The sequence below is a fragment of the Mus caroli genome, unplaced genomic scaffold, assembly GCF_978045245.1.
Source record: "Mus caroli unplaced genomic scaffold, Mus_caroli_1 scaffold_12, whole genome shotgun sequence".
NCBI classification, from domain to species: domain Eukaryota; kingdom Metazoa; phylum Chordata; class Mammalia; order Rodentia; family Muridae; genus Mus; species Mus caroli.
In genome coordinates, this window is record NW_028227267.1 from 37814947 (window position 1) to 37959125 (window position 144179).

The 144179-nt window shown below is 41.6% G+C and overlaps 2 protein-coding genes, 1 long non-coding RNA gene and 1 pseudogene across 3 annotated transcripts; 2 read left to right on the top strand and 2 right to left on the bottom strand.

The window, feature by feature from the left end:
- Positions 1-22043: 22043 nt before the first annotated feature.
- Positions 22044-30964, bottom strand: LOC147001780 (uncharacterized; annotated as a pseudogene).
- A 1798-nt stretch (positions 30965-32762) lies between these two features.
- Positions 32763-37968, top strand: LOC147001781 (disks large homolog 5-like). Its single transcript, XM_085828956.1, has 5 exons — positions 32763-32813; positions 33778-33940; positions 35051-35182; positions 35860-36044; positions 37650-37968. The coding sequence occupies exons 1-5, from the start codon at positions 32798-32800 to the stop codon at positions 37712-37714; spliced, it is 561 nt and encodes a 186-aa protein (XP_085685082.1). The 5' UTR covers positions 32763-32797; the 3' UTR covers positions 37715-37968.
- An 11855-nt stretch (positions 37969-49823) lies between these two features.
- On the bottom strand, positions 49824-105086 carry LOC147001782 (uncharacterized). Its single transcript, XR_015044627.1, has 4 exons — positions 105026-105086; positions 90914-91385; positions 62053-62544; positions 49824-50728 (listed from the first exon to the last, which is right to left on the bottom strand). It is a non-coding gene; the product is annotated as an uncharacterized LOC147001782 (long non-coding RNA).
- On the top strand, positions 77030-77499 carry LOC110288165 (eosinophil cationic protein 2). Its single transcript, XM_085828957.1, is given in 2 exon segments — positions 77030-77210; positions 77213-77499. Coding segments are annotated over 2 exon segments (468 nt in total).
- Positions 105087-144179: the final 39093 nt, after the last annotated feature.

A 144179-nucleotide genomic window follows, 5' to 3' on the forward strand; every position in this document is an offset into this window, starting at 1 on the left:
ATAGAGGACAACTTAAAAGAGAAAAGTACTCTGTCAGTTCATTTTGCATTGGGGAAACAGCTCTTCATCATGCCTCTCCACCTAGATCACTAGAACAAATGGAGACAAACATGGTGTAAAGTCAGATTTTGAAGGGTTTGTAGAGGGAAAAGTGCTTATCTGCATTGAAATCATTTGTAAGAAAAGAAAGGAAGGTGGAACCTGGAATTAGTGATGAGTCTGCTGTGTTAAACCCATTTGGCTGAGAGTCAAAAAGGCTGGCTAAGCCTTTGTGTTCCTTCTCTGTACTTGGTGAATAGTAACTGCACACTGGAAAACCAGGGGGATTCTTGCATATTCTTGGCATCCTAGTTTGTTTTCCTGTTTGCCTGCTACCATTTTCTTTCCAACTTTGCCTATGCTTCACTAAGTCTCCCTTCCTTGGAGTTTGTTCAAGGTGTTATGATTTGAAAGACTGAGTTGCTTGGGGTTGAGACTGTCCCAAGCCAAAGGGCCATAAGTATGGTGAAACGTAAGAACAGGGCTGCCTCAGAGAGCCCCTTAGGCTCATGGGCTCATGATATTCAGAAGCACAAACACTATGTTGTGTCTGTAGCCCTCTGTAATTCCTGTTATTAAAAACAGCTTTAAAGGTTCACCAGCTCAGGACAGGTATTCTTGCTTCCTGGAGTTCCAGATACAGAACTCCCACACCATGTCTGCCCATAGGATGCCATGCTTTTGCCAAGACAAAAATGTACTAAAATTTTGAAAATATAAGCCCAGTTTCAACCTCCCACATCCAAGGCTACATTTTCCTACTGTCTAAGTAGTGTATCTGCATTTTCATCCAGGTCAATACCAGACAGAGGGATTATGGTAAATATAGTCTAACATCTCTGCATTTGGTCTGCCCAGTGGTTTTTCCACACCTTTACTGCAGGGAAAAAGCAAAACTGCACTAAGACAAGGAGGTAGTATGGAGGTGAGATAACTGACTGAAGACTTTTGAAAGGCTACATGGAAACCAACCATTGTAGAACCTTTATAATATACAAATAAATATAAACAATGTTTAAATAAAATTACTCTATTATGCTCTGACAGTGCCTCCGCTAAATCCCATAAACTATCAAATGAAAAACCCAGGGGCAGCTTTTGGTTATTTTGTTTTGGGTTGTTCATCATGGAAGTCTAGTACCCACTCAGGAAACATTAAAGGCTATTGTGATTGCTCTTGGATACTTTCTAGAAGTCAGTGGTAAGACCACAATGCTGAAGAAGATGGTAATTGGCACATCCATCAGGTCAGACATCTATCACATTAGTTTGTGTGTGTGTGTGTGTGTATGGATGTTTGTGTGTGTGATGTGTGTTGTGAACATACCAATTTCTCTTTAGCAGTTACTTGGAGATATTTGGCCAATTGCTGCCCACCACAGTACTTCTACAGAAGAGCTAATCCATTGGTAGCTGAGTTTGCAACTCACTGCCTACCATGACCCTCTCAACATCTGTCCCAAGATCTGTCACCTGCTGTTCTGATTTCAGCTTTTCTAAGTGGGCATTACTAGAGAGAGAGCCCAGGGTCTTGGGCACACTAAACATTAAGCATTACATTAAACTACACTTCACTACACTACACTACACTACACTAGCCAACCCCAGTCTTCCTGTTTCTCTAAGATCAACTTTTGACTTTCCACTGAGGGAACATGTCTTCTTTATATTTCTATACTGGATTCAGAAAACTATTTTTTAAGCAAAATCACTTTTGGCTTTGTCTAGCAGGCTGGTTGGCAATATTAAGGTTTTTAAACTGGCATGCAAATTTATGTTTTTTTGAAGCTTCATTACAAGAACGCAATGTAAAACTATCAAATCATTTAACATTTCTTTTCCTTGGGAGCTTTGAACTCCCATTTCTGACTGACCTAATGTTTTCTTCTTGGTTTGTTTTTTGGTAGAAACAGCTTCTGACTCTTTAATTTTATTCTGACAGGTATAATGTCCATTACCATATGAACCTTAAGATACTGAACTTACGAGATAGCTTTAAAGTTGCTAAATACTCTTTTGCACAAAAAATTGTGGATTGTGGAGAACACAGGAACTGGTGTTAAGATACTTTTCAAAAATAGTTAAATATAAAAGTTCTTAATTAGAACCTTCTCTATTTTTAAGGACCAGCTTACCTGAGCAGAGATGTATAGGCCTCTCAACCTGGTACTTGGGATGCTGGGGAAAGAGTTCATGGCCAGCATGGACAACATTACAGGACTCAGCCTCATTAAACTGAAAAAGAGAAAGCGCCTGACTACCTGATACAAAAATGACCTTTATAGCCTTAAATACATAGTGAATAGCATATAAATGTTTTTCTTAAACAAGTACTTTTTCTAACCATAAACTTGCTGTCTGTGAGGGTTAACTTTAATTGTCAATTACATCTAACCAGGGGTCATCTCGGAGGAGAGTCTCATCAAGGGATTATCTATGGGTGGCCTATGGGCATATCCTTGGGGTTAGTTCTCTTAGTCAAATTAATTGATGTAAAAAACCACAGCCTACTGTCAGAGGCACAATACCCTAGACAGGGAGGGGGTCCTGAACTGCATAAAGGTGGAGAATTGAGCTGAACACAAGAGAGCGCTCAAGTGAGCTAGTGAGCATATATGTGTTCATTTCTCTCTGCTTTGGACTGTCAGTGTGATGAGACCAGTAATGTCACCACCAGCTGTTATTCCTGCAATGATGAACAGTCACATAAAACTGTAAGCTAGAAGAACTGCTTCTTCCCTGAGACATTTTTGGCTTGGATATTTCATCACAGCAAGAGAAATGAAACTACCACCTCTAATGAGCCTTTTCATTTGTCCACCCTTTCACATTTTTCCATTTAGAGACTTTGAACTATTTACTTAAGTTCTCCATAAAATATATAGTATATTTCTGGGGAGTGAACATTCCCTTCTACAGTGTTATGTACTAGAGTATATTTCTAGAGTATATTGTTGTTTGAAATCTCTTATCTATCAGTATCCATCTCCTTACTTCTAAACAAATCTCTGCAACAACCATCTCATCAACTCTGAAATCACACCACACATCATACATCCTTGCTCTGCTTCCCGCACAACCTATGCACTATCCATACCATAAGCATAGCTTATGTCTTTTGTCCAAATTAGATCCTAAGAGGATACACAGTGGGGTGATACATGGAGGAGAGAAAAATATATTTAAAGAAAGGAAGACCTGGAAAGATAACCCAGACTGTAAATATTCTCTGCAAGTAATAGGACAGAAAGTAATAGAACAGGACCCTTGATGTTCTTATCTGACCTAGATATGCCACAAATGTGTGTTTCCCTCCATGTTAAAATGTTCATGTGTGCTACATATATCAGGCACACACACACACACACACACACATTTTTATAAAAATTCTTTATCAAACAACCACTGAAGAATATCTTGCCCTGTACCTGACTTTCCATTCTTCAGAGAACGATGATGTGTAAGCAGAACCAGAAGTTAGAAATGCATAAGGCATTCAGTACTTAATGAAAGGCTCTGGTTCTGGGTAACCACCTAGGCTGCTCCTACCATTTCTCCTTGCATGCCATCTGTTCCTCACTGTCATGGTGACTTTCTTCTACTCTGTACAGCTATAGTCCTTTCATCTCCTCATACTTGGAAGACCTACTGAGATTTTTTGAAAGTTTTATCTTTTTTGTGTCATAATCAAAGGAATGTAGACTAGAATAAAGCCAGTGTTGCAGTAAATCTCTCCAACCCAAATATATCCTGGCAAGGATCAATACAATATGATTACATGCAGTGCACCTAGATTGGGCAGACCTACCACTACACTAACATCTTTCAGAACTTAAGATACCCCTTAGAACTTGCAGTTTCTCCAGACCATGTGCTTCTGCTCCAATTTTCTCTTTCTTCCTCCTCCTCTGTGTCCTCTCCCTCTTCCATTTTCTCCTTCTTCTCCCCCTCTACCTTCCCTTTTACCTGCCCAATCATCAGCTCTCCTCTATTTTACAAATTAAAATGGGAATAAGGTTTACAGGAAATCACCTGAGTGCTGACTCATTCCTTGTTCACAACCACTCACAGGAGAACAGAATTAATATCTTATATAATTAGCCCCAGGGCTGTCCACAAAAATCCTGTGATGGGATCATCTCCAGTTACCTCTCTATTATTCCTGCTAGGAATAACAAGGGGCAATGCCCTTGCGCTTCAGTGAATGTCAACCCTGGTTATGCATGCTGACCACTGGAGGTGTCTTTCTACTAAAGGCTCAACCCTATACTCTACAGTCTTTGACTCTAAACAGCAGGAATGGGATCAGTCATAGGTGTCTTCCAGGAAGCTCTAATGGTTATTCTAATACTCAGGCACTGCTCTAAGCCACAATGTTACCTTCTCCCTCATTAGAGCAGTTTTCACTAATCCCAAGAAATAGAGATTTGGTGCAAACTAATAAGAGGTCATCAGGACTTTGAGACAGTTGGTCTGGGGAGGAAAGGGAAAGATCAGAAATTTTGCATCTGAGGCCCCTTCAGGAGGTGTTCATGTTTTTAAAAAGCCCTTGCACAAACAGGAAAGATGCAAGTCTGGTACATTCTACAGGAAACAAACAGATTTCATGTGAGTGAAGGCTGACATCATTATCCGTGAAATAAATATCAGCAAATGTTTTAAGAATAGCCATTTGAAAAGTCCCATGTTAATTTTCTGGAGCTATCATTACAAAGTACCACAAAGTGGATGCCTTAATCAATAGAGGATTTTTATCCTCGATTCTAAAATTCAGGAGTTCAAAACTATGGTGACTTAATTTCTTTTCCTGTTGCTGTGATATAATATCCGTAGACAAGGGCTAGCTTTCTGTGCTGCCCAGGCAATTTGCAGGACTGCTCTCCTGAATGCTTCAGCTGGTGAGGAGCAGGGCCAACTGTGACACTTGTATGGCCCCACATCCTGCTCCACTACCTGGCACAGGGTTGGGAATTTGGGGACAACCTCTCTCCCATGCCCATGCCACAGCTCAGCTGCCAAGTGACAGAATCATGTCTGCTGTACTCACATTCTTGAGGCTGGGTCACTGTTGCTCCTGCAACCTGGCTCAGCTCTAGTGTGCAGCCCAGGTGATATGCTGGGTGTGCTGCTCTAACAGCTATAGTCTGTGAGGGGTGGGTAAACTGCCACTCTCTCTTGTCCCTCAGGCTTCATTCCTGTCTACCTAAGGTGGCCAAGGGTAAGGGCAGGAAAGGCATCTCCCCTGCATTCTGGCTTCCTCACTGCAGAAGAGTGGCAGGACCAGCTCTCCTGTGGTGAAACAGGGGAAGATCAAGAGATGTGGCATTAGTGTGTGTGTGTGTGTGTGTGTGTGTGTGTGTGTGTGTGTGTGTGTGTGAAGTTGTAATCTCTCAGCACAGTGACTTACTGCCTGACTGCCTGATGCCATATTCTCTAGCCATGATGGCCACAGACACATTTTCTGAAATTTTAAGTTCCAAATATGCATTTAATGGTTAAATTCTTTTGCAAATTTACTGGATTAAGAACTACCTAGTGGGCAGGGTGTGGTGGCACATGCCTTTAATCCCAGCACTCAGGGACAGGGGGGTGGGGGGCAGAGGCAGTCGGATTTCTGAGTTCAAAGCCAGCCTGCTCTACAAAGTGAGTTCCAGGACAGCCAGGGCTATACAGAGAATCCCTGTCTCAAAAAACAAACAAACAAACAAGAACTACCTAGTATCGGAATGAGGTTAAAAACTACAGATATATGTACAAGGACATTTCCAAAGAGGATTAACTGGGTACAAAAGACCCACCCTGCAGTTTGGTGGCACAGTTTTATGTCCTTAAATCCCAGACATGTAATTGAAGAAATATTATTAAAATGGAAGAACTTAGAGATATTAATTTTCCTTGTAGAACAGTTTTGACATGTGCTAGAGATACTGTTGTGTTGTTCTTTCCTGGAAATTTTCTACTTTTTTTCTTTTTTGATTTCTTCTTTGATGTATCATTATCTAGCACTGAGTTGTTTAATTACAATGAGTTTTGCACTTATTAGAGATTTGTTTGCTGTTGGTTTTAAATGTTACTGTACTGTGTTGCAATAGGATATGTAGACTTATTTCAATTTTGCTCATATTTCTTTTGTGGACCACAAACTTGTCTATTTTAGAGAAGAGTCCCTGGATTGTTGAGTACAATGTTTATTCTTTGGTACTTGGGTAGAATATTCTGCACCTATCTGTCCATTTGATGTGTAATATTTAATTCTCATGTTTCTTTATCTTTTGTCTTGATGACCTGTGTTCTGGAGAGTAGCATACTGCAAAATAGCTCACTACTATTCAATTGGTATTAATTTGCAGTAACCATAGAAAACAAAAATGTAAATGGAGACTATGGGAGTAGAATAGGCTATTAGGATACAGGTGATAAGGTGATATGAAATGGAAAGTGGACAAAACAGGGAGAGGCTTAATTTGAGAAGGATGAAGGGGATAATACAGAAGGAGAGGGAATTTGTGGGAAAAACTAACACTAAATTAATATGACTTAAGTGGTCATATTAATTTACATATACGAAAAATTGTATAACACACATACACACACAGTAACACGGGGAGAGAGAGAGAGAGAGAGAGAGAGAGAGAGAGAGAGAGAGAGAGAGAGAGAGAGAGAGAGAGAGAGAGAGAGAGAGAGAGAGAGAATTATGCTACTGGGATAAAAAATCTTCCCCAGAGCCATAGGCTATCGAACAAAAAATCCCAATATAAGGCATGGAATACATCCTTTGGCTGTGTTAGTCAGAAGGCTCCAAGAGTCTCTTAATGAATCATAGACTATTGATTTTTGTGAGGCCAGAGAGCTAGGGGCTGAGGGAAGCAGGCCTGGAGCAAGAGGCAGTTGAGGCATGTCCAAACCCTGGAAATTTCATCCTCAGAGTGGCAGCAATAGAATACATTTTAGACTTTCAGACGGATAATCTGAAAAGGTGTAACTGCAAATCATGTGGCAAAAGAGCTTTTCAGAGGATTCTACTGGTTGTAGTGTATAACTGTTGTCATTCATTTCTCCAAGTTGTAGGGCTGGACAAGATCACTATAAGAAATAAGTGTTTATGGACAATAAGAATTTCTATCATGCTCCAAGCTGAGAACCTAAGAAACTTCATTATTTGCAGCTAATGTGTAGACTTGGGGATGAACAAAGCTTTGAGTTCATTAGGCTCAATAGCCATTTCAGAGAGAAAGGAGCAATACCATACTCAGGTCTGTGCTGCTGTGTGTAGTACATGTCAGGAAAAGGGGGAGGGGAGCTATGTGCTCCAGGACAAAGCATTGAGAACACTTAGGTTGCAAGAATTTGTATTCTATACTATATTGATTATGCTATATTATATTATATTTATGCTACAAAATTATTAATGTACATCAAGAAGATATTCATCTTCTTAGGAGTTGAAAGACCTGAGCAGAGATTAGATGATGTTGCTGGTAAGCAGGGGTAGTTTATTTCCACATAGAGGTGTATGGGCTTCCCCTCTTGCTGAGGTTGCACCTGGCAGTGCTTCAGAGAAGGCAGAAGCTCATCCAGAGCTGCTCAGAATTCAGGAGAAAATGTCTAAGACTGTAAATTAATACTTGTCCTCACCAACCACCAAGAATATTTAATCGATGTGAGTTAAGTAAATTTAAAAGACTTTGAGCAAAATCCTGTAACATGTGTCATCCTTGGTCTTACAAAGTCTTAAACTACAAAGCCCCCAAAGAAACATGGCAATGCTTGCCTTGATAGCTATTACATCTGAAACTTTCTACCTTGTCTTCATGGCTGACCACTTGTTGTAATTCAGTACCACTAAACTGCCCCTGTTTATTTGGTTTTTGTTTGCTTACAGGCTTAGCGTTTTTGGTTGCATTAGTTTGAGGATTTGATATTTATTTTCTCTTTCTTTTTTCTGGTCACTATTTTGATATTTTGCTAAAGCTATATACACTGCATATACTGATCCAGCTGAGTAGAGAGAGGTTCTTTTTATGCCAGTACCGAGTGAAATGTCTGCATTTTTATGAATTGAAAAACAAACCAACAATAAGGAAACAAGTTCAAAGCCTACACTCTCAAGCCCAGCATTTTTAGCCAGCTATGGTGTCACACTTCTGGAGCTCCAGAATTCACAGGCAGAGATGTTTTTCTGTACTCTCCAGGCATCATGGTCTAAATCATGAATTCCCAGTGCTTCACAAGGGTATATTTTGGGGTGTGTGGATGTCATGGCCTACTCTGTGAATAAGCACTTCATGATAGAAAATGGATTTATACTGTATCCTTTAGGTCATATAATTAGATACCCCTAAAATATGGTATATGGTATTCACATGTTCCTGTAATAGTCATGCTGACCACATTTGCCATGGCACTCTGGTCGAGTCAGCTTTTCAGGTAGGGATGCCTAAATAAAAGCTGCTCATGAAGCAAAAAGAGTTTCACAGAAACTTGCTCCTGGAGTCTGGCTTTCTCTTTAACCCATACATTAATTTTCCATTCCCACGTTAGTCTAGTGGATGGATCCACGTGCTCTCTTTATTATAAATGCCTTTTAAGATTGAATTCTGACATAGCTAAAGCCTTAGTGTTCCAACAGTCCTAGAACGTCCTTGAGCAAGAACATGGGCTTGAAATTCAGTAAGAATGTTGCTTATTCACTGACATTCAGAATAGCCTCTGGTACTACACTATCACTTAGAATAAAAGTCAAGTCGCTCCCATATACAGGAATTTACAATGGTTTAGGAAGTAGTTTAGGGCTGTGGTTTTAGAGTATTGCATTATTCATGAGATGGTTAGCTAGAATGGAACTCCCTAGTTAGAACCATGACTTGGGTGTGAAAGCCCTTGCCCTAGGAGTGAAAAGATCTCACACCAGGTTTCTAAGACTATAGCTGATCTTAGATAGGGCTGACTTTGTCTCAGTTATTTTATTGCCCAGTTCCTGCCAGTCTTTGTGTTTTCATTCCTCTGTTCTGTGTAAGAGTCATTAAGCATCCGGTTACCTCATTTGTACCTTGCGAGTATGTCACCCAACTTCGTTATTGTCTTCTGCATAAAAAGTCTGATGCTCGAATTGGCATTACATTCAGATTCCACAAGACCTCTCCTGTGTGCATCTGTTTGTCATTCATCTGACGCTTTGCCCACAGGTGACTAAAGACCCGTTCTGTGCAGACAAAGGGGCCCAGAGGGTCTGTGGCACACATTAATAAGAGTCACAACTGTATTGCTCTAAAGCTTCTTAGGAAATGAATATTAATTTGGGGTTCATAAGAAATCAGGACCCAGATATAGCTGTCTCTTGTGAGACTATGCCAGGGTCTAGCAAACACAGAAGTGGATGCTCACAGTCAGCTATTGGATGGATCACAGGGCCCCCCAATGGAGGAGCTAGAGAAATTACCCAAGGAGCTAAAGAGAACTGCAACCCTATAAGTGAAACAACATTATGAACTAACCAGTACCCCCCAGAGATCGTGTCTATAGCTGCATATGTATCAGAAGATGGCCTAGTCGGCCATTAGAAGAAAGAGAGGTCCATTGGTCGTGCAAACTTTATATGCCTCAGTACAGGGGAAAGTCAGGGCCAAGAAGTGGGAGTGGATGGGTGGGGTAGTGGATGGGGGAGCGAGTGGGGGACTTATGGGATAGCATTGGAAACGTAAATGAAATAAATACCTAATTAAAAAATAGAAATCAGGTAACCCAGAGCTATCTGCTTTTCATTTCCTCAAAATATAGCATTGGTGATAACTGTAAAGCAGAAATACTGACCTTTAAGAAAAAGACCTCCCTACTATCCATGTGGAGATTTCCCATACATGTTGAGATAGGGCTTTCTTTTTAGGTAATATTAGTGTGACTACACATTTGATGCCTTTATGGTTTTTGTTTATTTGTTTGAATTTGGAGCATTGCTATTTTTTTTAATATATGTATGTTTTACCTACTGCAAGCCGCACCTGGTACCAGCAAAACCTGCAAAAGCAAGCCAGCCAGGCAGGAGGGCAGACCCCCACAGGATCCCAGAGGGGGCTCTAGAAAATGCCTCAGGACCACATCTGTGCACCAAATGCATGCAATTCCTCCAGAGGCCAGAAGAGGGCATCGTGTTCAACCCAGAGACTCATTAATAGGATTGTTAGCTGCCCTCTGGGTCCTCTGTTGGATAGACAAATGCTCTTAATGGAGGAGACTTCTTTCCTGTATCTACACTATATTTCTTCTTTGTCCTTCAAGATTGTGTGGTTTTCAATTGAACAAGATCATCCAAAATCAAAGATAGAAGTTTATGGAGACCTATAGGTTCAGGTGCTTGAAGAAGGAATTCTAATTTTCCTAGGTTACCTGGCACCCATGCAGATCTGTTGTGGGTTCAAGATAATGCCATAGAATTGTCAAGGCTTGAGCAGATCTGTCACCTCTCATGTAGGATAACCAGGCAGACTAGGCATGAAATGCCTACTTGATGAAATGCAGAATTGAGAAGTTCCTCAGTGGGTAGAAATGGAGGAAGGAATAACCATTTAAGGCCAGCTCACCAGTGTTGTGATAAAACTTCAAACTCTCCTGCATGGATGGAGCCTGAAATAGAGGTCACATGCCTATGGTGGAGAGCATGTCTGTGCAAGGCTAGGAAGGGAGAGAGATGGTTGATATTGATCTTAACCACACTAGATCTCAGAGTTTATTGAGGAAGTACTTCTTCCAGTGGATGCTTCATGCTTGTGAAGGTCTCCTAGAACAGATCTCATTTCTGAGACTAAATGTGAGTCAGAGACTTAATGTGTAAAGGAATTCATCCCCCGAATCCCCAAACTGGTGCTGTCAAACCAGGGCTTTAAAGCAGAAGCCTGAGAATGACTGGGGGATGTGTTAAGTTGCTCACTGTCTTTGGACACCTTCTCTTTCTAAGCTAACTCTGACACAGAAAGGGTCACCTGTAAATACACAGGAAACCAATCATTATCAAGTGATACGGGTCTTCTTGTCCATCTCTTAATTCTCTGGTGAGTCCTGAGCCTTATTTACTTGTAGGTCTTCAGTGTAGTGCTTGGCTGTTTTGGTAAATGCTACCTGTCAGGCAGCTTAACCTGATATCTAGTAATGCTATTTGAGCAGGTAGATAACAGCTTGACATCACTCTTTAAATGACTAAACTGTCCTGAGTATGCAGTGTGGACTGAGACACTTCCTTTTCTCTTTCAGATAGATATTCCTAGTCTTGAAAGTATTCTGAAAACCATTCTCAAGGACCAATCTTGTAGCATCCAAACTGACTATGGAGTATCAAATTGCCACTTTCCTTGTAGCTGTTGTAGCAGATGAATGAAGTTACAGGCCTGGAATGTAACTCAGGGAGCATGGACTTTTATTAGGTTCAATCATAGCACTGGGAGGTCAAAGAGAAGGAAAAATTGCCCCATCTCATTCAGACTTCTTGGAGACAAAAAAAAACTGTGAGGCTCCATGGAGGCTTTTAAAGTCTGCCACCCTCCTCATAGATCCCGCCCAGACTCCATTTATTGCCCCTAGTTGAGTAGATATATTCACTGGGGAAAGTTTTCATAGTTGTGTTATAACCCCGAATGTAAATAGGAATACACAGATTATTAAATTCTGTGTCTGTGGTGATTGGCTGATGAGATGGCTCAGTGGATAAAGGTAAGGCAACCAAGCATAGAGACCTGAGTTCCTTCCCTGTGATCCACATCATAGGAGAGAAAAAAGTCTATCAGTTGTCCTCTGACTTTCATGTAGGTGGGGGAACCAGGTCTTAGCCCACAGCATCTCAACTTTCCCACGGCTCACTTACACTGAAAAATTTCCACCTGATACACACATGTAAGTATATGACTCTGTGCTTCATTTGAGAGATTCAGTACTTTTTTATTTTTACTTTTGTTGTCCAGAAGCGAGAGAAACCAAGGAGGCCAGCATGGGACCATCACTTGAAACCCAGGTTAGGGATTATGGATACAGGGAACTTGTAACTGAGGTTCGAACATCATGAGTTCCAAACTGCTCAAAATGGTTTTCTATACATTCATGGCCAACTGTAGCTGATGCCATTGTTTCACTGCTGTTTCTTTGTTGCTATTGTTTTGTTTTATTGTCTACCTCTGATTACCTCAAAGAGACAAAAACTGTGATGAAATTCCCAATAATTCCTCTGTCCTGTTGAATCCTCATTAGATGTTAGAGTCAGCTTTAGTGAGGATGCTGGCATGGATGATGCACAGCTGCTCCGGGTCGCCTGTAATGCCATATGATAATATCTTCCTCTGACAAAATAGCAGTTATCAGTGACACAGAGTGAAACGATTTACAGTGCTAGCACTCTTAGGTTTAAGCAGACACCAGTTGGAAAGTACAAAGTACCCTAAGATGGAGGCATATGCCCCGGCTGACAGCAGTAGGCTTTGAAACGATTATATTGACCTGGGAGTAGTCAGTGGAATGTGAGGTGCAGGCAGAGGCTTAGAACAGAGTGACTGACAGTTTTCCAGGTAGAAGGTATTCCCACTATTAGAAGGTCTTTGGATCTGTGGTCTAGGCAGCATATGGAGGGTAATGAAAGTCACTGTCTTGTGAATTTGCTGCTGAGACAATTGCTTTCTATTCTGAATATACACAGTGGAGTTGGCTCAAGGTCAAGAAGAAACAGCCATTGCTGTAGTTCATTCCTCTGAAGAACATTCTCCTTCTCTTTTCAGCCCACATAGATTAATCATGTACCACCTTGTTCCCTGGACCCTCACATGACAGGGATATGGTCCTACTTTCCTGTTATGTGTACCAGAAGATCACTTTATAGTGGCCCAGATGATCTAGTTCAATCTTGCAAGACACAATAATCTAGCCTAGTATGGTGACACTTGCCTTTAATACCAGGAGAGGCACAGGCAGATAGAATGCTATGAAATCAATGCAGTCTAAACAGTTGGTGGAGATTATGTTTTTTTTATTCAGGATCAAGTCAAATAAATTCCTGAGGTTGGGAGGTTTTAGGTTTACCTGTTAAGGGAACTTTGTACTTGTAGGAGGGGATAATGAAAATATTCACAGATAAATTGTAGAACCCGGGCCATCCATCATTCAGCTACAAGGAAAGTGCATCCAGGGGAATAATTAATAATCTGCTTTGGGGATTCTGACTAGGCTAACAGAAGAGTACTAAACGTAGTTATTATAAGGAAATTGTCCCACCAGTTCATATATAGTAAGATGCATAGCCCACATTTGGACAGGTTTTTTGGCACCATGTATTTCCATGCATGATGTGGGTACATGGTGTCAGGAGACTCAGAAGAAGGCCTCATATCCCTTGAAACTGGAGTTACTGACATCTCACACCATTGCTTGAAATCCCAGCACTTGGGAGAGGGGGTCAGAATCAGGAGTTCAGGAGCATCCTTGACTACATAAGGAATTTTAAATCACCTTCATTACTCTAAGAACTTCATTGAGTTTCCATCTGTTGCTATGTATTGTAATGCTAAATTCTGTTCCTAGGAAGGTCTGGAACTAGGAGAGAATTCTCCTATCAAAAGATTTTGTTGTGCAAGTCCTCCATTTTATTTATCTTTGCTATGTACACACTATGTGTCAATGACAAAGGCACCCTACTTTACAACATCTAATCACTCTAGATGTTGAAGTGTTTGCCAGTGAATATATACATACTAGAGTTAGTTAAACAACACACATTGCCCCATTTTGTTAAATACTTTAATTTTCTTTTTGTATTAATATAATTTTTAGTTATTCACATTACATGTTGCTCACTGCAATCCCACACCCACAATGTTTCCCTGATATTCATGAACTCTTATTCTCTGATCAGATCAGGGACAACTATCTCAGGACATCTCTTCTTCTACCAAAGCCAACTTACCCTGTCCTGTGGAAAGGTTTTGAAGGTGCTAGAAATGGATGCCTTCTGCTTGGCTTTCCTCTTGTTCCATTTCCCTGGCTTTGAGAACTTCATACAGAACTGTCCTGGAACTTGGTACTTCCTTGAGACGGTCCACAAGAAGCCCTGGTTTTGTTAATGTTCTTGAGAGTATATTTACACCAAACCAACTCCCACTAGTACCCTAAGCCTGACAAAGGCAAAGAGACAAAAGACATCTATTCCAGGAGTTTCCAGTTGTTCTCAGAGTAGCAGTACAGCAGCCCACATACATGGCAAAGTTAAGTGAGGTCACAAAGGGGACATAATATACCGCTGCTTTCATAAAGTATGTCCTAGAGGTTTACCATATCTAAACACTCAGATTTGTACGCATTAGACACTAAAGTGCTTTTGAAACTCAGTTTCCCCAAGTATTAGAAGTCCCCAAATTTTGAGAAAATTAGGTAAATATAAGTCCCTCCAACTGGAGTACCTCAAAAATGTATGAGGACAGAGAACTGTTTGAGAATAAAAGAGACCAAATGTTTACCAAGATCAATGTTGTAGACCAATAGGACAATCTAAATAATTAAGCCATTGAGTGAAACATGAAAGTAGGAGGGCATAGGCCACAAAGGTAAGTCTTTGGCCTTCAGGCAGATCTATTTTCTGAAGAACCTCCAGATTGATTTCCATAGTTGTCATAGCACTTTGCACTCCCAAAGGACATGAAGGGTTGTTCCTTTTTCCCCACATTCTCACCAACATGTGCTTTCGCCAGTTTTTGATCTTAGCCATTCTTCACTGGAAAATATACTGCCTTATACCAATCTCTGAGTCACTTTGGTTTTCATTTTCCTCAACACTAAGGACTTTGCACATTTCTTTAAGTTCTTCTCAGCCATTCAAGGTTCCTTGTTGTGAATTTTTTGTATTGTTCTGTACCCCATTTTCAGAGTGGGTTCTTTACTCTTTTGGTGTTTAGCTACTTGAGTTCTTTAGATATTCTTGATATTAGTCCTCTATAGGATGTAAGGTTCGTGAAGAATTTTTCCCAATATGTAGTTTGCCTATTTGTCCTATTAGCTATGCCCTTTGGCTTACATAAGTTTTTCAGTTTCATGAGGTCCCATTTATCAAGTTTTGATGTTAGACCTGAGCCATTAGAGCTGTGTTTAGAAAAATTGCCCCTATTTCGTGAGTTTGAAGATTTTTCTCAATTTCTCTTAAATTAGATTCAGTGAATCTGGTTTTATGTTGAGGTCTTTGATCCACTTGGACTTGAGTTTTATTCATGGTGATTAATATGGATCTACTTTAATTTTTCTACATACTTACTGCCAGTAGCACCAGTACATTTATTGAAGATGCTTTCTTTTTTACATTGTATATTTTTGTCTTCTTTGTCAAAAATCAAGTGTCCATACATGTGTTTTCATTTCTGGGCCTTCAATTCTTTCTTTTTTTTTCTATTTTAAAATATTTTAATCTTACTTTTCAAATTTTACCTCTTTCTTGGTTTTTGGTTCAGAACTTATTATCTCATGCCCTCTCTACCTGCATTTATGAGAGAGTTCCCCACTCACACACCCACTGCTGTCTCCCTGCCCTGGCATTCCCTACATTTGGCCATCGATCCTTCAAAGGAACAAGGGCATCTCTTTCCATTCATGTCTGACAAGGCCATTCTCTGCTACATATGTAGGTAGAGCCATGGGTTGCTCCATTTGTACTCTTTTATTGGTGGTTTAGTCCCTGTGAGCTCTGGGGTATCTGGTTGGCTGATGTTGTTCTTCCTATGTTTGCAAGCCCATTAACACCTTCAGTCCTTTCTCTATCTCCTCCATTGGGGACTCTAGGCTAGGACCAAAGGGTAGCTGCAAGCATCTACCTCTGTATTTATCAGTCTCAGGCAGAGCCTATGAGAAGACAGCTGTAGCAGGCTCCTGTCAGCAAGCACTTTTTGGCATCTTTCATAGTGTCTGAGTTTGGTGTCTGTATATAGGATGGATCCCCAGGTGGGAAGTCTCAGGATGGCCTTTGCTTCAGTCTCTGTTCCACATCTTGTCTCCAAATTTTCTCCTGTGATGGTTTTGTTTACGCTTCTAAGACTTTTTTTTTTTTTGTTATTCTAAATGAATTGGCAAATTGCCTTTCTAAGTATAAGAACAATTGATTTGGAATTTTGATGGGGATTGCATTGAATCTGTAGATGCACGATGGCCATTTTTACTATATCAATCCTGCTAATCCATGAGAACGGGAGATCTTCCCATCTATTGAGATGTTCTTAGATTTATTTCTTCAGAGACTTGAAGTTCTTGTCATACAGATCTTTCACTTGCTTGGTTAGAGTCACCTTCAAGGTATTTTCTTTTGTTTGTGACTATTGAGAAGGATGTGTTTTCCCTAATTTCTTTCTCACCCTGTTTATTTTTTGAGTAAAAGAAGGATACTGATTTGTGTGATGTAATTTATATCCAGCCACTTTGCTGAAGTTGTATATCAGGTTTAGCAGTTCTCTGGTGGACAGTGCTTCTAACCATTGGTTGTGTGCTGACCCCTGTGGTTGAATTATGGAAAGCTGCTAACCCCTGTTAGAAAGATGGAAGAAGCTGAGGGGGGGGGGCAACCCTGTTGGAGGACCAGAACACTCAGTAAACCTGGACCCTGGAGATCTCTCAGACACTGCAATACCAACCAGGCTGCATACAACAGCTGTTATGAGGCCCCCAAAATATATACAGCAGAGAACTTCCAGGTCTGCATTCAGTCAGAGAAAATGCACATAAGCCTCAAGAGAATGGAGGCCCTAGAGAGTTCAAAGTTCTGGTTTGGGTGGGCGTGGGGGTGGGGATATCCTGTGGCACAGGGGTATGTGGTGGAGGTATGGGATATGGTATGGGGGTGGACCAGGAGAGGAATAAAATCTGGAGTTTAAAATTATAAAGGAAAAAAAATTAAAAAATAGAAGAAAGAAAAAAGAAGGAATTCTCTGGTGGAACTTTTGTGTTCAGTTAAGTATATGATCCTATCACCTGCAAATAGTGGTAATTTACCTTCTTTCTTTCTAATTTGTATCCCTTTGTCCTCCTTCTGTTGTCTAATTACTCTGGATATGACTCTGAGTACAATATTGAATAGGTAGGGACTGAGAGGGCAGCCTTGTTTACTCCTCGATTTTAGTGGGATTGCTTCCAGTTTCTCTCCCTTTAGTTTGATGTTGGCTACTGATTTGTTGTATATTGATATTACTATGTTTAGGTATGGGCCATGAATTCCTGATCTTCCCTAGACTTTTATCATAAATAGATGGTGAATTTTGTCAAATGCTTTCTCAGCATGAAATGATCATGTAGTGTTTTTCTTTGAGATTGTTTAGATAGTGGATTATGCTAATGGATTTCTGTATATTGAAGCATCCCTGAATCCATGGGATGAAGTCCACTTGATAATGACGAATGATCTTAATGATTTGTTCTTGGATTTGGTTTTTGAGAAGTGAATTGCATAATTTTGCACTGGTATCCATAAATGAAATTCAGAAGTTCTTTCTTTGTTGGGTCTTTATGTGGCTTTGGTATCAGTGTATCTGTGGCTCCATAGAGCACATTGGGTATTATTCTTTTTGTTTGTATTTTGTGGAATAGTTTGAAGGGAATTGGTATTAGGTCTTCTTTGTAGGTTTGAAAGAATTCTGCACTAAACACATCTGGTCCCCAGCTTTTGTTGGTTGGGAGATTTTACCCATTGCTTCTATTTCTTTAGGGGTTATGGGACAGTTCATAGGTTTTTTCTGATCCTGATTTAATTTTGCCTGTATCTGTCAAGAAAATTGTCCATATCATACATATTTTCCAGTTTTGTTGAATACATCTTTGTAGTAGAATTTGTTGATTTTTTTTTTGATTACCTTGGTTTCTGTCATCATGTCTCCTCTTTCATTTCTGATTTTATTAATTTGGATACTGTCTCTGAGCCATCAGGTTAGTCTAGATAAGGGATTTTCTATGTTGTTAATTTTCTCAAAAAATCAGCTTCTGGTTTTGTTGATTCATGTATAGTGCTTTTTGTTCATTTGCTTGATTTCAGCCCCGAGTTTGATTATCTCAGAGCATCTACTCCTCTTGGGTATATTTGCTTCTGTTTGCTCTAGAATTTTCAGATGTTCTGTCAAGCTGCTAGTATATACTCTCTCCAGTTTCTTTTAGGAAGTACTGAGAGCTATGAGTTTTCCACTTAACATGGTTTTCATTGTGTCCCATAAGTTTGAGTGTGTTGTAACTTCGTTTTCACTAAATTCTAAAAAGTCTTTCATTTCTTTCTTTATTTCTTCCTTGGCCAAGTTATAATTGAGGAGAGCATTGTTCAGCTTTCATGTGTATGTGGGCTTTCTGTTGTTTTTGTTGTTATTGAAGATCAGCCTTAGACCGTGGTCATCTGATCGGTTGCATCAGATAATTTCAATTTTTTTTTAATCAGTTGTGGCCTGCTTTGTGAACGATTATACGGTCAAATTTGCAGAAGGTGCCCTGAGGTACTGAGAAGAAAGTATATTCTTATGATTTAGGATGAAATGTTGTATAGATATCTGTTAAATTGATTTATTTCATAACTTCTGTTACGTTCACTGTGTCTCTGTTTAGAATCTCTATCCATTATCTGACCATTGATGAGAGTGGGGTACTAAAGTCTCCCTTGAGTATTGTGTGAGTTACAATGTGTGCTGTGAACTTCAGTAAAATTTCTTTTATGGCTTTGGTTGCCTGTGCAGTTGGAGCATAGATGTTCAGAATTGAGAGTTTATCTTGGTAGATTTTTCCTTTGATGAATATGAAGTGCTCTCCTTACATTTTTTGAAAACTTTAAGCTGAAAGTCCATTTTATTCGATATTAGAATGCCTACTTCAGCTTATTTCTTGGGAACATTTGTTTGGGAAATTGTTTTTCAGCTTTTAATTCCGAGATAGTATCTGTCTTTGTCAGTGAGGTGCATATCCTGTATGCAGCAAAATCCCGGGTGCTGTTTACTTTTCCAGTCTTTTAGTCTATGTCATTTTATTTGGGAAATGAGTCCACTGATGATTGAAAACCACTCTGGAAATCAGTTTCCTGGTTCCTTAGAAAACTGGACATAGTACTACCTGAGGACCCAGCAATACCACTCCTGGGCATATACCGAGAAGATGCTCCAACATGTAATAATGACACATACTCCACTGTGTTCATAGGAGCCTTATTATAATAGCTAGTAGCTGGAAAGAAACAAGATGTCCCTCGAAAGAGGAATGGATGGAGAAAATGAGATGTATTTACACAACGGAGTACTATTCAGCTATTAAAAACAGTGAATTAATGAATTTCTTAGGCAAATGAATAGAACTAGAAAATATCATCCTGAGTGAGGCAACTCAATCACAAAAGAACACACATGTTATGCACTCACTTATACGTGGATACTAACTCCGAAGCTAGGAATACTGAAGATACAATTAACAGACCACAGGAAGCTCAAAAAGAAGGAAGACCAAAGTGTGGATATGTTGGTCCTTCTTAGAATGGGGAACAAAATACCCATGGGTGGAGACAGAGAGACAAAGTGTGGAGCAGAGACTGAATGAAAGGTCACTGAGAGACTGCTCCATCTGTCTAACCATTCCCTATACTGTCACTATACCCAGGTGCTATTGTGGATGCCAACAAGAGCTTGCTGACCAGAGCCTGGTATAGCTACCTCCTGAGAGACTCTGTCAGTGCATGTCAAATACTGAGGAGGATGCTCTCAGCCAACCATTGGACTGATCACAGGGACCACAATGGAGGAGATAGAGAAAGGACTCAAGGTACTGAAGGGGTTTGCAGCCCCATAGGAGGAACAATAAGATCCAACTAGTACCTCCAGTGATCATAGGGACTAAAGCACTAGGACAAGAGTACAGATGGAGGGAACCATTTCTCTAGCTGCCTATTTAGCAGAGGATGGCTTTGTTGATCATCAATGGAAGGAGAGGTCCTTAGTCCTGTGAAGGCTCAATGCCCTAGTGTAAGGGAATGCCAAGACCAGGGAGCTGTAATAGGCGGGATAGTGAGCAGGGGAAGGGGGGATGGGACTGGGGGTTTTAGGGGGAAAAAGCAGGAAATGGAATAACATTTGAAATGTAAATAATGAAGATACTTAATTTAAAAATATTTTAAAAATAATAAATAAACTGAACTTCTAAATTATCCAGAGATTATGAGACTTGAGAAGGTTTTGGCTAATGTTCCTAACCTGGTTGTCCTGGTATAAATCAAGACAGGTTTCTTTGTGTGCTGGGGAGGGTAGTTGAAGGAAACAATTTTAATTTTCATCTGGAGGTGGCTTATTCCCTAAGGATGAGGAGGAATTCTGACCATGTCTGTCAGGAATGGCACGGTACCATACATTGTTGTCCCATTTCCAGACTGTAGAGCCCCACTGGTTTCTGAGCCTTATTGGCTGTTTGCTCTTGTCTACAAACACTGCTCTCTCTTTTGGAGTAAATTGTCCGCTATTATATGAACTTAATTTCGTGTTTTGTCTTCCTACAGGATGTTGAGTAGCTGCTTAAGTAGTTTCAGGACAACTAACCTTAGTGCTTTTATATAAGATTGAGTGGGATTATCATTCAAAGTCTGCAGATGACCTCCAGAAATCAAAGAAAAGGAGTCAATTTGATAATCCTGAAATAAAATAACATGGGAAAAGCTTAAAAACCAGTGACTGGACAAGCTAGTCATTTGGAAGAGGTGTTCATCAGCCTCTGGTTCTATCTGTACCTTCAAAGTCTACTCAAGGCTGGACTAACCTGAAGGAGTAAACACGAATCTCAAGGAGTACACAGTGGCCATGGAATACTTTCTCCAAAGATAGATTCAAACAGTCTACAAGGATGACAAACAGAACTCACCTGTGGAATGGGAACACTCTGGCCGCACAGTCTTATTCTGACAAAGGCTCCAGAATTCAAGATTACGAACCATAAAAGTAGAGCAAATCTGTGTGTAGGACACTATTGGCTCATCAAGCCTGGGACGCACCAGGGCATACAGTAGGCACATATTTGTTGTAAGGAATCCCTACAGGAATGAGAAGACAGGATGAAGATGCCAAGATCATCTCTCTAAAAAGAAGACCTGAGAATGTTAACTCATTACCTAATTTGTAGAAAAGTCTGTGCATTCCCTTTTAACTTCCAGCTATGCATATGTTTAAAAGAGAGAATGAGAAAATGCACAATGGGGAAATCCCAGCATCTTCAAGAAAACACCATTCTCTTCAATCACAGGAGAGTGGGTTAGGAGTGCCTCCCCCACCCACCTGCACAACTCTTCCAGGGAAAACAGAGGCTTTAGAATCTAAGTGCAGACTCACATCTTACCTGTGAGAAAGGCATTCTAAGTTAGATCATACCAGTCCACAGATACTAAATGAAACAATGAGAAAACCTTTTCAGAAGCAATTGCCCTCCACCCTACCACTCACTCTCCCTCCCTTTCTTTTCTCAGACAGGGTTTTTTGTAACTCGGGAGGGTCTTGAACTTTGGATCTCCCTGGTTCAGTGTTCCCAGTACCCAGCTTTGAAAGACATTTTTCAAACAATATTTAACACCAGGTGTCAGAGTCTAAACTTCTGAACTTCTAAGAGTATCAGAAGCCATTTTACAATTATATATATAAAAAAAAAAAGTCACCACTGTGGGTGTGATTGGTAAACACATTCTTGCACATTTCTGCATTTTCTTAAACTTTATTTACATTATGCTCCACCCTTAAAGTTTCGGTCTAATTATCTGCAAGTTGGATAACTATCTCACTCTGTCTCTCAAAAATCCCCCCAAGGACAGGAAAGTTAAGTAAGGGCTGGAGGGTCATTTCTGGGGTTGTCTGGTTTTGTCCCTAAAAGACACCCAATCCCCGGACCCCTTGGGGCAGGCAGAGGAAAGCTCTTCAGAATAGCTTGGCTGCCTGGAAGCCACAGCTGGTCTCTTTTTCTGCGCTGTCTAGCAGGGTCACCGGTTTTATCTGGGGAAACTCAACTCTTAACTTTAGTTAGGCCACCAGCAGCCCCTTGCCCAGCACCTTCCTGGACCCCATAGCCAGGGCTCCTGGCTCACCTGACCAAGTTGGGGTGCTCAAATTCACCAGGTGCCTTAGCACTGCCACCTAGCGGATGGTGGAGAGCCGGATGTCCTCCTAGCTGGTCTGCACTCATATGAGCTTCAGAGTCCTGAAGCAGCCACCTTTCTTCAGGTAGCGGGCCTTGAACACCTACCCTTAGGTGCCTTAGCAGATCTCCTCCAAGCACTCATACTGCTGATAGGTGAAACTCAGGCTGTCATTCTCCATGCTGGCTGCAGGCTATCGGTGCAGCACAGTGGAACCAGGATGTGCACTCCTGCCTTACAGGCCTTAGGGATGCCTGGAGTCGGAATCATGGCCACAGGGCAGGACTGACCAACCTCCTTGCCCTTGGGCACAAGCCTCGTGCAGCCTCCAGGAAACTCCACCTAGCCAAGTCTCTGTGCTGGGCCGCTGCCACTGCGGAGAGCACCAATCCCACCTCTTCACCCTCCTCAGTGATTACAGAGTCTGCCCACAATCTCTGCACCTAGGAGGAGGAGGCAGGAGGAGAAATCGTGATCAGTCTGCCCTGGAGACTTCCACCGGGTTCCACCAGCTCCCTTCTCCTCCCCTCTACTCGCCCTGGCTCCCTAATCAGGCTGGGTTTCTAGGAGAAAAACCAAGTTACTTTTCTTCCCCAACAGGGCTCATGCAATCTTCGGAGGATAAGGTTGCTGGGGCCCCTGGGGGATGAGGGTCAGGCAGGAGGCAGCAGGACAAGAGGGGGCATGCTGAGCAGCCCAGAGTGTACCCAGAGCACAGGGGAGGGGAGGCGCCCGGAGCATCAATGTTATGGCTCAATATTTATACCTACATAGTTGTTCTCCGTTGCCCTCCCTCACTCCGGGGGCCTAGTCGTGTGGGGTATGGGGCGACCTGGGGGAGATCTGAAGCTGGCATGAAAGCACCTGGGGTTCACCAGTGTGGGGCCACAGAACAGGGATGGGGCTCCTGGGACCCTGTAACCCAATGCTGCAAGTATGCTAATAGGGGTGTGAGACATCTGCTCAGAGATTGCTTCCTTTCTTTCTACTTTCGGTTTTCTACAGGGAGACATTTGAAAGGGACTCATTCTCACAAATGGTCTTTGGGGTATGGCAAGCTTAGTGGGAGACCAAATTCTGCCTCTGACTTGGAGGACCTCCCTGGAGGATACTCTGGGAGGATAGACCATCTGGTAGGGGAGTGCTGGGGCTACTAGAGGTAGGAGAGCAAGGAGCCCTGGAAGGGGAGAAGTGTTGTGCCCCCGCACAGATAAAGCCCACATGCACAGGATGAGTGTGCCCCCAGGCCCTGGGCTGCTCCTGCCCAGGGTGTGCATTTGAACTGCAAAGCTTTAAATAAGAAAAGTAAACTTGGGGCATGAAGCAAGAGTGCACACTTGCAGGGATTAAACCATGGTGGGCTGTGTGCACTACTCCATGCAAAATGAACCTGAGGGGTCACCAGCAGGAAGCCTGGGCCAAGGTTTTTACTCCTTAGTTGGGAAGATGGGGCCCATACCCACACCCCTCGGGAGGCTACAGAGGGAACTTGCACAGGGGAAATAAACGTGGGGGCACGGAAACACATTCTGCAGCACAGAATCGCACCCAGATGGTGCACGTTCAATTTTAAATGTGACTGTCCAAGTAGAGTCAGTTTGGGGAAGCTCGATGAAAAGTGAACATATGAGTATTTTATGCACGAAATCTGTTCAAGCTGGCATAGGACCCTGGTATCAGGGTGTCCCCGCTGTGGGAGGTTCCTCTGGAGACCTCTAGCTCCCCCCAGGTGGCCCCCATAACCTACCCAGTCCCAATGTTAACCCAAGTAGATTCCGAGGGGCCACACAGCCCCCTACACCCCTTTACTCTCACACACTGGGATCCTAGCCGGGACCCCTGCCCCTCAACCCACTTTGGCCCCTTTGGCCCCTTTCCTGTGGGCCAGGGGCGCTGGCCTCCTGAGAAGCTGGAGTGTCTGTCTGCCCCCACAGGCATTTGCCCCTAGAAGCAGGTAAGTGACTACTGTGGCCCAGGTGAGTGGCACTCTGCGGGCAGGGGGTTGGCACAGCCAGAGAGGGCGGAGGGACAGCAGAGTGCACTGCCCATGGGCAACCCAGAAGGCTCAGGGGCCTCTGGCTCTAGCCCTGGCTGGGGGCCCGAGTGGAGGACAGAGGGGCTTGGACCTTCTAGCCTCTGAGAACCACCTGGGGGTGAGCATGCAAATTAAAGCCTTCAGGAGCAAGCAAGCAAGGCTGTGTTCCCCAGTGAGCAGCTCAGAACTGGGGACCTGGAGGGCCAGGAAAAGGTAAATGAAAATTTCCAGTTCTCACTGCAACCACTCTAGTGGGGGAATCTAGCTACTGAAAATAAGTGGCATGAAAGGCATCCAGTGGGATTCTGCATCGGGGGTCTGCAGGGTTTCCACCAACACTTAAGTTCCCCCAGAGTTGGGGTGTTGACAGGATGGGTGAAGGTTATCAGTCTGATGAGGACAGAAGAAAACAAAATAAAGCAAAGTACTTATGGGGGTTCCGTGGTGTGGCAGATAACAACATTTTCTTACATGCAAAAACCGGACCTTATTGAGGAGTGGGGTGTGGGGGCGAAGAAGATTGGCAGGATGCCATGCAGAAAAGAAAATACCAATCTGTTCTGTCCAAGCACTTTTCACTTTCAGCTTGAGCTACATTTGTTTTGTTTTCTCTCACTTCCTTTCTGCCTCACAAAACTCTATCTTTTCTTTTTGGACAGAGGCTATGGTTTGGGAATGGCCAAGCACACTTGTGGTTAAGGATCTATTTGAAGGGGCTGGCGGGGTCACAATTATTAAGTGGTTAGAAACTGTTGAGGGCTCACCAAGGTATTTCTGGAGAGCTAAAAAGATTCAATTTCAGTATTAAAAATTACTGCAAAATAACAGACACGTGCACACATAAGGAAGAGTGCTCAATTTAAGTACTTTATTGGGGACTTTGAGATTTGAACCTTTGTAAGAATGTCTCTTTTACCTGAGAAAAAAATGGATGCAGCTACTTTAGGTGAGAATGAGAATTTTGGTGAAGGGGAGGAAAGGTCTTCAAGTCTTTCTACAAGGAGTAAAAGAAAATAGCTGTCTTTGAAAATAATTCAATATTTCCCCAAATCTAGATCTGTAGATCTCAAAACTTTTAAACATCTTAAAGCAAGAGAGAGAAAAAAGTACAGGAGGGGCAATTTCTGTACTTTGTAGAAAAATCAACAAAATTCTGTTTAAATTGGAAATATTGCTTTTAAGATTTTTTTTTATATTAGACCATGTTACTAATTTCACCCTAGGTTTTTTTTTCCTTTTTAAAATTAATTCTGTTGCAATATGAAGCAAGGTTAAAGGAATAAAAGTTGCTATAGAAAACTGCAAACGGTTTTTTACTACAGGTGAATTGTAGTAATTTTTTAAAATAATAAAACAGAGCAATGATGTGCCTTTAAACTTAACTTATAAAACACATTTTGTTTTTGAGCGCATATTCTAAAATAAAACCAGTTTCTGAGCAAATTTTACTTATGGTTTAAGATGTATCACATACACAAAGCAAATTATTAGATTTTATACTTATAAAAGCATTACTACCAATCACTAGGCTCTTAGCCAAAGATACAAGTGAGAGCCTCCCCCATTTTGATGACTGTTCACACTTAGCAATGCTTTTTAAAACAATTTATTTGCTGGTAATTAATATGCTTATCTCATCTAAAAATAATAGTCAATAAATAGCTGCAGGAACAAGCACTTGGTGTCATGCATTCATTTAAGTAAATAATTAATTCAAAAAAATAGTAAGTGGCAAATAGCTTATAACAAAAGAGTGTTTATTCTATACTATGCAGTATTTTTAATTATAGTGTTAGAAAACAACTGTTGCCAAGCAGATGACAATTGTCATGGTTTAGATTACAAAATCACCTGGGCAATGTCAAAAACAACCCCCCAAACCAATGAAGCTGACTGTATCAGATTTTACCTCTCTTGGTGTCCTCTTTTCTTTTCTGCTGCAACTTATGTTTTATGTTAATTTAGCATTGTGTACTTTCCCTGGTTATGGTTCACATTAAGTACCAGCTGGTTAAAAATTCAGACCCAAAGAGTTACAATGGCTTGCATTAAAATATTAAACTAGGGGTTGGGGATTTAGCTCAGCGGTAGAGTGCTTGCCTAGCAAGCACAAGGCTCTGGGTTTGGTTCACAGCTCTGGAGGGAAAAAAAAAACAAAGAAAGAAAAACAAAACAAAACAATAATAATTAATAAACTATAAGGTTGTTTTTGTGTATGGGTATCTTCCTCTGTTGTCAGCAGGCGATCATAACAAAATTTGTGCAAAGTTTACAAACTGAACCAAAGTCTGACTCCTTTGTTGAATATCCTTCACATGAAAACACAGCATTTAAGACTCATGGCTGGACCCAGTGTTTTTATACTGATACTGCCAGTCATATTCCACAGTTGCAAATCAAAATCATCTTTGTGAATTTCTTAGAATTCATGAATTTAAACTCTAAACTGGGAGTTTAGTGTTACATAAAGGATATGTGTCATATGGGAAGAATTTTATGTCAAATTATGTAACTTTTTGTTTTCCCTTGAATAAAAATTAAAACTTATGAAGTTCTAATGTAAAAAAAAAAAGCAGTGAATGAATTCTTTGCATACTTCTATGACAGTGAAAGGCTGGGAAAATCTCTAGGAATTGGAGTGTGAACTGAGACTCAGTACAAGGTCTATGGGCACAGAAATCAAATGTTGAAACAGCTTAGAAGACAGATCAGGACGAAATATATTGAGTCCAGACTGATGCTGGGGAGTCAATGAACAATCCAGAGAACATTGGCTCAGCAAGAAAGGAGCAGGGAGGAGAGGTACTCGGGCATTTCTTGAAGTCAACCTTTGCTAAAAATGAGTAAAAAACTCAATTTTTCATAGTTGGTGCATTCATACAGGAAAGGAGTAGATGGCTCAGTCACTAAAGGTCCTGAGAGGCCACACTGAGCTGACATTCATGAGTTCTCCATTATTTATTAAGAACAACGCACTTGATTCAGAAGTTTACATGACCTATACACCCAGCACTTCTCTCTCTGCTACTATCTATCATGGTGGAGGATTTTCTCAGGGTTGTCTCTTCCCAGCTGTCAGGACACTGGCAGGCTTTTCCTCTCACCTGTTTTGGTCTCAACAAAGTCTTCCCTCACCCACCAGAAAAATCTCTTCTTGAAATTTGAGCCTCATTGTGAGGTAGCAAAAGAGTGGAAACAATTTATGGTATTAAAGATGAGGCCTTTGGAAGGCAATGTGGGTTAGATAATGTCATCAGAGTAAATTCTTGCCTTTTGCAAAAGCCTTCAAAACAAATGGTTCCCTAGAATAGTTTCCCAACCAGAGAGCAGGATAGCATGTGGCTTATGTATTTGCAATATGGTTGTGGGAGACAGGCTACTGATTTTAGATAGTCTTAAGTAGCCAGGGCTGGTCTTGTACACAACCCACTAACATGGTCAAGGTTGACTTTGGATCCCAAAAGCCATCCTAAATATTTGAATATCAATAATTAAGAACCACTTCTTCATTTCTAAAATTAGTAAGTATTTCAAGTCTAAAATAGTTTATCTTTACCTTCTCTTAAGTTAGTATGTAAATAATGATATCATTGTGTAACGATGATTTAATTTTTCCCACCAAGAAAAAGAATGTTGCTTTCTTTTTCTTGGACCTAAATGGTTAAATGGAACCAATGATGGAAATCCTCTGTCAAAGTTCCCTCTGTAAAGAAAATGCTCCTGATTCCTGACTAAGGAACAGAGTGTGGTGTGTGTTTCTGGTTGAGGCCTCTTATCAAGTTAAGGAACTAAACTAGATTTCCTTTTTAGAAACCCATAAGTGGGTGCCATCTTGTATCAAAAGTTTCTTCTGAGTGTGATGAGAACAACGTTTTTTTTTTCACAGAGATATTGTCAAGACTGAAACTTCTGTGTGCAAAGCAGAGATCTGCTGTACCTTTCCCAACTCAGTCCATGACTCAGTTTATGTTCAAATAATGTATGATCTTATTAGTAATGCAAGGTAGATGAATACCTCTTGTGTTCTCCTCATGGGAATAGTCTAGACCAGAGTGAGATTATGTCTCTCTTTCTGTCTCTGTGTCCCTAAATTATGTTTCTGTGTGCCTCTGTCTCTCTGTCTCTGTCTCTCTGTCTCGCTCTGTCTCATTATATGTCTCATTCTGTCTCTGTCTCTGTGTCTGTCTCTGTGTCTGTTTCTGTCTGTCTGTCTCTCTCTGTCTCTCTGTCTCTCTGTCTCTCTCTCTCTCTCTCTGTCCCTCTTTCTCTGTCTCTTCTCTCTCTCTTTCTCTCTCTCTCTCTCTCTCTGTGTGTGTGTCCCTCTCTCTCTGTCTCCTGTCTCTCTCTCCCTCTCCCTCTCCCTCTCCCTCTCTCTCTCTCTCTCTCATGGTGGTTTTGAGACAGTGTTTTTGTGTGTTATTCCTAGCTGTTCTGTACCTCACTCCATACACCATGCTGTCCTTGGGAGATTCAGGTAAAATCATGCACCACAAATGCCTACTGCCTCAAAATAGATGCCTTATTTTCATCTCTCCAATTCTACATAATTCCCCATTCATCTGCATTTTCTTTTCCACATTTAAAAAGCTAACACACTATTATATGTCACTGATGTATGCTTAGAGTATAACACTACTTCCCTTACAGCTATTGGTCATTGCTAATATGTATTAGTGTTGCTAAAATTTTTCTGTAGAATAAGATTCAGGACATGAACCAAATCCTTGCTCCAGTTTTTGTTTTCCTGCAATAACCAGCTGGGCTGCAATTCTCACATAACATCTTCCAGAACACCTGGACAACATAACCATATATTGGTCATTAGTTGTGACATTTTCCATTCTGTCCAGGTCAGTCCTCATAGCATAGAAACTGGCTGGACGGGTATTAACCTCTTCTGGATAGGTTCAGTACTGCAAGGGGATCTATCACACTTTATCTAGATATGTTGTATATTGCCTAGTATCTTATTCTGGAGTCTGGGTATTTCATGTGGATTTGCATGGGGATCCAAAGGATCTCTTCTGGATACGTTTGGCATTGGAAGGTGATTGATAGCCACTTTTTAATATTTTGAGTACCAAAAGGCAATCTATCCCACTCTCTGGAAAAGCCACTTTGACTTCAGGTCAATTTGGGTGAGGTACTCAGCAGGAAGGCAAGAGCTGTCCTGTGTGACATCAGAAGTCCCTTCCCTAGATGTTGTATTGTAACCTGGAGAGCCCTGGCATTGTCTGTGATGTTTCTAATGTTGTGGTGACTCCAACTGCTCTTGGAGCATTCATTAACTACCTTTAAGGTTCATCCTTAGACATGCTGACAAAACTGAGCAGCCTTCTTGGAGGTGAGAACAATGAACATACAAAGACCAGAAAGAGGCAGCCACAAGATGGCCTTTGGTCTTAGTGTTAAAGAGAAAGAATTAATGGTCCTGGGGAAGTCACTATGAATCCTGGGCATGAAAGAGGGAGCTTCCTAGAGAAGGTGGGCTTGAGCTTGGAATTCCAGTAATAGAATCAGGAGCTTGGAGCTTCTTGGAGCAGTTTGTTTGACAGGGAGCAGGAATTGTCAAGGCTGCAGCTGCTGTACAAGAACTCCTTAATTTCATTCTGACTGTCAGAAGAGGGCATCAGGCGGCAGACTCCTCCTCCTTGCTCCTAGGGCTATACCACAAGCTGACTTTGATCTTAAGATGCTCTCTGGATGTCTTTGGTACTGGATGGCAATCTGTCTTATCCCATCTTCTGGATACTTTGGATAATGAGGATCTAGCACCCTCTTCTGAGTAGTTTTCATAATGCATAGAGGACTTTCATCCTTTGCTGTCTGCTTTGAGTATAGGAAATAAATCTAACCCATTCTTCTACTCACTGAAGTTACTCCATGACACAGGCTTCAAGGATCATGTGAATTCAGGCTATGTCCTGGACTACCCTCATGCAGTGGATGTCACATTCTGCCTCCTATATACTGAGACCTTCTGTTGCTTATTAAACTCAGTATCCTGATGCCAGGACAACACAGGTTGGGGTTCCTTAGTAAGGGATTAAGGGCTTCAAGACCTCCCTCATGGACCTGGAAGGAAAGACTACCCTTCTAAAAAGTTCCCAGGAAGTCAGTGCCACAGGTCCTGGCCCACCTCAACCCTGTTACCACTTTTTTCAAAAATATATCTTCAGAACACAAATTCTCAGTTGTAGGTTCTTATTGCTACACAGCTACCGAGAGCAAAAAATCAGTATTTGCAGGGAGGAGACTCAGTATCAGGATTGCTATATATAATCCTCATGTAATTTGAATGTGCCACCAAGGTGAACATATAGACAAAGAGCAGTGCTGACTAAGGTGGGGCTCCCTGCACATGGAGACAGCATCACCTTGCAACAGGCCCCACTGTAGACTCCAGATTCCAAGGATGCATAGACCCATGGGGGATACAAGCACATACACACACACACAGACACACAATTGGTCCTCTATGAGGAGTCCATGTCTGTAGGCTTTTACTACACTGCATGCTTGGTGTATTGCTTTAAGTTCCATGTATGCCTGATAGCAAAAATCAAGGAAAGGATATTCCAAGTTCTCATTCATTCACTACTTTCATCTTGAACATAGGCAATCACAGCTTGGTGGTGCTAAGCACTAGGGAATCCAGGACCTACTTGCATCACATCAGATACTAGCTGACAATGCCCTCCAAGCACAGCATGGCTGACTAGCTTATGCCATCCAGAGCCAGTAGGACTGCAGTATGTGCTGAGGTACATGACTAGCCACAATGGTTGGGAATGATATCCTATCTTGAGAATAGCTGCCCTGATTTTAGGCCAAGAAGTGAGAGTGAGTAGGTAGGGGAGCAGGGCAGGGGGATGGTATAGGGCACTTTAGGGATAGCATTTTAAATGTAAATGAAGAAAATATCTAATAAAATAAAATAAAATAAAAAGAAGAGGATACTTCTCAAAGAGTAGCTGAAAAGCTCTTCCAGATACTGGACCAAAAGTTTTACCAGTCCCATTGAATTGTGTCAAACCATACCAAAGAATTCATAGACAAGACTTGTCAATAAACTGAATGATTTATGGATAGATGGGAAACTTCATGGTGCATGCAGACTTCAGAGTTCGGGTCTCATGCAGTAAAGAAGATTTTATTAATGGAAACACTACAAAACACTTAGTAGAGTGCAGGAAAAGGTGGATGGGCCTCCTTCTTACTTTGGGCCTATTGTACGCAAAAACAGGGAGGGATTCATCCCAATACTATTTGACTGGAATGCATGCTGCATTGCTTTCCATGCTCAGAGATAATCAGCTATCCAATCTATAACTATTGCTTTTTCATTACCCATTTTCTCCAGTTCTCCATAAAGGCTATTCATCTGACGACCTGAGAGACAGATTGGGCTTCTGACTACCCCACCATCCCCCCAGACACTTTGGAGCCTTGTCATAGTGATATTACATAGCTCAAGAAGGTAGACAAGACAACATAATCAATTTGGAAAGGCTTTACATGATTTTTCCACTATTTTACTGGAGAGTTTAAGTATCATTTTAGCATGCACTCAGCACACCCAGCTCAAGAAGGCAGACGGAACAGATGTCAATGCCAAACAGATCCCCTCCTGCAATGATGGATCCATTAAAATTGAGGTTTCACTGGGCCAGAGGCCTTTCCATCCCCTATCCATCGCCTATCCATTATATTGAGTCTTAAGCATCTCATGAATACAGGATCATTATCCAATCTGGAAGAGTCTCAGGCCTGGAACTGAGAACTCAAAAAGGTAGAAACTGGAGAAGGGATAGGTAATGGGACTATGGAGCAGCAATTCAATGTCCCTGTAGGCCTTTATTCACAGATGCCTATTTTGTGTGGTTGTTTTGGAGATAGGAAGAATGTGGGATTTTATCTTTTGAAGAATGGATGTAAACTTTACAAGTTGATGCTCTCCCTGAATCTGCCTTCCTCTATTGCCAAGTACAAGGGAGTTTTCTTTGCAACGAAATGGGGTTGTAAAACAGAGATTTAATGAAAACACATGGCTCAGTATAGTGAAACAATGTGTCCTTCCAAGGCATGTGCAGACTAAAAAATATAATCCAACTTGCATAAAAGTAAAGGTGCAGGAGGATCTTTTTGGCCTCTGGGAAACAGGGCCTCCTGAGGAATAGGATTGTATGTTACATGAATACACCCAGAACTAGATTTATATTGAAGAAGAATCGCCCACATCCAATGATGCTAGAGCTTTAGATCCTATCACAGATGCGCTACCCATGCCATGGCCCTAAGAAAATCTCCCCATTCAAATCATTTGACTTGTAGTGAAGCAGAGAGAAATGTCTCATTTTGGAAGGAGAAGTTGCCAAGAGTTAACCCCTGGGTCAAAAGAGAGACTCCAGGAAAGGGCACTTCAAAAACTGGTCAAGATGGGGCAAGCTGGCAAGCAGGTAAGCCATGGACATTCCCAGTGACATCATCAGTAGTCACTTCCCTTGACAATCTCTTGTATCCAGGAGAACCTTAGAATCTTCAGTGATGTCACCAGTGTTGTGGTAACAAGAGTTGCCTGTGATATATTCCATTAGATCCTAATGGGTTCCCAAGCAGGTATGTTGTCCATGCTCCTCGGGGTATTTTGGAGGGAGAATATAATACAAACTGAGACCAGATCAAGGCAGAAGGACACTGTCCCTCTATCATGTTGGGAGAGGGCAAGAAAGAACTGGTCATGGAGAAGGCACAGTGAGACCTGGGCAAGGTTGCGGAGATACATGGGGGATGTGGGCTTGAGCTGGTCCTTGCAGGAATATGGCGTTTGATCTGGATCCTTCAGATTCCTTAATGGTTAAGCCAGAGACAAAAATATCTGATAATTAGTTTTTTAGACAGTGTGGAATTGACAAGCCTGCAGTTGATTTGCTGAGAGATCTTTATTTTCCTGTGAATGGCAAATTATTCAAAGACCCAGCTCTATGAGATTAACAAAGTGTTGCTCTCAGGAAAGAGTGTTGAAGCACTCCATGCTGATACAGTTTCCTCTAGGTTACATAAGCATGTGATGCCAAGAACAGAGAGGGCTATTCCCCTGCTCATGTATCAAGGTTTCAGACACTTTGGTATTGAACACGTATGATGTGGACTGATTCACAGTCTGGGGTCAGTGTAGTAGTGTATGAGCTCTCATCACACATTGTAAGAAGCCTAGAAAGGTGTTGGCTCATGGAAAGTTAGGGGCTGGTGTTTATTGTCTATTTTCTTGTGCTAAGAGGGATGGAATAAGTTGTAAGATATGAACTGAAAATGCCCTCCAAGTCTTCTTTCTGGAGCAGCTTATTATGAATTTCAGGCCTGGGAGATTGCAATAGGTTGTCAGGCATATGTTTAGTGATGGTGGATGGGAACAGGGACACAGCTGAGGAGACCAGCTTGAAGATAGCTTTCCTGCTCTTTCAGGGATTCACAGTGTCTGTAGATTTTCTTCTTCCTCAGGCTTCTGTGTGTGACAATGCATGGTTTCTGCTTTCCCTGCCCTACTTTCTATACACGTTTACTAGTGTTTATCTACTTACAGGGTCTGTTGTGAAGGCACCACCCCAAACTCCCAACATCAATGAGCAGGAGAAAAGAAACAAGAGGTTGGAGAAGCTCAAAAGAGATCTCCAGAACATAAAAAATGAGAGAGACAAACTCCAGGGAATCCTGGCCAAGTACTCTAACAAGGATTTGAATGACAGGTAGTCACTGTGCCTACTTCTTTACTATCTTGGGACCTTCCTGTTAAGCACAGATTCCCTTGTAAAACAGGACACTACAACCCCAGGCTGTCCACATATCCAAACTCATTTGGTTGATTGGAGTTTCAACACAGAACTTGAAGTTCAGATAGGAGTGAGATGGGGGTCACAGGAATTTTGATGCCTCCAAAACTAAATCAGAGCCTTTAGCATGAATCACCATCTGGGGATGAAGGTAGTAATGTGTGAGCTCTCATCCTGCCTTTTAAGAAGCTTGCACAGGTGTTAGTTTGGGGGGATTTGCTAGGTATTGTGTGTTTATGGCCTATCCTTTTAAAATTGATCTGGAGGTAATTTGGGTGCAATTGACCCTGCCAACAGCTGGAGTGGCCTCGTCCCACATATTACCTCTCAGTATGACGGGATTGGCTGCAGTTCATCACTGCTTTTCTCAGATTTTATTCATTATACTCTCAGATAATGCCACATCATTATATTTATTAAGCATTCTGATTGAGTGTAAGTGTGTGTGTGTGTGTGTGTGTGTGTTTGCTTATCATCTGGAGAATCTATGTAATGTGACAGGTCATTATGTTTTGCCTGACACAGTTTCTAGGAAATAACAGTGAGGAAGGAAGGAAGGATCATTCTAAACAGCACAGGACTTGACTTCTGTGCTTACATTCGAATCTCCTGGTATATGTTATAAAGGCTTTTCCCTGTAGATATGATTATGTCCTTTGGGAATTTTTGTAGTAATAGAGCCAAGGATTGCCAAATCCTTGTCTAAAAACAGGAGGAGAGTCATAGAGATTTAATGTGGTCCCAGGCCTGTTGCACAGGTTCCAGGAAAGTTCGTTGAGAGCTAATCTATTATTTCAAGCCTCTTCAGTGAACTGAAGCAGGTGAGCTCCCTGCCATTACTTCCCTGTCTCTACTGGCCCCAGGCCAAAAGTAATAAATTTAATAAGCACCAAGTGGAACTGGTGACAAGGAGCTAGGTTGTGGCATACATGGGTTGGGGTAGTGCATGATTCTCCTTGAATAGAAATGATTCTTGTACCCTTGGTTCACGGGATTATTTATTCCTTGGGCCATGTCCTCCCACAGGATCAACTCTGAGACATTCATGCTTGAGATGCAACATGATCAGGTGATGACTGACCTGAAGAGAATGCCCAAGGACATCAGTGAGGCCTTGTACAAGTGCCAGGACTTGACTAAAGAAAATGAATATTACTGGTGAGTGACTAACATGGTCATGAAGCAAGAACTAGACACGGGATATGTCTGTCCATATGTGTCTTTGAAACAAAGTGAGGGCTCAGGTTCTATACTGTTTTCTCTAACAGGAAGCCTATCTCGTTTAAAGCAAGCCTGTAAGATTTTAACATCTTGTACTCTTTTTGGCAAAGTGTGTAGAGTCTGTGAGCCCCTCAAGTCATAGTCCTTTACAACTAAGTATCCTCAAGATAGAAAATGTTTACACCATGATGGAAATATTTATCAACCTTGAGCCTCTTGGGCTCTGAAATTAGATTCATAGATGAGGTTTCCCTGAGGAACATAGAACGACTGTGTGCTGCTTGGGTGTCTTCTCTCCTAGAGAAATTTTGCCCTATACCTAAAAACAGGTGGTTTTTTAATACTGTAGACATATAAGCACATATGGACCCCATGTTCCCTTCTGAGGGATACATGAGTCCCTGTTGGTGTCAGTGGTTTCAGAAGTACCTTGGGTTTTCTGGAAAGTGGCTGGCCTATGGATTTGACCTCTCTCTATGTGATGCTCCACGGACAATCTGGATACTTGTCTGGGGCTGTCTGGGTATCAAGGCTCATGATAGGGGAATGGTCCTTGGAGGAGTGGGAGGAAGATGGATATTGCCTGGAGTCATCATATTTTGTTTGTGGATCAGGTTCAGGAACTGCCACCTCCTGATTGAATCTAAGCTCATCCAGCTCAAAGTCAGGATGTTGCAGAAGGAGAACAGACAGCTGCTAAGGGAGCAGATTGCCTTTGAAGAATGCAACATAGAAACAAAAATACTATGTAAAGAAGGCAGCCAGAAGATCAAAGACAAATATAGCAGGCAAGCAGCAGGTAGGCTGAATGAAGCATCAGGGGCAAGTTGCCCTAATGTGTAAGCATAAACACAGTCAAGCCTATGCAACTGTCCTGAAACTTATGCAGGCTCTCTATGTCCCATCCAGTTGTACAATTCTGTGATCATTACCAAGACTTTCTGTGTATTTGACCTTTTTTCAAGAAATTTAATTACTGCCATGCCTTCTCCTCGTCCTCCTCTTCCTCCTCCTCTTCCTCCTAGCAGTTGGACACCTCTAGTTGGCCACTATAAGGCAGAGGAGATCCTGGACCCCTTATACCATCACGTTCTTGCTCTATGGTATGGAGAGGTGCCTCAGGATGCCACTTCCTGAATTATCTAGGAACCAGGTCCTCTGTTCTGATCTATGGCAACTCACTCAGAGGGGCTTGTGCCCAGTCCCCTCCTAGGACAGTAGGGCAGCCTCTAATTTTAATGTTTTATAATTAAAGTCTTTAGTAAAAAAGAGTAAGTTCCACAATATACATATTTTAAAAATAAAAATTAGACTTCTTTGACTTTCTTGCATAAGTTAACCACCTAGACATTCAAGGTATGTCTGATTGGCTTCACCAAGAGGATTCAAAAAATCCTACTCTGCATCCCTCTCCTGACATAGGTTTCCTTAGTATGTCATGGCCCTGGCTTTGCTTCAGTACAGATTCCCCCTCAGAGTTTTTCAGAGTGCTGCATTTCAGAACAATCATTGCATGTCAATTCACTAGCCTCATTTTGACTGACATTGGAGATGATTTTTATGTCACATGAACTGCAACGTGTTGAAATGTTCCTGTATAATAACCATTGTTAACTCTTTTTATTGGTGCTACCAGGGTCTTCTGAGATGTGGCCAAGGTAGGTTTAGGAGCAGAATATATTTCAGATGTTCTTTGACCCCTCTTTCCTAGGACCTTGAATCTTGTGTGCCAGGTTGTCTGTGCAAGGCTTACACCATACTTGTAGAATCAGCAAGTATATGCATGGAAAATGTTCCTGACAAGGAAATCAGTACAGGCCAGGGCACAGAGGCTGGGTTAGTCTAAGAGCCTTTTACACATCTTAGTTCCCAATAATTCCTCAAGTGACAGGAAATGTTCTGAAACATAGCCATCTTTTCATAGCGGAGGTTGTGTCTCTATGTGTGTGTGTGAGTGTGTGTGTTTGTGTACATTTGTGTGTATGTGTCCTCTTGTCCATGGGTGTTTAGCATGTGTGTTTTGTATTTCAGTAATGGTAGGTGCTTGTTATAGTTGCTTCATTATACAAGTGTGTATTCATGTACTCTTTTTGTATGTGTGTGTGCATGTGTCTTTGAAGGGATGTAATTGTGGGTCTCTGTACATATACGTATGTAATTGTGTCTATATATATTCATACATTTGCTTGGTCATTAAACATCTTAAATGGTAATGGAGGAAATCTTTAATGAGAATTGTACTCTGTCAATTCATATTGCATTTTAAGAACCTCAAACATAGTAGCCCATCTTCATGCCTACCACCTAGGTCACTAGAACTAAAGAAGACACAAAATGGTATAAAATCTGATATTCCAAAATTTGTAGATTGAAAAATACTTATCTGTTTTGATTTTATTTGTAGGAAAACAAATAATTGTGGTACCTGGAAGTAAGGAAAAGGCTCCTATGTCAAATCCATGTGCCTGAGAGTCAAAAAAAGCTGGCTAAGGCTTTGTGTTCCTTCTCTGCACTTGGTGAATAGTGATTGCCCACTGGAAGATCAACAACAGCACCAAAAACAACAACTTAAATAATGGACTTTGTGTGAATCTAAGGGGCATGTCTCTCTTAAAAAGAAAAAAAAATGGCATCTTCTAACGGAACTGAATATGTTTGCTATGTATTAGTCAGTTTGTTTCACTAGCATTAGAAAGGTATGAGGAAGAATTTATTAACATCTCATCACCAATAAAAATTAAGGTTTTCAAAATTATTATTAATGTTAATTATTTATTTATATCCAGATCTCAGCTTCACCCTCCTCCCTTCACAATCCCTCTTTCCAGTGGCTCCCTGCTATCCACCCTTCCTACCCTTCTCCTCAGAATTGAGAAGGCCTCCTATGAATAACAACCAGCCTTGCATTATCAAGGTGCAGTATACCTAGGTGCATCTTTGTCTTTTCAGGCTAGATAAATCATGACAGTCAAGACAAGGGGATCCAAAGTTAGGCAATATTGTCAGAGACAATCTCTTCTCTAGTTTTACGATTCCCACGGGAAGACCAAGCTATGCAACTGTTACTTCTTTGGAGAAGGCCTAGGTTCATCCCCCATATATTCTCTGGTTCAAAGTTCAGTCTCTATGAGTTATTCAGAGCTCAGATTTGTTGAAACTGTAGGTTATCAAGTGGTGTCCTTGATCACTGTGGCTCCTTCAACCCTGCCTCTCCCTCTTCCACAGAATTCCCCAAGCCTCTGCATCTGTTTCCAGAAGCTGCTGAGTGAAGGCTTTCTCTCTAACAATAGTTATGCTAGATCCATGGCTGCACATATACAGGAATATCATTAACTATGTCGGGGGTGGGGAGGCTCCATTTCTTGGCATGGGTCTCAAGTTGGGCAAACCATTATTTTGTGCTTTCATAAAATTCAACTTCATCTTTTACCATGCACATCTTAAAAGCAAGAAAAATTGTGGGTCTAAGTTTTGGTGGCTGAGTTGTTGTTTCAGTCCCTCCACTGGAAGTCTTGTCCGGTTACAGGAGATGGCCAGTTCAGAATCCAGACTTTCCAATTTGAGTCTAGAGCCACCCTAAAAGATTCCTGGGGTTTTCCACTGTCCTGGGATTCTAGCTCTTCCCAGAGAGCCTCCCACCCCCAATCCAGGTGCTGCTATGAAGAGAGGTATGCAAGTGTTCTTGTGGTATGGTAGAGCATCATTTACATATATGCCCAGGCAAAGTTCAACTGGGTCTTGAGGTAGAAATATTTCCTGTTTTCAGAGAAAGCATCAAGTTGATTTCCAATATGGTAGGACAAATTTGTACTCCCTCTAGCAGCAGTGTTATCCTTGGCACACATTTTCATCAGCATGAGCTGTCCCTTGAGATTTTTACTTTATCCATTCTGAGGCCTGTAAGATCTCAGAGTACTTTTGATTTGCATTTCCCTGATGATGATGACTAAGAATATTGAACATATCCATAAGTGCTTCTAGGCCTAGTGAGATTCTTCTGTTGGAATACTCTCTTTAGATCTGTACCCAACTTTAAAATTGGGATAAAATTTTATTTAGTTTGTAGATACATAGTTTGGTGAGTTATATAAGAGTTAGTGAAGATCTTTTCGCATTCTGTAGGTTGCACTTTTGCCCTTTTGATATTACCTGTGCCATTGTGAAGCTTTTCAGTTTTATGAAGTCCCATTTATTAAATTTTTGCTATAAGTGTTAGACCTGTTGGCATTCTGTACAGGAAGCTGTCTCCTGTGTGATTGTGTTCAAGGTTATTCCTCCCTTTCTCTTCTATCAGATTTAGTATATCATGTTTTAGATGAGGTCTTTGATCCAGTTGGACTTGTGTTTTGTGCAGGGTGAATAATATGGGTGTATTTTCATTCTTTAACATGCAGTCATTCAATTAGACCTGAGCCATTTGTTGAAGATGCTTTTTTTTCCACCCCACTATACAGTTTTAGTTTCTTGGTGAAAAATTAAGTTCTCATCAAGGTAAGGGTATTTGCTTCTGGGTCTTCAGTTCAATTCCATTGGTCAAACTTTCTATATCCGTGCCTGTAGCACTTTGTTTGGTTGCTATTGCTCTCTAGTAAAGCTTAAATCAAAGATGGTGATGCCTCCAGAAATACCTTTACTGTAGGTGATTGTTTTGGTTTTACAGGGTTTTGGTATTGTTTTGTTTTTTGCTTTTGGTGGTGTTGGTTGTGGTGGTATGGTTTTTTGTTTGTTTTTTGTTTTTGATTTTCTTTCTTTCTTTTTTTTTTTTTTTGGCTTTCCATATTGAGTTTTGTAATGTCCTATCAAAGTCTGAAAAGAATTGTGTTGGAAATTTAATGGATGTTTTGCAGTGAGTCTGTAGATTGCCTTTGGTAAGATGTCCACTCTTACTATGTAAATCCTACTAATCCATGAAAATGGGAGATCATTTCATCTGGTGATAGTTTCTTCAATTTCTGTCTTACAGGTGTGAAAATTCCTGACATAAAGGTCTTTCATTTGCTTGGATAGAGTTACACCAAGATATTTAATATTATTTGTGGCTATTGTGAAGTGTGTTGTTTCCCTAATTTCTTTCTCAGTCCAATAGATGGTAGGCAACTTTATGATGTACCACTTGCTCAATGCTATATACATGTGCTGAAGAAAACTAGTTGTTAATTGGAAACATCTAATACATATCCTTGAAAGACACAACAGACTTTGTTTGATAATGAGTGTCTTTAACTCTAGGTTTAGACATTGGTATTCTTGTGTTCCACGTCTATAGCTAGGACTATAGATACTATCTTCAAAACAGTAAAAGAAAATGAATATAATGAACTCGTGGGATGTCACAATAGTGACGGTGATTGCAACCAAGCTGGAGACCAGAATTTGATTTCCAACAATTGAAAGACAAGAGTAAATTGATTCACAACTTGTCTTTTAGGCTTCACCCAAGTGTGGGGGCAACAAGCACAGAGATGGATACAATAATTCATAAGTGTATAAACAATGCACAACATGATAAAAATAGAGGGCACATGCCACAATTTATGGATTGTTATACCATAAAAACCATTACATTGACCACTATGTATGTGTCTTGTGAAGAGATTCTAGCCTACATCAGACTCTCCTGTCCTTATCCAAGTTTCTCCTTCCCTTCCACTCTGACATACCCAAATGGGACTCACCTAAATTCATTGTCTATTGCTAGCAAATAGGGTTTAACGTGAAGGCACAGGACACAGTACTAACCTGATGCTGAGCCTTTGCAGTCAATGCATCCTGAAAGGCTTAGGATTTACCCATCACAGAAAGAGTCTTCAAAAGTAGCTTTGAATTACACTCTTTCAAAGACGTGATTTCTTCCCCATGCTAATATCAATCTTCTGAGTTTAAAGAAGCCCCACACCCTACAGAAGGGACACTTTAACTTCTTCAATAACTGAATTTGAAGTACTAAGCCAGAATCCTAAAGGTTCTGTGTAATTCCAAAGCTTGAAAACTACCTGAAATATGGCATGAATAGCTGGACAGACATTCATCTGGAGGCATCTTCTCTGTCAACTTTTCAGGATGAAGAGCAGGGCCTTGTCCTCTACCATACTCTGTCCATCACAATAGGTTGACACTTTTCCTAATGAAACTGTTCATGCTAAGATGTAATCTAATAGCTTACATAATTTGGCACAAATCATCCCACTACACATTAAGGCAGGACACCATTTTCTGACCCAGACTGGTAACACTTAAAGAAAGAGACTCTAGTTAATTCTGTTTCCAATGATATACAGGCTACTCACAAGCAGAGTGGCATAGTTTCCAGTATTCCTTGAGATGAATCTTAGGAGTGCTTCCTAAAAAGGCTAGCATGTTCTGGTTTCAAAATCCACATTGAAATATGCAGCTACCTATGAGTTAAAAAACTCTTTAATTCCAATATCTTTGCAGATAATGCATAAATGCAGGGCTATTCAGGCACTGTCTAGGAAGCTAAGCAGATCACAGAAAGAGTAACAAGAGATCTAGGATTTGTTACAGGCTTGACAACACAATGAGTTCAATTTATCTTATAACTGTCAGCCTGCCTACAAAGTGACTGTGGTTTCTGAAAAACAAATAAAAATTACCTCTTGGATTTTCCAGTGTACACATAGCTGCCCCTGAAATTTAGTCTGCCTTATGTGGAAATGAGCCATGAACGCAGACAGGTATACTTAAGAAAATCCTGTTTCCTGGTTGACTCATAAACTTCCAAGATCTGCCACCTGAAGCAGACCTGCTAATGTTTCAAGGACCCTGTTTGGTCAACTCATTGTTAATCTCCACCTTCTGGGGACCTGAAAAAGAGTAGTGGCTTCAAGAATGGTGGAAACCTTAGACCTTTCTCAGTCTCCTTGCATGGATTATCAGCCCAAATAGGGTGAATGTAATAAAACAAATTGAGCACTTTCTACCTTCATGATCCACACTGAAATTTGGTGTGAACTCTCAGCAGAGTTCATGACCAACAGGAGCACCTGGCCTCCCTTCTTCCCAATGGCCATTACTGGTGTCCCCCTCCATTTTTTCTATTCTCTTTTCTAATCTGAACAATCAGCCTTGGGAACACAGATTTGGAGTATTTTGCCTTTTCGTTCAGAATCTGTGTATTGCCTATGTCTCCCTTTAGGACTCTGTGAATCAGCCTGAGTTCTTATTAGAGCTTTTTCCAGCTCTGCATCAGCAGATACCCATGGGAGCTTCTGGCCCCCCAGGCAGGTGATTTTCCAAAGCTCAGATAAGAGACATGACTGTGAACAACACCCTGACTCCTGCAAATGGATATCTGATGAACAAACTCCATGACTAGTTGTACAAGGAGGTCTTTGGGACTCCTCCAAATCTCCTTGCACTGCAGCTTCCCCTACAGTTTAATGGGGATGCCTTACATATTCAGAGGATCAATCCAGTATCAACAAGTTGGCAACATACTAGCATCCAGAAAGGCATGGTCCAGGAGAATCTGAGAATCCTACATCTTCATCTGAAGGCTGCTAATATAACACTAATTTCAAAGCAGCTAGGTTGAGGGTCTTGACACAATGTCACATCTACTCCAACAGTGCCACACCTTCTTATTGTGCCAATAGGACAAAATGGCAATGCACATACTAAGAAAACATCTTTACCAACCCTATATCTGATAGAGGGCTAATATCCAAAATATACAAAGAACTCAAGAAGTTACACTCCAGAGAACCAAATAACCCTATTAATGAATAGGGTACAGAGATAAACAGAAAATTCTCAACGGAGGAATCTTGAATGGCTGAGATGTACTTAAAGAAATGTTCAACATCTTTAGTCATCAGGGAAATTCAAATAAAACTGATCCTGAGATTCTACTTCACAGCAGTCAGATTGGCTAAAATCAAAACTCAACTGACAGCTGATGCTGGCAAAGATGTGATGAAAAAGAAAATTCCTCCATTTCTGCTGAGACAACAAGTTGGCAAAAATCACTTTGGAGATCAATCTGGCAATTTCTCAGAAAGTTGGAAATAGTTCTACCTTAAATGCAGCTATGCCACTATGGTGCATATAAGCAAAAGATTCTCCAATACATTAAAAGGAATATGCACCAGTATATTAATAGCAGCCTTATTATATAATAATCAGAAGATGAAAACAACCCAGATGTCCCTCAACAGAGGAATGGATACAGAAAATATGGTACATTTTACAGTGGAGTACTATACAGCTATTAAAAAAAGACTTCATGAAATTTGAAGACCAATGGTTGGAAGCTGAAATATCATCTTGAGTTTGGTATCCCAGTCACAAAAGGACACACATGGTATGTACTTTTAATAAGTAGATGTTAGTCAAAAAACTGCATGGAATGCTCATGAAACAATTCACACACAATATGTAACCCAGAAAGAAGGAAGACCACACAAAATGTGGATGTTTCTGTCCTACTCAGAAGGGGGAAGGCAAGAATGTTTGGAGATAGGAGGAGAGAAAGATCTGGGATGGAGAGAAGAGTAAGAGGTAAGAGTGGGCTGGTTCAGATATGGGAGGAGATAGGGAAGAAGTACAGAGGGTAACTCATTTGAAAGGAGGTCTGTAGCCATGGGGAAGGGGGAAGTGTTTGTAGCCACTATAAAGTCCCAGATGCCAGGGACCCAAGAGATTCCCAGGACCCAACATGGAGGGCATTAGCCTAAATACCAAACAAAGGGCAGGTATGAACTATACAAACCATATTCAGTGAATATGCATGGCCACAGTTGAAGAGTGGGGCCAGTTAACTGCCTCAAAAATACTAATTCAGAATTACTTCTCTCAAAAGAAAATGCAGAGATAAAGAAAGGAGCAGAGATTGAAGGAAAGGCCACCCAGAGACTGACACACCTACTGTTCCATCCCATTTGCAAACACCAAACTCAGTCAATATAGCCAATGTGAAAAAATTTGGCGCTGACAGGAACCTGGTCTCTCTCTCTCTCTCTCTCTCTCTCTCTCTCTCTCTCTCTCTCTCTCTCTCTCTCTCTCTCTCTCTCTCTCTCTCTCTCTCCCCCACAGGGGGATAATCTTTTTGTCTTGTTTCCCTAAAGAGTGTAACAATGATAGATAACATATGTATCAAGTTAGGATTATGGGCAATCAGGAGATGTTTCAGTGTATCAGTACAGAGCAGTGCTTCTCAACCTTCCTTTTTTTTTTTTAATATTCTTTTATTACGTATTTTCCTCAATTACATTTCCAATGCTATCCCAAAAGTTCCCCATACCCCCCCCCACTTACCTACCCACCCATTCCCATTCTTTTGGCCCTGGCATTCTCCTGCATTGGGGCATACAAAGTTTGCAAATCCAATGGCCTCTCTTTCCAGTGATGGCCGACTAGGCCATCTTTTGATACATACAAGAGCTCCGGGGTACTGGTCAGTTCATCATGCTGTTCCAACTATAGGGTTGCAGATCCCCACAGCTCCTTGGGTACTTTCTCCAGCCTGTGAGCATCCACTTCTGTGTTTGTTACCCCGGCATAGTTTCACAAGGGAGAGCTATATCTGGGTCCTTTCAGCAAAAGCTTGCTAGTGTATGCAATGGTGTCAGCATTTGGAAGCTGATTATGGGATGGATCCCTGGATATGGCAGTCTCTAGATGGTCCATCCTTTCATCACAGCTCCAAACTTTGTCTCTGTCACTGCTTCCATGAGTGTTTTGTTTCCAATTCTAAGAAGGGGCACAGTGTCCACACTTTGGTCTTCATTCTTCTTCAGTTTCATGCGTTTAGCAAATTGTATCTTTTATCTTGAGTATCCTAAGTTTTGGGCTAATATCCACTTATCAGTGAATACATATTGTGTGAGTTCCTTTGTGAATGTGTTACCTCACTCAAGATGATGCCCTCCAGGTCCATCCATTTGGCCAGGAATTTCATAAATTCATTCTTTTTAATAGCTGAGTAGTACTCCATTGTGTAAATGTACCATATTTTCTGTATCCATTCCTCTGTTGAGGGGCATCTGGGTTCTTTCCAGCTTCTGGCTATTATAAATAGGGCTGCTATGAACATAGTGGAGCATGTGTCCTTCTTACCTGTTGGGACATCTTCTGGATATATGCCCAGGAGAGGTATTGCTGGATCCTCCGGTAGTACCATGTCCAATTTTCTAAGGAACCGCCAGACTGATTTCCAGAGTGGTTGTACAAGCTTGCAATCCCACCAACAATGGAGGAGTGTTCCTCTTTCTCCACATCCTCGCCAGCATCTGCTGTCACCTGAATTTTTCATCTTAGCCATTCTGACTGGTGTGAGGTGGAATCTCAGGGTTGTTTTGATTTGCATTTCCCTGATGATTAAAGATGTTGAACATTTTTTCAGGTGCTTCTCTACCATTCGGTATTCCTCAGGTGAGAATTCTTTGTTCAGTTCTGAGCCCCATTTTTTAATGGGGTTATTTGATTTTCTGGAGTCCACCTTCTTTAGTTCTTTATATATAATGGATATTAGTCCCCTATCTGATTTAGGATATGTAAAGATCCTTTCCCAATCTGTTGGTGGTCTTTTTGTCTTATTGATGGTGTCTTTAGCCTTGCAGAAGCTTTGCAGTTTCATGAGGTCCCACTTGTCAATTCTCGATCTTACAGCACAAGCCATTGCTGTTCTATTCAAGAATTTTTCCCCTGTGCCCATATCTTCAAGGCTTTTTCCCACTTTCTCCTCTATAAGTTTCAGTGTCTCTGGTTTTATGTGAAGTTCCTTGATCCACTTAGACTTGACCTTAGTACAAGGAGATAGGAATGGATCAATTCGCATTCTTCTACATGATAACAACCAGTTGTGCCAGCACCATTTGTTGAAAATGCTGTCTTTCTTCCACTGGATGGTTTTAGCTCCCTTGTCAAAGATCAAGTGACCATAGGTGTGTGGCTTCATTTCTGCATCTTCAATTCTATTCCATTGGTCTACTTGTCTGTCAGTATACCAGTACCATGCCGTTTTTATCACAATTGCTCTGTAGGAAAGCTTTAGGTCAGGCATCGTGATTCCACCAGAGGTTCTTTTATCCTTGAGAAGAGTTTTTGCTATCCTAGGTTTCTTGTTACTCCAGATGAATTTGCAGATTGCACTTTCTAATTCGTTGAAGAATTGAGTTGGAATTTTGATGGGGATTGCATTGAATCTGTAGATTGCTTTTGGCAAGATAGCCATTTTTACAATGTTGATCCTGCCAATCCATGAGCATGGGAGATCTTTCCATCTTCTGAGATCTTCTATAATTTCTTTCTTCAGAGACTTGAAGTTTTTATTATACAGATCTTTCACTTCTTTAGTTAGAGTCACACCAAGATATTTTATATTATTTGTGACTATTGAGAAGGGTGTTGTTTCCCTAATTTATTTCTCAGCCTGTTTATTCTTTGTGTAGAGAAAGGCCATTGACTTGTTTGAGTTAATTTTATATCCAGCTACTTCACCGAAGCTGTTTATCAGGTTTAGGAGTTCTCTGGTGGAATTTTTAGGGTCACTTATATATACTATCATATCATCTGCAAAAAGTGATATTTTGACTTCATCTTTTCCAATTTGTATCCCCTTGATCTCCTTTTGTTGTCGAATTGCTCTGGCTAGGACTTCAAGTACAATGTTGAATAGGTATGGCGAGAGTGGACAGCCTTGTCTAGTCCCTGATTTTAGTGGGATTGCTTCCAGCTTCTCACCATTTACTTTGATGTTGGCTATCCCACTAAAATCAGGGACTAGACAAGGCTGTCCACTCTCTCCATACCTATTCAACATTGTGCTTCTCAACCTTCCTATCCTGTGACACTTTTATGAAGTTCTTTAGTTTTTGGTGATGCTCCCCACCCCCTTACCATATAAGTATTGCAATGCTACTTCATAACTGTAACTTTTGTTATTGCTGTCTCTTGAAATGCTATGCAGACCGCCAAACGTTGAGTGAGGGAATCCAGATTGTGAAGTTAGGGCAAGGACTGAAGGAGCAGAAGGGGTTTGCAACCCAATAGGGAGAAAAACAAAGTCAACAAACCAGAGGCTCCATGGAAGCTTTTAAAGTCTGCCACCCTCCTCATAGATCCCTCCCAGACTCCATTTATTTCCCTTAATTGAGTAGATCTATTCTCTGGGGAAAGTTTCCATAGTTGAGGTATAACCCCGAATGTACATACGAATACATAGATTACGACATTCTGTGTCTGTGGTGACTGGCTGATGAGATGGCTCAGTGGATAATGGTAATGCGACCAAGCATAGAGACCTGAGTTCCTTCCCTGTGACCCACATGATAGGAGAGAAAAAAACTCCATATTTTGTCCTCTGGCTTTCATGTAGGTAGGGGTGCCAAGTCTTAGCCCACAGCAGCTCAAGTTTCCCATTGCTCACTTATTGAGAACTCTCCATCAGATACACACATGTAATTATATGATTCTATGCTCCATTTGAGAGATTCAGTACTTCTTTATTTTTACTTTTGTTGCCCAGAATTAGAAAAACCAAGGAGGCCAGCTGTGGCTGTAGGTCTCTGCATATTTACATTTAAATGGTGATGGAGAGTGACAATTAGAGGAACTGCCCACAACAGGACACAATGGAAAACTATCAGGGGCCTGCAGCAGCTACTTGTAAAAAGGGATGGTGTCTGTGTTCTTGAGAAGCAGGAGATACCTTCCTCCTGGGTACCTGCCATTTGAAATAAGGGACTGCCTGATGTAGGCTGTGATAGAAACATCTCAATAGCCTGTGGAAGCTTTTCAAACTAAAACATAATTCCCCTTTATCTTAACCTTAGCCCTGTACAATCACTGTAGAGAATTCATTGTGCATGACTGCTTTTCAGCTGGCCTTGATGTGTATAATTATTCTATTATATCTGAATTTTCTATTTCTTTCTATTTCTGCTTTGGTGTAGTCTGTGAAACTCGATGTTTCTTGATGTAATGATTCTTAAAGTATGAAAAATTGAGATATAAGGAGCTCAGTACAGCACACTTCAAAATGTCCAAGATGTATGCTGTGTGTTCTCATCTTGGAAACTATGTAAAAACTGTGTAATGATAGTTCCAGATTAATTCATGACTTTTAAAGAAAGTTTGAATAATGTATTAGAAAATGAAATAGGGACAACATTTGGACCCGAGAAATGTAAAAGTTATTGATGTTCGGAAATTAGTTTCACACAACATTTGAGAGTAGTCCTGAATAATAAAGTATAGAATATGTCATACTGTATGCCAGTCAAACTAAGTCAAAACACTGGGACTCTTTTATGAGAGTTATTGTGTGCAATGTACAGAATCAGAAAGCTAGCAGAAGTAGTGAGTTAAGGGTTAAGCACCTCTGACCCATTCAGTGCTTTGGTAGAGGCTTTCCCATCAGAGCCCTACCCTGCAAAGCAGAGGATGAATCTCCAGTACACACCAGCTACTCAATTGGATACCTTGTTTCCTTTTGTAAAGAAATGGAGGAGGCCATTCAGCCACCATCTGGGAAGGCTCTATCTCATTTTCAGAGCCACTACAATTGCAAGATTTTAACTTGGCACCAGCTCCATTGTCTTATGCCAGTATTCTCTGCATTGTCCACTTTCCCGTGGTAGTGTCAGTGATGGGCTCTGCACTATTATTTGTCCCTGTTACCTGGTGTTACTGTTCCCAAAATCTGCTTCTCTGATCTAAAGAGAAACTTCAAATCACATTCTAAACTGCTTTTGCTCTGAAAGGAGATGGGTGCTTCTACTTTTTTACAACAAAGTAAACATATCTCAAGAAACTCTTTCTATAGGTATGATCCATTCCACTAATATAGCACACAAGGAAGGACAAAAGTGCATATCAGGGGATGGAGAAATAGCTCTTCATCTGAGAATATGTTTCTCAAAAAACCCACATGGCATCTAACAGTCCTCTGTCATTTTAGTTCCAGGTGAAACCCCATAACTTCTTCTGGCCTTTGGGGAATGGCATGCAAGTGTTGCACAGACCTACAGAAGGTAAAACATGCATAAATATAAAATAAATCAAAATAACAAACAAAATCACCACTGGGGCGAAAGAAAACAGAGGGAGAAAACTCATAGATCATATGGGCCTGGATTTTGTCTCAGCTTTTAAAAACATCTGGATACTGAATACTGAACTACACACTGTGCTTGTGTTAAAACCCCCAAAAGGAACCAAATGTATTGTCAAGCACAAAATTCACTCTCATAATCAAGAAAAACAACAAAATCACTAAAAAAATTCCCTATCTCAAAAGGTCCTAAAATTGAGTATCTCTAGTAGTAGTTACCACTGAATGAACATTTGAAGGAAAGCAGAAGCATACATGTCTGTGTTTTCTGACAGCTTTTATATTCCATTAGAATATGTTTTTATTTCCTGAAAGACATTTCAGAAATACTGATATATTTCCCATTAATTTGTTCAACACTATCATCCACAGTATTTTAGCAGCAGCTAAATATTTGACATGCAAGGATACAGCATGGTGAATTTTTCCATCATGACATCGGTATCCACAGAGTTGGACACACTATCCACACTGAATGTAAAATCAATCACTTTTGTAGCTCAGTCTGGCTGAGAAGTCATTATGGAACCCAAGCCCCTTACAGAGATCCATCTGTGTCTGATAGGTGTGAGATTTCAGTAGGATGATACCACAGCTGAATAAAGAAGTTTCTTATGAGTGAAGAGGTGGAGATCATTGTTTTAATCTTAAGAAAACATCCAATTTATTCAATAGTAACTAAAAGTGGGCAGTCAATATGTACAGTGTATAGCCTTATCAAAATATTAAATCAATTACAAAACAAAACAACAGCAAAGAAACAAACAAAAAAACTTCTAATGAAATGAAAGAAAACCAAAGAACAAAAGTAATCAAAACTCAAACCAAAATCCAAAAACAAGAATTGTGCTAAACAGCCTTCTTTTGCTGTTATTTTATAGCAAAGACTTACAGCCAATGACTGTCCTTGGCAACACAGTAGAAAATGAGTTACTTCTGGTAACAATCTTTACAAGAGAAATTTTAGTAGGTCTCCTTTTTTGGAGTGTGGGTTTGAAGAATAAGAACACCCAAGACTAAGCAGAATACATGTTACCAACCTTGGCTCAAATCTTTACAATTTTGTAGAATGATTTTTTAATTTTCCTGGATGACCTATTAGGACAAGAAAAATTTACACTCTCAGAATCTTCCTGCTTTCCTAGCAGCTCTTGATGTGTCTCAACACATGTCTGAATCCCTCTACATGTTCACACTTGCTGAGCCAGAGCCCAGATGAAATTAAGAGCTATTCATTCCAATGAAACAAAAATAAAGGAAGAAAATGCAGCAGATGATAGCTATGATTACTGGGGATGAGATGAAATATTTGCTTTGCACATGCAGAGCTTCCCCTATAGAAGTTCTCTTCAAAGGAGAACTTGTCCTGGTCTGTTCCATGTTCCAGTTTCTGCTGGAGTATTTTACACCTAGGGAAGGAAGGAACAACAGCCCCGTTAGTGTTGTTTTTCAATTCAGCTTTACGTCCCACACTAGATCTATTCAGCTGGACAACCAATTATTATGACCTATCGTCTGCTGAGGTCATTACCTGCATTCCCAACTGTCATAGAGCACTTGGGCTTGTAATTATTTCTCAGCTTTTAAAAACAGCTGGAAACTGAGCTTTGAACTACACACTGTAGTGGAGTTTAAAAAAAAAACAACACTACATTACTCCAATAGCCCATGTATAATATATTGAATAATAACATTGTAATAATGTCTGAATCTTTGTTGAAGAGAGATGTGAACAACCTAGAAAATCATGTGGATGCCTTATGGGGAACCTGCCTAGAATTGAAGTGAAGGTTATGATTATTTCTCTAGTGCAGGATCCTGACAGGGTACCACTCATCAACCCCTATATCTGGAAATAACCAGAGAAAACATATCACATGAAATCCACAGGCACTGATCTGGGATCCATGACAAAAATCGAAAGAGTTTATACCTTTTGGGTCTCCTCTCCTCCCTCAGAGGGGATTTACACTCTTCCTACTGATGGTTTTCTGGTACCACAGACATATAAGCAACCATGAGGTACATTTCCTCCTCTGTGATGTACATGGGACACACTTAGTGTCAGGGTTTTCAGAAGTCCTTTGATTCTTGTGGCATTTGGCTGGTCCCTGGATTTGACCTGCCTCTCTTTTGGACTGATGGGTATACTGTGGTCTCTAGTCTGGGGCTTTCTGGGGATCAGGGCCCTTGCAGGGATCATAGTACTTGGAGGAGTGGCAGGCAAATGGAAGATTGCTGAGAACCTCCAGATTGATTTCCCATAGCTCTCAAAGCACTTTGCACTCCCACTAGAAATGAAGTTTTGTTTCTCTTTTCTCACATTCTCACCAACATGTGCTTTTACCAGTTTTTCATCTTGGCCATTCTTATTTGGAAATTATACTGCCTTATACGAATCTCAGTCACCTTGGTTTTCATTTCCCTGAAGACTAAGGACTTTCCACATTTCTTTAAGTGCTTCTCGGCCATTCAAGGATCCTTGTTGTGAATTTTTTCTATAGTTCTTTACGACATTTTTAGACTGGGTTCTATTCTTCTTGGTGTTTAGCTACTTGAGTTCTTTAGATATTTTGGAATGTAAGGTTAGTGAAAATTTTTCCCAATATGTAGGCTATCAATTTGTCCTACTGGCTATGCCCTTTGCCTTACATAAGTTTTTCAGTCTCATGAGGTCCAATTTATCAATTTTTGATGTTAGAACCTGAGCCATCGGAGCGTATTTAGAAAATTTGCTCCAATTCCTGTGAGTTTGAAGCTCTTTCTCAATTTCTCTTCAATTAGATTCAGTGAATCTGGTTTTATGTTGAAGTCTTTGATCCACCTGGCCTTGAGTTTTATTCCTGGTGACAAATATGGATCTAGTTTCATTTTTATACATACTTACTTACTGACAGTAGGACCAGCACCATTGATTGAAGATGCTTTCTTTTTTCCATTGTATATTTTTGGCTTCTCTGTCAAAGATCATGTGTCAATATGTATGGTTAAATTTCTGGGTCTTCATTTTGTTTTTCTATTTTAAAATATTTTAATCTTACACTTCAAAATTTATCCTGTTTCCTGGTTTCTAGTTCAAAACCTTTTATCTCATGCCCCCTCCATCTGCATCTATGAGAGAGTTCCCCACTCACACAAACACTGCTGTCTACTTGCCCAGGCATTCCCCTACACTGGGGCATTGAGCCTTCAAAGGAACAAGGGCCTCTCTTCCCATTAATGTCTGGCAAGGCCATTGTCTGATGCATATGTAACTAGAGCCTTGGGTTGCTCCATGTGTACTCTTTGATTGGTGGTTTAGTTCCTGTGAGCTCTGGAGTATCTGGTTGGTTGGCATTGTTGTTCTTCCAATTGTTGCAAACCCATTTAGCCCCTTCAGTCCTTTCTCTAACTCCTCAATTGGGGACCCTATGCTCATTCCAAAGGGTTGCTGCAAGCATCCTTCTCTGTATTCATCAGTCTCAGGCAGAGCCTCTGAGGAGACAGCTGTAGCAGGCTCCTGTCATCAAACACTTCTTCGAATCTTTGACAGTGTCTGAGTTTGGTGTCTGTATATGGGATGGATCCCCAGGTGGGAATTCTCAGGATGGCCTTTCCTTCAGTCTCAGTTCCACAGCTTGTCTCCACATTTCCTCCTGTGATACTTTTGTTCACTCTTCTATGACATTTTTTTTGTTATTCTAAATGAATTTGCAAATTGCTTTTCTAAGTATAAGAACAATTGATTTGGAAATTTGATGGGGATTGAATTGAGTCTGCAGATGCATGATGGCCATTTTCACTATATCAATCCTGCCAATCCATGAGAAGGGGAGATATTTCTATCTTCTGAGATGTTCTTTGATTTCTTTCTTCAGAGACTTGAAGATCGTGTCATACAGATATTTCACTTTCCTGGTTAGAGTCTCCTTCAAGGTATTTTCTTTTCCTCTATAAGTTTCAGTGTCTCTGGTTTTATGTGAAGTTCCTTGATCCACTTAGACTTGACCTTAGTACAAGGAGATAGGAATGGATCAATTTGCATTCTTCTACATGTTAACAACCAGTTGTGCCAGCACCATTTGTTGAAAATGCTGTCTTTCTTCCACTGAATGTTTTTAGCTCCCTTGTCGAAGATCAAGTGACCATAGGTGTGTGGGTTCATTTCTGGGTCTTCAATTCTATTCCATTGGTCTATTTGTCTGTCACTATACCAGTACCATGCAGTTTTTATCACAATTGCTCTGTAGTAAAGCTTTAGGTCCGGCATGGTGATTCCACCAGAGGTTCTTTTATCCTTGAGAAGAGTTTTTGCTATCCTAGGTTTTTTGTTACTCCAGATGAATTTGCAGATTGCACTTTCTAATTCGTTGAAGAATTGAGTTGGAATTTTGATGGGGATTACATTGAATCGGTAGATTGCTTTTGGCAAGATAGCCATTTTTACAATGTTGATCCTGCCAATCCATGAGCATGGGAGATCTTTCCATCTTCTGAGATCTTCTATAATTTCTTTCTTCAGAGACTTGAAGTTTTTATTATACAGATCTTTCACTTCTTTAGTTAGAGTCACGCCAAGATATTTTATATTATTTGTGACTATTGAGAAGGGTGTTGTTTCCCTAATTTCTTTCTCAGCCTGTTTATTCTTTGTGTAGAGAAAGGCCATTGATTTGTTTGAGTTAATTTTATATCCAGCTACTTCACCGAAGCTGTTTATCAGGCTTAGGAGTTCTCTGGTGGAATTTTTAGGGTTACTTATATATACTATCATATCATCTGCAAAAAGTGATATTTTGACTTCATCTTTTCCAATTTGTATCCCTTTGATCTCCTTTTGTTGTCGAATTGCTCTGGCTAGGACTTCAAGTACAATGTTGAATAGGTATGGAGAAAGTGGACAGCCTTGTCTAGTCCCTGATTTTAGAGGGATTGCTTCAAGCTTCTCACCATTTACTTTGATGTTGGCTACTGGTTTGCTGTAGATTGCTTTTATCATGTTTAGGTATGGGCCTTGAATTCCTGATCTTTCCAAGACTTTTATCATGAATGGGTGTTGGATCTTGTCAAATGCTTTTCCTGCATCTAACGAGATGACCATGTGGTTTTTGTCTTTGGAGAAAGTGGGGAAAAGCCTTGAAGATATGGGCACAGGGGAAAAATTCTTGAATAGAACAGTAATGGCTTGTGCTGTAAGATCGAGAATTGACAAGTGGGACCTCATGAAACTACAAAGCTTCTGCAAGGCTAAAGACACCATCAATAAGACAAAAAAAAACACCAACAGATTGGGAAAGGATCTTCACCTATCCTAAATCAGATAAGGGACTAATATCCAATATATATAAAAAACTCAAGAAGGTGGACTCCAGAAAGTCAAATAACCCCATTAAAAATGGGGCTCAGAACTGAACAAAGAATTCTCACCTGAGGAATACCGAATGGCAGAGAAGCACCTGAAAAAATGTTCAACATCCTTAATCATCAGGGAAATGCAAATCAAAACAACCCTGAGATTCCACCTCACACCAGTCAGAATGGCTAAGATCAAAAATTCAGGTGACAGCAGATGCTGGCGAGGATGTGGAGAAAGAGGAACACTCCTCCATTGTTGGTGGGATTGCAAGCTTGTACAACCACTCTTAAAATCAGTCTGGCGGTTCCTCAGAAAATTAGACATAGTACTACCGGAGGATCCAGCAATGCCTCTCCTGGGCATATATCCAGAAGATGTCCCAACCGGTAAAAAGGACACATGCTCCACTATGTTCATAGCAGCCCTATTTATAATAGCCAGAAGCTGGAAAGAACCCAGATGTCCCTCAACAGAGGAATGGATACAGAAATTATGGTACATTTACACAATGGAGTACTACTCAGCTATTAAAAAGAATGAATTTATGAAATTCCTGGCCAAATGGATGGACCTGGAGGGCATCATCTTGAGTGAAGTAACACAATCACAAAAGAACTCACACAATATGTATTCACTGATAAGTGGATATTAGCCCCAAACTTAGGATACCCAAGATATAAGATACAGTTTGCTAAACGCATGAAACTCAAGAAGAATGAAGACCAAAGTGTGGACACTGTGCCCCTTCCTAGAATTGGGAACAAAACACCCAGGGAAGGAGTTACAGAGACAAAGTTCGTAGCTGTGATGAAAGGATGGAGCATTTAGAGACTGCCGTATCCAGGGATCCATCCCATAATCAGCTTCTAAACGCTGACACCATTGCATACACTAGCAAGATTTTGCTGAAAGGACCCAAATATAGCTATCTCTTGTGAGAGGATGCCGGGGCCTAGCAAACACAGGAGTGGATGTTCACAGTCAGCTATTGGATATATCACAGGGCTCCCAATGGAGAAGCTAGAGAAAGTACCCAAGGAGCTAAAGGGATCTGCAACCCTATTGTTGGAACAACATGATGTACTAACCAGAACCCCGGAGCTCTTGTCTCTAGCTGCATATGTATCGAAAGATGGCCTAGTCGGCCATCACTGGAAATAGAGGCCCATTGGACTTGCAAACTTTATATGCCCCAATATAGGGGAATGCCAGGGCCAAAAGAATGGGAATGGGTGGGTAGGGAAGTGGGGGGCGCTATGGGGGACTTTTGGGATAGCATTGGAAATGTAATTGAGGAAAATGTGTAATAAAAATATTAAAAATTAAAAAAAAAGGTATTTTCTTTTATTTGTGATTATTGAGAAGGATGTGGTTTCCCTAATTTCTTTCTCAGCCTGTTTATTTTTTGAGTAAAAAAAGGATACTGATTTGTTTGATATAATTCATATCAAGTCACTTTGCTGAAGTTGTATATCAGGTTTAGCAGTTCTCTGGTGGTCAGTGCTTCTAACCATTGGTTGTGTGCTGACCCCTGTGGTTGAATTATGGAAACCTGCTAACCCCAGTTGTTGGAAAGCTGAAAGAAGCTGAGGAGGGGGGGGGGAACCTTGTTGGAGGACAAGAACACTCAGTAATCCTGGACACTGGAGATCTCTCAGACACTGCAATACCAACCAGGCTGCATACAACAGCTGTTATGAGGCCCCCAAAATATATACAGCAGAAGACTGCCAGGCTGGATTCAGTCAGAGAAAATGCACATAAGCCTCAAGAGAATGGAGGCCCTAGAGAGTTTGAAGGTCTGGTGGGGGTTGGCCTGGTGGTGGGAACATCCTGTGGACACAGGGGTTTGGGGGTGGTGGTATGGGATATGGTATGGGGGTGGACCAGGAGAGGAATAAAATCTGGATTTTAGCCTGGCATGGTGACGCACACTTTTAATCCCAGCACTTGGGAGGCAGAGGCAGATAGGTATCTGAGTTCCAGGACAGCCTGGTCTGTAAAGTGAGTTCCAGGACAGCCAGGGCTACAACAAGAAACCCTGTCCTGAAACAAAACAAAACAAAGCAAAGCAAAACAAAACAAAAACAAAAAACAAACAAACAAAATTCTGGAGTTTAAAATATATAAAGGAAAAAAATTTTAAAAATAGAAGAAAGATAAAAGAAGGAAATCTTTGGTGGAACTTGTGGTCAGTTCAGAATATGATCCTATCATCTGCAAATAGTGGTATTTTAACTTCTTCCTTTCCAATTTGTATCCCTTTGTCCTCCTTATGTTGTCTAATTGCTCTGGCTAGGACACTGAGTACAATATTTAATAGGTAGGGACTGAGAAGGCAGCCTTGTCTACTCCCTCATTTTAGTGGGATTGCTTCCAGTTTCTCTCCCTTCTTTGATGTTGGCTACAGGTTTGTTGTATATTGATTTTACTATGTTTAGGTATGGGCCATGAATTCCTGATCTTCCCTAGACTTTTATCATAAATAGATGTTGAAGTTTGTCAAATGGTTTCTCATCATATAATGAAATGATCATGTAGTGGTTTTCTTTGAGATTTTTTAGATAGTGGATTATGCAGATGGATTTTTGTATATGGAACCATCCCTGCATCCATGGGATGAAGTCCACTTGATAATGAGGAATGATCTTCCTGATTTGTTCTTGGATTTGGTTTTTGAGAAGTGAAATGCATAATTTTGCACTGGTATCCATAAATGAAATTCAGAAGTTCTTTCTTTGTTGGGTCTTTGTGTGGTTTTGGTATCAGTGTAACTGTGGCTCCATAGAGCACATTGGGTATTATTCCTTTTGTTTCTATTTTGTGGAATAGTTTGAAGGGAATAGGTATTAGGTCTTCTTTGAAGGTTTGAAAGAATTCTGCACTAAACCCATCTGGTCTCGAGCTTTTGTTAGCTGGGAGATTTTACCCATTGCTTCTATTTCTTTAGGGGTTATAGGACAGTTCACATGGTTTACCTGATCCTGATTTAATTTTGGTACCAGGTATCTGTTAAGATAATTGTCCATTTCATACAGATTTTCCAGTTTTGTTGAGTACATTTTTGTAGTAGGATTTGATGATTTTTTTTTAATTAACTTGGTTTCTGTCATTATGTCTCCTTTTTAATTTCTGATTTTGTTAATTTGGATACTGTGTCTGTGCCATCAGGTTAGTCTGGATAAGGGATTTTCTATCTTGTTGATTTTGTCTAAGAATCAGCTCCTTGTTTTGTTGATTTCATTGTATAGTTTTGTTGTTGTTGTTGTTTGTTTGTTTCTTTGTTTCTTTGGTTGATTTCAGCCCTGAGTTTGATTATTTCCTTCCATCTACTCCTCTTGGGTATATTTGCTTCTGTTTGCTCTAGAATTTTCAGATGTTCTGTCAAGCTGCTAGTATATACTCTCTCCAGTTTCTTTTAGGAGGTATTCAGAGCTATGAGTTTTCCACTTAACATGGTTTTTATTTTGCCCCATAAGTTTGGGTGTGTTGTAACTTTGTTTTCACTAAATTCTAAAAAGTCTTTCATTTCTTTCTTCATTTCTTCCTTGGCCAAGTTATAATTGAGGAAAGCATTGTTTAGCTTCCATGTGTATGTGGGCTTTCTGTTGTTTTTGTTGTTATTGAAGACCAGCCTTAGTCCGTGGTGATATGATAGGTTGCATCAGATTATTTCAATATTTTGTATCTGTTGTGGCCTGTTTTGTGAATGATTATATGGTCAATTTTGTAGAAGTTGCCATGAGGTGCTGAGAAGAAGGTATATTCTTTTGATTTAGGATGAAATGTTCTATATATATATATATATATATATATATATATATATATATCTGTTAAATCAATTTAGTTCATAACTTCTGTTAGGTTCATTTTGTCTCTGTTTAGATTCTGTATCCATGATCTGACCATTGATGAGAGTGGGGTACTTGAAGTCTCCCTCCAGTGTTGTGGGAGTTACAATGTGTGCTTTGAACTTTAGTAAAATTTCTTTTCTGGTTTTGGTTGCCCTTGCAATTGGAGCATAGATGTTCAGAATTGAAAGTTTATCTCGGTAGATATTTCCTTTGATGAATATGAAGTGTCTTTCCTTGTCTTTTTTGAAAACTTTAGGCTGGAAGTCGATTTATTTGATATTAGAATGCCTACTTCATCTTATTTCTTGGGAACATTAGTCTGGGAAATTGTTTTTCAGCTTTTAATTCTAAGGTAGTATCTGTCTTTGTCAGTGAGGTGCATATCCTGTATGCAGCAAAATCCCAGGTGCTGTTTACTTTTCCAGTCTTTTAGACTATGTCCTTTTATTTGGGAACTGAGTCCACTGATGCTTGAAAACCACTGTGGAAATCATTTTGGTGGTTCCTCAGAAAACTGGATATAGTACTACCTGAGGACCCAGCAATAACACTCCTGGGCATATACCGAGAAGATGCTCCCACATGTAATGATGACACATGCTCCACTATGTTCATAGCAGGCTTATTATAATAACCAGTAGCTAGAAAGAACCCAAATGTCCCTCAACAGAGGAATAGATGCAGAAAATGTGATGTAATTACACAATGGAGTACTATTCAGCTATTAAAAACAATGAATTTATGAAATTCTTAGGCAAATGAATAGAACTAGAAAATATCATCTTGAGTGAGGTAACTCAATCACAAAAGAACACACATGGTATGCACTCACTTATAAGTGGATACTAGCCCTGAAGCTTGGAATACCCAAGATACAATTAACAGACCACATGAAGCTCAAAAGAAGGAAGACCAAAATGTGGATATGTTGGTTCTTCTTAGAAGGGGGAACAAGATACCCATGGGTGGAGAAAGAGCGACAAAGTGTGGAGCAGAGACTGAATGAAAGGTCATTAAGAGACTGTCCTATCTGTCTAACCATTCCCTATAGTGTCACTACACCCAGGTGCTCTTGTGGATACCAACAAGAGCTTGCTGACCAGAGCCTGGTATAGCTACCTCCTGAGAGACTCTGTCAGTGCCTGTCAAATACTGAGGAGGATGCTCTCAGCCAACCATTGGACTGATCACAGGGACTGCAGTAGTGGAGATACAGAAAGGACCCAAGGTACTGAAGGGTTTTGCAGCCCCATAGGAGGAACAATATGAACCAACCAGTACCCCCAGTGATCTTAGGGACTAAAGCACTAGCCCAAGAGTACACATGGAGGGAACCATTTCTCTAGCTGCATATTTAGCAGAGGATGGCTTTGTTGGTCATCAATGGGAGGAGAGGCCCTTAGTCCTGTAAAGGCTCCATGCCCCCGTGCTCAGGAATGCCAGGACCAGGGAGCTGGAGTAGGTGGGCTAGTGAGCTGGGGGAGATGGTAGGGGATTAGGGGTTTTCAGAGAGGTAACCAGGAAATGGAATAACATTTAAATGTAAATAAAGAAAATATTTAAATAAAAATATTTTAATAATAATAAATAAACTGAACTTCTAAATTATCTAGAGATTATGAGACTTGAGAAGGTCTTGGCTAATCTTCCTAACCTGTGTGTCCTTTTATAAATCAAGACAGGTTTCTTTGTGTGTTGGGGAGGGTAGTTGAAGGAAATAATTTTAATTTTCATCTGGAGGTGGCTTATTCCCTAAGGATGAGGATGAATTCTGACCTTGTCTGTCAGGAATGGCACGGAACCATACATTGTTGTCCCATATCCAGGCTGCAGAGTTCCACTGGTTTATGAGCCTTAATCATTATTTGCTCTTCTCTACAAACCCTGCTCTCTCTCCTTTGGAGTAAATTGTCCCCTATTATATGTACTTAATTTTGTGTTTTGTCTTCCTACAGGATGTTGAGTAACTGCTTAAGTAGTTTCAGGACCACTAATCTTAGTGCTTTTATATAAGATTGAGTGGAATCATCATTTCAAAATCTCCAGATGATCTCCAGAAAACATAGAAAAGGAGTCAATTTGATAATCCCGAAATAAAATAACATGGGAAAAGCTTAAAAACCAGTGACTGGACAAGTTAGTCATTTGGAAGAGGTGTTCATCAGCCTCAGGTTCTTTCTGTATCTTCAAAGTCTACTCAAGGCTGGACTAACCTGAAGGAGTAAACACGAATCTCAGGAAGCACACAATGTCCACGGAAACTTTCTCCAAAGATAGTTTCGGACAGTCTATAAGGATGACAAACAGAACTTCCTGTGGAATGGGAACACTCTGGCCATACAGATTTATTCTGACAAAGGCTCCAGAATTCAAGATTACGAACCGTAAAAGTAGAGCAAATCTGTGTGTAGGATCTATTGGCTCATCAAGCCTGGGATGCACCAGGGCATGCAGTAGGCACATATTTGTTTTAAGGAATCCCTACAGGAATGAGAAGACAGGATGAAGACGCCAAGATCATCCCTCTAAAAAGAACACCTGAGAATGTTAACTCATCACCTTATTTGTAGAAAAGTCTGTGCATTCCCTTTTAACTTCCAGCTATGCATCTGTTTAAAAAAGAGGATGAGAAAAGGCACAATGGGGAAATCCCAGCATCTTCAAGAAAACACCATTCTCTTCAATCACAGGAGAGTGGGTTAGGAATGCCTCCCCCACCCATCTGCACAACTCTTCCAGGGATAACAGAGGCTTTAGAATCTAAGTGCAGACTCACATCTCACCTGTGAGAAAGGCATTCTAAGTCAGATTATACCAGTCCACAGATACTAAATGATAAAATCAGAAAACCTTTTGAGAAGCAATCCTCTCCACCCTACCACCCCCTCCCCCTCCCTTTCTTTTCTCAGACAGGGTTTTTTGTAGCTCAGGAGGGTCTTGAACTCTGGATCTTCCTGGTTCAGTGTTCCTAGTACCCCAGCCTTGAGAGACATTTTTCAAACAATGTTTAACACTAGGCGTCAGACTCTAAACTTCTGAACTTCTAAGACTATCAGAAGCCAATTTACAACTATATAAAAAAGGCACCACTGTGGGTGTGATTGGCAAATACATTCTTGCACATTTCTGCATTTTTTAATCTTTATTTACATTATGCTCTACCCTTGAAGTTTCCTTCTAATTATCTGCAAGCTGGATAACTATCTCACTCTGTCTCTCAAAAATCCCCCCACGGATGGGAAAAGTTAAGTAAGGGCTGGAGGGACATTTCTGGGGTTGTCTGGTTTTGTCCCTAAAAGACACCCAATGCCCCTGGACCCCTTGGGGCAGGCAGACCCAATGCCCCTGGACCCCTTGGGGCAGGCAGAGCCTGCTCTTCAGAATAGCTTGGCTGCCTGGAAGCCACTGCAGGTCTCTTTTTCTGCGCTGTCTAACAGGGTCACCAGTTTTATCTGGGGAAACTCAACTCTTAACTTTAGTTGGGCCACCAGCAACACTTTGCCCAGCACCTTCCTGGACCCCATGGCCAGGGCTCTCAGCTCACCTGACCACATTAGGGTGCTGGAATTCTCCTGGTGCCTCAGCACCGCCACCTTGTGGATGGTGGAGAGCGGCATGCCCTCCTCACTGGTCTGCACTCACAAGAGTTTCAGATTCATGAAGAGGAAGCCTTTCTTCAAGTCGCAGGCCTTGAACACCTTCACTTAGGCGCCTTCGCTGATCTCCATCATGTACTCAAACTGCTGATCAGAGCGACTCAGGCTGTCCTTCTCCATGCTGGCTGCAGGCTGCCGGCGTGACACAGTGGAACCGGGTGCACACTCGCTGCCTTACAGGCCTCGGGGAGGCACGGAGTTGAACTCGCAGCCGCCAGGCTAGAACGAAGGACCTCAAGCACAGCAGCTGTGATACTCCACCTAGCCAAGTCGCCAGGCCGCGCCTCGCCGCGCCGCGCTGCACCATCACTGCAGGAGAGCTCTGATCCCTCCTCTTCCCCGTCCTCAGTGATTGCATAGTCCGCCCACAATCTTTGCACCTAGGAGGAGGAGACAGGAGGACAAGAAGAAAGTGCGATTAGACTGCCCAGGAGACTTCCACAGGGTTCCACCAGCTCCCCGCCTCCTCTCCTCTACTCGCCCTGGCTGCCTAATCCGGCCGGGTTTCTCGGAGAAAAACCAAGTTACTTTTCTTCCCCAGCAGGGCTCATGCAGTCTTAGCGAGGAAAAGGTTGCTGGGGCCTCTCGGGATGAGAGCTGGGCGTGAAGCAGCAGAAAGAGAGGGGGCGTGCGGAGCAGCCCAGAGTGTGCCTGGGGCGCGGGGGAGGAGCCCCGCGCTTCAATGTCATGGCCATCTGTTAGGGAGGGCTGGGGCGACTAGAGGAGGGAGAGTGAGGGGCCCTGGAAGGGCATTACTATTTTTTTTTAATTATATATATGTTTTGCCTGCTGCAACCCGCACCTGGTACCAGCAAAACTGGCAAAAAGCAAGCTAGCCAGGCACATGGAGCAGACCACCTCAGGCACCCAGCGGGGGCTCTAGAAATCCCACCACAACCACATCTGTGCACCAATGCATGCAATTCCCCCAGAAGCCAGAAGAGGGCATGGTGTTCAACCCAGAAATGCATTAATAGGATTGTTAGCTGCCCTCTGGATCCTCTGGTGGATAGACAAATGCTCTTAATGGAAGAGCCTTCTTTCCTGTCCCTACCCTACATTTCTTCTTTGTCCTTCCAGATTGTGTGGTTTTTAATTGAACAAGATCATCCACAATCAAAGATAGAAGTTTATGGAGACCTATAGGTTCAGGTGCTTGAAGATGGAATGCTAATTTTCCTAGGTTAACTGGCACCCATCCAGAGCTCTTGTGGGTTCAAGATAAGGTCATAGAATTGACAAAGTTGGAGCAGATCTGTTACCTCTCATGTAATATAACCAGGCAGACTAGGCATGAAATGCCTAATTGATGAAATGCAGAATTGAGAATTTCCTCAATGGGTAGAAGTAGAGGAAGGAATAACCATTTAAGGCCAGCTAACTGGTGATGGGATGAAACCTCACACTCTCCTGCATGGATGGATCTTGAAATCGAGGTCACATGCCTATGGTGGAGAGCATGTCTGTGCAAGGCTAGGAAGGGAGAGCGATGGTTGATATTGATCTTAACCACACTAGATCTCAGAGTTTATTGAGGAAGTACTTCTTCCAGTGGATGCTTCATGCTTGTGAAGGTCTCCTGGAACAGATCTCATTTCTGAGACTAACTGTGAGTCAGAGACTTAATGTGTGAAGGAATTAATCCCCTGGATCCCAAAACTGGTGCTGTCAAACCAGGGCTTTTAAGCAGAAGCCTGAGGATTGAGGGATGGGTTAAGTTGCTCACTGTCTTTGGTCACCTTCTCTAAGCTAACTCTGACACAGAAAGGGACACCTGTAAACACACAGGAAACCAATCATTATCAAGTGATATGGCTCTTCTTATCCATCTTTCAATTCTCTGGTGGATCCTGAGCCTTATTTACTTCAGTGTAGTGCTTGGCTGTTTTGGTAAATGTTACCTGTTGGGTAGCTTAACCTGATATCTAGTAATGCTATTTGTGCAGGTAGATAACAGCTTGACATCAGTCTTTAAACGACTAAACTGTCCCGAGTTTGCAGAGTGGACTGAGACACTTACTTTTCTCTTTCAGATAGATATTCCTAGGCTTGAAATTATTCTGTCAGCCATTCTCAAGGACCAGTCTTATAGCAGCCAAACTGACTATGGAGTCTCAAATTGCCACTTGCCTTGTAGCTGTTGTAGCAGATGAATGAAGTTACAGGCCTGGAATGTAACTCAGGGAGCATGGGCATTTATTAGGTTCAATCATAGCACAGGGAGGTCAAAGAGAAGGAAAAATTACCCCATCTCATCCAGACTTGTTGGAGACAAAACAAAACAAAACTGTGAGGCTCCATGGAAGCTTTTAAAGTCTGCCACCCTCTTCATAGATCCCTCCCAGACTCCATTTATTGCCCTAGGGAAAGTTTTCATAGTGGGGTGTATAACCCAGAATATAAATACGAATACATAGATTATTAAATTCTGTGTCTGTGGTAACTGGCTGACTAGATGGCTCAGTGGATAAAGGTAATGGGACCAAGCATAGAGACCTGAGTTCCTTCCCTGTAACCCACATCATAGGAGAGAAAAAAACTCCATAAATTGTCCTCTGACTTTAATGTAGGTGGGGGTGCCAGGTCTTGGCAAATAACTATCCCACTGCTCACTTATACTGAGAAATCTCCATCTGTTACACACATGTAATTATATGACTCTGTGCTCCATTTGAGAGATTCAGTACTTTTTTATTTTCACTTTTGTTGCCCAGAAGTTAGGGAAAACAAGGAGGCCAGCATCAGACCAACACCTGAAACACTGGTTAGGCATTATGGATATAGGGAACTTGAAACTGAGGTGTGAACATCATGTGTTCCAAACTGCTCTAAATGGTTTTCTATACATGCATGGCCAACTGTAGTAGATGCTGTTATTTCATTGCTATTTCTTTTTTGCTATAGTTTTGTTTTATTGTCTACCTCTGATTATCTCAAAGAGACAAAAAAAAAAAAAAAAAAAAAAAAAACCTGTGATGAAATTTGCACTAATCCCTGTGACCTGTTGAAGGCTCACTAGATGTCAGAGTCAGCTTTAGTGAGGATGAATTGCCTGGATGATGCACAGCTGCTCCGGGTCGCCTGTACTGCCATATGCTAATATCTTCCTCTGACAACGTAGCAGTTATCAGTGACACAGAGTGAAACGATTTACAGTGCTAGCACTCCTAGGTTTAAGCAGACACCAGTAGCAAAGTACAAAGGACCCAAAGATGGAAGCATATGCCCAGGCTGACAACAGTAGGCTTTGAAACGATTAAATTGACCTGGGAGTAGACAGTGGAATGTGAGGTGCAGGCAGAGGCCTAGTACAGAGTGTCTGACAATTATCCAGGCTAGAAGGTGTTCCCACTACTAGAAGGTCTTTGGATCTGTGGTCTAGGCAGCATAAGGAGAGGGATGAAAGTCACTGTCTTGTGAATTTGCTGCTGAGACAATTGCTTTCTATTCTGAATATACACAGAGGAGTTGGCTCAAGGTCAAGAAGAAACAGCCATTGCTGTAGTTCATTCCTCTGAAGAACATTCTCCTTCTCTTTTCAGCCCACATAGATTAATCATGTACCACCTTGTTCCCTGGACACTCACATGAGAGGGATGTGGTCCTACTTTCCTATTATGTGTACCAGAAGATCACTTTACAATGGCCCAGATAATCTAGTTCAATCTTGCAAGACACAATGATCTAGCCTAGTATGATGGCACTTGCCTTTAATACCCAGAGAGTCACAGGCAGACCGAATGTTATGAAATCAATGCAGTCTAAACAGTTGGTGGAGATTATGTTTTTTTTGTTTTGTTTTGTTTTGTTTTGTTTTGTTTTGTTTTTATTCAGGATCAAGTCAAATAAGATCCTGAGGTTGGGAGGTTTTAGGTTTACCTTTTAAGAGGACTTTGTACTTGTAGGAAGGGATAATGCAAATATTCACAGATAAATTGTGGAACCCAGGCCTTCATTCAGCTCCAAGGCAAGTGCATCCAGGGGACTAATGAATAATCTGCTTTGGGGATTCTGACCAGCCTAACAGAAGAGTCCTAAACGTAGTTATTATAAGGAAATAGTCCCACTAGTTCATATACAGTAAGATGCAGAGCCCAAACTTGGACAGGTTTTTTTGGCACCATGTATTTCCATGCATGATGTGGGTTCATGGTGTCAGGAGACACAGAAGAAGGCCTCATATCCCTTGAAACTGAAGTTACTGACATCTCACACCATTGCTTGAAATCCCAGCACTTGGGAGAAGAGGTCAGAATCAGTTCAGGAGCATCCTTGACTACATAAGAAAAATTTTTTAATTAATCTTTTTTATTAGGTATTTTCCTCATTTACATTTCCAATGCTATCCAAAAAGTCCCCAATACACTCCCCCCCCTACTCCCCTACCCACCCACTCCCACACCTTGGCCCTGGCATTCCCCTATACTGGGGCATATAAAGTTTGCAAGTCCTATTGGCCTCTTTCCAGTGATGACATACTAGGCCATCTTTTGATACATATGCAGCTAGAATCAAGAGCTCTGGGTTACTGGTTAGTTCATAATGTTGTTCCACCTATAGGGTTGCAGTTCCCTTTAGCTCCTTGGGTATTTTCTCTAGCTCCTCCATTGGGGGCCCTGTGATCCATCCACTAGCTGACTGTGAGCATCCACTTCTGTGTTTGCTAGGCCCCGGCATTGTCTTGCAAGAGACAGCTATATCTGTGTCCTTTCAGCAAAATCTTGCTAGTGTATGCAATGGTGTCAGCGTTTGGAAGCTGATTATGGGATGGATCCCTGGATATGGCAGTCTTTAGATGGTCCATCCTTTCATCACAGCTCCAAACTTTATCTCTGTAACTCCTTGCATGGGTGTTTTGTTCCCAATTCTAAGAAGGGGCACAGTGTCCACACTTTGGTCTTCGTTCTTCTTGAGTTTCATGCGTTTAACAAATTGTATCTTATATCTTGGATATCCTAAGTTTTTGGACTAATATCCACTTATCAGTGAGTACATATTGTGTGAGTTCCTTTGTGATTGTGTTACCTCACTCAGGATGATGCCCTCCAGGTCCATTCATTTGCCTAGGGATTTCATAAATTCATTCCTTTTAATAGCTGAGTAGTACTCCATTGTATAAATGTACCACATTTTCTGTATCCATTCCTCTGTTGAGGGGCATCTTGGTTCCTTCCAGCTTCTGGCTATTATAAATAAGGCTATATAAATATATAAATAAATATAAATATGAACATAGTGGAGCATGTGTCCTTCTTACCGGTTGGGACATCTTCTGGATATATGCCCAGGAGAGGTATTGCAGGATCCTCTGGTAGTACTATACCCAATTTTCTAAGGAACTGCTAGACTGATTTCCAGAGTGGTTGTACAAGCTTGCAATCCCACCAACAATGGAGGAGTGTTCCTCTTTCTCCACATCCTCGCCAGCATCTGCTGTCACCTGAATTTTTGATCTTAGCCATTCTGACTGGTGTGAGGTGGAATCTCAGGGTTGCTTTGATTTACATTTCCCTGATGATTAAGGATGTTGAACATTTTTTCAGGTGCTTCTCTGCCATTCGGTATTCCTCAGGTGAGAATTTTTTGTTCAGTTCTGAGCCCCATTTTTTAATGGGGTTATTTGATTTTCTGGAGTCCACCTTCTTGAGTTCTTTATATATATTGGATATTAGTCCCCTATCTGATTTAGGATAGGTAAAGATCCTTTCCCAATCTACATCAACTCTGAGAAGAGATGATTCAAACATCCAAGCCCTGGGTTGAGGTCAAACAGACACACAGTCCCCTTTTCCAGATGGTTGCCCTGACTGGCAAGTCCTGCAGGTACAGTCACAGCCCTGTCTCCAGGACACACAGACCTTATCTCCTAAACTATCTCAGACAACTGACACTATCAGTTTTCTTCAGTTCCTAGGAAAGAGGCTCACTCACCAGATTCCCTTTCCTACTTTATCAGTTCTAAGTCTTCCTAAATGGATCAGATGTTGCCCAGTGTGCCAGAAGAAAGACATGTGGCACTCTCACTCTCTCTTTGTGTGTATGTTGTTGTTGTTACAGCAGACCAAACTATCTTTCAACTATAGTTGTTCCCAGGTCTCTTTCAGTCACTTTGGGGAAATTTTACCTGTCTCTGGCAACATTTCCCTCCAGAGGGGGCACCAGTGTCCCCGACCCAAAGCTGAGGGGCCACTCACTTGTCCAAACTCATTCTTTGCAGCTCACCTCCCAGGATTTCTTTGTGAAATGACCCCTTGTTATGAAAAATCAGGAGGAGGGAGGATGCTGGCAGTTGGAACAGCTCTTATAAAGCAGAAGGAGAGCGAGTGAAGCAGGGGAAATTTTAGAGCAATTTGTGTTGTGGAGAATTTCACGGAAAAACAAAACAAAACAAAACAAAACACCCATACAATTAAAATAAAATTTAGTGAAAAGACAGGAGAATTTGGATAGAAAAAAGTTAGAAGGAGAAGCACCCACACCGGGCACTGTACACTTACCACATAACAAGTGTCTGCATGTGACCAGGATGAATGTTAATGACAAATGAAAAAGGAAATTTAGTCCAGTGAAGGAATGTCTTGACCTCCTTAAAGAAAACAACTTCAGTGTGAAAAAGACAAGCAAACATTGACCTCTGAACTCAAGCTATAAAACGTCTTCCAACAATAGGGCCAGACAGTTTTGGCAACAGAAGCAGAAACCAGCCTTAGCTACTCAGCTTTGGGGACCCACAGCTTGTCATAACATTGGGCACCTCGTCTCTGGAACTGAAGAAAACAGATAGAGTTAGTATTCTGAGGTGGGGTAGGAGATAAAGTCTGTGTGTCCTGGAGACAGGGCTGTGACTGTACCTGCTGGACTCACAGGAAAGTCAGGTCGAACATCTAGAAAAGGAGGTTGTGTGTCTGTTTGATCTTTAACCTGAACTTTCTGGAGTGATCCTAGCAGAGTCCATAGGAAATGGAGACAGAGACATTCCATCTCATGTTTATCTACATGGCCATGCTAATCTCTGAGACAGGTGTTGGCATTTTCTCCCTTTGCTCTCTTCCTTCTATGTAGCTAGGGTGGCTTAGGCTCTCCCACACTGTAATCTCTCTGAGAAGCAGATGTTACAGGCAATGGTCTGAATCTGGCCGGTAGCTCTTGGGGTTTAAGGGACGTTGTGAGATCCTTTGTTTATTATCCATGTTTTTGTTTGCTGTTTTGCTTTATTATCATGGTTTACGTGTATTGTGTTGGTGGGTGCACACATACCACAGCACACTGTGTGAGGTCATGTATGTGGAGGTCAATGGACAACTTACAGCAGTTGGTTCCCGCCTTCTGCCATATGGATTGTGCAGCTCAAATTCAGATCATTAGCAGTGCCTTTTATCACTGCTGTGATAAAATGGGGCAAAACCAACTTGTATGAGAATGGGTTATTTAGACTTACAGCTCCAGGCAGACACTGGGACACAGTCCAGCATCTGTCAAAGTTATGACAGCAGACATGGAAGTCATACTAGTAGGAAAAGAGCTAGTCATATTACATCCACACTCAGAAAGCAGACAATGAGCCAGGCATTAGGCTAGGCTATGGAGCCTCAAGACTTAACTTCAAAGACTTCCTCCACTACCTTCTGAAAACAACTGGGGTCAGGGGCCCTCAGTGTTTGGACACACAATTTCCTGTGTGATTTTGGGAACCTAATTAAGACAAAGCATTAAAACCAATTCCCAACAGAAAGGATGAGATGTTGGGATACAGAAAGTGTTAACTCTGGAATACAAGAGGGAGTGTGTGCTTGCCACAGGGAGGTTTGGAAGTGCCCAACCACTGAGCTAGTAAGGCATATCAAAAATCAGCCGGCATGTGTGTGTCTTTCATTCATGAGTCCAGGTCTCTTGAGCGACTACAGAGCTATGAATGCTCCCACTGGGAGCTCAGAGCAGATTAACAACTTACCCCTACCATTAACCACTGAGTCCTCTCTCCAATCCCTCTCAAATTTCTGTTTAGTGTTATGGGGGGATGTGGAAGACATAGGTTAGCTTTGTGGAATCTATTCTCCTTTTCCATCTTTACATAGGTCCTAGGAATCAAATTCGGTTTGCCAAACATGAATAGCAAGGGCTTTTGCTGGTTGGTCCACCACCTCACTCCACCCTCACCTTATGTCCATATTCCTTAGTAGCAGGATTCACATTGTTAAGACCTAGGTAAAATAGCAAGGCCAAGATGGAATGTTAAGGCCTAAGTGAAAATATCAGGCCTAGGTAACTGTTTCCTGGCTAACCTGTTATTTTGTGCTGTTACTAATATTATAAGGAAACTTTCTCATGTGTTGTTTCTGTTGTAACTAGAAAATTTTCTCATGCCAAATTGATTAAATATTCTTTTATGTTCTGTGCCCTTGGAAATCATGATAAAAGTCAATAGAAATGCTTTGTATAGGTGCCCACATAAGCTTAAAACTGAACCAACCACACAGCAGCACTTCTTGCATCTGTGTATAACCCCTTATGATATTTACTTTTATACATTATGCCTGGGATGGAACCCAACAAAAGAGAGACACCTGCATCAATTTATATTAAGACTTCCATTTTGAGTAAGGGTCAAGTAAAGTTCAAGTTGCCAGGACCTCTGCTTCCCTGCTCTCTCCCTATCTCTGCCTTCCTACAATAAATGCCTTAAAACCATTAACTGCCTCTTTCCATCAGACTTGCTGAGCTGAAGCAATGGGGCAGACATTCCTGTAAGGAGGTGCTTGCTCAGAACCTCCCACCAGGAGATCTCTCTGGTTCCCAGCCACCACCACCATCAACCTGCCCACTAAGGAAGCCAGCAGAGCTAGGCAGACACTCTCCTCCCCACGGGAACTGAGTCAGCACTCCCTCCTCCTGGAAATTTCCCTTCAGGCCCCAGACCAGGGTCTGCCTGAGCTTCCCCTCTCCCAGTCACCCCTTCTTTGGTCTCAGCTCTACAGTGTCATCCAGTGGCATCTGCAGTGTCCAAGCCTGAGAACCTGACACCCCTGGACTCTGTGTGGACCACAGACTCCAGAACGAGGTCTTCCACAGCGCCCAGAGCTGTCTGCGGTGCCTAACACTCTGAACACAACTCTGCCAGGTCTGGAGGAACATGTGTCACCAGATCTGGCTAGTAAACACATCCTTTTCCAAACAAAAAGATAAATAAGAGAAATTGATGCTGGATTATATTTTCAAAATCTCTTTAGAGGCTGACATCTTGATTCCAAATCTGATTTTTATCTGTACTGTTCTACATCATTATTCTGTTGAATTATATAAAGTTGGCTTCATACACATAAGCAGTGGAAAGAGAAGAGCTGACACACAGCTACCACAGAAGAGTTGATGGACCACCAGGGTTATTGGTGCACACATGATGTAATCAGCGACAGCCTCTTGCTCTTGGGATCCACTGTTCTATCACTGGGAGACCCTTGATACTCAGAAACATTGTCTTGAGAGTGTTGAGGGACAAAGATGGAGACCTTACCCGCTCTTCTCATTCTTGAGACAGTAGAGTTTGGCCCTGCTGCCACTGGAGTAGAATATGCTAGAAAAGACCAATTACTAGATATAGACTTATTGGTTTATTTAGTTATATACTTGATTTACTGATACTGTTTTTACTGCCTGTTGGTCAACCATGACTTCACCTGCTACCTGAAACAGAATGGCCTGGAGAAATGGCAAGGGTCTGCTACATTTAACCTGCTGACTGCCAGGGATGCTTCTGTAATCTCTTGCTTGCTTATCTGCCCAACCTTGTGGTCCTAGAGTATAAAATGAGAATAAAAGCCAACCCCACCCTGGGAGTCCTTCCAGGATTTATCCTAGCTTCAGTCCACAGGTGACATCACCTCTCTTCTGGTCTCACTGGTATCAGTGGGCTGATTCCAGAAAGACTGCCACAAAACCAATTTCTTACCAATGCGTGTAGGAATTCTGCCTGAAGATAGACCAAGACAGAAGAGATAGAGGGGTGGTGAAGTAACGGATTCTGCTTTCACCATCTGAGTTCTGATAAACGGCTTGTTAACCCATAACAACACCTTATTGCTTAGTGCCTTTTATATAACATGTTCTGGGGACAACAGAATGACAATATTTTTCTTTTCTTTCTTTTTTTTTTGTTTTTTTGAAGGAGGAGGAAGTTTCAAGGCACAAGAGAGGATGATTTTATAATAAACTTTAAACTAGAACCTATGTTGTATGGTTTTGTTATTATCACATGAACATTCATGATTACAGAAAGGTATTTAAGGACAGCTCATGCAAGTATATAAGGTTTCAGGCATAAGCTGCCCTTATTCCACTGAGATCTCATTCATTACCCACCCCTCTTCTCAGTACTTTCCAAGATGAGCCATCTCACCATCTCTTAACACTCCATACCACTGCAAATCAGCAAGAGAGCTCACATACACCAATGCAAATTCCATTTGGGTCAATTGCTCCTGCCATGATTCCAATACTTTGGGAGGAAAACGGCAAAAGACTCAAGGTGGCCTGAAGGACATGCTGAGAAAACAAGAAACTTTAAAGAACCACAACTCCAAGGAGATGATCTGGCAGGAGAAAGAAAATAGAAGATGAGTGGAACAGGCCTGAACAGGCAACCAGTGCTAGTATGCTAACCCTGTTTGTCCCTCCTACACCCTGAGTGAAGTAGCTGCTTTTTATTTAACACAAAAGCCTGGCAATCAGGTCATGTTTGCTAGGAAAGACAGCTTCTTCAAATGTGTTGTCCATAGCAATGTTGTGATAGGCTTACCTAATTTCCACTAGCTGACTTGTTTGTGTGCCTAGGTCTATACTGTTCTTCCTGCAAGTTCACAGTCACAGTAAAGGGGGACGATGTGGCCATGAACTACAAAGCAAAGGATAAGGTCACTAAGTAGGAGCAGAGACCTGATGCCCCTACCTGTGTTCTGGCTGAACGACACTGTGCCTTTTATGTTTTTAAATTAACTACAAATATAAAGATTTACTGTTTTCAAGAGAGATGGCTCACTGGCTAAGAGCACTGACTGCTCTTACAGGGTTCCTGAGTTTGATTCCCAGAAAACACATGGTGACTCATCTATAATGGAATCTGATGCTCACTTCTGGTCTGTCTGAAAATGGTGACAGTGTACTTACATACATTAAATAAATACATACACACATAAATACATAAATATTTACAGTTTTCAACATAAAAGTAATCTTTATTTCTGCCTTGTGAGAAATCAGAAAGTCTACACAGTGTGGATTTAAATTTCCCAGATGCTGTGCCCAACAGAATCTGAACGAGAAACTTTCTTCAGTGGCATCAGACATAGTGGCACAAGCTTTTACCCCAACACTTGAGAATCAGAATCAAGGGGCTCTGTCTGATTCTGAGGCCAGCCTGATCTACATAGCAAATTCCAAGCCACCCAGGGCTAAATAGTGAGAACTGTTGCTCAGAAAACAAACAAATAAAACAAACCAAAAACAGTCCTCAGCCCCTGAGAAGGTGGGAAGTTTATTCAGTAATCCAGCACTTGGGAGGCAATGCCAAGAATAGTACTGGTTCAAAGAGAGTGGCCTGGCTGAGGCAAATCAGACAGAAGTTGGACAGTTGGTGGCACCTACAGCCTTGTGCTGGGTAAGGGCCATACACTGAACAGGACCAGAGCTCCTGACCCCTTGAGTCCCCCAAAGCACCATGAAACTGAAGAGAGTATTTTATTGATAAAACTGAGAATAAAAGCCGTGTAGGTTAGGGAAGGAGGCAAGAGCAAGGGTTTCCTAGAGACCAACGTGCAGCCTCTAAATGACTGTCCCCAGGACTTATCCTAACTGCTTTCATCTCTAGAGTGTTCTAAACAGCTGTATCCCAGGTTAGTGTCATCAAAGGGGAAGGCTGCTGAACATTGAAGCACAACCCCTCTGGGATGATCTCTCATTTCAGAGTGAAGCAGCACCCCACACACACCATTACCGGTTACCCTATTAACAGAGTGAGGAGGCTGGGCAGTCCATTGAAAGTTACAACATTCTTAGTCTAGTAAAGAGACTCTAGTTGAGAAGGTTCCAGTGGGAAGAACATCCACATCTGTGTTTTCTGTGTTTCAGGAAGAAATGAGGCCATCTCCAGGCCAGGTCCTCTTTTCTCAGGCCCCACACCAGCACAGGACTACAGGCCCTCTCCTGCCCTCTGCTGACCACAGTGAGGTCTTATAGACCTCACTCTGGGCTAGCTCATAGCCCAACCTTTCTTAGCCTCCTGCAGGCGCCCAGCTTCAGCCTCTTCTTCTCTTTCTGAGACTGCACACTCTGCAGGAGATCTCCACATCAACTCTGAAGTTGTCAGAGTGTTGTGTGGCCCTCAGATCAGACAGTCACCAATCCCATTCTGTGTCAGCCTGGACCATCACACCAGATTCTGGTCTTCTTTTGTGAAATGAAGTATCTGTAATAAGAGACTGCATAGATTCCTTCCATCTAGGAATCTCTCTAGTGCTTTGAGTCACTGAATAAATGTGGGTGCACGTGCATATGTGTGCATGTGTGTGCATGTGTGTATGGGAACAACTATGAAGGGAAACAGATATTCATTTAATTTTAGTGTCAGGGATAACATCCTGTCAGTTGGCTTTCTTGTTTGGGGGTCTGTGGTAGAGAAAAGCCCACGATGGGAGGCATGTGCTAGAGCAAAGCTGCTCAAGGTCATGGCAGAAGAAAGGAGGACAGGAAAGGGCACTGTGTCCCACAACATCCTTCAAGGGCAATCCCATGGCATCCTAGCTTCTTGCTGCTGAGTCTTACTTCCTAAAGCTGAGCATCCACTCACAGCAGCACAGGCTGTTTACAACTTGGTTCATAAGCTGGGTCTGGAATTGCAAGTCTGGGAGCCTACAACTTCCAGCCTGAGGCAGAAGGACAGAAAATTTTGAATCCAATCTGGGTTTCTAAGCAAGTTGAAACCAAACCCAGGCTACAGAGTGATACCCTACTCAACACTACTTAGACCCCCAAAAGATTAGTCCCTAAAAACAGGTTCCTGTGACAATTTTATAAATGTTGTCCACTGTCATTTCCATAGACAGCCGGAGCACTTGACAGAGCTGTGTCAAATACTACACTGACACTGGGCATCTGTCAGTCAGTAGGTCAAGAGCAGTCATTGCAAGAGGATCCCAGGGTTGAAGAAATTCCAAGTTTTGGAAACAATCTCTCATCAATGGAATCTGCACAAAAAACATCTATCAATTGGGAAAGCAAAATAGTCTTGTAGCTTATAGGTCAAGTGCAAAAGTATTTCTTGAGATATTATTATGATATTCATCAAGATTGGAAAGAAAATCCCAAGACTTACTCTTGGGCTATAACTCCGGCTGTACTTCACAACAGAACTGAGAGCAGGTCTGGGCATGTGTCAGTGGGTGGGAGTGCAAGGGAGGTTTGGATTACAAAAAACTTAGAGAGGCTTTTAAACTATGGAAGCCCAAACTCTCTATCTAGGTGACACTAGGGATGTAGACCAGCAGCAGTTCATGTCTCTAGATTGCAAAAAGCCTGGTTCAAACTCCAGTATGAAGAAAAACAGAAATCAAAATTCTTTTAGAGTTATTGCACCATTTTTAACATTGGCTTATAGTAACTCTGGCATCTTAGATAAAGAGATGTTTTCTGAGGGTCCATGTTGTAAAACTAGACCATTGGTACTAGCTCTGGAACAAATGAGGGTAGATGGAAATGTAGAAAGGAATCTTATACAGAAAACAATCAGAAAAGTACTATGAACTATGCCGTGAGTACAGTGTTTTCTTATAACTATGACAGTGTTCCTATATGCAATATTTAAAGTTTGCCTTTTTAACATTTACATGTGTCTGAACTCACATGTGCCATGTGTGTACAGGTACTAACAAAAACCAAACAGGTGTCCATTTCCCCGGACCTAGAGTTATCTCAAGTTGTGGCCTCTGCGTGACAAACTGGGGTCTTCTGGAAGAGGAGGAATCTGGAAGAGTGGAAGTTCTCTTAACCACTATCATCTCACTGATCTCTAAGACCTATATTTACTAATATGTCTCTGTGTGTCTGTGCACATGTGTATGAACATGCCAACAGATGCTATTAGAAGACATGAGATGTCCTGGATGGAGTTACAGGCAATTGTAAGCCATCCAGCATGGGTACTGAAACCAACCTTGGGTCCTCTGGAGAGCATCAAGTACTCTTAACAACTGAGCCATCTCTGCAGACCTCACCATCATATAATTTTAAAGATGCAAGACAGAAAGATAAATATCTCTTATGATTCCGGCTTCCTAAGGCTTTCTAAAGTGTGTAGTCAGGCTAATAGAAAACTTGTCTGTTCCTTACTGAAAACAGACACGACCCCTACAGCCAATCAACAGGCAATACAGAGATTTCTGTGGAGTGTTCCAATTCAGACTTCAAACTGCCCTGCACAAGAGGGCTTGGAATTTATTCCTTACAATGGAGCCAGAAGCACCATGGCTTGGCCAAGTGAAGAAACAGAAGGCTGGTTGCACAAGCAGACAATGTACCAAACTGTGGGTTCTGCACAAGCTCCACCCCCAGAGCCTGCTGTATATCTATGGGCCCAAGTGGAGCTCACTCATTATCCCTGATTTCCAAGACAACCAGACCTCAGGTCCACGGGATCCACAAAGCAGACGGGGTAAGACCCTGACTGTCTATGCCTGGGACAGGGTGGGCAGGTGATGGGGCAGTGTCCAGGAAAAGTGGCACTGTGAACCCATAGTGACAGCAAGGGCCTTCAGGAGGACATAGGGAAAACTAAGGCAGGGTGGGAGCAGTCACTTCTCTTCTCTCCTCACAGGAAACATGGGTCCGAAGCTGCTTGAGTCCTGACTTTGTCTCCTGATGATGCTAGGACTTGTCCTAATGCTTGCCTCATGCCTGGGACAAACCCCTTCCCAGTGGTTTGCCATCCAGCATATCAATAATAATGCCAACCTCCAATGTAATGTTGAAATGCAGCGTATTAACAGGTTTAGAAGAACATGTAGGGCTTAAATACTTTTCTTCATACAAGTTTTGCTAATGCTGTTGGTGTGTGTGGAAATCCAAGTGACTTGTGCAGTGACAATATAAGTAGAAACTGTCATAATAGTTCATCTCGGGTGCATATAACTGTCTGTAACATCACAAGTTGGAGGAGAACAACTTATACCCAATGCAGATACCAACCAAGAAGATCAGTGGAGTACTACACAGTTGCCTGCAACCCCAGAACTCCACAGGACAGTCCCATGTATCCAGTGGTACCAGTTCACTTGGATGGGACATTTTAACTCCAGTGCCAGCACTTTGCACCTTCACTCATCTGCTACTTGCAAGATCATAGTAATGAAGAGACAGTTCCTCTGTCTGCACTCCATATAGCACATGTCCTCGTGAAACCTGTCCCTGACTACCTTTAATTTAGCTGAACAGATCTTTTATTACTAATAACCACCTTTGCATACAAATCTAGATCTCTGGTATCTTTGTGTCTGACAGTGTTGTGGAGAGAGGAAGGGGAAGAGACACACACAGAGAAGTGTGTGAGTGTGTGTGTGTGTGCGTGTGCATGTGTGTGTTGAGGCAGGGCCTTATACCAATTTAGGAATCTTCCCAGTCCCTAGAAACAAATGAATCTGAGAAAAAATGGACATCTTTCCCAAAAGTTCCCACACAACATCTTACCTAAAGTTTCACTGTGGGAAAGAGGTGGCTGGCAGAGGAGACCAGGGAATTGGGATCTCTGGATGAGGCTATCCCTTGCCCTCTCCTTGTACAGCTGTCCTTAAAGATCAATTACGAGAACATTCAACTCAAACCAGAAGGACAGATTCCAAGATAAGGGAACTGGAATCTGCACAGGAAAGAGATGAATAATGAGAGGGCCTGCCCTGGGGTTACAGATGTTTGTTAGCTACATGGGAACTAGGAATGAAACACAGGTCCTCTGCAAGAGCAATCAGTGTTCTTAAGTGCTGAGATATCTCTCCACCTCAATGGATTTTTAAAAGTGGGGTGTTTGTGTGTGTGTGTGTAGTTATATGTAACCATACATGGATTTAGATGAAAAGCAAAGATGAAATCTAAAGGAAAGTATAAAATAGGGGAGTAGAATACATGGAATAGGAAAGTAGAAGATGGGACTGTGAGAAACAAGAGAACCAGCCACACAGGGTGAGGAAGTAAGTGCAAGACAGATCAGAGAGGCAGAGGAATGAAGGAGAAATTATGATTACACAAGTGAGTGAAATGTCCATGATAAACACTACTGCTTTGTATCTAACCTTTACACAGACAAAAACCAGGAAGTGAATCTTCAAACTGTCCTTTCTTGGGTGGCCCATCCATCTGAGAAGAGAGAGGCTCAGCATTCTATAGCTTTGTCTTCCTCTCTTCATTAAGCTAACAAATTCCATAGGAAATGGTAACAGAGCCATTCCTTCTCATGTTTATCCATGTGACCGTTCTTGTCTCTGAGATAGTTGTTGGCACTTTTCTCTGTACAGCTAGCATGCCTTATGCTCTCCCACACTATTTTCTCCCTGATAAGATTATGTTACAGGTGATGATCTTAGTCTAGATAGGGGGTGATGGCATTTCATGGGGGTGGAGGTTTGTTTATTGTTTGATGCTTTATTTTAATGCTTTACATTTATTGTGTTGGTGGGGGCACACATACCATAGCATGTATGTGGAAGACATGTATGTGGTGGTCATGTATGTGGGTATCAAAGGAGAACTTACAGAATCTGGTTCCCTTCTTCCAATACATGGACTCTGCAGCTCAAACTTGGGACATCAGCAGTGCTTTCATTTGCTGAGTCAATTCATTTTTCCATTAAGAGAAGTTGGAGAGCCTTCCTTGGATCATAGGTGGGGGATTATTCCTCTATGTCCTCAGGTGGAATCTCTGCTTTGAGGTCGCTGATTTTAGCTTGAAACTATAACCCCAGTTATTAACATCAAACAATGTGAGAGTCATTGGAGTTCTCAGAACCACCTAGTAAGGTCCCTTCCACAGAGGATCCAGCTATTCTGTGGATTTTACCAGGAGAAGCCAGATCCATTCAGACTGAGTGTGTACAACTTTGTTTCCATACTCTTGTAGGGTTATTGGATTTGCCCCAAGTTCGTAGTGTATTGTACTGAATCATCTGATTGACCTCAGAGTCTAACCCAGGACTCATGTGAGGAAAAGCTATACAACAACCAAGGACTATATTTGGTGTCAGTTTGGGGAGCTATTCTAACACCCCTAGGGGCAACAAGAACAGATTCACCGATTTATCAGAGGTTTTGAAAGACCAGTAAAAATTCAGACCCCTAGCACCAAGAATGTAGGTTAGCTGGTTCAGTGACCCTGTTCCAGGACCTGGCTGTCCACAAAAGTTAGATTAAAATCTTGAGAACAATCTTCAGAAGCAGGGAGTTTCCCCTTGTAATTTTTAGTACCCCCTTGGGACTTTTTCACCAGTGTTTTTGGCATTTTCCAATAATGCCCTCCCTACCCCCTTGGGCTGTGTTTTTTTTCCTTTAAATACCTCCTTTTCCAGCTACTCGGGGTCCACAGTCCTCTCCCCCTGCGTGGTGTGCGACTGTGGGGCCTAGAGCTTGCCTGGAATAAAACAAAAATCCTCTTGCGGTTTGCATCAAGGCCATTTCTGGTGAGTGATTTGGGGTGTCGCCTCTCCTGAGTCAGAACATGGGGGAGTCCTAACTTTGTGGGTCTTTCAATTTCTTGGTAACGTTTTCCTAGGATCTACTTAAGAGCTTGGTTAATACTTTCAATACCACATGAGCTTTGGGGCTTCCAAGCAGAGTTTGGGTAATATTTTATCCGTAGAGCTGTGAATATAGATAGTCACATGTGTAAATAAAGGTTAATCTGTGAGTCTTAAATGACCAGAAGAGACCAAACCTTGGACAGTGTCCTTTAGAAAAACATATTTGACTCCTCTGTAATCGTTTCAACCCCAATTGCTAAAGATTCTATCTAGTACAAGAAGGTGTGTACAAACACTAACACATATTTGAAGCTGCCCCAAGGAGACAAAAGAGTACATTCTACCTCCCAGTCCTCACTGGGATAGGAGCACGTCCTCTGCATTGCTCCAAGATGTGTAAAGAATGAGGGCAGCAACATTGTGAAGACCATAGCCCTGATATTCTTGCTTTACTGTAGGTAACTCTCTACCCAAGAACAGTCAAGTTCCCATTTACAGAGTGACATCCCTCCCTGGATGGAATGAATCATGTATTCCATGATTTTTCTTAACTGCAGGACTTAGAGAGGAAAGGTGTTCTCCACATTGATCCATGGCCAGTTTCTGTTGCCCCTTTTTCATGGCGCAGTGATGTACATATAGGTTTTATATCATCTGTCTTTGGAAGGATCAGTACTCTCATGGGGATCTATCTGCAATACTGTCTTCTTTGCTTTTCTCTGCGCTGGAATATTTCCTTGGGACACATGAGACATGCATGCCCTTCTGATGGCCCTGCCAGTACATGACTGATCTTTGTCAAAATCTTCGACAGCGTCCAACAGGATTAAAATCTTTTTTGCTTATGTTTGCTTATATTTTATAGGTCAGATGTTGGCCAATAACCGTTATGTGGGTTCTAGGAATCAAACTCAGGTTGCCATACATTCATAGCAAGGGCCTTTGCTGGTTGATCCACCGCTTCACTTCACCCTCACCCTTATCTCCATATTCCTTAGTAGCAGGATTCAAATTGTTAAGACCTAGGTAAAATAGCAAGGCCAAGATGGAATGTTAAAACCTACGTAAAAATGTTAAGGCCTAGGTAACTGTTTCCTGGATAGCCTGTCATTTTGTGCTGTTACTAATATTATAATGAAACTTTCTCACGTGTTGCTTCTGCTGTCATTAGGAAACTTGCTAATGCCAAGTTGATTACATATTCTTTTCTGTTCTGTGCCCTTGAAATTAAGATAAAATTCAATAGAACTGCTTTGTCTAGGTACCCACAATAAGCTTCATCCCGAACCAACCACTCAACAACAGCACTTCCTGCACCTGTGTATAAATCCTTATGGTACTTGCTTTTATAAGTTGCCCCTGGGATGGACCCAATCATAAGAGAGACACCTGCATCTATTTAGATTAAAGCTTCCATTCTGAGTCAGGGTCAAGTAAAGTTTAAGTTGCCAGGACCTTCCTAGGAACTGACATCCTACTTGGTACAAAGAGACGTGTATATGGGTAACTGTCATCCTGGTTGGCAAGTTAAGACATGAAGGTTAGACAAATTCCATCCTGGTTGACAAGTTAACACATGAAGGTTAGACAAATCCCATCGTGGTTGACAAGTTAACACATGAAGGTTAGACAAATCCCATCCTGGTTGACAAGTTAACACATGAAGGTTAGACAAGGCAAGTTCTTTGCCACAGTTGAATACTCCAACGAATGGGAACAGGATGAGTGTACAACAAAGACATGTTCCTAAGGAAACCCCCATCCCTAAATCCTGATGGGTGAAAATCTTGGCACAGATATTTGTAATCTCAGGCTTAAAAAGCCCTACTGGATCTTGACACAAGGTGACAGTCTGCTCCCACATCTGACTGGAGTCCCTGATCTATCATCAGCCATGGGGTATGGTGTTTGATAGACCATTCCTGTTTGATGAGAGGCACCAGTGTCTTAGTGGTGTGTATGACGATTCCCAGACTCCAACACAAACATTTGAGTCATGGTGTCATTTTACACTCTAAAACATGCCTTGATTTGTGGGACAGTGAGCTGTGCACCTACAGGGTGGTCCCTAGTAGAGCACAGGCCTTGAACCATGGTGACCTGGTAGGTGGTGACTTCTCCCTGCATGGAACGGCAGGTGTTCAGCCACATCTCCTGGGCCCCTGGTTCCTACTGCAGCCACAGCCTCCCACAGTCCCCCTGCAGGGGTGTGTGTGTCCATCAGTCACATAGACAAGGCCCCAAGCTCCTGGTATTCTGTATGGTCTCCACACTGCCAATTACCTGGCTACATCTAGGTTCCTCTCCACAATTACTTGGCAACAGCCAGGTAGACCTGTGCACTCTAAAAGGGGTTATTTGCCCCCTTCTCCCTTTCTTAAGCTCTTAACCTCTTACACTCTTACTCTCATGTCTCTCTTATTCTTGCTTCCCACTTTCTCCTCCTTTCCCCATCCTCTTCTACTTTCTCTCCATATGGCCATAGCGAGCCTCCCTGTTTCCTTGCTCTCTTCCTCTCTGTGCCTTTCTAAAATACATGCTTTAAAACATTGACTGCCTGTTCTCATTGGGACTGGCCATGCTGAAGCAATGGAGCAAGGGAAAACCCTCATAGAAGCATGATAAAGGGGGATGGCATGGGAGTTTGCAGAGGGGAAACCTGCAAAGAGTATAAGATTTGAAAATCAAATAAATAAAATATCCAATTAAAAAACAGAGTAAATTGACAATAGGGGGAAAAAAAGAATTTGGAGTCATCTTAATAAGGAGTCAACAGCACCTTAAGAACACACCTAAATTCTCTAGGATGAAAAGAAGCAAACACATTGAAGAGGAGTAAATGTCAGGAAATACTCAAACTCAGGGCTGAAGTCAACCAAATAGAAACAAAGAGCAAGATACAAAGAATCAAAGAATCCCAGAGCTGGTTCTTTGAGAAAACAGTTAGCCAAACTAACTAAAGGGCACAAAAACAGTACCAAAATTAAGAAAAACAGAAATGAAAAGGGAAACATAACAACAGAAACTGAGGAATTTAAAAACTCAGCCTGTCTGACTAGAAACACCTATGCTCAACCAACCTGGAAAATATAGATGAAATGGAAGATATTATTTTATTTTAAGGTTTATTTTGGAATGTATGAGTGCTCTGCTGCATATACACACATGTGTCAGAAGAGGGCATCAGATCCCATGATAGATTTTTGTGAGCCACCATGCTGCTGCTGGAAATTGGACTCAGGACCTCTGGAAGAAACCCAGAGCTCCCAACTCCTGACCCATCTCTCCAGCCCAATACCACATACCAAACTAAAATCAAGATAAGTAAACTATATAAAAAGTCCCATAACCTCTACAGAAACAGAAGTAGTCATTAGAATCCTCCCAACCAAAACCAAAACAAAAAACAGTGAAAATGAGGGCATTGACTCTCTAATCTGGAATGAGTCTGCACAAATCATGTTTGGGACCTTAAAGATGGGGCTTTAGTTCAAAACCCTAGCAATTCCAAATGCCTCCAAGCCTTTTCATCTACAGGTCCATAAAACAAATTTTACTGCAAGTAGTGTGAAACTACGTATTTTAAGCCCATTGTACCACCATATAACAGCCCTGTCCAGGCTACTGGACTCTGTCTCCTCAGGTTGTTCCACTTAGGGAACAAAATACATATAGTCTCTTGTGAGGCTCTGCAAGTGCCTGTCAAATACAGACATGGATGCTCATAGTCAGCTATTGGATGGATCACAGGGCCCTGAATGGCAGAGCTAGAGAAAGTACCCAAGGAGCTGAAGTGGTCTGCAACCCGATAGGTGGAACAACAATATGAACTAACCAGTACCCCCAGAGCTCGTGTCTCTAGCTGCATATATAGCAGAAGATGGCCTAGTCGGCCATCATTGGGAAGAGAGGCCCCTTGGTATTGCACACTTTATATGTCCCAGTACAGGGGAACACCAGGGCCAAGAAGTGGGAGTGGTTGGGTAGAGGAGCAGAGAGGGGGGAGGGGAAGGGAACTTTTGGGATGGCATTTGAAATGTAAATAATGAAAATATCTAATAAAAAAAGAGCTAGGTTGGCTACTACTATTTTAGCAAGAGAAGCAGAGACGTTAACTCTGGGTCAGCATCTTATACTTACATCACCCCATGCAGTGAAGGTTCTTCTCAAAGGAAAACCAGAACCCTGGCTGATCAAGGCATGTTTGAAAAAGTAGCAGGTCCTTTTCTTGGACTATCCTTGGAATCTAGATAGAAAACCCCACTGTCATCAGTCCTGCTACATTCTTGCCAGATGCTGACACACAGAAACTCTTCAGTAATTGTCTGAGGAAAGAAATGTGATGAAAGAGATCTGTCTCTGTAACTCATGTACCCATAGAAGGACTAACAGAGACAAAGTTTGGATCTGAGACAGAAGGAAGGTCACACAGAGACTGTCCCACCTGGGGATCTATCCCATAAACAACCACCAAACCCAGACATTATTGCTTATGCCAGCAAGATTTTGCTGACAGGACCCTGATATAGCTGTCTCTTGTGAAGCTATGCCAGTGCCTGGCAAATACAGAAGTGGATGCTCACAGACATCTCTTGGATGGAAGACTTAGCCCCCAATGGAGGAGATAAAGAAAGTACTTGTGGAGCTGAACGGGTCTGCAGCCAATATGAACTAACCAATACCCCCAGAGCTCATGTCTCTAGCTGCATATGTAGCAAAAGATGGCCTAGTTGGCCATAATTGGCAAAAGAAGCCCTTGGTCTTGGGAAGATTATATGCCCCAGCACAGGAGAATGCCAGAGCCAGGAGGTGGAAGTGTGTGGGTTGGGGAACAGGAGGGTATAGGGAACTTTTGGGATAGCATTTGAAATGTAAATGAGGAAAATCTCTAATAAGAAATTAAAAGAAAGAAAGAAAGAAAGAAAGAAAGAAAGAAAGAAAGAAAGAAAGAACGAACAAATGAACAAAAGAAAGAACGAAAAAAAAGGAAGGAAGGAAGGAAGGAAGGAAGGAAGGAAGGAAGGAAGGAAGGAAGAAGGAAGAAGGAAAGAAAGAAAGAAAGAAAGAAAGAAAGAAAGAAAGAAAGAAAGAAAGAAAGAAAGAAAGAAAGAAAGAAAGGAAGGAAGATCTGTCTACCTAAACCTAATAAATATCCCCACATCCCATGAAATCTTTCAGTTCTGAGGCAATGCTTGGCATTCTGAGGCAATGAGGCATGGTTGGGAGCACCATCTTTAAACATGGATTCAGAGACACAGGGGCTTCAGCAGAAATTGCAACTGAAATGATTTGGACCCCAGACTTATAGACCAAATATATAGTGAAAAAGAAGACCTGTTATCTCATACCAGGAATGTCACTATGCCTTAGATTCTGCACATGTGAATGTTCTGATCTATCAAGAAGGAGGGCTCGTCACTGCTGGCAGAAAGAACATTAAAAACAAAGAGGAGTTCTTGCCTCTCCTGGAAACTCTTTGCCTTCCTCTAGGAGTTTCTTGGTTTCAATGCTTAGGACATCAACTTTAAAACACCCTTGAGGCCACGAGTCACCAGGGAATTGACTTGGCTACCCAAAAATCGGCCCAAAGACCAGTGAGGCCTACTGACATTCTGGTGACATAAAGTGACTCACTGCTGCCTGAGAATCCATATACAACCAAGGGGACATAGGGAATATAAAAATATCCAAAGGGTAGAAGAACCAAACGAATGGTGGTGGAAGCCAGAGGGAAGATCATTCTGCCAGGAAATATTGGCAGGGTTCTGGAAAGTAACTTTCACCAGGGTACCAGATAGAGGTCCAGTATACTTTCTGAGTTGCCCAGAAAAAGATATGTTATAACTAGACATGACATCCTGGCCCGATTTATCTAAGCAATATGTCAGATTTATAGTAAAATAAATGTAAAGACAGACACTTATCCCAGAAGTGGGCACATACGAGGGGCCAAACTATGGTCAATTGTGAGAAACTGACTTCAGTGATATGTGGCCTGCTAGGGGAGGATAAGAGTCCATGATTCTTTTTAGTGATACCTTATTTGGATAGGTATAAGTTTTATCCACTAGTCTCAAAGATCTCAAAGAGTAGCTCAAAAGCTCTTCCAGGTGCTGGACCAACAATTTTACCACTTGCTTGGAATTGTGTCAGATTATAGCAGAGAACTCATAGCCAAAACTTGTCAAGTAACAGTGGATGATTTCTGAATAGCTGAGAAACTTCATTGTATATGCAGACCTCAGAGTTCTGCTCACATTCAAATGAAGAATAGTTCACTAATGGAAACGGTACTTAACTCTCAGGAGATTTCCTGGAAGGGTGGATGGGCCTCCTTCTTACTTTGGCCTTTTGTACCCAATGCATGTAGGAATCCATCCCTATAGTATTTGTTTAGAATGCCTCCCCCATTGCTTCCCAATATCAAAGATAATCAGTTAACCAAACTATAAGTATTTCTTTTTCATTGTCCAGGTCCTCCTGTTTCCATAAAGGCTATTCATCAACTCTTTGAGAGACATAGTGGACTTCTGACTTTTCCACCATCATCCTAGCCACCTCTGAGCCTTGTTGTAGTGATACTACTTGGCTGAAAAGGGTAGCTAAAGACAACACAATCAATTTGAAAAACACTTACATGATTTTTCCACTCTTACACCTGAGAGGTTAGGTGGCATTTTACCATGCATTCTGCAGGCCCATGTCGAAAAGCTAGAAGCCAGAGATGACAATGCCAAACAGAGACCATCCTGAAATTATGGACCCATTAAAATTGAGGTTTCCACAGACCTGAGCCCTTTCCATTGCCTATCCACCATATTGAGTATTACGTATCTTGTAGTCGACTATGGGATCATAATTCAATGCCCAACAGCCTCAGACTTGGAACTGGGAACATCAGAAGGTAAATATTGGAGAAGGGAGAGCTAATGGGACTACAGAGCAGCAATCCAAGACCCCTGTTGACCTTTGCTCACAGATGCCTACTTTGTCTGGTTCTTTTGGATGAAGAGAGAATGTGGGATTTTAGCTTTTGAAGAAGGGACATAAACTTTATAATTTGATATTCCCCCTGTATCTGAGTTCCTCTATTGCCAAGTACAAGGAAATTTCATTGAAAAAAATCTGATCTTAAAACAGAGCTTTTTTGAAAGCACATATCTCAATATATTGAAACAATGTCTCCTCTCAAGGTATGTGCCCACTAAAAAACATAACCCAACATGCAGAAAATTAAATGTGCAGGAGAATGATTTTGTCCTCTGAAAACCAGAGCAACCTGGGGAATTGGACTATATGTTATATGAATGGACACCAGAAGTAGATTTACATTGGAGAACAATCTACCACATGCAAGGATCCTAGAGCTCTAGGTCGTAACGAAGATGAGCTATCCATGTTCAGGCCCTATGAATCTCTCCCCATCCTAAGCACTTGACATGTAGTGAAGCAGAGAGAACTCTCCAGCTTTGGAAGGAGAAGGTGACAAAAGGAACCCCTGGGTCAAAAGAGAGAATCCCATTTTTTTTTTTTGTAATTAAAACTCCCTTGTTCATGGCAATAGGGAATCTCAGGTACAGGGGGAATATCAAATTTTACAGGCACCTCAGAAACGGGTCTAAATGGGGCAAGCTGGTAAGCCAGTGCACCATGGTAGTTCCCAGTGACATCATCAGTAGTCACATCCCTGGACAATCTCTTGTATCCAGGAGAACCCTTGACTCTTCTGTGATGTCACCACTGTTGTGGTGACACCAAAGGCCTGTAGTGTATTCCTTCAGAACCAATTGGTTTCACAGGCAAGCATGTTGTCCATGCAGCTCACGCTATTTTGGAGGGAAAATACAATACACACAGAGACCAGACTTTGGAGGAATGAGGCCAGCCTTCTGTCATCTTGGGAAGTGGGAAGAAAGAAATGGTCCTGGAGAAGGCACAATATTTCCTGCGCAAAGGTTGGGGAGCTACATTGAGGATGTGGGCTTGAGCTGGTCCTTTCAGGAATAGGGCTTATGATTTGGATCCTCAAAATTCTTCAATCACAGACCCAGAAAGAAGAATTTATGATGATTAGTTTGCTGAGAGCTAGGAATTGAGAAACCTGTACTTGCTTTGTTAAGAAATTTTAATATCATCCCAAGTGGTAAAAATATGCCCAGAGGAAGCTCTGTGAGGATAACAGAGTGTTGTTCTCAGGATAGAGTGTTGAAGCACTTCATCCTGTTAGAGTTTCCAGTAGGTTATATGAGGATGTGATGGCAAGTACAGAGTGGGATATTCCCCTGCTCATGAATCAAGGTCTCTGACACTTTGGCATTGAGCACACAAGATGAGGACTGATTCACAGTCTGAGGTTAGTGTAGTAATGTGGGAGCTCTCATCATGCATTTTAAGAAGCATGGACAGGTGTTGGCTTATGGGAGATGTTAGGTGTTAATGTTTATGGTCAAACTTTTTTATGCTAAGTAGAACAGACTACATTGTCAGATAAGAGCTGACAATGCCCTCCAATTATTCTTGCATGGGAGAGCTTATGCATTTCAGGGCGAGGGGAATTGCAATAGGGAGGGAGGAATATGCTTAATGATGGTTTCTGGGAACAGGGATCTAGCTAAGGAGCCCAGCCTGAAGATAGCTTTCCTGCTCTTTCAGGGATTCTCTGTGACTCTAGATTTCCCTCTTCCTCAGACTTCTGTGTGGGACAAAGCATGCTGTCTCCATTCCGTGCCCTATTATCTCTACGAGTTTACCAGTGTTTATCAACTGTTGGAAAGGCATCACCACAAACCTCCACCATCAATAAGCAGGGGCAGAGAATGAAGAGAATGGAGAAGCTCAAAAGGGATCTCCAGAAGATCAAAAATGAGAGAGACGAACTCCAGGGAATCCTAGTCAATTACACTAACAAGGATTTGAACAACAGGGAGTCATTATGCCCAGTTCTTTGCTGACTGTCTTGGGCCCTCTCTGTTAACCTCAGATTCCCTCATATCACAGGAGACTGCAACACCAGGCTGTCCACACATCCAAATTCATTTTGCTGATTGGAATTTCGACACAGAACTTCAAGTTCAGATAGGAGTGATATGGGTCTTAGGCACTTTTGATTCCTCCAAAAGGAAATCAGAGCCTGTGGTATGAATCTCAGTCTGGGGATAAGGGTAGTAGTGTGTGAGCCCTAATTCTGCATTGTAAAAATCCTATAAAGATGTTGGTTTGTGGGAGATACAAGGTCCTCTCTGTTTATGGCCAATCATGATTGCAGTTTACATGGAGGTAAGTTGGGTCCAACTAGTCCAGTCAACAGCTGGAGGAGCCTGGTCCCACATACTGCCTCTCATGATGACTGGATTGGCTGTAGTTCATCACTGCTTTTCTCAAATTTTGTTCATTATACTCTTAGATAATGTGTGTTTATTTGGAATTCTGATTGTGTTTAATTATGTGGTGTGTGTGTGTGTTTGTGTGTGTATGTTCCACTTAAAATCTAGAGTGACTGTGTAGTATGCTGGGGCCTGAGATTTTGCATGACACAGTTTACAGGCAATAATAATGAAGATGCCAGGGAGCCTCACTTTGAGCAGCACAGCACATAACCTCTGTGCTCACCTCAGATGCACACTGGAAACTCCTGGTGTATGTTATAAAGGCTTTTACCTGTAGATACTGATTATGTCCTTTGAGAATTTATGTAAGCAATAGAACCAAGGATTGACAATTCCTTGTCTACAAACAGATGTCCCATCACAGGTCTATAAGGATGACAAACAGAACTCACCTGTGGAATAGGAACACTCTGGCTGTACAGTCTTATTCTGACAAAGGCTCCAGAATTCAAGATTATGAACCATAAAACTAGAGCAAATCTGTGTGCAGAACACTATTGGCTCATCAAGCCTGGGACGCACCAGGGCATACAGTAGGCACATATTTGTTGTAAGGAATCCCTACAGGAATGAGAAGACAGAATGAAGACACCAAGATCATCCCTCTAAAAAGAAGAGCTGAGAATGTTAACGCATCACCTAATGTAGAAAAGGCTGTGCTTTCCCTTTTAACTTCCAGCTATGCATGTGTTTAAAAAGAGAATGAGAAAAGGCACAATGGGGAAATCCCAGCATCTTCAAGAAAACACCATTCCCTTCAATGATAGGAGAGTGGGTTAGGAATGCCTCCCCCACCCACCTGCACAACTCTTCCAGGGAAAACAGAGGCTTTAGAAACTAAAGCACAGACTCACATCTAACCAATGAGAGAGGCATTCTAAGTCAGATCATACCAGTCCACAGATACTAAATGATACAATCAGAAAACCTTTTGAGATGCAATTGCCCTCCACCCTACTACCTACTCTCCCTCCCTTTCTTTTCTCAGACAGGGTCTTTTGTAGCTCAGGAGGGTCTTGAACTCTGGATCTTCCTGGTTCAGTGTTCCCAGTACCCAGCCTTGAAAGACATTTTTCAAACAATGTTTAACAGTAGGTGTCACAGTATAAACTTCTGAAATTCTAAGGCCATCAAAAGCCATTTTACAACTATGTATATTAAAAAAGTCACCACTGTGTGTGTGATTGGCCAACACATTCTTGCACATTTCTGCATTTTCTTAAACTTTATTTACATTATGCTCCACCCTTAAAGTTTCCTTCTATTATCTGCAAGCTGGATAACTATCTCACTCTGTCTCTCAAAAATTCCCCCCACGGACGGGAAAAGTTAATTAAGGGCTGGAGGGACATTTCTGGGGTTGTCTGGTTTTGTCCCTAAAAGACACCCAATATCCCTGGACCCCTTGGAGCAGGCAGAGAGAAAGCTCTTCAGAATAGCTTGGCTGCCTGGAAGCCACTGCAGGTCAACTTTTCTGCACTGTCTAGCAGGGTCACCGGTTTTATCTGGGGAAACTCAACTCTTAACTTTAGTTGGGCCACCAGCTGCCCCTTGCCCAGCACCTTCCTGGACCCTATATCCAGGTCTCTGCTCACCTGACCACATTGGGATGCTTGAATTCTCCAGGTGCCTCAGCACCGCCACCTCGCGGATGGTGGACAGCCGCATGCCCTCCTCACTTGTCTGCCTTCACACTTGCTCCAGATTCAAGAAGTGGCCACCTTTCTTCAGGTCGCGGGCCTTGAACACCTTCCGTAGGCGCCTTAGCACATCTCCGTCACGCACTCATACTGCTGATAGGCGCGGCTCAGGCTGTCCTTCTCCATGCTGGCTGCAGGCTGCCGGCGGGGCACAGTGGAACCGGGGTGCGCACTCGCTGCCTTACAGGCCTCGGGGAGGTAAGGAGTTGGACTCGCGGCAGCCAGGCTAGAAGGAAGGACCTCTGGCGCAGCCTCCAAGAAACTCCGCCTACCCATGTCGCCGCCCTGAGCCATCACTGCAGGAGAGCTCTGATCCCTCCTCTTCCCCCTCCTCAGTGATTACAGAGTCTGCCCACAATCTCTGCACCTAGGAGGAGGAGACAGGAGGACAAGGAGAAAGTGTGATCAGACTGCCTGGGAGACTTCCACGGGGTTCCACCAGCTCCCCCCTCACCCCCCCCCCGCCCTGGCTGTCTAATCCGGCCCGGTTTCTCAGAAAAAACAAACAAACAAACAAAAACAAAACAAAAGTTACTTTTCTTCCCCAGCAGGGCTCGTGCAGTCTTATCTAGGAAAAGATTGCTGGGGCACCTCGGGGATAAGCTCTGCGCGGGAAGCAGTAGGACGAGATGGGGCGTGCCTAGCAGCCTAGAGTGTGTCCGGAGCACGGGGGAGGGGAGGAGCCGGGCACGTCAATGTCGTGGCTCAATATTTATACCTATATCGTTGTTCTCCGCTGCCCTCCCTGACTACGGGGTCCTAATCGTGCAGAGTACGGAGCGACCTGGGGGAATTCAGAAGTTGGAGTGAAAGCACCAGCTGTTCACCCGTTTGGGGCTGCAGAATGGAGTTGGGGCTCCTAGGACCCTGAAACCCAATGCTGTGAGTATGTGAGTAGGGGTGGTCAGACATCTACTTGGAGATTGCTTCCTTTCTTTCTACTTTCAGTTTTTCTACAGGGAGACATTTGAAAGGAACTCGCTCTCACAAATGGTCTTTGGGGTAAGGCAAGCTTAGTGGAAGATGAAATTCTGCCTCTGACTTGGAGGGCCTCCCTGGTGGATACTCAGGGAGGACAGACCATCTGGTAGGGGAGGGCTGGGGCTACTAGAGGTGGGAGAATGAGGGGCCCTGGAAGGGGAGAAGTGTCGTGCCCCCCACACCCACCTCCACCCCCGCACACACACTAAGATCCCAAGGGTGTAGGAAAGGCAGGTCCATCACACTTTCACCCATCCTGTCCTGAAAAAGTAACTTCAGGACTTTTCTAGCTAACTGGGACTGGTCCTTAAGTTTTCAACCCATGCACAAGCAACCGCCCTTATGATGGTGGGGATGGGGGACAGTAAACATAGGTCTCCCAGGTGTGTGAAGGGGCGGCCCTTGTGTCCCTACTTCTGAGAGTCACAACTCTAAAGCTATAGAGCTTCTTAGGAAATGAATATTCATTTGGGGTTCATAAGAAATCAGGAAACCCAGAGCTATCTGCCTCTCATTTCCTTGAAATACAGCACTGGTGATAACTGTAAAGCAGAAATACTGACTTTCCAGAAAAAGACTTTCCAACTACCCATGTTGAGATTTCCCAGACATGTTGAGACATGGCTTTCTTTTAAGCCTTTTGGGTTTTATTTGTTTGAATTTGGAGCGTCGCTATTTTTTTTATTATAAGTATGTTTTGCCTGCTGCAACCCTCACCTGGTACCAGAAAACCAGCAAAAAGCAAGTGAGCCAGGCGCACGGGGCAGGACCCCACGGGCGCCCAGAGGGGGGTCTAGAAATCCCACCAGGACCACATCTGTGCACCAAATGCATGCAATTCCTCCAGAAGCCAGAAGAGGGCATTATGTTCAACCCAGAGAAGCATTAATAGGATTGTTAGATGCCCTCTGGGTCCTCTGGTGGATAAACAAATGTTCTTAATGGAAGAGCCTTCTTTCCTGTCCCTACTCTACATTTCTTCTTTGTCCTTCCAGATTGTGTGGTTTTTAATTGAGTAAGATCATCCAAAATCAAAGATAGAAGTTTATGGAGACCCATAGGTTCAGGTGCTTGAAGATGGAATGCTAATTTTCCTAGGTTACCTGACACCCATTCAGAGCTCTTGTGTGGGTTCAATATAATGCCATAGAATGGTCAAGGTTGAAGCAGATCTGTCACCTCTCATGTAGGATAACACTGCAGACTAGGCATGTAATGACTAATCGATGAAATGCAGAATTGAGAAGTTCCTCAGTGAGTAGAAGTGGACGAAGGAATAAAAATTTAAGGCCAGCTAACCAGTGTTGGGATGAAACTTCAAACTATCCTGCATGGATGGATCCTGAAATAGAGGTCACATGCCAATGGTGGAGAGCATGTCTGTGCAAGGCTAGGAAGGGAGAGCTATGGCTGATATTGATCTTAACCACACTAGATATCAGAGTTTATTGAGGAAGTACTTCTTCCAGTGGATGCTTCATGCTTGTGAAGGTCTCCTGGAAGAGATCTCATTTCTGAGACTGTGAGTCAGAGACTTAATGTGTGAAGGAATTAATCCCCTGGATCCCCAAACTGATGCTGTCAAACCAGGACTTTTAAGCAGAAGCCTGAGAAAGATTCAGTGATGTGTTAAGTTGCTCACTGTCTTTGGACACCTTCTCTTTCTAAGCTGATTGTGACACAGAAAGGGACACCTGTAAACACACAGGAAACCAATCATTATCAAGTGATACGGCTCTTCTTATCCATCTTTTAATTCTCTGGTGGGTCCTGAGCCTTATTTACTTGTAGGTCTTCAGTGTAGTGCTTGGCTGTTTTGGTAAATGCTACCTGTCAGGTAGCTTACCTGATATCTAGTAATGCTATTTGTGCAGGTAGATAACAGCTTGACATCAGTCTTTAAATGATTAACTGTCCCGAGTATGCAGAGTGGACTGAGACACTTCCTTTTCTCTTTAAGATAGATATTCCTAGTCTTGAAAGCATTCTGTCAGCCATTTTCAAGGACCAATCTTGTAGCAGCCAAACTGACTATAGAGTCTCAAATTGCCACTTGCCTTGCAGCTGTTGTAGCAGATGAATAAAGTTACAGGCCTGGAATGTAACTCAGGGAGCATGGACATTTATTAGGTTCAATCATAGCACGGGGAGGTCAAAGAGAAGGAAAAATTACCCCATCTCATTCAGACTTGTTGGAGACAAAAAAAAAACTGTGAGGCTCCATGGAGGCTTTTAAAGTCGGCCACCCTCCTCATAGATCCCTCCCAGACTCCATTTATTCCGTTAATTGAGTAGATATATTCTCTGGGGAAAGTTTTCATAATTCGGGTATAACCCAGAATATAAATACCAATACATTGATCATTAAATTCTGTATCTCTGGAGACTGGCTGATGAGATGGCTCATGGATAAAGGTAATGTGACCAGGCATAGAGACCTGAGTTCCTTCCCTGTGACCCACATCATAGGAGAGAAAAAACTCCATAAATTGTCCTCTGACTTTCATGTAGGTGGGGGTGCCAGGTCTTAGCAGCTAAAGTTTCCCACTGCTCACTTACACTGAGAACTCTCCACCTGATACACACAGGTAATTATATGACTCTGTGCTCTATTTCAGAGATTCAGTACTTTTTTATTTTTTCTTTTGTTGCCCAGAAGTTAGAGAAACCAAGGAGGCCAGCATCAGACCAACACCTGAAATGCAGTTTAGGGATTATGGATATAGGGAATTTGTAACTGTGGTGGGAACCTCATGTTTTCCAAACTGCTCTAAATGGTTTTCAATACATGTGTGGCCAACTGTAGTAGATGCTGTTGTTTCACTGCTGTTTCTTTGTTGCTATAGTTTTGTTTTATTGTCTACCTCGGATTACTTCAAAGAGACAAAAAACTGTGATGAAATGTGCACTAATCCCTGTGACCTGTTGAAGGCTCACTAGATGTCAGAGTCAGCTTTAGTGAGGATGATTTGCCTGGATGATGCACAACTGCTCCGGGTCGCCTGTACTGCCATATGCTAATATATTCCTCTGACAACGTAGCAGTTATCAGTGACACAGAGTGAAATGATTTACAGTGCTAGCACTCCTAGGTTTAAGCAGACACCAGTAGCAAAGTACAAAGGACCCAAAGATGGAAGCACATGCCCAGGCTTACAACAGTAGGCTTTGAAACGATTAAATTGACCTGGGAGTAGACAGCGGAATGTGAGGTGCAGGCAGTGGCCTAGTACAGAGTGTCTGACAGTTTTCCAGGTAGAAGGTATTCCCACTACTAGAAGGTCTTTGGATCTGTGGTCTAGGCAGCATAAGGAGAGGGATGAAAGTCACTGTCTTGTGAATTTGCTGCTGAGACAATTGCTTTCTCTTCTGAATATACACAGTGGAGTTGGCTCAAGGTTAAGAAGAAACAGCCATTGCTGTAGTTCATTCCTCTGAAGAACATTCTCCTTCTCTTTCCAGCCCACATAGATTAATCATGTACAACCTTGTTCCATGGACACTCACATGACAGGGATATGGTCCTATTTTCCTGTTATGTGTACCAGAAGATCACTTTACAATGGCCCAGATGATCTAGTTCAATCTTACAAGACATAACAATCTAACCTAGTATGGTGGCACTTGCGTTTAATGCCAGGAAAGGTACAGGCAGACAGAATGCTATGAAATCAATGCAGTCTAAACAGTTGGTGGAGATTATGTTTTTTATTTGGGATCAAGTCAAATAAGTTTCTGAGGTTTGAAGGTTTTAGGTTTACCAGTTAAGGGGACTTTTTACTTGTAGGAGGGGATAATGCAAATATTCACAATAAATTGTGGAACCCAGACCTTCATTCAGCACCAAGGCAAGTGCATCCAGGGGACTAATGGATAATCTGCTTTGGGGATTCTTCCTAGCCTAACAGAAGAGTGCTAAACGTAGTTATTATAAGGAAATACTCCCACCAGTTCATATACAGTAAGATGCATAACCCACATTTGGATGGGCTTTTTGGCACCATGTATTTCCATTCATGATGTGGGTACATGGTGTCAGGAGACACAGAAGAAGGCCTCATATCCCTTGAAAATGGAGTTACTGACATCTCACAACATTGCTTGAAATCACAGCACTTGGGAGAGGAGGTCAGAATCAGTTCAGGAGCATCCTTGACTACATAAGTAATTTTAAGTCACCTTTATTACTCTAAGAACTTCATTGAGTTTCCATCTGTTGCTATGTATTGTAATGCTAAATTCTGTTCCTAGGAAGGTCTGGAACTAGGAGAGAATTCTCCTATCTAAAAATTTTGTTGTGCAAATATTGTTGCTTAATTTAAAACCATTGGTTAAATAAAACTGACTACTGGTATTTAATGGAGGCAGTAGACATATGTGAGTTTTTAGTTATCTGGTTGTGGGTGGAGAACTGAAAGATAAGAGGAGAAATTAGAAAAAAAGAGAAAAGGTACCATGGAGGAGAGGTACCCTGTGTGCATATGGAGGAGAAACAGCAAGTATTTGGGGTGCAGCACTGGGGAGGTAGCCAGGTGAGTTGGTAGAAAAGCAGATTAGGGGTGACCAAACTCACAGTAATTGTCTCTGTTTTTGGGTTTTTTTTTATTTTTTTATTTATTTTTTTTCTCGGTCCCCATTTTCTCTGCGCTGCTCCATGACCCATCAGCCACAGCGCCTGACCTGCAGAACCCTTCCCCGTGCTTCTTTTCTGACCTGAAATGGTTCTTTTGGGGTGCCACTTTGTTACAAGAATTTGGTTCCCCAGTGGCTGTGGAGGCCGGCAGTGACTGTATATCAGGAGCATGCTTCAGTGAGAAATTAGATTAGGCAAAAATCTAAGACCTTTACCAAATATTCATCAGCTCTGTATCTGAGTGACTCACTTGGCATTGACAGGGCTCTGATCCAGCAGGACTCCACCTGTCCAAACTTACCCCCTCCTCCTTCCGGGTTTCCCTCAGCCCGTAGCCACATTCCTGAAGTCTCATGTAAGCCTTGCTCATTTTTAACCATTTCCTTCAAGCCATTATGATTACCTTCACCACTTTCCAGCTCTGAAACAGATGGCAATGTCCTTCAAGAGACTGCTATCTGCAGCTAGCAGCATGACCTTTGAACCTGTCCTAAGTGTGACTGTTCTAGCACCTGGAGCTCCTGAATCATGATCCACATTAACAGGGTCCCCTTGTGATCCTCCACACCTGAAGCTGGCACTACAAGTGGGCTCTGCAGTCAGTCCTACCTACTCACTGGCTCATTCTTTTTTTTTAATATTTTTTATTACATATTTTCCTCAATTACATTTCCAATGCTATCCCAAAAGTCCCCCATACCTCCCCTCCTTCCCTACCCACCCATTCCCATTCTTTTGGCCCTGGCGTTCCCCTGTATTGGGGCATATAAAGTTTGCAAGTCCAATGGGCCTCTCTTTCCAGTGATGGCCGACTAGGCCATCTTTCGATACATATGCAGCTAGAGACATGAGCTCCGGGGTACTGGTTAGTTCATCATGTTGTTCCCCCTATAGGGTTGCATATCCCTTTAACTCCTTGGGTACTTTCTCTAGCTTCTCCATTGGGAGCCCTGTGATCCATCCAGTAGCTGACTGTGAGCATCCACTTCTGTGTTTGCTAGGCCCCGGCATAGTCTAACAAGAGACAGCTATATCTGGGTCCTTTCAGCAAAATCTTGCTAGTGTATGCAATGGTGTCAGCGTTTGGAAGCTGATTATGGGATAGATCCCTGGATATGGCAGTCTCTAGATGGTCTATCCTTTCATCACAGCTCCAAACTTTGTCTCTGTAACTCCTTCCATGGGTGTTTTGTTCCCAATTCTAAGAAGGGGCACACTGTCCACACTTTGGTCTTCATTCTTCTTGAGTTTCATGCGTTTGGAGGAGAAACAGCAAGTATTTGGGGTGCACCACTGGGGAGGTAGCCAGGTGAGCTGGTAGAAAAGCAGATTAGGGGGTCACCAAACCCACAGTAATAGTCTCTGTTTTTGTTTTTTTAACACGGGGTTTCTCTGAATATCCCTGGCTGTCCTGGAACTCACTTTGTAGATCAGGCTGGCCTCAAACTCAGAAATCCTGCCTCTGCCTTGCAAGTGCTGGGAGTAAAAGTGTGCAACACCACCTCACAGTAATTGTCAAAGTCAAATGATATAAGCATAGTCTGAGTCATTTGTTTGGAAGCAAGTCCAGATGAGCTTAAATTGGTTCTACTGAAACTTTGTATCAAAAAAGAAGGTGGAGAAAAGCACTGGGGCAGCTGGGGCGCAGGGTCGGCTGACACTCGCCAGCTACCCACAACACCCGCCACAGGATCTTAAGACTTCTGGAGAGTAGAACACAGCTTCTGCTCCAATCCAATTGCACGCGGGACCTGAGACTGCATTAGTTAGGGAAGCAGAAACCGGCTGGATCAGCACCAGGGTAGCTGGAGCGCAGGGTTGCCTGACACCCGCCAGCTACCCACAACCCCAGCCGCAGGATTTTGGGACTGCTGGTGAGTGGAACACAGCTTCTGCTCCAGTCCAATCACGCGGGACCTGAGACTGCTCTGGTTGGGGAGAGAGAAATCCGGCCTACATAGGGCCACAAGCCTCTTCCGGTCAGAAAAGCACCTGGGCAGCTGGGGCGCAGGGTCGGCTGACACTCGCCAGCTACCCACAACACCCGCCACAGGATCTTAAGACTTCTGGAGAGTGGAACACAGCTTCTGCTCCAATCCAATTGCGCGCGGGACCTGAGACTGCATTAGTTAGGGAAGCAGAAACCGGCCTGAGTAGGGCCACAGGCCTCATCCGGCCGGATCAGCGCCGGGGTAGCTGGAGCGCAGGGTTGCCTGACACCCGCCAGCTACCCACGACCCCCACCGCAGGATTTTGGGACTGCTGGTGAGTGGAACACAGCTTCTGCTTCAATCTTTAAACAGTGACAACGATAACAACTAACCCCAGAGATTACCAGATGGCGAAAGGTAAACTTAATAATCTTACTAACAGAAACCAAGACCACTCACCATCATCAGAACCCAGCACCCCCACTTCGCCCAGTCCAGGGCACCCCAACACACCGGAAAAGCTAGACACGGATCTAAAAGCATATCTCCTGAGGATGGTAGAGGACTTCAAGAAGGACTTTAATAACACACTTAAAGAAATACAGGAGAACAATGCTAAACAGGCAGAAGACACTAAAGAGGAAGCACAAAAATCCCTTAAAGAATTGCAGGAGAACACTGCTAAAGAGTTTCAAATCCTTAAAGAAAAACAGGATAACATAATCAAACAGGTAGAAGTCCTTAATGAAAAACAGGAAAACACATCCAAACAGATGATGGAAATGAACAAAACCATACTAGACCTAAAAAGGGAAGTAGACACAATAAAGAAAACCCAAAATGAGGCAACACTGGAGATAGAAACCCTAGGAAAGAAATCTGGAACCATAGAAGCGAGCATCAGCAACAGAATACAAGAGATGGAAGAGAGAATCTCAGGTGCAGAAGACTCCATAGAGAACATCGCCACAACAATCAAGGAAAATGTAAAATGCAAAAAGATCCTAACTCAAAACATCCAAGAAATACAGGACACAATGAGAAGACCAAACCTACGGATAATAGGAGTGGATGAGAATGAAGATTTTCAACTCAAAGGACCAGCAAACATCTTCAACAAAATTATAGAAGAAAACTTCCCAAATCTAAAGAAAGAGATGCCCATGAACATACAAGAAGCCTACAGAACTCCAAATAGACTAGACCAGAAAAGAAATACCTCCCTACACATAATAATCAGAACAACAAATGCTCTAAATAAAGATAGAATACTAAAAGCAGTAAGAGAAAAAGGCCAAGTAACATATAAAGGCAAGCCTATCAGAATTACACCAGATTTTTCACCAGAGACTATGAAAGCCAGAAGATCCTTGACGGATGTTATACAGACACTAAAAGAACACAAATTCCAGCCCAGGCTACTATACCCAGCCAAACTCTCAATTAACATAGATGGAGAAACCAAAGTATTCCACGACAAAACCAAATTCACACATTATTTCTCCACGAATCCAGCCCTTCAAAGGATAATAACAGAAAAAAACCAATACAAGGACAGGAACCACGCCCTAGAAACAACAAGAAGGTAATCCCTCAACAAACCTAAAAGAAGACAGCCACAAGAACAAAATGCCAACTTTAACAACAAAAATAACAGGAAACAACAATTACTTTTCCTTAATATCTCTTAATATCAATGGACTCAACTCCCCGATAAAAAGACATAGACTAACAAACTGGCTACACAAACAAGACCCAACATTTTGCTGCTTACAGGAAACTCATCTCAGAGAAAAGGATAGACACTACCTCAGAATGAAAGGCTGGAAAACAATTTTCCAAGCAAATGGCATGAAGAAACAAGCTGGAGTAGCCATTCTAATATCTGATAAGATTGACTTCCAACCCAAAGTCATTAAAAAAGACAGGGAGGGACACTTCATACACATCAAAGGTAAAATCCTCCAAGAGGAACTATCAATCCTGAATATCTATGCTCCAAATACAAAGGCAGCCACATTCATTAAAGAAACTTTAGTAAATCTCAAAGCACACATTGCACCTCATACAATAATAGTGGGAGACTTCAACACACCACTTTCACCAATGGACAGATCATGGAAACAGAAATTAAACAGGGACACAGAGAAACTAAGAGAAATTATGAATCAAATGGATCTGGCAGATATCTACAGAACATTCTATCCTAAAACAAAAGGATATACCTTCTTCTCAGCACCTCATGGTACCTTCTCCAAAATTGACCACATAATTGGTCACAAAACAGGCCTCAACAGATACAAAAATATTGAAATTGTCCCATGCATCCTATCAGATCACCATGGACTAAGGCTGATCTTCAATAACAAAATAAATAATAGAAAGCCAACCTTCACGTGGAAACTGAACAACACTCTTCTCAATGATACCTTGGTCAAGGAAGGAATAAAGAAAGAAATTAAGGACTTTTTAGAGTTCAATGAAAATGAAGCCACAACATACCCAAACTTATGGGACGCAATGAAAGCACTTCTAAGAGGAAAACTCATAGCTCTGAGTGCCTCCAAAAGGAAACTAGAGAGAGCACACATTAGCAGCTTGACAACACACCTAAAAGCACTAGAACAAAAGGAAGCAAATTCACCCAAGAGGAGTAGATGGCAGGAAATAATCAAACTCAGGGGTGAAATCAACCAAGTGGAAACAAGAAAAACTATTCAAAGAATCAACCAATCAAGGAGCTGGTTCTTTGAGAAAATCAACAAGATAGATAAACCCTTAGCCAGACTCACTAGAGGGCACAGGGAAATCATCCTAATTAACAAAATCAAAAATGAAAAAGGAGACATAACAACAGATCCTGAAGACATCCAAAACACCATCAGATCCTTCTACCAAAGGCTATACTCAACAAAACTGGAGAACCTGGATGAAATGGAGAAGTTCCTAGACAGATACCAGGTACCAAAGTTGAATCAAGATCAGGTAAATGATCTAAACAGCCCTATATCCCCCAAAGAAATAGAAGCAGTCATTAATAGTCTCCCAACTAAAAAAAGCCCAGGACCAGATGGGTTTAGTGCAGAGTTCTATCAGACCTTCAAAGAAGATCTAATCCCAGTTCTTCACAAACTATTCCACAAAATAGAAACAGAAGGTACTCTACCCAACTCATTCTATGAAGCCACAATTACTCTGATACCTAAACCACAAAAAGACCCAACAAAGATAGAAAACTTCAGACCAATATCCCTTATGAATATTGATGCAAAAATCCTCAATAAAGTTCTTGCTAACCGAATCCAAGAACACATCAAAACAATCATCCATCCTGACCAAGTAGGTTTCATCCCAGGGATGCAGGGATGGTTCAATATACGGAAATCCATCAACGTAATCCAGTATATAAACAAACTCAAAGACAAAAACCACATGGTCATCTCGTTAGATGCGGAAAAAGCATTTGACAAGATCCAACACCCATTCATGATAAAAGTCTTGGAAAGATCAGGAATTCAAGGCCCATACCTAAACATGATAAAAGCAATCTACAGCAAACCAGTAGCCAACATCAAAGTAAATGGTGAGAAGCTTGAAGCAATCCCTCTAAAATCAGGGACTAGACAAGGCTGTCCACTTTCTCCATACCTATTCAACATTGTACTTGAAGTCCTAGCCAGAGCAATTCGACAACAAAAGGAGATCAAAGGGATACAAATTGGAAAAGATGAAGTCAAAATATCACTTTTTGCAGATGATATGATAGTATATATAAGTGACCCTAAAAATTCCACCAGAGAACTCCTAAGCCTGATAAACAGCTTCGGTGAAGTAGCTGGATATAAAATTAACTCAAACAAATCAATGGCCTTTCTCTACACAAAGAATAAACAGGCTGAGAAAGAAATTAGGGAAACAACACCCTTCTCAATAGTCACAAATAATATAAAATATCTTGGCCTGACTCTAACTAAGGAAGTGAAAGATCTGTATAATAAAAACTTCAAGTCTCTGAAGAAAGAAATTATAGAAGATCTCAGAAGATGGAAAGATCTCCCATGCTCATGGATTGGCAGGATCAACATTGTAAAAATGGCTATCTTGCCAAAAGCAATCTACAGATTCAATGCAATCCCCATCAAAATTCCAAATCAATTCTTCAACGAATTAGAAAGTGCAATCTGCAAATTCATCTGGAATAACAAAAAACCTAGGATAGCAAAAACTCTTCTCAAGGATAAAAGAACCTCTGGTGGAATCACCATGCCGGACCTAAAGCTCTACTACAGAGCAATTGTGATAAAAACTGCATGGTACTGGTATAGTGACAGACAAATAGACCAATGGAATAGAATTGAAGACCCAGAAATGAACCCACACACCTATGGTCACTTGATCTTCGACAAGGGAGCTAAAAACATCCAGTGGAAGAAAGACAGCATTTTCAACAAATGGTGCTGGCACAACTGGTTGTTAACATGTAGAAGAATGAGAATCGATCCATTCCTATCTCCTTGTACTAAGGTCAAGTCTAAGTGGATCAAGGAACTTCACATAAAACCAGAGACACTGAAACTTATAGAGGAGAAAGTGGGGAAAAGCCTTGAAGATATGGGCACAGGAGAAAAATTCCTGAATAGAACAGTAATGGCTTGTGCTGTAAGATCGAGAATTGACAAGTGGGACCTCATGAAACTACAAAGCTTCTGCAAGGCTAAAGACACCATTAATAAGACAAAAAAACCACCAACAAATTGGGAAAGGATCTTCACCTATCCTAAATCAGATAAGGGACTAATATCCAATATATATAAAGAACTCAAGAAGGTGGACTCCAGAAAGTCAAATAACCCCTTTAGAAAATGGGGCTCAGAACTGAACAAAGCATTCTCACCTGAGGAATACCGAATGGCAGAGAAACACCTGAAAAAATGTTCAACATCCTTAATCATCAGGGAAATGCAAATCAAAACAACCCTGAGATTCCACCTCACACCAGTCAGAATGGCTAAGATCAAAAATTCAGGTGACAGCAGATGCTGGCGAGGATGTGGAGAAAGAGGAACACTCCTCCATTGTTGGTGGGATTGCAAGCTTGTACAACCACTCTGGAAATCAGTCTGGCGGTTCCTCAGAAAATTGGACATAGTACTACCGGAGGATCCAGCAATACCTCTCCTGGGCATATATCCAGAAGATGTCCCAACCGGTAAAAAGGACACATGCTCCACTATGTTCATAGCAGCCCTATTTATAATAGCCAGAAGCTGGAAAGAACCCAGATGTCCCTCAACAGAGGAATCGATACAGAAATTATGGTACATTTACACAATGGAGTACTACTCAGCTATTAAAAAGAATGAATTTATGAAATTCCTAGCCAAATGGATGGACCTGGAGGGCATCATCTTGAGTGAAATAACACAATCACAAAAGAACTCACACAATATGTATTCATTGATAAGTGGATATTAGCCCAAAACTTAGGATACCCAAGATATAAGATACAATTTGATAAACGCATGAAACTCAAGAAGAATGAAGACCAAAGTGTGGACACTGTGCACCTTCTTAGAATGGGGAACAAAACACCCAGGGAAGGAGTTACAGAGACAAAGTTCGTAGCTGTGATGAAAGGATGGACCATTTAGAGACTGCCGTATCCAGGGATCCATCCCATAATCAGCTTCTAAACGCTGACACCATTGCATACACTAGCAAGATTTTGCTGAAAGGACCCAAATATAGCTGTCTCTTGTGAGACGATGCCGGGGCCTAGCAAACACAGGAGTGGATGTTCACAGTCAGCTATTGGATGTATCACAGGGCTCCCAATGGAGAAGCTAGAGAAAGTACCCAAGGAGCTAAAGGGATCTGCAACCCTATTGTTGGAACAACATGATGTACTAACCAGAACCCCGGAGCTCTTGTCTCTAGCTGCATATGTATCGAAAGTTGGCCTAGTCGGCCATCACTGGAAAGAGAGGCCCATTGGACTTGCAAACTTTATATGCCCCAATATAGGGGAATGCCAGGGCCAAAAGAATGGGAATGGGTGGGTAGGGAAGTGGGGGGCGCTATGGGGGACTTTTGGGATAGCATTGGAAATGTAATTGAGGAAAATATGTAATAAAATTCAAAAAAAAAGAGATATTAAGGAAAAGTAAAAAAAAAAAAAAAAAAAAAAAAAAGAAGGTGATGGGGAAGGAGTAGAGCATTGCCTGGAGGGGAAGGGAGAGAAGACCATGAAGAAAATGATCAAAGACATACTTGAACAGAAAGTCTCCAAGAACCAGTGGGTGTGCATTTTTTCGTTGAATTATTTATTTATTTCCATCTGATCACAGTCCCTCCTTCTCTTCCCAGTCAGAATCAATGTCCCAATCCCCCCCCCCCCCACAATTCCCTATCCCCTTCTCTCCAGAGAAAGTGACCCTCCTTTTTTCCCCTGTAACAACTCACCCGGCACATCAAGTTGCATCAAGAATAAGTGCATCCTCTCTCACTGATCCCAGACAGGGCAGCCCAGCTAGGGAAAAGAGATCTAAAGGCAGGTAACACAGTCTAAATCCAAGGCAGCACCCACTCCAGTTGTTAGTCGCCCACATGAAGACCAAGTTGCATATCTGTTTCATATATGTAAGGGTCCTAGTTCAAACCCCTATGTGGTGTTGACTCATGGTTCAGTCTCTGTTTACCCCTAAGGGTTCATATTAGTTGACTCTGTAGGTCCTCTTGTGGCTTCCTAACCCTTCTGGCTACTACAACCCTTCCACCAACACTTCCACATGAATCTCAGACCACAGCCTAATGTTTGCCTGTGGGTCTCTGCATTTTTACATTTAAAGGGTGATGGAGAGAGCATGCAACTAGAGGGACTGCCCACAACAGGTCAAAATGGAAACCTCTCAGCAGCCTGCAGCAGCTACTTGTAAAAAAGGATGGTGTCTGTGGTCTTGAGAAGTAGGAGACACATTCCTCCTGGGTACCTGCAATTTGAAATAAGGGCCTGCCTGTTGTAGGCTGAGATAGAAACATCTCAATAGCCTGTGGAAGCTCTTCATACTAAAATGTAATTCCGCTTTATCTTAACCTTAGTCCTATACAATCACTGTATAGAATTCATAACTGCTTTTCAGCTGGCCTAGATGCATATAATTATTCTATTATATCTGAATTTCCTGTTTCTTTTTTCTTCTTCTCTAGTGTAGTCTGTGAAACTTGATGTTTCTTGATGTAATGATTCTTAAACTATGAAAAAATTGAGATATAAGCGCTCAGTACAGCACAGATCAAAATGTCCCAGACGTATGCTGTGTGTTCTCATCTTGGAAACAATGTAATAATAACTGAGTAATGGTAGTTCGAGATTAATGCATAACTTTCAAAGACATTTTGAAGAAATTATTAGAAAATGAAATAGAGACAACATTTGGACTCGAGAAATGTAAAAGTTATTGATGTTCTGAAATTAGTTTCACACAACATTTGAGAGTAGTCCTGAATAATAAAGTATGGAATATGTCATATGCTATATGCCAGTCAAACTAAGTCAAAACACTGGGACTCTTACAAGGATTATTGTGTGCAATGTACAGAATCAGAAAGCTAGGAGAAGTACTCAGTTAAGGGTTAAGTACCTCTGACCCATTCAGTGCTTTGGTAGAGGATTTCCCATGAGAGCCTTACCCTGCAAAGCAGAGATTGGATCTCCAGTACACACCAGCTACTCAAATGGATACCATGTTTCCTATTGTAAAGAAATGGAGGACTCCATTCAGGCACCATCTGGGAAGGCTCTTTCTCATTTTCCAAGCCACTGCAATTGCAGGATTTTAACTTGGCACCAGCTCCATTGTCTTATGCAAGTATTCTCTGCATTGCCCACTTTCCGGTGGTAGTGTCAGTGATGGGCTCTGCATTATGATTTGTCCCTGTTACCTGGTGTTGCTGCTCCCAAAACCTGCTTCTCTTATCACAAGAGAAACTTCAAATCACATTCTAAACTGCTTTGGCTCTGAAAGGAAATGGGTGCTTCTACTTTTTTACAACAAAGTAAACATATCTCAAGAAACTCTTTCTATAGGTATGATACATTCCACTAATATAGCACACAAGGAAGGACAAAAGTGCATATCAGGGGATGGAGAGATAGCTCTTCATTTGAGAATATGTTTCTCAAAATACCCACATGTCATCTAACAGTCCTTTGTCATTTTAGTTCCAGGTGAAACCCAATAACTTCTTCTGGACTTTTGGAATGGCATGCAAAAGTTGCACAGACCTACAGAAGGCAAATCATGCATAAATATAAAATAATTCCAAATAACAAGCAGAATCACCACGGGGGTGGGGGGGTGGTGAAGAAGGAGAAAACTCATAGAGCATATGGGCCTGGATTTTGTCTCAGCTTTTAAAAACATTTGTATACTGAATACTGAACTACACACTGTGTTTGTGTTAAAAACACAAAAAGGAACCAAAGGTATTGTCAAGCACAAAATTCACTCTCATAACAAAGAAAAACAAAAAAAAATAACCAAAAAATGATAAATCCCTACTCGAAAGGTCCTAAATATGAATATCTCTAGTAGTAGTTACCACTGGTAGAACATTTGAAGGAAAGCAGAAGCATACATATCTGTGTTTTCTGAGAGCTTTTATATTCCCTTAGAATATGTTTTTATTTCCTGAAAGACATTTCAGAAATACTGATATATTTCCCATTAATTTGTTCAACACTATCATCCACAGTATTTTAGCAGCAGCTAAATATTTGACATGCAAGGATACAGCATGGATAATTTTTCCAACTTGAAGTTGGAATTCACAGAGTTGGACACACTAGACACACTGAATGTACAATCTATTCCTTTTGTAGCTCAATCTGGCTGGAAAGTCATTATGGAACCCAAGCCCCTTACAGAGATCCATCTGTGTCTGATATGTGTGAGATTTCAGTAGGATGATACCACATCTGAATAAAGAAGTTTCTTAAGAGTGAAGAGTTGGAGATCACTGTTTTATTCTTAGAATATATCCAATTTACTCAATAGAAACTAAAAGTGGGCAGTCAATATGTACAGTGTATAGACTTATCAAAATATTAAATTAATAACGAAACAAAACAACAGCAAAGAAACAAACAAAAAAACTTCTAATGAAACAAAAGAAAACCAAATAACAAAAGCAATCAAAGCTCAAACCAAAATCTAAAAACAAGAATTGTGCTAAAGAGCCTTTACAAGAGAATCTTTACAAGAGAAATTTAAGTAGGTCTCCTTTTTTGGAGTATGGGTTTGAAGAATAAGGACACCCAACACTAAGCAGAAAACATGTTACAGACTTTGGCTCAAAGTCTTTGCAATTTTGTAGAATGATTTTGTAATTTTCCTTGATGACCTATCAGGACAAGAAAAATTTACACTCTCAGAATCTTCCTGTTTTCCCAGCAGCTCTTGATGTATCTCAGCACATGTCTGAATCCCTCTACATGCTCACTCTTGCTGAGCCAGAACCCAGATGAAATTAATAGCTATTCATTGCAAGGAAACAAAAGCAAAGGAAGAAAATGCAACAGATGATAGCCATGATTACTGGGGATGAGATGAAATATTTGTTTTTCACACGCAGAGATGCCCCTATAGAACTTATCTTCAAAGGAGACCTTGTCCTGGTCTGTTCCATGTTGCAGTTTCAGCTGGAGTATTTCACACCAAGTGTAGGAAGGAACAACGGCCTGATTACGATTTGTCAATTCAGCTCTCCATCCCACACTAGATCTATTAAGCTGGATAATATATTATGACCTATCGTTGGCTGAGGTCATTCCCTGCATCCCCATCATTGGCTGATGTCATTCCCTGCATCCCCATCATTGGTTGAGGTCATTCCCTGCATCCCCAAGTGTCATAGAGCACCTGGGCTTGGAATTATTTCTTAGCTTTTAAAAACTGCTAGAAACTGAGCTGTGAACTACACATTGTACTGGAGTTTAAAAGAAAAACACTATATTTCTCCAATAGTCCATGTATAATATATTGAAAACTAACATTGTAGGAATGCCCAAATCTGAGTTCAAGAGAGATGTGAACAACCTAGAAAATCATGTGGATGCCATATGGGGAACCTGCCTAGAATTGATTCGAAGATTATGATTATTTCTCTAGTGTAGGATCCTGACAGGGTACCACTCATCAACCCCTATATCTGGAAATAACCAGAGAAAACATATCACATGAAATCTACAGGCACTGCATGGGTCCTATAATCAGCAAGAATGTGTTAACTGAAAATATTTCTAACACTAGGAACTGAATTTAAAAAGTGATGGTCATGAAGGAACATAGCAACACACCTGTACATCTGAGACTGTTGTAGAGCACTCTGTCAAATATGCAAATTATTTGTGTTCACACAACACAAGCACAGTATACCTCAGTAACCTGTTTAGTGTTGTTTCCTAGGTAATGCTATTATAAAAATCTCCCAGGATATTTTGGAGTCATAAAAAACAAATCTTGAATGGGATAGGTACATAATGAGCAAAGCATACAGACAGCTCAGTCAGTGATAAGCTTTCCGCTCATAAACACAGACTCAGAATCAGGGTTCTTGGCATAGTATCCAATCTGTCTTAGCAAGTTCCAAAAGGTAGGTAGAGTAGGCTTGTCTGCCAGCAAAGGATCACATGGTGGTAGTGGACTAGCCTCTCCTTCACTGTTTCAGTCTTTTCCCAAAGAAAACAGTTCCTTCCATTAGAGGCTCCCTTTGTCATTGCCTAACTGACTTGGTGTCCAAAGGTATGATCCCAGAAAAATAGGAAGTCACTATAAATAGGAACAAATGGAACAATTTTCTCCCAATAATGTGACTGTGTCAGGGATATTTTGAGTAAGATGGGGCTAACTAGTTGAAGGGCAAATACTTGCATGGATTATCTAACACTGAGTAATAGTTCATGAAAGGGCTGCATCACATAGTACAATTTCACTATTTAGCTGATGGACATCAGGATATCATCTTCTTCTGGACTACTCTGAGGACCAGTACAGACCTCATGTGCCCTAGAGACTCTCTGGATATCTACTCCTTGTTCTGGAATCTCTGGAACAAAGGGGACTTCTTTTCTACTTTCTGAACCCCACTTCTCAAACACCTACCTGATTTTATACTACCAGACCTGTCTGAAGGTCCTCATTTCCCCCAACCCCCATTGAGGCTGATTTTAACACTGAGAAAATGAGTTTGAATAACAGCAATTGCAGAATGCTACACAGATAACATAGTGTGAGTTCTTTAGATTATCATGACCCTCAAGGGGCTCCTGAAACACCCCTGTTTTGCACCACAGCTATAGGAATTCTGCTGGATGCATGTACAGCCACATGCAACTCAATCTCTCAATGATTAGAATCCAAGACATATGATAAGGCAACGTTTTACTGAGTATAGGTAGCTGGATAGGCAATGGTAGCAGGCAATGACGAAAAGAATCTGGAATGCTGAGAATACACAGTGAGCCACCTGATATTCCAGTGGCCCTTCATAATTCTTCCAGAGCAGAAAAGGGACATAACACATGGATGTTATACACCAACATCCTCCTCAACACTATGTACCATATTCTGATGATTTTCTCCAAAGGATTTCAATGAGGATCAGTACTATTGCCACTAGCCAGTTGAGAGCCTGACTTTACATGAGTTTTTGTGTCCTTTTTTTTTTTCTGGGAAGCTAGGTAGAGTTGCACACTAATTTGACTGCCGTATTTGGTTTTTTATGCGTGCAGTCTGTAATCTCAGGGGCTTTTCATCATGCTTGGTCTCTAGAACAGACATGGTTACATGTCTACACAAACACACACACAAACATATATACACACACAAACACAGTTGTATATTCAAGCATCCATACCACAAACACTTGCAAAGGCATTTTGCCTTACACAAACACACAACTTAGAATAAACACACTGAGTCATAGCTGGTACACAAACACACACACACACACAGACACACCAACACACACACCACATACCACACAAAGACTGACACAAACACACATACAACAATGAAATTATTGCTCTTATCTAGCATATTTTCTATTGTATGAGCATGTAGTGGGACCTATGATGTGCACAAGGTTCTTAGACTTGAGGGGGCTTTGCAGCCCTGACCTGTACTTATCTCCTCCTCAGGAATATTTTATATGCAAATACTTGCTGTCCTACTAGGAAATTACAAGCTCTACACGGATATCCTGGACAACACAGCACTAAATTGCCAAGAAAGAGCTTTCTACCTATAGCCTCCACTAAGCCCGTTTTGACTCATCAAGGCCCTCTCACTAAACCTACACTGAGTCCTTTTTAGCATCAGAGATTGTGTGAAATCAGGGATCGATATATTGAAACAGTGTCTCCTCCCAAGGCAGTGGCAGTCTAAAACATATAATCCAACTTGTGTAAGAGTAAAGGTGTAAGAGTAGGTTTTTGGCCTCTGGGAAACAGAGACACATGGGTAAATCGACTGTTTGTTACATGAATGGACCACAGAAGTAGATTTATATTGGAGAAGAATCTCCCTCATAAAAGGATCCTAACAAAGATGAGCGACCCATTCCAATGCACTAACAAACTCTCCCCATTCAATGCACTGGACTTGTAGTGAAGCAGAGAGAAATCTCTAGCTTTGGAAGGAGAATTTGCCAAGAGGTATCCCAAGGGGCAAAAGAGAAATTCCAGGCAAGGGCACCTCAGAAACTGGTCAAGATTGGGCAGGCTGGTAAGCCAGTAGGCCATGGAATTTCCCAGTGACATCATCAGTAGTCACTTCCCAGACAATCTCTTGTATCCAAGAGAACCCTAGAATCTTCTGTGATGTCACCAGTGTTGTGGTAACCAGAGCGGCTTGTGGGGTATTCCTTCAGATCCTCATGGGTTCCCAAGGAGGCATGTTGTCCATGCTCCTCAGGGTATTTTGGAGAGAGAATAGGATACACTCAGACACCAGAGTAAGGCAGAAAGAGTCCAGCCGCCCGTCATGGTGGGAAAGGGCAAGAAACAACTGGTCATGGAGATGGCACAGTGAGTCCTGGGCAAGGTTCGGGGAGCTGCTGAGAGGTTGTGGGCTTCAGCTGGTCCTTCCAGGAATAGGGATTATGATCTGGATCCTTCAGATTCTTCAATGGTAGAACCAGAGTCAAGAATATCTGATGATTAGTTTTACAGACAGCCTGGTATTCAAAAGCCTGCAGTTTCTTTGCTGAGAGATCTTAATTTCCTCCTGAATGGAAAATTATGCAGAGCAAGCTCTGTGAGAATAGAAAAGTGTTGTTCTCAGGATAGAGTGTTCATACACTTCATCTTAATATAGTTTCCTCTAGGTTACATGAGCTTGTGATGCCAAGAACAGAGAGGGCTATTCCCCTGCCTATGAATCAAGGTCTCAGACACTTTGGTATGGAACACACGTGATGTGGACTGATTCATAGTCTGGGGTTCCTGTAGTAGTGTATGAGCTCTCATCATGCATGTGAAGAAGACTAGAAAAGTGTTGGCTAGTATGCTAAGAGGTACAGACTTTGTTGTCAGATATGAGCTGACAATGCCATCAATGAGCAGGAGAAGAGATGCAAGAGGTTGGAGAAGCTCAAAAGAGAGCTCCAGAACATAAAAAATGCCAGAGAAGAACTTCAGGGAATCTTAGCCAATTACACTAACAAGGATTTAAATGACAGGTAGTCTTTATGCCCAGTTCTCTGATGACTATCTTGGGTCATCCCTGTTAAGCCCAGATTCCCTCATACCACAGTAGGCTACAACTCCAGGCTGTCTGCATATACAAATGCCAACCACTTATTCTTGCATGGGGCAGCTTATGCATTTCAGGGCTAGGGCGATTACAATAGGAAGTCAGGCATATGTTTAGTGATGGTGGTTGTGAACAGGGACCTAGCTGAGGAGCACAGCTTGAAGAAACCTATGATGCACTATCAGGGATTCACAGTGTCTCTAGATTTTCCTCTTCCTCAGGCTTCTCTGTGGGACAAAGCATGGTTTCCCTTTCCCTGCCCTATTATCTCTACAAGGTTACTAGTGTTTTTCTACCTACAGGCTCTGTTGGGGAGGCATCACCCCAAACCCCCACCATCAATGAGCAGGAGAAGAGACTCGAGAGTTTGGAGAAGCTCAAAAGAGAGCTCCAGAACATAAAAAATGCCAGAGAAGAACTTCAGGGAATCTTGGCCAATTATACTAACAAGGATTTAAATGACAGGTAGTCTTTATGCCCAGTTCTCTGCTGACTATCTTGGGCCATCCCTGTTAAGCCCAGATTCCCTCATACCACAGTGGGCTACAACTCCAGGCTGTCTGCATATCCAAATTAATTTTGCTGATTGGACTGTCGACACAGAACTTCAAGTTCAGATAGGAGTGAGATGGGGTCACAGGCACTTTTCATTCCTCCAAAAGTAATTCAGAGGCTGTGGCATGAATCACAGTCTGGGGATGAAGGTAGTAATGTGTGAGCTCTCATCCTGCCATTTAAGAAGCTTACACAGGTGTTGGTTTGTGGGAGTTGCTAGGTAATGTTTGTTTATAGCCAATGCTTTCCATAACTGACCAGGCTATAATTTGGATCCAATTGGTCATGTCAACAGCTGGAGAGGGCTGTCCCACATATTGTCTCTCAGAATGACTGGATTGGCTGCAGTTCATCACTGCTTTTCTCAAATTTTGTTCATTATACTCTCAAATAAAGCCAAATCATTTTATTTATTTGGCATTCTGATTGTGTGTGTGTTTGTGTGTGTGTCTTGTGTGTATCTTCTGTCTTGCGTCTGTCTGTGTGTGAGTATGTGTGTGTGTTTGTGTGTGTAAAAGAGATAGAGAGAGACAGAGAGAGATACTGACAGAGAGACAGAGACTGAGAGAGATACTGTTTGCATGTGAGCTTGTGTGTGCATTTGTGGATGTGTGTGTTCCTGTGTGTATGTGTTCCTGTGTGTGTGTGTTCTTGTGTGTGCAGCTTAAGATCTAGAGAGTCTGTGTCATGTGATATATCCTTAGGTTTTGCCTGACTCCATTTCCAGGCAATAACAGTGACGAAGCCAGGGAGGTTCATTCTGAGTAGCAGAGGACTTGACCTCTGTGCTCACCGTGAATGCACATTGGAATCTCCTGGTGTGTTATAAAGGCTTTTCCCTGTAGATATGATTATGTCCTTTGGGAATTTTTGTAGCAATAGAACCAATGATTGGCAATTCCTTGTCTAAAACCAGGAGGAGAGTCATGCAGATTTAATGTGGACCCAGGCCTGTGACACAGATTCCTGGAAAGTTCTGGGAGAGCAAGTCTATTCTTTCAAACCCCTTCAGGGAGCTGAAGCAGATCAGCACCCTGCCTTTTCTTCCCTGTGCTTACTGGCCCAAGCTGAAGAGCAATAATTTTAATAAGCACCAAATGGAAAAGGTAATAAGGAGCTAGGTCCAGTGGCATATATGGGGTAGGGTAGTGCATGATTCAGCTTGAATTGAAATGATCCTTGTATCCTTAGTTCATGGGACAATTTGTTGCTTGGGCCATGCCCTCCCACAGGATCAACTTTGAGACATATATGCTTGAGATGCAACATGACCAGGTGATGACTGACCTGAAGAGAATGCCCCAGGACATCAGTGAGGCCTTGTCCAAGTGCAAGGAGTTGACTAAAGAAAATCAGTTCTACTGGTGAGTGACTAACAGGGTCATGACCCAAGAACTAGGCCCAGGATATGTCTGACAATCCTTGTCTTTGAACTAACATGGGGCTCAGGTTCTATACTCTTAGTCTCTAAAGAGGAAGCCTGCCTCCTTCAAATGAGGCACTAAGATTTTAACATCTTAGAGTCATTTTGACCAAGTGTGAAGAGTCTGGGAGCCCCTCAAGTCACTGTCCTTTCCAACTCAGTATCCTCAAGATTGAAAGGTTTCTACCATGATGGAGATATCAATCAACTTTGGACCTCTTGAGCTCTGAAAGTAGATTCATAGAAGGGGTTTCCAGGAAAAACATAGAAAGATAGTATGATGCTTGGGTCTCTTCACTCCTAGAGAATTTTGCCCTATACCTACAGGTGTTTTTTAATACCACAGACTCATAAGCACATATAGACACCATGTTCTTTTCTGAGAGATACATGAGTCCCTGTTGGTGTCAGAGTTTTCAAAAGTACCTTGGGACTTCTGGAAAGTGGCAGTCCTCTGGATTAGATCTCCCTCTATGGCCAATCTGGATACTTGTCTGGGGCTGTCTGGGGATCAGGGCCCATGATGAAGGAATGGTGCTTGGAGGAATGGGAGGAAGATGGATGGATGCTGCCTGTAATCACCATGTTTTGTTTGTGGCTCAGCTTCAGGAACTGCCACCTCCTGATTGAATCTAAGCTCATCCAGCACAAAGTCAGGATGTTGAGGAGTGAGAACAGACAGCTGGTATGGGATCAGACTGCATTGGAAGAATGCAACATAGCAACAAAAATACTATGTAAAGAAGGCAGCCAGAAGATCAAAGACCACTATACTAAGCAGCAGCAGGTAGGATGAATGAAGCATCATGGGCAGAATGCCCTAATGTGTAATCATAAAGACAGTCCAGCCTATGTAACCATCCTGCACCTTATCCAGGCTCTCTCCTATGTCTCATCCAGTTTTACACTTCTGTGATCATTTCCAAGACTTCCTGTGGAGTTACCCTCTTTTGAAGAAAATGGATTTCTGCCATGTCCTCTCCTCCCCATCCCAGTTGGCCGCCTCTAGCTTGCCACTCTAGGCAGAGTAGATCCTGGACCCCTGACAGCAACCCCTCGAGGCTCTATGGTATGGAGAGGTGCCTCAGGATGCCATTTCCTGAATTATCTAGGAATCAGGCCCTCTGTTTTGCTCTATGGCAACTCATCCAGAGGGGCCTGGGCCTGTCCTCTTCTAGGACAGAAGGGCAGGCTCCAATTTTATTGTGTATGTGTACGTGTGTATGGGTGTGCGTGTGTGTCATGGCTTGGCTGAAAAGATGCAGTGTCCTTTCGATGTCTCCGAGATGAAGTACTAGTACAGGATGGCAGTATCTAAGGAGCCATACACATAGCAGGGCTATTGGTTTTTGGTTTTGCTTTTGTTTTGTCCTTCATGAGTATCCCCTTTAGAGTTCAATGCTTACCCTTGGGAAGAATTGCATGAAGCACACTCTTGCTGATTACAGTATCTTTTCAGTGTGCATGGATTTCCTGTGAGATGGTTTCTCTGGGGATTCCCAGATATAGGGGTTCACAAGGAGAGCCAAGGAAGGATTCTGCACTCCAGAAATAATAAGAGGCTTCACTTCAAAGTTTGCTAGGCTCCTTAGAAGGCCTCTGTTCAATGTTAGATTCAGACACTGATACACACTTATTTTTCAATATAAACATTTAGACTATTGGAGAAATGTGGTGTTTTACTTTAACTCCAGCACAGTGTGTAGTTCACAATTCAGTGTCAAGCAATTTTTTACGTTTGAGAAAAACATCCAGGCCCAGGTGCTCTCTGACCCTTCTCCTATGGGGATACAGGAAAGATCTCAGATGAAAGGTCATACTAGATTATCCTGATGAGTAAAGCTGGTGTTTCTTGGATCGCTGACATGGCAAGATCTCACCAGGCTTTTTTCTCTTCCTCCCATAGGTCTGAAATATTCTGCAGAAGCTGAAACAGATCAGAGACCAGGTCAAGATCTTGCTCCGACACAACAGTTCACCAGGAGCACTGGATGTACAAAGCAAATTAACCACCATTGCATCTAATCCTTGTAACCATGGCAATCTTGGGCTGCATTTTCTTCTATTTTGGTTTGCTATGGGTAATGAGGACTTTATTTTGTCTAGCCTCTCATCCAGCAAGACTGCCTGTTTGGAAGGCTTCAGAGAAGTACTGAGATACATCAAGATCTGCTGGGCATCTAGCAGTACTCTGACAATGCCAATTTTGGCAGGTCCTGTTGGGTCATCAAGATATAATTCATAGTGGTCAGTCATGTGAATTTGAAAAACTTTGAGGTATCATCTGTAACATCTCTCATGTTAACCTTGAAGGACTAGTCCATCAGCAGAACACCCACCCCAATGAGGCATGCCTATATTCATCTTCAACAGATTATTACCATCAGTGACTGCCTTTGCACTATTTCACCAAGGCCAGCAACAGGCTGTGGGTCTGTGCTGAACATCTGCAGCAAGAGAATGATGCTTAGCTTAATTATTTTGTTTGGTTTTTGGTTAGAGTTTTGATTTCTTTGGGTCTTTGGTTTTCCTGTGTTTTCATTTGAAGTTTCAATATATATTCATTATCTTTTTGTTAATGTAATTAATTTGCATTTTGCTAAGTCTATATCTTGTATAAACTGACTCCCCACGTTAAGAATTTATTGAATAAAATTAGTGTATTGTTATGGATAAAACATCATCTCTAATTATTTCTATTATAAGGATATTCTGCATTTATGTGTGGTTCATACATAGTCCTGTAACACTAGAAGTTTCAGGCAGGAATGGGACTCTTCAAGTATTATGTTGTTTAGGCTTCATTAGTAGTGCCCAGCCAGCCAGATCTCCACATAAAATTGAGCTTTTGATGTGGATAATGTATCAAACTATGTGGATCCCGATGTCAGGATGGAAAAAGTATCCATGCTCTATCTCTATAGTCAAAAATTTAGCTACAGTCATAATGTACTCTCTTGTGGATGACCATATCAGACAAACAAATTAGAAACACAACAGTATTTCTCTAATACATCTCAGGAAACAAAAATATTCACATTGAGTAATTAAAATCTTCTGAATTATAAATGAAGTGATTGGGATTAAAATGACCTTCAAAGTTCATTTCATAATTGAATGTTTGATACCTACTTCATAGAACTGTTTTACAAAGGACTAGTAGATATGGACTTGCTGGAGGAGTTGTGACAATGGAGGTTGGCGTTGAGGTTTCAAAAGCTCATGCCAATCCCTGCCTCTGTCTTTGTCCCTGTCTTTGTCACTCTCTCTCTGTCTCTGTTGATCTCACTATGTTTTTCTCTTTTTTTTTCTCTATATCTCAGTCTATAATGTCTCTGTCTCCGTCTCTGCCTCAGTCTTTCTGTTTTTCTGTCAATCTGTATCTATCTATCTCTTTCCTCTGCCTCCTCTATATATATCAGATGAAAGTTTCCAATTGAATATTTTCTTTATACGTTATCCTGGTCAAGATGTGTCCTAGCAATAAAACAGTGAATAAGAAAGCAAAAGAAACTCTTAATCAATGCAAAGATCAGCTACAAGAAGGGAGAGGATCTTCACCAAGTGTACATAAGACAGAGAGTTCATTTTATAGACAATCGGATGGTGTTTAAAACCAAACACCAGGAAACCTGCCTGTTAAACATTAAAACATTATAAATTTAAACATTTCAAAATCTTCTATGGCTGTACATGGTAGTGCACAGCTGTAATCCCAGCAGTCAGAAGGCAGAGGCAAGAAGAACTGCATGAGCCTCTGGACAGCCTGGTCTATGTACTAGATTCTGGGATAGCAGGGTTAACTAGAGAGTCCCAGTCTCAAACACACTCCCTTCTGATGTTCTGTCGAACCGAACAGAATCTTCAAGAAAGAGAAAGAAATGGATCATAGATATGTATTTAAATGTTTAATATCCTTCCTCATAGGAAAATGCAAATTAAAATAGTTTTAACCTTGTATCTTACTGCAGTCAGAATGGCTATTACCAATAGACTAAGGACCACAACTGTTGGCATGAGTGTGGGGTAAGAGAACATATATTCACCTGTACAGTCATTACGAAAAACAGGAGAAATGTTCTGGAAAATATTACTAGAGATAGATCTTCTATATGAACCAGCTGTACTATTTGTGGTGGTGTGAATGAGAAGAACGCTTATAGGCTCATAGATTTGGATACTTGGTCAACAGGGTATAGCACTATTTGATCGAATTTGGGGCTGTGGCCTTCTGTGGAGGTGGGCTTTAGTGTTTCAAAAGCCCAGCTCAGGGCCAGTATCCCTGCTTCCTGCAGATCCAGATACAGAGCTCTCAGCTACTTCTCCAACACCATGTCTGCCTGTGCATGATTCTGTCAAGACAAAAATGTACTAAAATTCTGAAATGGTAAGCAGACCCCCATTTAAATGTTCTCCTTAAAGGGACCTATCATGGTCCTGTTGTCTCTTTCTAGCAAGAGAACACAGACTCAGACACTATTCCAGGGCATATAGCCAAAGGCATTATCCTAAGACAGAGACCTGAGTGTGCTCATGTTCCTTACTGATTTATTCACAATAGGCAGGACCTCAAAACAACCCAGACGTAAATATAACTGATGAAAGGATAATGAATATATGGTTCATATACAAAATGGTAATGAACTGTGACAATATAAATGACATTTACAGGTTAATGGATGGAGACATGAATAATCTTTCTGAGTGATATAACCCAGACCCAAAAAGACAAATACCATATGATGTGTCTTCTGTTGATGGTAACTTTGAATATCTAGAGATGTGTATTTAAACTGCAGTATCCATTGAAGGTAATGCATAGTGTTGAGTTATAGGAGGATATTTCAAGAAAATAATAGAACACATAATTGGTGAAGGAGAAAAAAGGAAAACAGTAGGACAGAGTGAGGTAAATATCTTGGGAGATTGCAGAGGAGTGTGGTGGCTTGAATATGCTTGATCATGGGAGTGGTACCTTTAGGTGTTGTGGCCTTGTTAGAAACAGTGTGTCAGTGTGGAGGGTGGGCTTTGAGACCCTCCTACTAAACACCAGTTAGACAGTCTTCTTGGTGCCTTAGGAATAAGATATAGAGCTCTTAGCTTCTTCTCCAAAGTAATGTCTGTCTAGATGCTGCCATGCTTCCTGCCTTGAAATCAATGGACTGAGCCTCTGAACCTATAAGCCATTCCCAATGAAAAGTGGCCTTGGTCCTGGTGTCTCCTCACATCAATAAAACTCAAAGACCTGGGACAGGAGACCACCATCTCAGGAATTTGGTAAGGTTGAGTGGGTTGGAAGTCCCAGACCCACAGCAGATGGCAAAAGTGTCACCTGCTTCCTAAAAGGCCTCTTTCATGGGACCAAAATCTCTACATAGGAACATGGCCTGTGGTCATTTAGAACAGAATAGAGTTCCCCCTACTAATGAGGTACCTAGAAGATGGTAGGGTTTAGTCAATAAGCTTCCCTTCCTGGACATTCCTTCCTCAGAAGGTACTTAACTTCTAGTCTAACCTCAAGACATGTTATGCTTTCATTTCCATGAAAAACAATCAATAAACAGTTTAGAACCAAGGACTGTCTCTCTCATCAAACCAACTGTGGGTTATATGGAGAAAAAGCCTTTGCCTACAGAGCTATGTCATCTAAGTCTCCAACAGAAGGCCCCTTAATACTCCTGGACTAGCCACCTCTGAGCTAACCCAGAATTCCCCATTCCCTGTTTTCAGGGCTAGTTCTCAGCCTGCTGGCCTCCTACATGCTCAGCTCCTCTGTGACTTCTAGCAGTACCTGCATGTCCAAGATTCTGAGAACCCCTTGGCCTGGTCTCCTTGCAGGCCAGCAGGCTCTAACCTGCTATAAACTCCCTGCAACCCAGCACTGTCTGGATGTCCAGGATTTCCTGGGTCCCTGTCCCCAGACTCCTTAACATAGGCCCATGGAATTCAGAACCTCCATTCTCTACTCTTGCCTGTGGTTTTCATTGTCAAATGGACTCCAAGGTGTCAGGGAACCCCAGCTTCGATCTCCCATGCCCAAGGCTACATTCTTCCACACCCTAAGTAGTGTAATTGCATTTCAATCAAGGTCAATACCAGACAGTGGGCTTAAGATACATACAATCTACCATGTCTGCATTTGGTCTGCCCAGTTGGTTTCCCACACCTGTGCTGCAGACCAGAAAGCAAAACAACACTAAGACAAGGAAGTAGTATGGAGGTGGGATAACTGACTGCAGACTTTTGAAAGGCCACCTGTAAGCCTACAATTTAAGAAGCTTTATAATACACAAACCCATATAAAGGAGGTTTAAATGAAAATACCCTATTATGCTCTGACAATTCCTCCCCTGAACATAATATACTACCCAATGAAAAGCCTAGAGCCAGGTTTGCGTTATCTTGTTTGGAGTTGCTCATCACTGAGTCTCATACACACTCCCCAATCATTAAAGACTGCTGCCATTGCTCTTCCTTCCTCTCTGGAAGTCAATGGTCAGACCACATTGCTGAAGAAGATGGTATCTGGCACAGCCATCAATTCAGGCATCTATCTCATTATTTTCTGTGTGTTGAGAACATATCTATTACTCTTTAGCAGTTACTTGGAGATATTTGGCCCATTGCAACCCACCAAATGTCTATAGAAGAGATAATCCCTTGGTAGCTGAGATTGCAAATCCCAGTCCACCATCACCCTCCTAAAATCTGGCAACTGATATTCTAATTTCAGCTTCTCTAAGTGGGCTAAACTGGAGAGGGAGCCCAGGGCCTCAGGCACACCATGCAGCAAACACTACAGGACAATACACTACACTTCACCACAGCACACCGCACCACACCACACTACAGTATACTACCCTAGATAACCCCAGTCCTCCTTTTTCTCTGAGATCAACTTTGGCTGTCCACTGTGGGAACATGTCTTCTTTATATATCTGCACTGGATATAGGAAAATATGTTTTAACCAAGATCACTTTGGTGTTTGTCTAGCAAGTTTGTTGGCAATGTTAAAGATTTTCAATTGGCATGCAACTTTATCCTTTGTGAAGATTCAATATAAGAACACAATGTACAACTATCAAATCATTTATCATTTCTTTTCATTGGGAGCGTTCAACTCCCATTTTCATTTTGACCTAATGTTTTCTTGTTGGTTGGTATTGTGGTAGAAGCTGTTCCACATTCTTTAATTTTCTTCTCCTAGGTATAATGACCATTACCATACAACCCTGAAAATATCATCTCATCAGATACCTTTAAAGTGGCTAAATACTCTTTTGCAAAGAAATTATGGATTATGGAGAATCTGGGGGTTGGGTTGTAAAATACTTTCACAAAATAGTCAGAATATAAAACCTGTTAACTAGTTTCTGGTTTATTTAAAAGGATCAGCTTACCTGAAGTATAGAAATGATTTTCTTAAACAAGGACTTGCTGTAACCAAGTCTGTGAGGATTAGCTTTAATTGTCAGTTGGAAACAACCTGGAGTCAATCTCCGAGCAGAATCTCAACAAGGGATTTTTCCCTGGGTGGCCTGTGGGCATATCTTTGGGGTTGGTTCTCTTAGTCAAATTAAATGATATCAAAAACCACAGCCCACTCTCAGAGGCAATATTCCCTAGGCATGGAGGAGGCCCTGAAATACATAAAGGTGGAGAATTGAACTGAACACAAGTAAGCACTCAAGAGAACCCCAGTCCTCCTGTTTCTCTGAGGTCAACTTTCTTTCTTAGCCCTTTCTCGGCCTTCCTGCATGGATTATCTGCCCAAACAAGGTGAATGTACTAAAGCAAAGGGAACATTTTCTACTTTCAAAATCCACATTGAAATTTTCTGTGAACTCTCTGCAGAGTTCAGGAACACATCACCTCCCTTCTCCCCATTGCCACTTACTGGGTTCTCTCTCCATTTTTTCTGTTCTCTTTTCTAATCTGAGGGTACAGCCTTGGATACTCAGATTTTGGGTACTTTGTCCTTTCCTTCAGACCTCTGTATTTGCTGTGTCTCCCCTTAGGACTCTGTGTATCAGGCTGAGTTTTTAGTAGAGCTGTTTCTAACTCTGCATCAGCAAATACCCACAAGAGCTTCTGGCCCTCAGATAGGTGGTTCTTCAAAGCTTTAGATAAGAGGTGTGACTCTGAACAACACCCTGACTACTGCAGAGGGATGGCTGCTGAACAAACTCCATGACTTGGAAGAGGGTTCCAGGAGGGTTTTGGGACTCCTCCAAATCTGGCTGCACTGCAGCTTCCCTTACAATTCAATGTGGATGTCTTACAGGTTAAGAGGATCAGTCAAGTACCAACAAGGTACCCACATGGATGCATCCAGAAAGGCATGATGCAGGAGAAGCTGAAAGTCCTACATGTTCATGTGAAGGCTGCTAATAGAACATTAATGTCCAGGCAGCTAGGGTGAGGGTCTTGACCACACGCTATACTCTAACATGGCCACACCTTCTTATATTGCCACTCAGTGGGTGGGCTGAGCATATAAAAACCATAACAAATATTGATGCAAAAATACACAATAACTTCTTGGAAACTGAATCTAATAGCACATGCAAATAGTCATCATGCGTAGGATGTAAGAATGATTCAATGTTTTGGAATTCATCAAAGTAATATACTATGTAAAAAATTTAAGAAATTTTTACTTGATCATCTCATTAGATGCTGTATCATCCCACAAATGCAGGAATGACACATTATGGACATCCATCAATGTAATCCCTTATATAAAATATCTTAAAATATATTGGATAATCTCATCAGATGCTGAAAAAGTGTTTGACAATATACAATACAACTTCAAGGTGAATGCATTGGAAGAATCAGAAAGTCACGGTCTATATCTGAATATAATAAGAGCAACATAGAGCAATCCAGTTGCCAACATCAAAATATATGGAGAAAAATTTGAAGCAATCCCATTAAAATCAGAGACAAGGAAACACTTCCCCCTCTTCCGCTATGTATTCAACATAGTCCTTGACATTTTAGCCATAGCAATCAGGCAAAAAAGGCAGATCAAAGTGATGCAAATTGGAAGGGAAGAATTCAAGACACTACAATTTGAGGAGTATGGGATATTACACATAAATGAACCCCAAAATATCCAGGAGAGAACTCCTACAGCTGATAAATAACTTCAGCAATGTCAATGGATATAAAATTAACTCAAACAATCCAGGAACTTTCCACTACTCAAAGGATAATTAGGCTGAGGAAGAAATTTTTAAAAACTACATACTTCACAATAGTCACAAACAATATCCTGGTGTGATTCTAACAAAGCAAGGGAAAGATCTGAATGACAAGAACATTAAGTCTCTGAACAAAGAAATCAAAGAAGACCGTAGAAGATGGAAAGATCTCCCATGGTCATTGATGAGCAGGATTAATATAGTAAAAAAGGTCCATCTCGCCAAAACAATCTACGGATTCAATGCAATCCCCATCACAATTCCAACTCATTTCTTCACAGAGATAGAAAAAGCAATTCTCAAATTTATCTGGAATAACATAAACCCCAGTATAGCAAAAACTATTCTTAACAATAAAAGAATGGCTGGGGAAATCACTATCCCTGATCTCAAAATATACCACAGGGCAATAGTGATGAAAATGGCATGGTACTGGTATAGAGAGACAAGTAGACCGATGGAATAGAATTGAAGACCTAGAAATGGACCTACACTCATATGGTACTTGATCTTTGTCAAAGGAGCCAACACCATCCAGTGGATAAAAGAGAGCATTTTCAACAATTGGTGCTTGTTCAACTGGCAGTCTTCATATAGAAGAATGCAAATTGATCTATTCTTATCTCCTTGTACAATGCTCAATTCCAAGTCACTCAAGGACCTCCACATAAAACAAGATACACTGAATCTAATACAAGAGAGAGCAGTAGAGAACCTCGAACACATTGGCACAGGGAAAATGTTCCCGTACAGGACACCAATGGCTCATGCTGTAAGACAAAAAACATTGTCAAATGGTACCCCATAAAATTCAAAAGCTTTGTAAGTCAAAGGATACTGTCAAAAGGACAAAATTGCACACACATATTGGGAAGACATCTGTACCAACCCTACGTCTGATAGAGGAGTACTATCCTGCTGCAGACCCTCTGGGTCCCATGCCTGTGTGAAATGGTTCTCTAGAGTATGTGGGCAAAGCTTAGGACGGAGTGACAAACAGTCATACACAGGAGAGGTTGTGCAGAATCTGAATGTAATTTTCTGGTCGAACTTAGACTAATTATATTACAGCGAATATCATAAATTGTAAAACATAGCAGATAGGGTACATAGAAGTTTTCCAGGTGCAAGAGGAGTGACTATAAAAAGAATTTGTAGGAACCAGATAAATGTTTACATTAGAGATAAGCATCCCTCCAGATGTAAGAGGAGTGACTTCAAAAGGATGACGTTTACATTAGAGATTAGCACCTGCTTTGGATCAGCCCTATGCCAGGCAAGAGTTTCACACTTTAATGTTAATGGGCTAGGGGAGTATTAACTCTTGCCTGGCCTCAGGAATAAAGTAGTGTCAAGGACCTTGGAATTCTTAGGTCTTTTTAATTCTTATCTATGTCTGGAGAATTCCCATTTATCAGTATAGTATATTAACTTGCTGTTGGCATGGAATGTAGTCTGTAAAAAGAATTTCTATCTCAGTGAGAATTCCAATCTCTTTCTGCAGATAACTGAGCTAATGGCTAGTGCTTTATTGTTTTATTGCAGTGCTTAATTAGTTACTGAATAGTTTAAGCTCCTTGCTGCTATATGGGAATTTAGAACACTGGGAAAGGCTTTAGCTATGTTAGAATTCAATCTTAAAAGGCATTAAGGTAATACTAAATAGAGCGCATGTGAATCCATACACTAGGCTAATGCGGGGATGGAAGATTGATTTTATGGTTTATAAAGATTTAGGGGAGAAAGTGCCAGACTCCAGGAAGAGAGTTTCCTTGAAACTCATTGCTGCATAGGTCAGCTTCCCAGGTTTCGCTATGTCAAACTGACTCAACCAAAGTACGTGGAGATCTTCCAAAATATATAAAGAACTCAAGAAGTTACACTCCAGAGATCCTAATAACCCTATTAAAGAATGGGGTACAGAGCTAAACAGAAAATTCTCAACTGAGGAAATTTGAATGGCTGAGATGTACTTAAAGAAATGTTCAACATCTTTAGTCATCAGGGAAATGCAAATCCAAATGAACCTAAGATTCCACTTCACAGCACTCAGATGGGCCAAGAACAAAACTCAGCTCACAGGTGATTCTGGCAAAAATGTGAAGAAAGAAGAACATTCCTCCATTCATCCTGGGACAGCAAATTGGAAAAACCACTTTGGAGATCAATCTGGCAATTCCTGAGAAAGTTGGAAATAGTTCTACCTCAAATAGAATTATACCACCATGGTGCATATGCCCAAAATATTCTCCAATATATTAAAAGGACACATGCACCACTATGTTCATAGCAGCCATATGTAAAATGACCAGGCACTGAAAACAACCCAGATGTCCCTCAACAGAGGAATGGATACAGAAAATATGGTACATTGTACAGAAGTACTACTCAGCTTTAAAAACATTACTTCATGAAATTCAAAGGCCAATGTTTGGAAGTTGAAATATCATCCTGAGTGTGGTATCCTAGTCACAAAAGGACACACATGGTATGTAGTTATTGATAAGTGGAAATTGTTCAAAAAATGCATGGAATGCCCACGATACAACTAACAGACTATGGGAAACCAAAGAAGAAGGAAGATCACACCAAAGTGTGAATGCTACAGTTCTACTCAGAAGGGGGAAGAAAAGAATGTTTGGAAGTAGGAGGAGAGAAGGATCTGGGAGGGAGAGAACAGTAGGAGGTAAAGGGGGTTCTGGTTCAGATATGGGGGGACATGGGGAAGAAATACAGAGGGAAAGTCATTTGAAATGAGGTCTGTAACTATTGGGAAGTGGGAACTGTGTGTAGCCACTATAAAATCTCAGATGTCAGGGACCCAAGAGATTCCCAGAACACAACATGGAGGACATTAGTCTAAATACCAAACAAAGAAGAAGTAGGAACTATACAGACCATATTTATTGGATAAGCATGGCAATCTTTGAAGGGTGGGGCCACCCAACCCTCTCAAAAGTATTAATCCAGCAATCCTTCTCTCAAAAGGAAATGCAGGGATAAAGAGAGGAGCAGAGTTTGAAGGAAAGGCCTTCCAGAGACTGCCCCAACTTGGGATCCATTCCATCTGGAGACACCAAACCCAGTCACTATTGCTGATGTCAAGAAATCTGATGCTGTCAGGAGCCTGGTATATTTTCTCTCTCTCTCTCTCTCTCTCTCTCTCTCTCTCTCTCTCTCTCTCTCTCTCTCTCTCTCTCTCTCTCTCTTTCTGTCTCTCTCTCTCTCTCTCCTTTTTTTCCCACAGATGGAGGAACATTTTTGTTGCTTTTCCCTAAACACAGTATAGCAATGATAGATAACATTCATATCAAGTTAGGATTATGGGTAATCAGAAAGTGATTCAGTATATCAGTATATAGCAATGGTTCTCAACTTTCCTAATGCTGCAAATCCTTTATGTACTTATTCATGTTTTGGTGATACTCCCGCCCCCATACCATAAAATTATTCAATGCTACTTCATAACTGCAACTTTTGGTAGTTGGTGTCTTTTGAAATGCTATGCACGCAGCCAAACATGAGACCGAGCGAGGGAACACAGATTGTAAAGTTAGGACAAGGACTGAAGGAAGAGAAGGGGCTTGCAACCCCATAAGCAGAACAACAAAATCAACCAAACAGAGCCCCGCAAAACTCACATGCACTAAAACACCAAGCACATAGTACATGAGGGGATATCCAGAGTTCCAGCTGGATACGTAACAGAGGACTGCCTTATCTGGCATCAATGGGAGGGCATGCCCTTGGTCCTGTACAGGCATGATGATCCAGGGTTGGGCAATGCTAGGGCACTGAGGCAGGAGTGTGGGGAGGAGGGGGTATAGGAGCACCCTCATAAATAGAGGCAATGCTAGAAGTGGAGGGGATGGGGTTTTTGGAGGGGGAACTGAGAAGGAGGATAACATTTGGACTGGAAATACATAGGAAAATCAATAAAGAAAAAGTAAAAATAAAGTTATAAAAATCACAAATGGGGCAACCCTGGAAAAGGACAACCTACAAAAGAAATCAGGATCTACAGATGGAAGCCTCACCAACAGAACATAGAAAAGAGAATCGCAGGCAAAGGAAATACCATAGATGATATTACAAAGTCACTCAAAGAAAATACAAAGAGTAAAAAACTCCCAACTCAAAACATCTAGCAAATGCAGGACACAATAAAAAGAACAAAACTAAGAATAACAGAAAAAGAAGTAGGTGAGGGTTAACAGTTCAAAGACCCAGAAAACATCTTCAACAATATCATTTTTAAAAGTCCTTAACCTAAAGCTGAGATGGCCTTAAATTTACAAGAAACCTACAACACACCAAATCGATTGGATCAATACAGAAAACCATTCTGTCACTTATTAAACAAAAGTATAAATGTACAGTATAAAGAAAGAAAATATTACAAGCTCTAAGGGGAAAAAGTCAAGTAACATACAAAGGAAGACCTATGAGAATTACATCAGACTTGTCACCAGAAATGATAATATCTAGAAGATCTTGTAAAAATGTCTTGCAGAGACTCTAAGAGAACACAAAAGCCAGCCCTGGCTACTATACCCAGAAAACTCTTTATGACCATAGTTGGAGAAATTAAGATATTCTGCGACAAAACCAAATTCAAACAATATCTTTCCACTAATCCAGCACTACAGAGGATACTAGAAGCAAAATTCCAACAGAATGAGTGTGATTATACCCAAGAAAACACAACAAATGAATAATCTCACAAAAGCCCCAAAGGAAAGGAAAAGCATGTTGTCTCCATTCCCTGCCATATTATCTCTACAAGTTTACTAGTGTTTGTCAACCTACATGGTCTGTTGGAAAAGCATCACCCCAATCCTCCACCACCAATAAGCAGAAGCATAGAATGAAGAGGATGGAGAAGCTCAAAAGATTTCTTCAGAAGATCAAAAATGATAGAGTTGAACTCCAGGGAATCCTAGCCAATTACACTAACAAGGCTTTGAACAACAGGTAGTCATTATGCCCAGTTCTTTGCTGACTGTCTTGGGCCCTCTCTGTTAACCTCAGAATCACTCATATCACAGGAGACTGCAACACCAGGCTGTCCACACATCCAAATTCATTTTGCTGAATGGATTTTCGACACAGAACTTCAAGTTCAGATAGGAGTGAAATGGGACTCAAGCAGTTTGATTTCTCCAAAGGTAAATCAGAGCCTGTGGTATGAATTACAGTCTAGGCATAAGGGTTGTAGTGTGTGAGCCCTAATCATGCATTGTAAGAATCCTATGCAGGTATAAGTTTTTGGGAGATGCAAAGTACACTGTGTTTATGGCCAATCATGTTTGCAGTTAAGCTGGAAGTAATTTGGTTTCAACTGGTTCCTGTCAACAGCTGGAGGGGCCTGGTCCCACATACTGTCTCTCAGTATAACTGGATTGGCCATAGTTCATCACTGCTTTTATCAAATTTTATTCACTATACTCTCAGATAATGTGTGTTCATTTGGCATTCTGATTGTGTTCGATTACGGGGGGGGGGGGGGGAAGTGTGTGTGTGTGTGTGTGTGTGTGTGTGTGTGTGTGTGTATGTTTCATTTAAGATCTGGAGTGTCTGTATAGTAAGCTGGGGCCTGAGATTTTGCTTGACACAGTTTCCAGCCAAAAATAGTGAAGACACAGGGAGCCTCACTTTGAGCAGCACAGCATATGAGCTCTGTGATCACCTTAGGTGCACACTGGAAATGTAGTATCCTGTAGATACTGATTATGTCCTTTGGGAGTTTATGTAGCAACAGAAGCAAGGATTGACATTTCCTTGTCTACAAACAGATGTGTCATCACAGGTTTAAGGTGGACCCAGGACTACGGCACAAGTTCCTGGAAATTTCTTGGAGAGCTAGTCTATTCTTTCATACCCCTTCGGGGAGATAAAGTAGGTCAAATCCCTGCCTTTACTTCCCTGCCTCTACTGACTCCAGGCAAAGAGTTATAAGTTTAATAAGCTCTAAGTGGAACTGGTAACATGGAGCAATGTTGTGGCATATATGTGTTGGGGAAGTCCACGATTCAGATTGAATTAACATAATCCTTGTATCCTTAGTTCATGGGATTATTTGCTCCTTGGGCCATGCCCTCCTAGAGAATTTAAATTAGGACATTCATGCTCAAGATGCAACATAACCAGGTGATGACTGACCTGAAGAGAATGCCTCAGGATATCAGTGAGACCTTGTACAAGTGCAAGGAGTTGACTAAAGAAAATCAATTCTACTGGTGAGTGACTAACAGGGTCATGATCCAAGCACTAGGCACAGGATATGTCTGCCCATCCTTGACTTTGAACCAAAGTAGGGGCTCAGTTTATATACGGTTTGCCTCTAAACCAGAAGCCTGGCTCCTTCAAATCAAGGCTCTAGGATTTTTACCTCTTAAAATCATTTTGGCCAAGTGTGAAGTGTCTGTGAGCAACTCAAATCATTGTCCTTCCCAACAAAGTATATTTGAATGTAGATACACAGATAAGGTTTCCATGGGACACCTAGAAAGACTGTATGTTGGTTGGGACTCTTGTATTCTCCTAGAGAAGGTCTGCCTTCTACCTACAGGTGATTTTTAAATAACATGGACATATAAGCACACATGTGTTCCAGGTCCTCTTCTGAGAGTTCCGTAGGTCCCTGTTAGTGTCAGGGTTTACAGATGTACCTCGGCTTCTGAAATATGGCTGTCCTCTGGATTTGATCTCTCTCAATGTGATGCTCCCTGGCCAATCTGGGCACCAGGGCCCATTGTGGCAGGGATGGTCCTTGGAGGAGTGGGAGGAAGATGGATGCTGACTTGTCTGACCATTTGTTTGTGACTCAGCATCAGGCACTGCCACCTCCAGAGTGAATCTAACCATCTCCAGCACAAAGTCAGGATGTTGTGGAAGGAGAACAGACAGTTGCTAGAGGAGCAGATTGTATTAGAAGAATGCTCCAAAGAATCAAAGAGGCTGCGTAAAGAAGACAGCCTGAAGACCAATGACCTATGTACCAAGCAGCAGCAGGTAGGATGAATAAATCATGAGGAGCAGGTTGCAGTCATGTCTAACCTTAAACACATTCAAGCCTAAGCATCCATCCTGTACCTGCATGTTTGGGAAGTAAACAATCCTGCTCAACTAAAAGTTGCATTTCCTTATGATAGATAGGTTGAACACACATTATACAATTACATGCCAGTATGCTAAATGTGTTCTATGTGCTTGCTTCCATTGTAGTAGCACAGAATGTTGATTGATGAAGTAATTTGTTTCTTAGGGGTCATGTGAGATCACAGGTAGGATAAAATTTACAAGTATTAGAGCCCAGTGGAATTGCCATATGAGTGGAAATCATTGTTTTGGGGGGGGGGGGGCTTGTATGCTTTCTCTACCTTTTCCCTGCATTGCAAGATGGTCTCATCACTCTGCCTAGATCTTGGCTCACACTGAAAGAGCCTGAGCAGGTCCTTGTCAGGACTGTTTTCTGTCAGTGTTGCTAGAGTTCTTTCCTAGAGCTTATATTCTGGAGCTGACCGGATCAACAGGGATGTGAGAAAGGCTTCTCTCAGCCTGAGTGTTGGTGTGAGAGATGTGAGGCTTCAAGAATGAAATTTCACTAACACTCTCAACCTAGTCTAAGAAATGTGCCCCCTAAGAAATGTTAGTGCCCAAGGGATGGATAGCAGAGTCCTGTGTCTCACATTAAACATAATCCTTCCATAGTCCCTATTCAGCTGTTTCTCTACCATCCATTGTTATCTCCTCATAATTTTCTACTCACTTATGATTTTTAGACAGAGAAAGCAACATATATCTACATCTATCTATCTATCTATCTATCTATCTATCTATCTATCTATCTATCTATCTATCTAGAGAGAGACTATGTGTTTGTGTGTGGTATCTATCTATCTATCTATCTATCTATCTATCTATCTATCTATCTATCTATCTATCTATCTGTCTATCTATCTATCTATCTATAGAGAGAGTATGTGTTGGTGTGTGGCATAAGCATGTCTGTACAAATACATATATTGGTGGGTGTGTTGAAAGTCCAGTTATTTATGTAAGATTTTGTTCAGTTTTTCTTTGTTTTATTGATTGATTGATTGATTGATTGGGACAGCATCGTTTTGTTAGTTTTTTATTCAGTCTTTCTGTAACATATTCCCTAGAAACCAGGTCTGTCACTGAACCTGAGACTTCCTGTTTTGTTTAAGCTGTCTGACCAGCATCTTTGAATTTTCTGTCACCTCCCAGGCAGAAATCTTTGTATGGTTTGGTCTCAATTAATTGTTATGAGGTTCAATTAATCATAGCTAGGAGGATCATGGTGCTATTTTCTATAATTTTATACAAGCATTTTAGTGTTTTGGGTTTTTTTTATTTGTTTGTTTTTGTAAGTGCCAATTCATTAACAAAGAGGAAGTCAATGCTGTCTGCTTCAGGTGTCAGACACACAACTTGGCTCACTGTGCCTTCTCATGAGTTTTATCTCATCATGAAGGAAACTTCAGAAAGAAGTAGTAGGGAGGGGGTAGACCAGTGGTGGTCTTACCCAAGAAATCTGGGCTACATGTTACCCACAGTTGAATGTTTCAACAATTAATGTCTTACTAATCCAAGAGAAGCCATGTTGCCAACACTTAAAAGTGAATGAAAACATAGGATAGTCCAGCCCACCTTTTCCAAATCTTACCATGTGACCTCAGATTCCCCTTCCCAGTCCTTCCCTCATTCATTACAACTTCCAGACCCTGGGTTTGGAGGCCGACCCATGTGAGAAAAAACCGCAAAGCAGACATGGTACCCTTGGAATACGAGTATGATATGGGGCACAAAAGGGGTGCTCAAAACAGCTAGCTGAAGACATGAACAAAACGGGGCTCCAAGGATCTCGATGTTCCTATTGAAAGAATACTTAGGAACCTAAAACAACAGCCTATCATTCTAAGATGGGAGTGTGGGGCTCTTGGAGGTCAAGGGGCAGGAATCCAGGCACCCCGGAGTCAGAAAGATGGTTCCCTGACGTTGTCTAAAAGCATTGGTGTTGGTTGAGGGACCACAGAAGCCAACTTACCTGGATTATCATGGCTCTACATCCACTGGTCCTCAGACTCTAGTGGCCCTGGGATCGAGCTTCTTCGTGAAGCTCCACTTCTGTGTCTGTCTTCTGCTGCAGGGCCTTCACAAAGCACTCTTCCTCTTGCCTGCCTCGTGGACGCCAGCAAGGATCACAGGAGATACTCAGACCCTGGGGTCAGGAGGTCAGGAGACCAGGCCAGATGTGACCTTCCTGTCCACTTCCAATCCAGTCACATGCTCTTGTTCCCCTCCCCGTTGGTCACTGCTAGCTTTCCTTTCTAGGCAGAGGAGTTCCTGAACCCGTAACAGCAACCCCTTCCAGCTCTATTGTATGGAGAGGTGAATCAGGATGTCACTTCCGGAATTATCTAGGAACCAGGTCCTCCGATCTTCTCTATGGCAGCTATCTCAGAGCAGAGCTCCTCGGGCCCAATACACTCCTAGGACAGAAGGACAGTCTCCAGTTTTATTGTTTTCTAATTAAACTCTTTAGTAATAAAAAGTTAAACATGTAAGCATTTTAAAAATAAAACTTAGACTCCTTTGCCTCATTGCACTAAGATAAACCCCTGGAATCTAATGAGTGTCTTACTGGCTTCACTGAGTGGATTCATGGAATCCTATACTGCATCCCTATGCTGACGTTATTTTGCTGAGTGTATCATAGACATGACTTTGCTTCTGTACAGATTCCCCCTCATTGTTTTGCAGAGTGCTGCATTTCAGAAAAATCAAGGCATGTTAAGTCACTAACCTCTTTTTGGCTGACATTACTAACGTGTGTGTGTGTGCGCGCGCGCACGCGTGCGTGCTCGCGGGCACACGCACAACTGTGTTTTTAAATTGGGTATTTTCTTTACTCACATTACCCGTTTCCTGGTTTCCCATCATAAAAAAAAAAAAAAAACCCTCCCCCAATTCCTTTTCCACTCCCCTTCTTACCAACCTACCCACTCCTGGTTCCTGGCCCTGGCATTATATCTCATGATTACAGCTACTGGATAATATCTATAGCTAACTGTTTTTATTGGTGCTACCAGAGTCTTATGAGAAATTGCTAAGTTAGGTTTAGAGAGCAGAATATATTTCCACTTGGAGCTTGCTGGAGGTTATTCTTGGAACCCTTTTTTAGAACGTTGAATCTTGTGTGGACCCACTTGTGTATGCAGAGGACCCATTTGTCTGTTTTATATCAAACTTGTAGAAGCAGCAAATATCTGCATGGAAAAAGTTCCTGACAAGGAAATCAGTACAGGCCCAGGCAGCACAAGTTGGGTTAATTTAAGAATCTATTACACAGCTCAGGTCCCAATACTTCCTCAGTTGTCAGGAAATGTGCTGTAATATAGCAGGGTTTTCATTGGTGTGTGTGTGTGTGTGTGTGTGTGTGTGTGTGTGTGTGTGTATGTTTGTGTGTGTATCTGTTTTTGCCCAGGTGTTTGTGAGCATGTTTATGTGTCATACTTGTGTAATGATAGGTGCTTGTTGTAGGTGCTATTATACAGTACTGTTCATTCATATTTTCTTTTATGTGTGTGTGCATGTATATGTGAAGGCAAGTATTCATGTGTCTCTGTACACATATGCATGTATTTTTTTATATATTCACATAGTCACTTGGTCAGCAAATATCTTAAACGACATAATAGAGGACAAATTAAAAGAGAAAAGTACTCTGTCAGTTCATTTTGCATTGGGGAAACAGCTCTTCATCATGCCTCTCCACCTAGATCACTAGAACAAATGGTACAATACAGAAGGAGAGGGAATTTGTAGGAAAAATTAACTCTAAATTGTTTGAAATAGACTTAACGGGTCGTATTAATTTACATATATATAAATTATATAACACACATACACACTCACACACAGTCACAAGGAGAGAGAGAGAGAGAGAGAGAGAGAGAGAGAGAGAGAGAGAGAGAGAGAGAGAGAGAGAGGGAGAGAGAGAGAGAGAGAGAGAGAGAGAGAGAGAGAGAGAGAGAGAGAAAGAGAGAGAGAGAGAGAGAGAGAGAGAGAGAGTTATGCTACTGGGATAAAAAGTCTTCCCCAAGAGCCATAGGATATGAAATATAAAGTCCTAATAGAAGGCATGGGAGACATCCTTTGGCTGTGTTTGTAAGGAGACTCCAAGACACCCTTAATGAATTATAGACTATTGATTTTTGTGAGGCCAGAGAGCTAGGGGCTGAGAGAAGCAGGCCTGGAGCAAGAGGTAGTTGAGGCATGTCCAAACCCTGGAAATTTCATCCTCAGAGTGGCAACAATAGAATACCTTTTAGAGTTTCAGACGGTTCATCTGAAAAGGTGTAACTGCAAATCATGTTGCAAAAGAGCATTTCAGAGAATTCTACTGGTTTTAGTGAATAACTGCAGTCATTCATTTCTCCAAGTTGTAGGGTTGGACAAGGTCACTATAAGAAACAACTGTTTATGGACAATAAGAGCTTCTATCATGCTCCAAGCTGAGAACCTAAGAAACTTCACTATTTGCAGCTAATGTAAAATGTGTAGACTTGGGGATGAACAAAGCTTTAAGTTCATTAGGCTCAACAGCCATTTCAGAGAGAAGGGAGCAATACCATACTCATGTCTGTGCTGCTGTGTGTAGTACATGTCAGGAAAAGGGGGAGGGGAGCTATGTGCTTCCAGGACAAAGCATCAAGAACACTTAGGTTGCTAGAATTTGTATTCTATACTATATTGTTTATGTTATATTATATTATATTTATGCTACAAAAATATTGTTGTACATCATGAAGACATTCATCTTCTTAGGAGTTGAAAGACATGAACAGAGGTCAGATGATGTTCCAGGTGGGCAGGGGCAGTTTATTTCCATACAGAGGTGTATGGGCTTCCCCTCTTGCTGAGGTTGCATCAGGCAGAGCTTCAGAGAAGGAAGAAGCACATCCAGAGCTGCTCAGCATTCAGGAGGAGATATCTAATACTGTAAATTAATACTTGTCCTCACCCAACACCAAGAATATTTAATGGAGGTGAGTTAAGTAAAGTTAAAAGACTTTGAGCAAAATCCTGTAACATGTGTCAACCTTGGTCTTACAAAGTCTGAACTACAAAGCCCCCAAAGAAACATGGCAACGATTGTCTTGATGGGCTATTACATCTGAAACTGCCTTTCTACCTTGCTTCACGGTTGACCACATGTTGTAATTCAGTGCTACTAAACTGCCCCTGTAGGTTTTGGTTTTGATTGCTTAGGGGATTAGAATTTTTGGTTACCTTGGTGTTGCAGATTTGATTTTTATTTTCTCTTTCTTTTTTCTGGTCACTATTTTGATATTTTGCTGAAGCCATATACACTGCATATACTGATACAGCTAAGTAGAGAGAGATTCTTTTTAAATCCATACTGAGTGAAATGTCTGCACTTTTATGAATTAAAAAACAAACAAAAAAAAAGAAAACAAGTTCAAATCCTACACTACCAAGCCCAGCGTTTTTAGCCAGGTATGGTGTCACACTCCTGGAGCTCCAGAATTCACAGGCAGAGATGGTTTTCTGTAAACTCCAGGCATCATGGTCTAAATCGATAATTCCCAGACAGCCAGTCCTTCACAAGGGTACATTTTGGGGGGCATGGATGTCATATCCTACTCTGTGTATAAGCACTTCATGATAGAAAATGGATCTATACTGTATCCTTTAGGTCATATATTTAGGTACCCCTAAAATATGGTACATGGCATTCGCGTGTTCCTATAATAAGCATGCTGACCAAATTATGAGAGTCACAACTGTATTGCTGTAAAGCTTGTTATGAAATGAATATTCATTCGGGGTTCATAAGAAATCAGGAAACCCAGAGCTATCTGCCTCTCACTTCCTTGATATACAGCATTGGTGATAACTGTAAAGCAGAAATACTGACTTTCCAGAAAACTACCTCCCTCTACCCATGTTGAGATTTCCCAGACATGTTGAGACATGGCTTTCTTTTTAGGTAATATTAGTGTGACTACACATTTGGAGCCTATTTGGGTTTTATTTGTTTGAATTTGGAACTTGTCATTTTTTTTAATTTATATGTATGTTTTCCCTGCTGCAACCTGCACCTGGTATCACAAAACCAGCAAAAAGCAAGCAAGCCAGGCCTGCAGGGCAGGACCCTAGGGGTGCCCAGAGGGGACTCTAGAAATCCCCCCAGGACCACATCTTTGCACCAAATGCATGCAATTCCTCCAGAGGCCAGAAGAGGGCATGGTATTCAACCCAGAGACTCATTAATAGGATTGTTAGCTGCCCACTGGATCCTCTGGTGGATAAACAAATGTTCTTAATGGAAGAGCCTTCTTTCCTGTCCCTACTCTACATTTCTTCTATGTCCTTCCAGATTGTGTGGTTTTTAATTGAACAAGATCATCCATAATCAAAGATAGAAGTTTATGGAGACCTATAGGTTCAGGTGCTTGAAGATGGAATGCTAATTTTCCTAGGTTACCTGGCACCCATCTAGAGCTCCTGTGGGTTCAAGATAATGCCATAGAATTGTAAAGGATGGAGCAAATCTGTCTCCTCTCATGTAGGATAACACTGCAGACTAGGCATGAAATGCCTAATTGAAGAAATGCAGAATTGAGAAGTTCCTCAGTGAGTAGAAGTGGACGAAGGAATAAAAATTTAAGGCCAGCTAACCAGTGTTGGGATGAAACTTCAAACTATCCTGCATGGATGGATCCTGAAATAGAGGTCACATGCCTATGGTGGAGAGCATGTCTGTGCAAGGCTAGGAAGGGAGAGCGATGACTGATATTGATCTTAACAACATTAGATCTCAGAGTTTATTGAGGAAGTATTTCTTCCAGTGGATGCTTCATGCTTGTGAAGGTCTCCTGGAACAGATCTCATTTCTGAGACTGTGAGTCAGAGACATAATGTGTGAAGAAATTAATCCCCTGGATCCCCAAACTGGTGCTGTCAAACCAGGGCTTTTAAGTAGAAGCCTGAGAAGGATTGGGGGATGTGTTAAGTTGCTCTCTGACTTTGGACACCTTCTCTTTCTAAGCTAACTCTGACACAGAAAGGGACACCTGTAAACACACAGGAAACCGATAATTATCACGTGATGCAGCTCTTCTTGTCCATCTTTCAATTCTCTGGTGGATCCTGAGCCTTATTTAATTGTAGGTCTTCAGTGTAGTGCTTGACTGTTTTGGTAGATGTCAGGTAGCTTAACCTGATATCTACTAATGCTATTTGTGCAGGTAGATAACAGCTTGACATCAGTCTTTAAACGACTAAACTCTCCCGAGTATGCAGTGTGAAGTGAGACACTTCCTTTTCTCTTTCAGATAGATATTCCTAGTCTTGAAAGCATTCTCTCAGCCACTCTCAAGGACCAATCTTGTAGCGGCCAAACTGACTATGGTGTCTCAAATTGCAACTTGCCTTGTAGCTGTTGTAGCAGATGAATGAAGTTACAGGCCTGGAATGTAACTCAGGGAGTATGGACATTTATTAGGTTCAATCATAGCACAGGGAGGTCAAAGAGAAGGAAAAATTACCCCATCTCATCCAGACTTGTTGGAGACAAAAAAACTGTGAGGCTCCATTGAAGTTTTAAAGCCTGCCACCCTCCTCATAGATCCCTCCCAGACTCCATTTATTGCCCTTAATTGAGTAGATATATTCTCTGGGGAAAGTTTTCATAGTTGCGGTATAACCCCGAATGTACATATGAATACATAGATTCTTAAGCTCTGTGTCTGTGGTGACTGGCTGATGAGATGGCTCAGTGGATAATGGTAATGCGACCAAGCATAGAGACCTGAGTTCCTTCCCTGTGACCCACATGATAGGAGAGAAAAAAACTCCATATTTTGTCCTCTGGCTTTCATGTAGGTGGGGGTGCCAAGTCTTAGCCCACAGCAGCTCAAGTTTCCCACTGCTCACTTACTGAGAAGTCTCCATCAGATACACACATGTAATTATATGATTCTGTGCTCCATTTGAGAGAGATTCAGTACTTCTTTATTTTTACTTTTCTTGCCCAGAATTAGAAAAACCAAGGAGGCCAGCTGTGGCTGTAGGTCTCTGCATATTTACATTTAAATGGTGATAGAGAGAGCATGCAATTAGAGCATGCACTGCCCACAACAGGTCTCAATGGAAACCTCTCAGGAGCCTGCAGCAGCTACTTGTAAAAAAGGATGGTGTCTGTGTTCTTGAGAAGCAGGAGATACCTTCCTCCTGGGTACCTGCCATTTGAAATAAGGGAATGCCTGATGTAGGCTGTGATAGAAACATTTCAATAGCCTGTGGAAGCTCTTCATACTAAAACGTGATTCCCGTTATCTTAACCTTAGCCCTGTACAATCACTGTATAGAATTCATTGTGCATGACTGCTTTGCAGCTGGTCTTGATGTGTATAATTATTCTATTATATCTGAATTTCCTATTTCTTTCTTCTTCTGCTTTGGTGTAGTCTGTGAAACTCGATGTTTCTTGATGTAATGATTCTTAAACTATGAAAAATTGAGATATAAGGGGCTCAGAACAGCACACTTCAAAATGTCCCAGGTGTATGCTGTGTGTTCTCATCTTGGAAACTATGCAATAACTGTGTAATGATAGTTCCAGATTAATTCATGACTTTTAAAGAAAGTTTGAATAAATTATTAGAAAATGAAATAGAGACAACATTGGGACCCGAGAAATATAAAAGTTATTGATGTTCTGAAATTAGTTTCACACAACATTTGAGAGTAGTCCTGAATAATAAAATATAGATTATGTCATGTGCTGTATGCCAGTCAAACTAAGTCAAAACACTGGGATTCTTTTATGAGAGTTATTGTTTGCAATGTACAGAATCAGAAAGCTAGCAGAAGTACTGAGTTAAGGGTTAAGCACCTCTGACCCATTCAGTGCTTTGGTAGAGGCTTTCCCATCAGAGCCCTACCCTGCAAAGCAGAGGATGAATCTCCAGTACAAATCAGCTACTCAATTGAATGCCTTGTTTCCTTTTGTAAAGAAATGGAGGAGGCCATTCAGCCACCATCTGGGAAGGCTCTATCTCATTTTCAGAGCCACTACAATTGCAAGACTTTATCTTGGCTCCAGCTCCATTGTCTTATGCCAGTATTCTCTGCATTGCCCACTTTCCCGTGGTAGTGTCAGTGATGGGCTCTGCACTATGATTTATCCCTGTTACCTGGTGTTACTGTTCCCCAAATCTGCTTCTCTGATCCAAAGAGAAACTTCAAATCACAGTCTAAACTGCTTTTGCTCTGAAAGGAGATGGGTGCTTCTACTTTTTTACAACAAAGTAAACATATCTCAAGAAAGAGTTTCTATATGTATGATACATTCCACTAATATAGCACACAAGGAATGACAAAAGTGCATATCAGGGGATGGAGAGATAGCTCTTCATTTGAGAATATGTTTCTCAAAAGACCCACATGGCATCTAACAGTCCTCTGTCATTTTAGTTCCAGGTGAAACCCCATAACTTCTTCTGGCCTTTGGGGAATGGCATGCAAGTGTTGCACAGACCTACAGAAGGCAAAACATGCATAAATATAAAATAAATCAAAATAACAAACAGAATCACCACTGAGGGGGGGAAGAAAACAGAGGGAGAAAACTCATAGATCATAAGGGCCTGGATTTTGTCTCAGCTTTTAAAAACATCTGGATACTGAATACTGAACTCTACACTGTGCTTGTGTTAAAACCCCTAAAAGGAACCAAATGTATTGTCAAGCACAAAATACACTCTCATAATCAAGAAAAACAACAAAATCACCAAAAAATACCCTATCTCGAAAGGTCCTAAAATTGAATATCTCTAGTAGTAGTTACCACTGATAGAACATTTGAAGGAAAGCAGAAGCATACATGTCTGTGTTTTCTGACAGCTTTTATATTCCCTGATAATATATTTTTATTTCCTGAAAGACATTTCAGAAATACTGATATATTTCCCATTAATTTGTTCAACACTATCATCCACAGCATTTTAGCAGCAGCTAAATATTTGACATGCAAGGATACAATATGGGTAATTTTTCCATCATGACATCGGTATCCACAGAGTTGGACACACTATCCACACTGAATGTAAAATCAATCACTTTTGTAGCTCAGTCTGACTGAGAAGTCATTATGGAACCCAGGCCCCTTAGCGAGATCCATTTGTGTCTGATAGGTGTGGGATTTCAGTAGGGTGATACCACACCTGGATAAAGAAGTTTCTTATGAGTGAAGAGTTGGAGATCACTATTTTAATCTTAAGAATACATCCAATTTATTCAATAATAACTAAAAGTGGGCAGTCAATATGTACAGTGTATAGCCTTATCAAAATATTAAATCAATTACAAAACAAAACAACAGCAAAGAAACAAACAAAAAACTTCTAATGAAACGAAAGAAAACCAAAGAACAAAAGTAATCAAAGCTCAAACCAAAATCCCAAAACAAGAATTGTGCTAAACAGCCTTCTTTTACTGTTATTTTATAGCAAACACTGACAGCAAATGACTGTCCTTGGCAACACAGTAGAAAACGAGTTACTTCTGGTAACAATCTTTACAAGAGAAATTTAAGTAGGTCTCCTTTTTTGGAGTGTGGGTTTGAAGAATATGGACACCCAAGACTTAGCAGAATACATGTTACCAACTTTGGTTCAAATCTTTACAATTTTGTAGAATGATTTTGTAATTTTCCTGGATGACCTATCAGAACAAGGTAAATTTACACTCTCAGAATCTTCCTGCTTGCCTAGCAGCTTTTGATCTGTCTCAGCACATGTCTGAATCCCTCTACATGTTCACTCGTGCTGAGCCAGAGCCCAGATGAAATTAAGAGCTATTCATTGCAATGAAACAAAAATAAAGGAAGAAAATGCAGCAGATGATAGCTATGATTACTGGGGAAGAGATGAAATATTTGCTTTGCACATGCAGAGCTTGCCCTATAGAAGTTCTCTTCAAAGGAGACCTTGTCCTGGTCTGTTCCGTGTTCCAGTTTCTGCTGGAGTATTTCACACCTAGGGAAGGAAGGAACAACGGCCCAGTAAGTGTTTTTCAATTCAGCTCTACGTCTCACACTAGATCTATTCAGCTGGACAATCTATTACAACTTATCATCTGCTGAGGTCATTGCCTGCATCCCCAAGTGTCACAGAGCACTTGGGCTTGTAATTATTTCTCAGCTTTTAAAAACCGCTAGAAACTGAGCTGTGAAATACACACTGTACTGGAGTTTAAAAAAAACCCTATATTTCTCCAATAGTCCATGTATAATATATAGAATAATAACATTGTAGCAATCTCTGAATCTGAGTTCAAGAGAGATGTGATCAACCTAGAAAACCATGTGGATGCCTTATGGGGAACCTGCCTAGAATTGAAGTGAAGGTTATGATTATTTCTCTAGTGCAGGATCCTGAGAGGGTACCACTCATCAACCCCTATATCTGGAAATAACCAGTGAAAATATATCACATGAAGTCCACAGGCACTGCATGGGTCCTATAATCAGCAAGAATGTGTTAACTGAAAATATTTCTAACACTAGGAACTGAATTTTAAAACTGATGGCCATGAAGGAACATAACAACACACCTGTACATCTAAGACTGTTGTAGAGCACTCTGTCAAATATGCAAATTATTTGTATTCACATAACACTAATATCTTATACTTCAGCAAACTGTTTAGTTTCCGCAGTTAATGCTATTATAAAAATCTCCCAGGATATTTTGGAGACATAAAAAACAAATCTTATATGGGATAGATACATAGTGGGCAAAGCATATAGACAGCTCAGTCAGTGATATGCTTTCCCCTCATGAACCAGACTCAGAATCAGGGATCTTGGCATATTATTCAATCTGTCTTAGCAAGTTCCAAAGGCTGTGTAGGGTAGGCTTCTCTGCCAGCAAAGGATCACGTGTTGGTGGTGGACTAGCCTCACCTTCATTGTTTCAGCCTTTTCCCAAAGTAAAAAGTTCCTTCCATTAGAGGCTCCCTTGATCATTGACCGACTTTATGTCCAAAGGTATGATCCCAGAAAAATAGGAAGTCACTATAAATAGGATCCAATGGATCAATTTTCTTCAAATAATATGACTGTGTCAGGGATATTTTGAGTAAAATGAGACTAACTAGTTGAAGGTCAAATACTTGCATGGATTATCTAACACTGAGCAATAGTTCATGAAAGGGCTGCATCACATAGTACAATTTCACTCTTTAGCTGATGGACATCAGGATATCATCTTCTTCCGGACTACCCTGAGGATCATTACAGACCTCATGTGCCCTAGAGACTCTGTGGATATCTATTCTTGTTCTGGAATCTCTGGATCCAAGGAGACTTCTTTTCTACTTTCTGAACCTTGCTTCTCAAACACCTACCTGATTTTATATTACCAGACCTGTCTGAAGGTCCTCATTTCTCCCAACCCCCAATTAGGCTGACTCTAACTCTGAGAAAATGATTTTGAATAACAGCAATTGCAGAATGTTACACAAATAACATAGTGTGAGTTCTTTAGATTATCATTATTATTATTATTATTATCAAGGGGCTCCTGAAACAGCCCTGTTTTGCACCACAGCTATGGGAATTGTGCTGGATACAGGTACAACTACAAGCAACACAATCTCTCAATGATTAGAATCCAAATCAAATTATAAGGCAAAGTTTTACTGAGTAGAGGAAGCTGGAAAGGCAATGGTAGCAAGCAGTGAGGAAAGAATCTGGAATGCTGAAAAGACACAGTGAGCCACCTGACATTACAGTGGGCCTTCATAATTCTTCCAGAGCAGAAAAGGGACATAACATGGATTTTATATAATAATGTCCTCCTCGACTCTATGTACCATATACAGATGATTTTCTCCAAAAGTTTTCAATGAGGATCAGTAACATGGCCCCTAGCCAGTAGAAAGTATGACTATATATGAGCTTTTGTGTCCCTTTTTATTTCACTTGGGAGCTAGGTAGAGTTGCATACTAAATGGACTGCTGTATTTGATTTTTCATGGGTGCAATCTGAAATCTCAGGGGCTTTACTCATCATGCTTGGTCGCTCAAGACGGACACGGTTGCAAGTCTACACAAACAGACACACAAACACATATAGACATAGAAACACAGTTGTATATATCCATACCACAAACACTTACAAAGGCATTTTGCATTATACAAACACACAACTTAGAATAAACACACTGAGTCACAGCTGGTACACACACACACACACAAACACACCCCAACACACACACCACATAGCACAAAAAGACTGAAACAAAAACACATACATCAATGAAATTCTTGCTCTTATCTAGCATATTTTTGTTGTATGAGCATGTAGTGGGACCTATGATGTGTACAAGGGTTTTAGACTAAAGGGGGCTTTGCAGCTCTGACCTGTACTTATCTCCTCTTTAGAAACTTTTTCTATGCAAATACTTGCTGGTTCTACAAGGACATTAAAATCTCTACACAGATATCCTGGACAACGTAGCACTAAATTGCCAAGAAAGAGCTTTCTACCTA

Coding starts and splice junctions, on each gene's coding strand:
- LOC147001781 (XM_085828956.1), top strand. Junction 35,183..35,859: donor AAAGAAAATGAATATTACTG/GTGAGTGACTAA, acceptor TTTGTGGATCAG/GTTCAGGAACTGCCACCTCC. Junction 36,045..37,649: donor ATATAGCAGGCAAGCAGCAG/GTAGGCTGAATG, acceptor TTTTATTTGTAG/GAAAACAAATAATTGTGGTA.